The sequence below is a fragment of the Halichoerus grypus genome, chromosome 2 (genome assembly GCF_964656455.1).
Source record: "Halichoerus grypus chromosome 2, mHalGry1.hap1.1, whole genome shotgun sequence".
NCBI classification, from domain to species: Eukaryota; Metazoa; Chordata; class Mammalia; order Carnivora; family Phocidae; genus Halichoerus; species Halichoerus grypus.
This window is the reverse complement of record NC_135713.1, coordinates 47,697,528-47,827,917: the sequence shown is the minus strand read 5'-3', so window position 1 is coordinate 47,827,917 and position 130,390 is coordinate 47,697,528. Positions and strand designations below refer to the sequence as shown.

Below are 130,390 nucleotides of genomic sequence, written 5' to 3'. Positions count from 1 at the left end.
AACTGTATCTGCTATAAAGGTAATGTAACCACACTGGTTTTCAGAAAAGAAAAACCTTTCATCCACCCAATAATTTCTTTTGTTTTATGATGTGTTTTCTAATATTTGTCCACATACACATTCTTTCATATAATTATAATCATGACACATGCACACACTATTGTGTACTTCCTCAGTGTTTTATCATGAGCTATTTCTCATGCTCTTTGACTTTATAATTGATTACCTTTCATGTTTGCACAATATTGCTTCAGGCAGATGTGCCATAATTAACCACATGAAAGAGTTAGGATTGTAGTTTTTCCAAATTGGTTTCAGTAATCTGTCCTGGTAATTTCAATGATGTGATTTCAAAGTGAGCTCTCTTACAGACCAGAAGGAGTGGGGGGGGGGGTGCCTTTGAGCAGCCATTATTCCAGTGACATGAGGGGTTTTGATATCATTTTAGAGGTCGTTTTAGAACTGAACACTGAATGGCCACGGTAGGTAGGCTTATTCTAGGTGGACTTCGGGTCCCAGTATGAAAGATGATAAACAGAGCATGTGGAAAGAAAAGTGTGGCATGGTGTCCCATCCTGCTGAAGGAGACACACTAGTCCGCTCTTCTTGAGTCGACTCTATGACTTACCCTCCCTAATGGCTAATCATTCTTCATATCTCAGCTTAGAGATCTTCCAATTGTCTCCCAATTCTTTCCTTTTCTTTTTTGGTAATAGAACTCTCTATTTTTAGCTATGCTTCATTTCTTGAATGTACCTAAGTACTGGACTATAAGATGTCAAAGGAATTTTCATGAGAAACTTCCAGAATGTACCCTTGAATGGAGAGGTTATGCCCTTCTTTGCTCCTTTGTCCTTCTTGCTGGGGGGAATACAGAAGTGAGGGCTGGAATCTGAGCAATCATCTTGGACCGTATAGGCCTCATGCTGAGAATGATGAAAAAACAAGAGAGGAATCTAAAACACCATACCAGCACAGGATTACTTTCCTCAAGACCTTTATATGACAGAAAAACAAATTTCTATCCAGTTTAATCCACTATAATTTTGTGTTTTCTGTCATGTGCAGCTAATTCTAACTTATCCAGGATTCTTCCCTTCCATAAAGTTTTGTCTAACCCTCACAGACTAAGTTGTTCCTGCTTTATATTCCCACAACACCTTTGTTCATATATCCTTCTAGATTCTAAACTCCTTGAGGGCCAATGGGGACAAATATCCTAGAAACTAGAAACATAAATATATGGTAGCCAGAGAGCAATAGACACAGCTCTGTATTCTCAGCCTCAGTGACTAATGGAATTCATAGACTGGCTGGCAAGAGTGCTTCTCATCTGATTGCCTATAAAAAAAACTAAAAAAAGAAAAGAAAAGGAGTTTAAAAAACACCCTAGATTGCCAGAATTTGAACATTTGAGGATGGGAACTGGGAACTGTATCTTTTAAAGGCTCCCCCAGGTGATTCTGAAGCCCACCAGGCAATGGTTGACAAAATGGCACTTGAATATCCTGTAGGAGAGCGTCAGAATTTTCCTCCCATCATCAGTCCATTTTCCTTTCCTCTTCATGTCACTTAGGAGCCAATAGCTTAATGCCTTTCCAAGCTCAAGCTCACTGTAAATGCTGAACTCTTGAGAATGCTCCCAACACATAGATAAAGCGGTGGAGAGAGATTGAACAGGAGGGTTTTAATACCAATAATAAATACAAGCATGGAAACAATTTCATTTTTTTTTTTCAAAGTAGTTATCACCATCTGTAACTATCTTATTTGTTTCCTTGTTTATTTTCTCCTCACCAACCCCTGCTGGGAGAAGCTCCAGGAGAATAGAAACATTGTCTTTCTTTCTTGATTCATGATCCCTGATGCCCAGCACTGTGCCTTGCAATGTATTACATGCTCAGTAAGTATTTGTTGAATTAATTAAAAATAAGCTACACTTTGTTGAGCATCTGCTGTGTGCCACTCTATCTGCTATTTTATGTGATTATCTCACTTAATCATCACAAGAAGCTTGTAAACAGGTGTTAGCATCTTTATTTAACCAGTGAAAAATCTGGAGACTTAAAGAAGAGAAGTGACTTATCAAAGGCAACCCAGCAAGTGAGCAAAAGAGTTGACAGTTGAACTCAAGTCTCTCTACGACCAAACTCAACACTCCTCCTGCTTCACCGTATTTCCCTTGCTGCCAAACAATTCTGGAATAAAATCTACCTCAACTGCAACTCACAGATTGATGGAACTTTCTTCCACCACATATGGAAGGCTGAGCTAGCTTAAGGTAAAAGAAAACATGAAAGGAAGCTGTAAGATTAAAAGGGCCATCGACTCATCCCTAATTTTGTCACCCACCTTCCAGAGCACAATGAGGGACTTCCACATTTTCCCTCTTGGGAATATCACTCCCCACCTGTTCTTTTGGGGATCCTTTGAAGCCAAGTGGCTCTCTCTGGTGCAGGCAATCACAGTAGTGCGTTGGATGCAGTGTTGGGTCCAGGCTTGGTTGTGCTATTCAACAGGCCAGTCAGAGCCTTCACAAGGATTTTTCCAAGTGGACATGGTGGGACAACTTTGCTTCCCTCATCGAAAATGATTCTCTAAGAAATGACTTTGGAGCTGCTCATGGCCATATTTCCTCTCTCTGGGGTAAGGCTCATCTCTGGTAGGAGCAAATGACACCAACACAGAAGAAGAGGCAGGAAGACAGAGAGAGAATCCAGACATTGAGTCTTTGGTTCCATTCACCACAGAGCTTAGCTTCATAACTACCTACACTGGTCCTTGAGCCAGTTAGCTAGTTCCAGCATTTTTTACCATGGTGGTAGGTTTTTATTTCTTGCATATTGGTTGGGACAAACACAGGGACATATAAAAAGGCCCCTTCACATGGTGCAAGGAGCCAGTCAACATCTTGAAACTCAGTGGATACTCTTCACAATGTACATTTTTTTTTTTTTTTTAACCTCTGGTGATGCTGTATGGAATAGTGTTTAAGAATTTCTGACAGTTTTGGGAACAGACATAACTAGAAAAGAGTCCTGCTCTGTCACCCTGGAACTGTGTGACATTAGGCAAGTAACTTTACCTCTCTGAACCTGTTATCTGAACAAAAAGACTAATATACATACCTCATAGGATTTTTTGGAGGATTAATGATGGTACACAATGTTGGGGGCATATTATGAGCAGTAGTCATGTCCCTCTTCCCTTTTAGCAACAGCACACAGCACCCCCCTCCCCACTCTATTTTATAATGTCTCTGGGACACCTCCAAGTTGCTAGAACAAGGCTAATCCTGAGAACATGATGGGGAGGGAAATAAATTTGTCTTACTCAGGTGTCCACCTGCCCAAGTGTTGGCTTCTTTCGCTCCTTAAGATGTGATGGTATAATTATTGGGAGGGTACTAGCCACTACCACCTTCTGGCATTTGTATAAAGCCAATCAGAACACTTTGCTTTCTCCTTTGAGTTTCATGAAAAACACAAGGTGAAGAAACTGAGACCCAGAGAACGGCCATTGACTTGTGTCACATCAAGCAGTTCTTCCTTGTTGGAAGAGCAGAACTCAGGTCTGCCAGGGAGAAGTTCAACTTTGTACAGACATAGAATCATAAACTGCTAGTTATGAAGTATTGAGACATTTTCTTAAAATGCCTTAATATGAAGCTGAAGTTTACTTGTTCTAAATTTCTTTTTACAACAAACTGTACTCCTTGCATGAATTAGGAAAACACAGAAAAGCCCCAAATTCATTCATAAGTACTATCCTCCTGTAACTTCTGTGCAAATATATTTATGCATATATTTTTTTCTAATTGTAAATAGATTTATTGTTGTTTTCTGCTTATAAGAGTAACAATGATTATTGGAAAAAAACTCACAGTAGTAAACACCATAAAAAAGTATGAATTACTGTATGCCGGTCATTCAAAATTGATCATAGTTCATTTATCATTTTGGTTCATGTATTTCTGCAGATTCTTTCATATGTATACCCACACAGTTACAAAAACGAGATCATCATGGAACTTAAGATACAATCCCCTTGTAGACTCTCTTTTTTTTTTTATGTAATATGTCATAAACACTTTTCTGTGACACTAGATTTTCCTCTACACCATGCTTTCTAAAAATTTTTATTATGATAATTTTAAACTATACAAAAATAGTATTAACATTATAATAAACTTCCTGTACCTATTACCCACATTCAACAATTACCAATTGTATACCCCCTACTCCCTTTACTCAATGGATTTTTTAAAAGCAAATTGCAAATATTATATTATTTTGTCCATAAATATTTCAGTATATCTCTCTAAAAGACTCTTTTTTTTAAAAAAAGGATTTATTTATTTGAGAAAGAGAGCACAAGTGGGAGGGGCAGAGGGAGAGAGAATCCGAAGCAGACTCCATGCTGAGCTCAGAGCCCGATGTAGGGCTCTATCTCAGAACCCTGAGATCACGACCTGAGCCAAAAACCAAGAGTCAGATGCTCAACCAACTGTGCCACACAGGTGCCCCAAGATTAGGACTCTTTTAACTAATTGCAATCATTCATTAGTAGCATCAAATATCCAGTGTTCAACTTTCCCAATTGTCTCGTAAATGACTTTTTTTTTTTTTTTTATAATTACATGTTTCAAACAGGATTTAAGCAAGGTCTACTTACTGCATTTGTTTCAGATATATACTAAGTCTCCCTTTCTTTATGTATTCCTAGTGTCACTTTGTTTTGTTTTGTTTTTTGTTAAAGAAGAAGCTAGGTTTGTTTTGTAGAGTGCTTACATTCCGAATTTTGCAGATTGTATCCTCTTGATGTCATTTAACATGTTCCTTTGTCCCGTAAATTTTCTATCAATTAGTAGGTAGATCTAGAGTTTTGATCAGAATATTTCCTAGGTGGTGGGTTGGACTTACACCAGGAGGTACCAATCTAGAATACAACTTTTAATGGTATACTCATATAGATAGACTATAATTTCTTTAACCAATCACTTACTATTGGAATTTAAATTGTTTCTTACATGTATTGTAATTACCAGCACTGAGACAACAGCCTTTTAGCCAAAACAAGTTCCTTTCTTTAGACTCCATTCTTATAAGTAAATGCAGAGCCAGACCTCAAAATATATGACCTTTGAGAAGGTTCCAAGGAGTTAAACTTTCTAAGAGGCTCTCTTGATAACTCTGAACTAGGCCACGTCATAAAGGCTGCCTGGGCTTAAGGGTAAGTGAAAGTATATCTCACTCTAGTGAGGTTGCTCTTTGCTTTACTGTGGCCTAAGCCAGTGACCAGTGCAAAGGCCTCCTATAGAATCCGGGGTCCATGATGGCAGATGCAGCCACCCTCCACCCTCACCCCAGGCACCCATTCCTCATGGGGGAGCTGCCCACACACCAGTCTCAGCACCCACGTGGAGTAAAGGGCTGCCAGGCCAGAGGAGATTGTCTAGGATCATTTCCTTGGATCCTTTGTTAGGATTATAATGCCTGGATTCTGGGTTCATAACTTCTTGTGAGACTTGTACTTAGCTGAGCTCTTCCCGTGTGCTATCCTTGTCATACTCAAGGAGCCGGTGTACCAGGCTGGCCCGAGTTCCCTTCACAACTTTGGTTGGGAGCCAAGATGTTTGAATCATTCTGAAATTTTTAGTAGCTCCTTCTCCACTCTAGTTTGAAGGAGAAGGGAGGGGGTGACGCTCCAGCCTGGGAGTGTTGAACTTTCTCATAGCATGGTGCAGGCCCATGACAAGTAGGGGTACAGCAGGGCAACTTCGGACTCCCCTTGCCCTGAGAAGACAGTCCAGAGCACTGATGAACCCAGAAGCACTGTGTACTTGCAAAATGTCTTATTACAAAGGCAATAAGACCCAGCAGATGACTTTATGGAGCTGAGTAGAAGCAACTTGAGCACAGGCCCTGTGCTCCTAATGCCTTCGTCTTGGGCAGAACCACACTTGCAACAAGTGGGTAAATGTCAGAGAAGACCCAGAAGTAGGTAAAGACACTGAATATAAATGAAGTCGATGATAGAGGCCACTGATTCAGGACACTGAATGCTGCTGCCCTGAGGGGAACACTGAAGTCAGCCTTTGTAACAGTCCAACCTTGTTTAGCTTATCAAATCTGGCTGGAGCAAAAGCCCCAGGATCCACCCACTTCATCAGAAACAAGTCTGAACAAGCCAGGCACTGTCCATCAGATACCCAGGCGTTTTGACAGTTCAGTTCTGACCACCAGCCAAATGTAAATTGAGAATGCCAAGTCATCCATCATGGGTTAGCCACGTGTGAGGTTAATGCCCCATCTTCTAGAAGCACACAAAGGGCCATTTGAGTAGGAAAGTCCCACCAACTCCTGCTGAAACACATAGCCTACATTCGTATCATCTTTCTGAACAGCATCTTGGTTTGGAAAGCACAGCTGTTGCTGAGATCCCTGAATATAGCCTGCTGTTCTCTGTGGAAGCTAGGGTAGATTAGTGTGGTTAACTTGAGATGCAGGAAAGCCCTCCAGCCTGCCCCCTCCTCCAAATAGCCAACCTCCTGGCAGCCAGATGCTGATGTTTGCCAAATTATCCATGGCTGCTTGCTAGTGGGAAAAGCTGGGTGGTAGTTGAACTCATCGTTTGACTTTAGGAACATCAGCACCCCTCTCAGGAGCTTGGTTCCACGGAATCAGGACGGGAGTGGGCTCTACTTCATACTAGAAAGTCCCCTTGGGAATGAGCACTCAACGCTTCTGATCCTGGGAGGGTGATGATTGACAGAGTGGCCTTCTCTGACTCAACTCCCAGAGGTATGGCTTTTAGAGAATTCCATGAAACATGAGACATGGACCAAGGACAAAGCCAGAGTCAGGTTTATGCCTCTAACAGCTGTAGTTTTCACATTGTTTCAGATTGAAGAGGTTGAAACAACAGCTGCAGATTTATTCCTTGTTCTTGGGATGGGAGTGATGGATGCAAATACAATGGAGACACAAACATGACTATTTTCTTCCTCAATAAACCCCAAATTATGTCTTGGGTTCCATAAAATAAGATGGAAAGCGAATACATGGTGTACCTCCAATCCCTGTGACTTCCCAAATTCAGATTAATATTTTTGCTGGAAGATGCCCCAGGCTCATAGAGTTCTAAGAAACCTTGAAGTTATCTAGTCTATGTATAGGAGCTGCATGGTCCTCCTGTGTCATTCCTCATGCTTATGTCCATGACAGACATTGTTAGTCACAGAGCTCTAGCCTGCTTTCAAACATTCACTCTCATCCCAGGGGTGGTCCACGCAGTCTCTAGCAATGATACAAATCTGACACTCAAGATAAAAGTCATTTGCCATCCCTGATCTAGCCCAACTCATGCATTTTATGCGTGGAAAACTGAGGGCCAGAGAAGGGAAGAACCTGCCCAAAGTCACACAGTGAAACAGCGTTATTTGTGGAAAGCTAACTAAAGGGCCTAGAATTCTTAGAAATGTCAACAAAATATAGGTCACTGCTTACTTACCTATTGTGCTGTATTTGTTCTGTTTTCCTAGATTCATCAAACTGTTTCTCTAAATTTTGAGAGCTTTTTCTTTCTAATATAAAAGCAATATATCTCTATAGAAATACAAATAAACAAACAACAAACAAAAAACCCACTCAAAAGCAGCACCCACACATAAAACTATTGTGTTAAGCTATGGCCTATAGATCTTTTCTACACATATGTATACATTTACCCATATATCTATATTTTTATATGGCAGTAAATCAAGTTTCCTTTTTAGAGCTCCTGGTCACAAGAAATTCTTAACGAAAGCAATGTTTCAGGTCATACTCTTGATTGGACCCATATTGTACATATTGTTTTGTGACCTGGTTTGAGTAAATGTTCATCAATTGTAATGTCTAAATATTCATGGAACTTCCGTTGTTACACATTTAGACTATTACCAGTTTTTTGCTACTCTAATATCCACTCTAAATCTTTGCTCACAAGCTTAATTGTTTTCTTAAGGGCAAACACATTTTAAAGGCTCTTGACACACATTGACAAACTGCTCTCCAATAAAGCTGGAAGCGGGAGGCCCACAGTGTCTCTGAAGTACGTGTTTTTTTAGCAACTTTACCGACACAAGATCTCATTATTTCTGTTGTTCTTTTATTCTCCCATCAGTCTGCTTTGTGTATCAAGAAAGAGTGTAGACTTTCCAAAGGCAAAACCACACTTCTGCAGTTCTCAGCATAAGAGACATGACTGAACACAGAATAATGAATTAACATTTGCTGAAAATTCACCAAGTGCCGGGCGTCAGGCATTAACTTATAGGGTTGACAACAACCCATCTTTAGGGGAAGTTCAGAAAGGTTGAGTAACTTGCCTGATGCTCCATGGGACCAAGTTGGTTAAGTCTGACCTGCATACCAACCCCTTTGCCATGCTGCCTCCACAGAGTCATTACAGGTAAATATTTGTATGTGGGCTGATGGATTATTTTCCTCTGGTAGAACAGGCCTGAGCAGCTCAGAAGGGAGCAACCATAAAACTAGGCTAAAAACGAAATCCTAGTTCCCCTAGTCAGTCCTGACTGGAATAGCCCCAATGGATTTCAACAATGTTTAAGCTGGGTTTGAGGGTATGACCTGAGGTAATATTTTTATTAAGGATTTCTTATGACTGGGAACTCAAAGAAGGAAACTTGAATTATCCCATATAAAAATATAGCCACCCAAGATTATCAGTGGCATTTCCTTTTTATAGTGTTTGGTGCTAATAATAGCCCCAAACTCCTCAACCCAACTTTCCAGCTTTTTAAAAGAACAGTACTTACAAGAATGTCTGAATACTTGTGACTGGCGGGATTTATTCCATCCAGTGTTTCCTGTGGTTCCTCTGGAGAAAGCAAAGGGCTTGGGAGTTGGTGGCTACGCACAGTCTCTGTGCTGCCACATGGACCTGGTGAGTGAGAGCCAGAGAGAGAGGCTCCTAAGGAAGTGAGACGGGGATGTGAGGTAAGAGGAGGAGAGAGGCATGAGGATTCTAGGGAGAACTCAGAACAAGTCGGATTATCTGTCTTAGGTTCCAGGGAGCCAAGTAGGAAAAATGGGCCCCTTTCTCCCTATTGTTGTCCTCTGGACAGCCCTGTTCCTATCAGGCCAGCACTTGGTGTCTGATAGGACCTGAGAAGGGACTGCAACCTCTGAGAGCATGAAAGGTCTTGGCAAAGCAGAGAGTGATTTTATAAACTAAAATGTTCTCTGAAGGTTTCCGGCCCTTGTCTACTTCAACGTCTTCCACAGCATGTCTACTGGTGGAGGCCCTCTCCCTGCCACAGCACCTGTGGAACAATTCACCATGTTTCAAGGCTCTCTCCTTTTGAAAAAATTATTTTTGGAGATATAATTTATATATAATAAAATGTACTCATTTTAAGGGCACATACAACTTGATAAATTTTGACGAATGTGGGCACCCATACAACCACCACCACAATTGAGATGTAAAACACCCCCATCACCTCAAAAAAATTCTTATCTGCTCCTTCCAGCCAATCCCCTCCCCCACCCCCACTCTAGACCACCACTGATCTACTTTCTATCACTGCAGCTTAGTTTTGCCATTTCCAGAATTTCACATAAATCGGATCATAGAGTATGTACCATCTTGGTCATGACTTCCTTCACTAGGCATAAAATTTTTGAGATTCATCAGTGTTACTGCATATGTCAACAGTTCTGCACTGCTGAGTAATATACTATTGCGTGGATGTATCACAGTCTGTCTAGCCATTTGAGTTTGCTTCTTTTGATTATCATGAATGAAGTTGTTATATACATCCATGTAAAAATCTTTTTGTGGGTATATGCATTCATTTCTTTTGGGCAAATATCTTAGAGTGGAATTGCTGGGTCATAGAATAAGTGTGTGTTTAACTTAATAAAAACCTGCCAAACTGTTTTCCAAAGTGGAATATCTGAAAGTTCCAGTTGCTTCACACCCTCACCAGTGTTTGGTATTGTCAGTACTTTTAAGTTTAGTCATTCTCAGTTGTATCAAGTAGCATCTCATGGTGCTTTTAATTTACATTTCCCTTCTAACTAATCATGTTGAATATCTTTTCATGTGCTTGTTGGCCATTCATATATCACCTTTTTTGAAGGATCTGTCCAAATCCTCCATTTTTCTTTAATTGAATTACCTCTCTTTATGGACTTTTCAGAGTTCTTTTTATATTCTAGTTACAAGTCCTTTATCTGATATTTGCTTTGCAAATATTTTCTCTCATACTGTGGCTTGCCACTTCAGTTTCTTAGTAGTGTCTTTCAAAGTGCAGTAGTGTTTTGTTTTGTTTTGTTTGGTGAAGTCTAATTTATCAGTTTTTCCTTTTATGGTTTAAACTTTTGTGTCCTGTCCATGAAATCTTTGCCTACCTCAAGGTTGTGAATATTTTCTCCTATGATTTCTCCTAGAAGTTTGTAGTTTTAGCTTTTGCTTTTAGCTCTATGATTTATTTCAAAGTAATATCTGTATATAATGAGAGGTAAAAGCCAAAATTCCTTTTTTTTTTTCCATATAGATATCCAGTTGTTATATAAATGTGAGTTGACTTCTGGTCCTGCTACTCACTAGCTTCATGATCTTGGACAAAGACTTAACCTCTCTGAGTCTCCCTTTATCTGTAAAATGGGATAATAGTACCTACTTCTAGGGCACTTTATTTTCCTTCAAAGAACATGTATAAAAGATTTGTCATTGTGCTTGGCACAGGAGGTCATAACTGTGAACTGTTATTCCTGGTCTGAATACAAACATCAATTATATTTACATTTTCCATTTATAAAGCACCCTATTCTTCCATGTCAGGCTTTAAGACCCCTGAGAGAAAAAAACTGCTGGAGAGTCATCCTTACACTTCATCTGTACTCAGTAGAAGTTGTAGGTGGAACTGTGATTTCCTGAAGGGCAGAGGTTGTGTTTACTCTTCTTCACATTCTCCCCAGTACCTAGATTGTGCTGGCTACACACACTAGGGACTCAATGGTAGTGTGATTTCATTTAGTGGGACAAGAATTTATCTAAGTTCTTGAAATCAGTCGTGTTTCCAGTCTTTTCTATCATCTCTCTTTCCCTCCACAGAGATCTCAGGGGTTCTGAACCACCTTTGATGATCAACCCATGACTTCCATATCCTACCTTCTGCTTGGCTTGCTTCAGTCCTCTTGTTTCCAGCACCCTCACCCTAAAAAGTTTAAAACCACATTCATTGGTGGTATCCTAATTGAAGCTCTTTTGGTTGCAGATGCAGAAATTCACTCAAGTTAGTTCAAGTAGAAAGCAGTATTTATTGAAAGGCTACAGGGGGACAATCACACAAGTGAAGGGTAGGGGAGACAGGGGAGCTTGGAGGACAGCTTGCTTGACTTGAGTGGCCAAGGAAAGCCCCTCTATTTCATTCTATATAGAAGCATTTGAAATGGTGTTTGAAAAGGTGAACATGGTGTGAGAAGTCTTTTCTAGTAGATGAAACAGCTTGCATAAATGCAGGAAGATAGAAATGTGCTAGCTAGTTATTCTCAAATACTGCTTGGCACTGTGTTTATTTGGGAATACAACTCATCTTCCCAACTGAATTCTGAATATGAACTTGATATTCTATTTCTTCACATTACTTTAAAACAAAATAATAATAATAACAAAGATTACCATCATCACCACCACCATCATCACCACCACCATGAGAACTATTTATTTAACACTTACGTGCTAGGTACAGTGCTAGATGCTTTTCCATATTTTTTTCCTAATCCTCAAATGGCTTTGAAATTTTATAGCTGAGGAATCTGAGGATCAGGGAAGGTGTGTTCTTTAACTTGACCAAAGTGATTACTTAAAAGACACAGACAGGGGAAAGACAAATCCAACACAGGTCTGCCGGTTCCCAAAGTCCCTTAATCTTGAAGCTTAAGGCCTCTCAAGAACGTGGTTTCAACTCTTGACTGGCTTGTTGAATGAAAAAGGCTCCCTGTGATTGGTATTGGAAATCCTCCCCCCACCCCTTCCCAGTTGTCTATAACTATTAAGCTGTTAGTGCAGTCCTGAACTAAAGATCTTTAATGATGACTTTGTCCATCATGAAGGTTTCTGGCTCTTTGAAAAAGACAGAAAATCATTATTTCTTCTGACAAGCCCTTCTTCAAATGGGATCTTAATCCTCAAACCTGCGGGAATATTGACATTGGGAGGAAGTCATTGCTCAGCCCCAGTTATCACTGCTAATCTTTGGCCAGACTGCTTCTTTTAAAGTCATTTCCTTGGCTTGGTTTTCTATGGAGAGAACTTGGTTACAGAGAACGCATGGGAAGGCCTTTGCAATTGATACTGATCAATAAGCTTCAAGAGGCAGGGAGGAAATGACAGGCTTGAGTGGCCCCTGGTGACCCGCCTGAGCCAAATGCACTTTCAAGATATCTACAACAGTGGCTTTTTAAACCCAGGTCCCTATTCAGAGAAAAATATTAACTTGTGCATTTGTTGCACTCTCTTTGAGATAGAATCCTTAGGCCAGCAAAGGAAACCCTCTCATCTCCATTCTCTGAATCATGGTCCCCATATACCACGGAAATTACTCACAGTCTGTAAGAGAAGAAGCAGGGCTGTGGGGAAGGACCCTGGCCCAGGAAGTAGTATGAATCACTCCAATGTGGTACATGGGGCAACACCCACAGTTGGCATTAAATTCCAACTCTGCCCTGCCCTCAGCGTCCCCTTCCACTGCCTGCTCTGGTGATTTGTCTAACACACAGTCTCATAAACATAGCTCTGAGTTGGTTGCTAATTGTTTGCATCCATATAACTCTTTGTAGTTAGCAAGGCATTTTGAATCATTTATCAATCCACCCATCCATTCATTCAGTGAAAACGTACTTGGTAATAATAGTAATATTACGGGCCCACCATGGGACAAGCATTATGCCAGACATAGAAGGTATAGTGATAATCAAAGGGTCATACAGTCATGGTCACTGCCATCATAGAGTTGGTAGTCCAGGGCAGTGTTTTTTTGTTTGTTTAAACAATTCAGTGAAATTCAGTTGAATTGTGATATAAAAGGTATTTCTTACTGAGGGTCATGGTCAAAAACATGGAAACACACTGGTTTAGTGGAGGCTATTGTCAAAGGTTCCTCTAACTATCCTCCTCACAGTCACTGGAGGGTTCATGGAGTCTCATGCAGGAGACAGAAAATATTATTACTATTTTTGCTGGTAATAGTATTCATCAGGCATTGTACCTTGCAGGGAAAACAAAGGTTATCAAACACATCTATCCTTGCCTTCAATCATTTTGGGGTTCCCCATTACCCTCAGGATGAAGGCTCAACATCTTAGCTTGGAGGATCTGGTTTCTATCTCTCCGTCTTCCCTCCATCCTCCTCAAATGCCCTCCTCACCCCAGCTGCCTGGAAATACCTCCTCACCTTTGAACACTCAGGTTAGGTGTCACTTCCTCTGTGCCTTTGCTCCTTGTTTGGTCTTTCAATGTCACATCTCCCTTTTTCTTCTGGTTATGGCACCCTCTTTTCATTAGGAAGTCCCTTCCACCCCACCACCACCACACTCGATGAGGTGCTGATGATAGGCAGGGCTCATAGGGGGCGCTCCTGATCCAGACCTAGAACCCCATGCAATCCGTTCAAAGATGGTATATAATCCAAGCAAGGCCAGTCACAGTCTGTGAGGCTTTTGTGTTAAGATAGTTCAAGTTGGGTCTCCACATGGTCATGAATATACAATGTCTAACTTTATAGCACCCTTATTTGTCTATAGCGTATCTCCTACCATACTGTAAATTCCCTCAAGGCAGGGACTGTTCTTTGACTTAAAAAATATGTGTGTGTATGACTTTGTGTGTGTATAAAAGTGATTTTTTTTTTTGGTAGGAAAGTGGTGGACAATTTGCTGTAGAAAATTTTTAAAATTTACACTTAAAAAAGTGTTGTTAAACACTTGTAATTCTCCCTCTCCCAAAGACTTTTTTTTTAAGATTATTTATCTATTGGAGAGAGAGAGAGAGAGGTGGGACAGAGGGGGAGGGAGAAGGAGAAAGAATCTGAAGCAGACTCTGCACTGAGTGTGGAGCCCAACTGATCCACGACCCTGAGATCATGACTGAGCCGAAACCAAGAGTCAGATGCTTAACTGACTGAGCCACCCAGGACCCCCTCCCAAAGACATTTTAACAGTCTTTTCATAATGCAGATACATGCAAAACTCACGTTTTGTGCAAGTAGAATATAATTGAACATATGACTTTATAACTCCTTTTTTTCACTTAAATAATATACTGTGAAAACTTTCCCATGTAATTAGCTGTTTTTCCTCATGATTTTTCTTGGCCATCGATTATTCTTAGTCAGGTGGAAAATGTATCATGGGCTATTCATCAAAACTCTATTGGAAATTTAGGTGGTTTTTACTTCTCATTATTATAAAAAATTCAGTGTCTGATTTATGCCAAAGATGACACTGCAAAGAATGGTCTTTTCATTGAATGATGCTGATCGATGAGATATCCATTTGGCAGGTGTATTAGTTGTCTCTTGCTGTGTCACAATATTACCCCAAACTTGCACTTTAATGAAATGTAACATGTTATCTCAAAGTTTCTGTAGACAAGAATTTAGGCATGACTTAACCAGTCCCTCTGCTTCAGGGTCTCACAAAGCTGCAATCAAGGTGTTGGCCAGGGTTGCAGTCTTGTTGGAGGTTCAACTGGGGAAGGATCTGCAATCAAATTCATGTGGTTATTGGCAGAATTCAATTCTTTGCAGGCTGCCAAAATGAGAGCCTCAGTTGTTTGTTTTTTAAGATTTATTTATTTATTTTAGACAGAGAGAGAGTGGGGTGAGGGGAAGGGGAGAGGGAGGGAGAATCTCAAGCAGACTCCCCACTGAGTATGAAGCCTGAAGCAGGGCTCCATCCCACAACCCTGAGATCATGACCTGAGCCAAAATCAAGAGTTGGATGCTTAACCAACTGAACCACCCAGGCTGCCTGAGAGCCTCAGTTTTCTGCTGACTGTTGGCTTGAGGCCAACCTCAACCTCCTTGCCACATGCCATTTTTCATGGAGTAGCTCAGAGAGAGACTCCTCTCTAGTTGGGTGTTACAATTTTAAGTAACATAATCATGTATATGTAATCACATACATCCTGTCACCTTTGCTATATTTTATGAGTTAGAGGCAACTCACAGGTCCCACCCACACTCATGAGGAAGGGATCACACAAGAACCGAAGCACCAGTGTGGGAATCATAGGGGCTGCCCTAGACTCTGCCTCAGTGAGTTTCCCAAACTTTCTTGATACATGGCACCTATAATGTCTCAGTAACTTTTTTTCATGGTACCTCTAGCCCAAAAAATATACCTAACATTTTTTTTTTAATTAAGCAGTTAGATCCAAACAATTTAGTAAATATTTATATCCTAACAATTTAGTAATCATTTGAAAGAAAAAAATAATATTTTATTTTTAAGCAATCACAATATTTGATAATGGATTTATACTCCTGTTGGGCACTGTAGGGCTTATCGGGCCTTGAATCATACTGAACACCATTTCACACCTCCTGATTTCAAGGGGTATTTACTTTTATCACAGCAACTTCAAAAAACCCAGCTTTGCCAAAATATGATGTCACTGAGGAGAATGTAGTACGATTTAATATTGAAACTGTGAACTACTCCAAGTTAATAGTTTGTGTGATATCCAACAGATGTCACTGTGCTTCTCTCAAAAATGTAAAATATCTCACAGCACCCTGTGAATTCACTATGGCTTCCAAGGGTGACTTGGTACATAGTTTGGGAACCACAGCCATATGGAAAAATTTCCTTGACCTTTACTTTATACCCTAAACAAAATCAATTTCCAATAGATTGCAGATCTAAAGGTAAAATGAAAACTGTAAAGCTTTTAGAGGAAAAACATTTTTCTGATCCTGGAGTAGTGCACAATCTCTTGAATAGGATTCAAAAAGTACTAGACATTAAAAAGTGATAAATTCGACAATATTAAGAATTTCTTTTCATCAAAAGTGAGTAAAAAGGCACCTTATAAAGTGAAAGAAGGTATTTGCATACATGTATATGACCAATGGCTTGTAGCCAGGATGTTTAAAGAAACCAATAAGAAAAAGACTACTCAGGGGGCGCTTGGGTGGCTAAGTTGTTGGGCGTCTGCCTTCGGCTCAGGTCATGATCCCAGGGTCCTGGGATCGAGTCCCACATCGGGCTCCCTGCTCCGCGGGAAGCCTGCTTCTCCCTCTCCCACTCCCCCTGCTTGTGTTCCCTCTCTCGCTGTGTCTCTCTCTGTCAAATAAATAAATAAAATCTTTAAGAAAAAAGAAAAAGACTACTCAGTAGAAAAATGGGAAATAGACTTGAACAGACTTTTCAGAAAAGAGGATAGCCAATGACCAATAATTGTATGAAGAAGTTTTCAACCTCAGTAATCATCAGGAAATGAAAATTGAAACCACACCTCGATACCAACACACCCACCAGATGGCTAAAAATTTTTAAAAGTCTCATCAAGGATATGAAGAAATCAGAACTCTTACAAAGTTGGTGGGGGTGTGAACAGGTGCAATCATTTTGTTAAACTATGTAGCACTATCTATCTGCTAAAGTGGATCATATATGATGACCCAGCATGGTCAGTCCCAGATATATACCCTAAAGAAATGCAGATATATCTTAACCAAAATATGTTGACAACAGCACTGTTTGTAACAGTCTTAGTCTGGAAACCACCCAAATGTCCAAAAATAGCAGAAAAGATAAATAACTTGTGGTATATTCCAATAATGGACTACTATACAGAATAAGCAACTTATAACTACATAAACAATATAGTGGAATCTCACAAACATAGTGTTAAGTAAAAGAAGTCAGGACATCCCAACCTTCCTCCTCCCCCCACTCCCCACAATGTAAACCACATACTGTGTGATTTCATTTATATAAAGTACAAAAAGAGTAAAATTAATCTATACTGTTAGAAGTTAAGCTAATAGTTCTCCTTGGTGGGAAGGGCATCTGTGAGTAGAAAGAGGCAAAAGAGGGCTTCAGGAGTGCGGGACATGTCTTCTTTCTTCATCTGGGTAGCAGTCACATGGCTGTGTTTAGGTTGTGAAAGCAGTTGAGCAGTATACTTACTACACGTTCACTCAATACATGCATGTATGTCGTACATCAATACAAAATTGAAAAAATGCTGCAACGAACATCCTTATAGCTGCATTTTTGCAGATATACCTGTTTCTTTTTTCTTCTCTTTGACTAAATTCCTAGAAGTGGGATTTCTAAATCCAAATGGTTTGAACATTTTTACAACTTACAATATATCTTGCCAACTTGTCAGGGACTGCTTTTATTTATCTCTGTCTCCCTGTGCCTAGCATCATGCCACTGACTAGTTGACATTTGAATAGGTCATCAGATGAATAAATGAGGGCCTTCTGTCAATTCCTTGAACAAATCAGGTTTTTTCAAGCCTAAGAGCAGGTCCTGTTTGCTTTGCCCAGAAATCTCGTCCCCCTGTTCTTCACACTGCTGACTCCCACCTTTAAAAATACTCAACTGAGATCCTTCCCCAACCATGCTGTCTAAAGTACTCCTCCTCTTAGTCTCTGTCTTAGCTTCTCTTGTTTACAAATCCCAATGCAAAATTATTATATTTGATTTATTTGTGTAGTTGTTTGCTTATTACTATCCTCCCACTGGACTCTAAGTACCACAAAGGTAGGAATGACATATGTCTTGTCCACTATTTTTTTTTTTTAAAGATTTTATTTATTTATTTGACAGAGAGAGACACAGTGAGGGAGGGAACACAAGCAGGGGGAGTTGGAGAGGGAGAAGCAGCCTTCCCGCCGAGCAGGGAGCCCAATGCGGGGCTCGATTCCAGGACCCTGGGATCATGACCTGAGCCGAAGGCAGGCGCTTAACGACTGAGCCACCCAGGTGCCCCATGTCTTGTCCATTATTTTAACCCCAGCACCTACCTAGCACAGTGCCTAGGAAGGAGAAAGCCTTTATGTTAATGAGACATTTTCAGCCACAAGGGTGGCTCAGATGGACTCAGATAGACTTAAACAAAAAAAAATTTTTTTGGCTCATGTAATTGAGAAATTCAAGGGATAGGTTTACTTCAGACATGACTGGATCCACAGGTTCAAATAATATTATTAGGCCCTTGTCTCTTTCTATTTCTTGCCACTATTTGACTTCATTTTTAGACAGGTTCTTTCCTGACAAAGTAGCAAAAGAACTACCCACACAGCCCCTAGCTTACATTGCTAACCATCTCAGAAGAAAAGGAAGCAACTTTCTGATAGGGCTGCCAAGAGTCTTAGGAAGGATGCTCATTGTGCCAGCTCAGGGCCATATACCCATTACTGAGCCCAGCACAGTGGGTATGGGGATGGAGTTCTACAGCCAGGTCTTGGTTCCTTGATTGTCTCTGAGTGGGTGGATGGGTGGGAGAGGAGGCTTTACCCCATCCAAACCATAAGCGCAGATGTGCACAGGTGCAAGACCACCTGGGGCTGATTACTTGCCTAACTCCCAGTCCAACTTACCGCTTGAGCTGCAGGGACTCAGCTCTCTCACTGGGCATATGCAGCCATTAACCTAAACCAGGCAGCTGAGACCTACAAGTAATTGAACTATTTTCCAGCTATGTGGGGCCAGCTAAAATTAAGTGCTTCCCTGAACCTTGATTGCCATTTTTATTCAGGCAGTATATTGGCATTCCCTGAATGCCTTCACCCTTTGCAATTTATTTGGGATTTAGGTGGCGGCGGTCTGCCCTTTGTAACAAATACAGGGATAGAGTTCATATGTAACATTTTCCTCCTTCCCAGTCCTTATCCTAAACTAAGTCTGTTTATACAGTTCTCTTGATCTGTTTAAATCTCATGCCCCCACCCTTCTGTTTTATTCACCTCCTTCACCTGCTTCAATCAGATCAACCTAAAGTTGACTGAGCTAAGTGACAAATAGGAATCTCCTCATTGGTATGCAGAGGTACATCAGATACATAAACTCACTGGCAACCTTAGTATTCATTGCCTTGCAGACTCATCACTTTAGACTACCAATTTGGCTCCTTTTTCAGGGTTTGTCCATGACCTTGAGGAAATCAATTCCCTCTTTCTGGACCTTGGTAACCCTAGCTATAAAATTAAATAATTACCCCATCTGCTGAATAAGATGGTTTCTAAAGTGTTCCCTCAGATCTCTGATCCCAGAATTACCTTTCTCCCCTCCTTAGCAATCTGGTGATGAGAAGGTTACCATTAAGTGTGAGGTGGCTGTGGGACCAGCCACATGATTTGTGGATTCCCATACAAAATGCCCAAAAATTATTAAGAATTTCAAGACAGCAATAGCAAAGCATTAAGCCAAGTATGGGGCCCTTCTGAGAGTTGGGTCCTGTGCAACTGCCTGGGTTGCTCTTCTGTGAAGCCAGGCACGGATGCCTGAATTAATTAGATAGGATTAACCAGCTATGCTGATGCCCCTCCCCAAAATTCTGCATTATATCTACACTGTCTTTTGCAGCGATAGCAAAATCAAATATCTATAAAGTAAATGAGTGATGTGGGCTGGGGGTGGTGGTGACTGTGACAAAATGGAGAACAAATGTTCTCCCTAAAAGAAGCAGCTAATATGGTCTGCCAATTTTCACCATGGGAGAATTTAGGCTTACTATTGTCCAATCTTTTAATGTTTCAAAAGAAACCAGGATCAGGATTAAAAAAACAAAACAAAACAAAACAAAACAAAAACAACTCTTGAGTTTTTTTTAATGAGAAAAATTATCTAACATTTGGCAATGAGGCAAAAGGATAATTGCAATTCCTTTTAACGGCATCCAAGAGTAGTGGTTCTCAAAATGTGCTTTCCAATCGAAAGCATCAGCATCACCTGAGAACAAATCATTAGCATATATATGCTTATATATAAGTGATATGAACAAAAGCAATGATACAAGGGACAGAAGGGAGGAATTGAGATTATTTTGTTGTTATAAGGTACTCACAATACCCTTGATGTGATATAGTGTTATTTGAAAGTGGACTTGTATTAGCTGTAAATGTATATTGCAAACTCTAGAACAACCACTAAAAAAGGTTTTAAAAAAGGAAGTATAATCAATATGCTGAGAGAAAATGGAGTCATATAAGATGTTCAAAAACCCCACAAAAAGCAGAAAAAGAGTGGAAGACAAAAATAAGAACAAAGAACAAGGACAACAAATAGAAAACAGTAATAAATATGATAGATATTAATCCAACTATATCAATATGCTCTTGGAATATCAATAGTCCAAATGAACCAATTAAAAAAAGAGAGATTGTCAGAGTGAATAAAAAAAGACTCAATTATATGTTGTATACAAGAAACCCACTTTAAATATAAAGACATGTACTCATTAAAAGTTAATGGATGCAAAAAAATACACCATGCCAACACTATTCAAATGAAAATAAGAGCATCTATGTTAAGTTCAGAGGGAGAGGATATCAAAGCAAGGAAAGTTATTAGGGATAAAGTAGAGCATTACATAATGATAAAGGGGTCAATATTCCAAGAAGACATAACAATCCTTAATGTATTTGTGCCTAACAATAGAGCATCAAAGTATGTGAGGAAAAAATTAATAGAATTTCAAAGAGAAATAGACGAACCACTATCATAGTTGGAGACTTCAACACCCCTCTATCACAAATGGACAGAGTGAGCAGGCAGAAAATCAGTAAGGACATAGTTGGACTCAACAACACCATCAATCAACTAGATATAATTGACGTCCATAGACTAGTTTATCCAACAATAGCAGAATACATATTTTCCTCAAGATCACATAGAACATTCTTCACTACAGACCACATTCAGAGCCATAAACCACACCTTAACAAATTACAAAGAATAGAGATCGTACTATGTCAATGCTCAGACCACAGTGAAATTAAACTAGAAAGCAATAACAAAAGGATAAATGGAAAATTTCAAAATACATGAAGATTAAACAGTACACTTCTAAATAACAGATGGGTCAAAGAAGAAATCTCAAGAAAAATTTAAAACTATTTTGGGTTAAATGAAAATGAAAAACAGCTCATCAAATTTGTGAGATACAGTGAATATAGTGATTAAAGGGAAATTTATTGAATGTGTATATTAGAGGGAAGAAAAATCAAAAGTTAATAATTTAAGCTTCCATCTTATGAAACTAGAAAAAGAAGAGTAAATTAAATCCAGAGTAAGCTGAAGAAAATAAATAATAAAAATTAGAGCAGAAATCAATGAAATTGAAAACAAGAAATCGATATAGAAAGTCAATTAAACCAAAAGCTGGTTCTTTGAAAAGATCAATAAATCAATAAGCCTCTAGCCAGGTTAACTATGAAAAGAAGACAGGAGACACAGATTACTAATATCAGAAATGAAAGAGGGGACATCAGTACAGATCCTATGGACATTAAAAAGATAATAAAGGAATACTATGAACAACTCTATATCCACGCATTTGATAACCTAGATGAAATGGGCTAGTTCCTTGAAAGACCAAATTTGCCAAAATTGACACAAGAACAAATAGACAAAATGAATAGGCCTATATCCATTAAAGAAATTGAATCAATAATTAATAACCTTCCAAAACAGAAAGCACCAGACTCGTGGATTCACTGGTAAATTCTACTAAACATTAAAGGATGAAATTATACCAATTCTCTACAATCTGTTTCAGAAGATAGAAGCAGAAGGAACACTTCCTAACTCATTATATGAGGCCAGCATTACCCTTATGCCAAAACCAGGTAAAGACATTACAAGAAAAGAAAACTACAAATTAAAATCTCTCGTGAACATTGATGTAAAAATTCTCAAAAAAATATTAGCAGATTGAACCCAACAACGTACAAAGAGAATTATATACAACGATCAAGTAGGGTTTGTCTCAAGTATTCAAGACTGGTTCAACACTCAAAAATCTATTATTATAATCTGTCACATCAACAGGCTAAAAAAGAAAAATCACATGATCATATCAATAGATACAGAAAAAGCATTTGACAAAATCCAACATCCATTCATGATAAAAACCCTCAGTAAACTAGGAGTAGAAGGGAATTTCCTTAACTTGATAAAGACTATCTACAAAAAACCTACAGCTAACATACTTAATGGTGAGAAACTTGAACCTTTTCCAATAAGATGAGGTACAAGGCAAGGATGCAATATCATACTGGAAGTTTTAGCTAATGCAATAAGAAAATAAAATAAAAGATGTACAGATTGGGGAAGAAAAAATGAAGTTATTTTCATTTGCAGAGAATATAACCATCTATGTAAAAAATCTGAAAGGTAGACCAAAAAAAAAAAAAAAAAAGCTCCTGGAACTAATAGGTAGTTTTTGCAAGGTTGCAAAATATACAAGGTTAATATACAAAAGTCAATCACTTTCCTATATACTAGCAATGACCAAGTGGAATTTGAAATTTAAACTGCAACATCATTTATATTAGCACCCCCTAAAATGAAATACTTAGGCATAAATTTAACAAAATATGTACAAGATCTATATAAGGAAAACTATAAATTTTGATGAATGCAATCAAAGAACTAAATAAATGGAGAGATATTCCATGCTCATGGATAGAAAATTCATTATTGTCAAGATATCAGTTCTCCCAACTTAATCTATAGATTCAAAGCAATCCTTATCAAAATCTCAGCAATATTGAAGGAGAACAAAGTTGGACACTTCTCAACTTCAAGACTTACTATAAAGCTACACTAATCAAGACAGTGTGGTATTGGCAAAAGAATAGACAAGTAGACCAATGGAACAGAATAAAGTTCCCAGAAATAGACCCACATAAATGTAATCGACTGATTTTTGACAAAGGAGCAAAGATTTTTCCTTTCCACAAGTGACACTGGAACAACTGGACAACCGCATACAAAAAAAAAAAAAAAAGGGAATTTAGACAAAAGCCTTACATTCTTCACAAAAATTAGCTAAAAATGGATCGCAGACTATGTAAATGCAAAACTATAAAACTCCTGGAGGGAAATATAGGAGAAAACCTAGATGACCTTGGGTATGCAGTGACTTTTTAGGTATAAGACCAAAGTCACAATCCATGAAAAAAGATAATTGGTAAGCTGCACCTCATTAAAATGAAAAACTTCTGTTCTGTGAAAGACAATGTCATTAGAATGGAAAGATAAGCCACAGACAATATTTGCAAAAGACATTTGGTAAAGGACTATTATCCAAAACAGGGGTGCCTGAGTGGCTCAGTCGGTTAAGCGTCTGCCTTCCGCTCAGGTCATGATCTCGGAATCCTGGGATCGAGCCTCATGTCAGGCTCCCTGCTCAGTGGGGAGTTTGCTTCTCCATCTCCCCCTGCCTCTCCCTCTGCTTCTCCCCCTGCTCATGTGCTCTCTCTCTCAGATAAATAAAATCTTTTTTAAAAAACAAAGTATACAAAGAACACTTAAAATCAACAATAAGAAAACAAACAGCTTTATTAAAAAATGGGCCAAATTTTTAACAGATACCTCACCAAAGAAGATATATACATGAAAAATAAATAAATACATGAAATACATACATACATACATAAATACATGAAAATACTTTTGACATCATATTTTGTTAGGAAATTACAAATTAAAATGAGATACCACTACACACATATTAGAATAGCTAAAATCCAAAACACTGACAACACCAAATGTTGACAATGGTGTGGAGCAACAGGAACTCTCATTCATTACTAATAAGAATACAAAATGGTACCGCCACTTTGAAAGACAGTTTGACAGTTTCTTACAAAACTAAACATACTCTTCTATTTTTTATTAATTTTTATTTTTAAAACTAAACATAGTTTTAACAATCTATGCTAACTATCTAACAATCATGCTCCTGGAAATGAATTGCAAACTATGTCCACACAAAAATCTGCCCATGGTATATATAGCAGATTTATTCATAATTGCCCAAACTGGGAAGCAACCAAGATGTCCTTCAGATAAATAAACTCTGGTACATCAAAACAATGGAATATTATTCAGTGATAAAAAGAAAGGAGCTATCAAGCTATGAAAAGACATGGAGGAACCTTAACTGGATAGTGCCAAGTGAAAGAAGCTAATCTAAAAAGGCCACATATCATTTGATTCCAACTATTTGACACTCCAAAAAAGGCAAAACTAGAGAGACAGTAAAAAGATCAGTGATGGGCAGTTTGGGGTTTGGGGAGAGAGATGAATAGGCAGATCACAAAGGATTTTTAAGGCAGCAAAACTACTCTGTGATATTTATAATGGTGGATACATGTCATTACACATTTGCCAAAACCCGTAAAGTATAAAACACCAAAAGTGAACCCTAATGTAGACTATGTACTTTGGGTGGATAATGATGTGTCAGTGTAGGCTCATTACATCAATCATAAAAATGTACTACTCTGGTGGGGGATGTCAATAGTGACATAGGTTGTGCAAGTGTGGGGAAGGGGAGTATAGTGAATTCTTTATACTTTGTGTTCAATTTTGTTGTGAACCTAAGACTTCTCTAAAAAATAAAGTTTGTTAATTTGAAAAATATATTTCCTTTAGGGTCCTGTGGTAGCAAACAAATATCAAAACCCCTCTCCTGGCTATTCTGCCAGCTGTGGAGATACCACCCCACTGTGCTTCTGAGAATGGCCTGAATTCAGCCCAATTTCCAGAGTGACAAGGAGGAGATGAGAAAAAATTTTGAAGCTGGGGTGCCCTGTGAACTGGGGCATGGTAGATCCCACAGACACCTCAGGCAACTTCACCTCTTCAAGCCTCAGTGTGCTTTAATAATACCAGAGTAACATAGTGGTTACAGACCCTAATGGGTTCAGTGGCTCTGAAGTTCCTCATATTTCAGTTTGAATTTGGGCTTTGTCTCCAACCTAGCAAGTGCATGAGCATGCTTCCATTGCCACCCACCTCTAGCTTCAAAGTAGGAATATCAGTAGTACCTGTGGTGGAGGGTTGTCCTAGGATAAAATGTGATGATGCACTCGGCACATGGCACATTGTAAGCATTGTGCAATCAATTATAACTATTATTATTAGGTGGACATATTACATTGCCAAAGTTTGACCCTTTCTGACCTACAAAATCAACAATTCCATATGGCTTGACCTTATATCTTTTATGGGACTATTATGGGCACTAAATGAGAAAATATAGGCACTGGGCTTGCTACCATTTGAGGTGCTCAATACATGATCATGATTATTATTATTTTTATCCACAATCCCAGGGACGGTACCTGTTGTTGAGAAATCAAAGAACCCAAGACATACATCAAGAAACTTGATCATGCTCTGTAACTGTCATTTCATTTACTTGTCAGTTCCTACTCCCATCTCTCTTTTCCCTCACCTTCCCCTACCCTAATTATTATAGTGGAGACCTTGTCTTAGAAATCTTTGTATTTGTAGATTCTAAAAAATGCTAGGCACATAATAAGATCTTTGTATTTGTAGATTCTAAAAAATGCTAGGCACATAATAAGCGCTCAAGAAATGCTGTCGAATGAGTGATTCCAAGAGTTTTATGGGTTTCCCCAGGGGTTGGGGGGATTTGCTTCTCTTGTGGATTACTGGGGCTAAAAAAGGAACTAAAGACTAAAATCTGGAACATAACCAAGGGACTCAAGTAAAAGACCTCTTTAGGCTTTAATTCCTTCTGTCAGAATGGATCCAATAATCCTAACCTTGCTCCATCATAGAGTATTTGAATTGCAAGAATGTTGCTGGGAAAATACACATCTATTAGAATGGCTAAAATTGAAAGAACTGATGATACCAAGTTCTGACGAGGATGCAGAACATCTGGGACTCTCATATGTTGCTGGTGGAAATGCAAAACTGTACAACCACTTTGAAAAATATACTTTTTGTAGTTTCTTGTGAAGTGAAACATATATTTAATGACAAGACCTAGCAGGTTAACTCCTAATTATTTACCCTAGAGAAATGAAAACTTATGTTCACATCAAACTTGAATATTTATAGTGACTTTATTCATAATTGTCAAAAACTGGAAACACCCAATGTCCTTAAACTGGTGAATGGATAAAATAACTGGTACATTCACACAATGGAATACTACTGAATAATAAAAAGATGGGAACTCCTGATACATGCAACAACATGGATGAATCTTAAATACATTTTACTGAATGAAAGAAGCCAGACTCAAGCTAAATTCTGAATAGTTTCATTTATATGATGTTCTGGAAAAGGCAATGCTATAGGGACATAAAACAAATCAGTAATTGCTAGTGATTGTGAGTGACAGGAAACTGGAGGGAAGTTTTTGGAGTGATCCTTATTGTGGAAGTGGTGATTTGATTGTATGTATTTGTCAAAACTCATAGTTGTGTACACTAAAAAAATAGAGAATGTTAACGTATGTAAATTAGACTCAAATAAACCAGACTTTTAAAAAAGAGCTAGTTTCTGGGAAAATGGTTTACAAAGCAAAATTATCACTGGGTTAACATTATTACCATAGTAAGGGCCAATGGAGACAATTCTCCTAAGAGCAACTTGGAAGTGTGCTGAGCCAGAATGAAATAATAATCATTAATTATTTAATTTATGATTTATTTAATTAAACATTTATTGTGCCTTCCAAATACTGGGGGGATGAGAGAAGAATCAGGTGCACCTCCTATTCACAAAGGGCTCACAATGTAGTGGGAGTGGGGTAAGGAAAACAAAATTACAGTATAACATGATCATTATCTTTGATAATAATTAAAGAACCAGTATATAATTAGACTCTTCACACATTACACAATTAAAAGGACAAACTAAGCATTAGGAATACACTCCTTACCCCTGCACTTAATAGCAGTAGAATGAGGATAATAAAAGCTAGCATTTATTGACTGCTTACTTTGTGAGAGATGTTATTCTAAGCACCCATTTAAGCCTCACAAAAACCCTATGAACTAGGAGCCATCATAGAAAAGTTTATTTACCCATGGTCACTCAACTGTAAAGGATCACAAAGAGATTTAAACCCTGTTATGATGGTCACCTCCTAACCATGACAGTATACTGTAGCTAGAGAGGAACACTGACCTGGGTTACCTAAACTCCCCAAATTTGGAACTGGTTGTTCTAACTCTACCTCAGTTTCCTTAATATCAGAGGAGAGACTCAAGCATGCAAAACTCTCTGTGTAAGACACCAGGGCAAACCATTATTCCTCTTGTGATCCTTTCCTGTGCTTGCTATTTACCCACCCACCCCTATTACAAAAGTAATAGGTAATTATTATAAAATATGGAAGAAGCAAAACAAACAAACAAACAAAACCCAAGAAACCAAATTAAACGAAAAAATCTTCATCCATCCATAGTCTCACAACCCAGAGGTAAATATTGCTAGCATTTTGGCACATTTCCTTCTAGTATTTAAAAAAAATATCTTTTATTTATATAGCTGAGATCATACTTAAATGTAATTTTGGACCCTGCTTTTTTTCACTTAACATCAGAGCATGAACTCTTCATAAACATTATTTTAAATGGATATATAATAATCCATCATATAGATATTCTACAATTTATTAACTGTTCCTTCACAGTTGGATATTTAGGTTGTTTCCAATATTATAAATAACACCACTATTAACATTCTGGTCCATAAATCTTGTAGGTTATTTTTTTAGGATAGTTTCCCAGAAATGTAATTACTAGGTTAAATGTCAAGAATATTTTAAAGATTACAGTGAGATGTAGTATTCTTTAAAAACAACAAACACATTCTTTACAAACAAATGGAAAGGCTTCTATGGGGTCAAAAGTTGTATGTTTGTTTCTGTGTATAAGTATGGAGGGGGGTGGATGAGAGACAGATCTGGGAACTTTCTCAGTACTTGGTCAGTGCAGTAACCACGTGACTTTTTCTCTTGTGAGCTACTTCCCAATTTTTAGGAGCACATGCTGATTAAATATTGATCACTGAGTGCCACCAAATGGAAGCAAATTTCATGTATGGAGTTTGTATGCCTTTTGCAAGTATATTGTCCATAGAATCGGTGAGGCTTGGCACCTGTGTTTTTCACCAGGCAGAGCATTTTCACTGCCATTATCTCAACAGCTTCTCATAGCTCCTGGGTGAAATGGGTTGGGATAGCCATTACCATTGGTAGGTCATTGGTTAGAAACTCAGGCCCAGAAAGAAGTGAATTACCCAAAGTCACAGAGCTAGTTGGAGAGAGCTGGGACTAGAATTCTAGTCTCGTGGTTCTAAGGCAAAAGCCCCTGTTATGGAGTGAATTATGTCTTCCCCCAACCTGCACCCCCCATCCATATGTTGAAGCCCTAACCTGCAATGTGACTATATTGAGAGACAGGGCCTATAAGGAGGTAAAAAAGATTAAATGAAGTCATAGGATGGGGCCCTGATCTGGCAGGATTAGTGTCCTTATAAGAAGAGGAAGACCAGAGCTCTTTCTCTCTCTCTGCACACACACAGAGAAAAGGCCACAGGAGGACACAGCAGAAGGTGGCTGTCTACAAGCCAGGAAGAGAGGTCTCACCAGAAATCAACCCTGCCAACACCTTGATCTTGGACTTCCAGCCTCCAGAACTGTGAGAAAATAAATTTCTGTTGTTTAAGCACCCAGTCTGTGGTATTCCGTTAATGGCAGCCCTAGAAGACTAATACAGATTTCGGCACCAAGAAGTTGGTGGGGTGGTTGTGGGGCGGGGGGTGTTGTTGCTGTAACAAATGCCTAAAAATGTGGAGGTGTCTTTGGAACTGGGTAATAGGCAGAGGCTGGATAAGCTTTGGGGTGCATGCTAGAAAAAACACCTAGGTTGCCTTAAAGGGACTGTTGGTAGAAATTGACTGTTAAAGATAGTTCTAGTGAGGGCTGAGGAAGAAAAGAGAAGAACTGTTAAAGAAAGCACCTATTATTTTAGAGAAGACTCATATCATCATGGACAGAATGTTGGTAGAACTGTGAACGTTAAAGGTGATTCTGGTGAGGCCTCAGAACATGGAAATGCAGAAGATGGAAATGGAAATTGGCAGAAAGGTGATCCTAATCGTGAAGTGGCAAAGAACTTGGCTGAATCGTGTTGTAGTGTTTTGTTGTAGTCACGTGAAGCCGGCCCCTTCTAGTTGCAAGTGATGAACTTTGATATTTAGCTAAAGAGATTTCTAAGCAAAGTTTTGAAGGTGTGGCCTGGTTTTTCCTTGTGGTTTATAATAAAACATGAGAGGAGAGAGATAAATGGAAGGGACTGCTAAGCAAAAAGGAACCAGAGTTTGAAGATTTGGAAAATTCTCAGCCCACCCATGTGGCAAAAAAACCAAGAATGCATGTTTTAGGGAGAACACCAAGGGTGTGCCTGGCCAAGCACTCTATAAGGAGGTCACCCATGCAGTTCATCAGACATCTCAGCAGAAACCAGGAATAGAGATGGGATTTATACCAGCAAGAGACACAACCAGTTTGGACCAAAGGGAACAGAGAAGGGACAAAATAAGGAAGGCTATTGGAGTTCTGGGATTCTACAGGACAGGACAGCTGAGCTATTTGGCTGTGAATATGCTTTATCTTTCAAGAGAAGGGAAGAATGACCCTGAAGGTGATTCAGAGATCATCAGGACTGCCATTCCCACTATATGCCTAGGGCACTCAGCCCAGAGGGCAAGGCTATTTCCTTCTCAGGTTCAGAGGGTAGAGAGTTGGGCCATCCCTGCCTTGTGCTTCAGATGCAGGGCTGCAGCAAAAAGCCACAGGTGTGGGACTGCTGCCCAGAGTCGAGGAGGTAGGGCCACTGCCTAGGACAGTGGGGATGACACCACTGCACACGTGGGCCCGGACAGCATAACATTCAGCTACAGGATTATTCTAGAGCTTTAAGATTTGGTGGAGTTTGCCTTGCTAGGTTTTGGATTTGTCTGGGACCTGTCACCCCTTTCCTCTTTCTGATTTCTCCCTCTTGGTATGGGAATGTCTATCCTATACGGTATTTTGAAAGCACATAAGTTGTCTGGTGTCCAGGTGGAGAGGAATTCTGTCTCAGGATAAATCATACTTGGAGTTTCATCCATATCTGATTTAGGTGATATTTAGATGGGACTTTGGACTTGGAATTGATGCTAAAATGGGTTAAGACTTTTGGGGGTGTTGGGATAGTGTGAATGTATTTTCTGTACAATGAGCACATGAATTTTGGGGGGGTGGGGGTCAAAGGAAAATGTTATGGACTGTGTCTCCCTCAAATTCACATGTTGGAGCCCTAACCCCCAGGGTGGCTGTTTTTGGAGATGGGGCCTATACAAAGGTAATAAAGATTAAATGACATCATAAGCGTGGGGCTCTGACCTGATGGAATTAGTGTCCTTATAAGGAGGGGAAAAGAGAAGAGCTTGCTATCTCCATACAAGCACAGAAGATGCCACGTGAGGACTCAGTGGGAAGGTGGACGACTGCATGCCAGGAAGAGAGGGCTTACCAGAAAACCACCAGGCTAACACCTTGATCTTGCACTTCTGGCCTCCAGAACTGTGAAAAAACAAGTTTCATTGTTTAAGCCACCCAGTCTGCAGTATTTTGTTATGGCAGCTCAAGCAGACTAATACAGCCTCTAAATACACCAATGGCAAGACCATATCTTTTATTTATCCCATGGGTGCCCAGTGGTTTTGACAGACCCACCTACCTACTCATCATTTTCAGGAGTGTCTTGTCCTTCCCAATACACAGTATTTTGTTGAGTTGTGCAAACCTGGGTTTGAAGAAAGAGGCTCAGCGAAAGGAACAGATAACAAGAGGTCTGAGGCTTGGTTTCTAGAACCAGGCTTTGCCAAAACTTGCTAAGGGATCTTAGGCAAGCCACTTCTCTCTGATGATTATCATTATCCGTCTGTAAAATAAAAGTGTGCTGCATCAGACTCTGGAGTTAGACAGATGTGGGCTTGAATCCAGACTCTGACATTAGTTGCGTGACCTTGCACAAATTACTTAGCCCCTCAGGTTTGGTTTTCTCATCTCCAAAACAGGATAACCCCAGGGATTACTGGGCTAATTAATAGATGATGTATCCAGAGTCCCCGGCACATTTTAAAGGACAATAAAGGTGGTTCTTTTCCTAGATTAATTAATTAATTAATTAACTTAATTTATGCAAAGCACCGAGCACAGTTTCTGGCACTTAGAAAGGGCTGTATCTGTCTTAGTTACCTTTTTTTTTTTTTTTTATTCTAGCAGATAGTAAGTCCTCAGTAAGTAAGGTCCTTATGATTATTTTCAGGCCTCATATCCCTTCATTTCCCTCCAAAGCCCTAAATCCTAGCTATACCTAATTCTGTTTTTCCCCCAATACAGCCCGTGGGCTTTCCTGCCCTAGTGTATTTGTCTACTCCGTTTTCTCTGTCTGGTGCTCCATTTCTCTTCCTCTCTCAGAGCTCAGATGTCTTCTCCCCTGGGAACCCTCTCTCCACTACCCTCCTCCTCCCAGTCAGAGGAATGGCTCCTTGATTTGTGTCCTGCTAAGAAAACAACTCCATATAGCACTTAGTTTTTTGTGCCTGGTGGTTCGGTTAACTCTTTCAGAGCCTGCTTCCACGCGTAGCGGCCTCGGGGGCACGGTGCTGGGTGAGTAGCCTCTGGGTGTCACCCAAGACGTCTAGCATAGTGCGGGACAGAGGAAACGGGCCCCTGTGCAGAGAGGGGTCCAGTTTAACTCCTAGAAGCCCGAGCCCCCGACCCTCCCCAGGCCGCGCCCACCGTGAAGCCGGCCCCTCCGTGGGCTCGGACTCTCCCTCCGCTGCTCCCCATCACCTGAGCCGACCCGGCTCCCAGGGGTCCCCCCGGGCTCCTTCCCGGCCGTCCCTCCCGCCCCGCCTCCCCTCCGGGCGGGCGCGTCCCCTCCTCCACCCCGCGGCGGAGCCCTGCGGAGCTGAGGGCGGAGCGTCGCTGCCGATGGCTGGGAGCGGGGTTGGGAGGCGCTGGGCGAGCAGTGGGTTCCAGACGCGCCGCCGCCTGGCCGGGGGGCTGGCATGGCCGCGTGCTTGTGAACGCGGAGCGCGCGAGGGGCGGCTGCCACCATGCCCGGGGGCGTGGGCGCCGTCCGGCTCTGCCTGCTGGCGCTCGCCCTGCCGGGGTGGACCAGAAGTAAGTGGCTGGGCGCGTGGGGGGGGTGGGGGGGAGGCTGGGGGAGGATGGAGGCGGGTGGGCTGGGTGGCCCGAGGACCTGGGAGTCGCCCCCTGCAACTCCGCGGGGCTGCTTCCCCGAGGTCCCCCAGCCTGGGAGCCCGGGCTTTGTTCCCACGTTGTGCGCCCCGGGAGGTGGTGGGGGTCCGGGAGACCCAGAGCAGGCGGAAAACAGCCGGTCCCCTCCCTGGCTTGCCTCCCTCGCCCTCGTTCTCTTTTTCCACTGTTTTTCTGCTTTTGGCTTCTCTTCCCGCTGCTTTCCTAGTCTCTCCTCTTCTCTCCAGTCTTTGTGTGTGTGTTCCTATAAATATATATTGATAAAATTGGAACCATACCATATGTACAGTTTTGTGCCTTGCATTCTCCACTTCACATTATGAGCCCACATCGTTACATTCTCCAAAAACATGCTTTTAATGGCTGTAGATTACATCAAGAAATCGCAGAAGTGTAATTTTCAAAAAGTTAAAAACATGACTCATACAAATATAGGATGAATGGGTAGCAGAGATTCCTTCAATTCATTAATGAGGCGGTGAGTAGAATGGTAAAGCTGGTTCAAAGCATGAGAGGAACGGATGGTACAAGCATCAGAGAAAATGTTGAAGTCGTGCACTGGGACAGATACAAAAGTGGTCAATGCCCCCATAGGGTCAACCAACCTTAATTCTTAGTTCTCTCTCTACCATACCGAAGTTGTTTGCATCTCTACCAGACAAAAATCTACAGTTAACATGTAACTTCACACAGTATGTTTTTTTTAATTTGTTGTAAATTAAAAAAGTCAAACCAAGGTGCATTCCCCTAGAAAAATGTGGTGATCTATGGGAGGGCCTGTTAAACAACGCTCCAGTGTGACATTGAAAGGGCATCCTGCTTGCTTTTTGCCTCATTTGCAAGTTTTGAACAATTTTTCTTAAGATGTACTCTGTTTCTCTCTTATTTAGCCTTGCTTTCAGTATTTTTTTTTTTTTTGCAATCATAAAGATAATTTCATTCCTTTAAACATTCCATTAAATATCATATAATTCCTGTTTGTTGCAAAGAATCTAGACTTATCAGAGCCACCAGAGCAGGGATATGCCTCTCTGGTCCCCCCAGGAATATCAAGTACCTAGCATAGTACTTGGTAGATAGTTAAGCATTCAGAAAACACATTATGAATAAATGAATGCATTGCTTCTGATTTTTACCAGTACTATGAAACTAATGCTTGTCTAGTGAGATTATTTTTCAGATATATTTTGATTGAGAATACATTATATCAGTAATCTGAAAGGAACATCAATCACTCATAATCCTGCCACTCTACCAGCACAACTGTAGCCAGCTTTCATACCACTCATTGTATTCTATGTGATCGATGTGGTTGGTTTACAAAGAATAGATTCTGGAGTCCTCACCCCCACCCCAGGAGCCCTGTGGATTTGGCCCCTTCCTGTGGAGACCAATTTATCTAGGTCTTGGGGAAATACCACTTTATTAAGGTTATCTGCAAAAAGTGTTTGAGGTCGGTGGTACCTAGAACAAGGAAAGACTTGTTGCAGCTCACCTTTCTTGGAAAATAGAAATCCTGCTGCGTATCTTGTCTTGAGGATGAAGGGGAACCGAGGGGTGATAGTGATTTGGAAAGTAGGAAGTGATCTACAAACGTAAACTTGCCACTAGGAAGCTCAGGGTAATGTGATGATGCTTTGTGGATGTAGGAGCAGTTTCATGGTGACTCTCCCCAGTACTGCTGTGAGATAGGCAGGCCGGTATCATTGTCTTCATATTACAGATGAGCAAACTGAAGCTCAGGGGGAAAAACCCATGGGCCTGACTTCCAGAACATACCCAGAATCTGACCACTTCATTCCTCTCTACTGAGCTCATTTTAGTCTGAGCCACCATCATCTCTCACCAGGTCTCCAGCCTTGCCTTCTTGCTTCTATTCTTATGCCCACCCCCTCCCCCATTATACCCCCCATCTCCACCCAGCAGGCAGAATAATCTTTTAAAAACCAACTACAGACCATATTGCTCTGTGTCTAAACCCTCCAGTGCCTTCCAAGTCTATTTATAATAAAATCCAGACACTTGCCATGGCCTCTGTGATCTCAGACCCATGTCTCCTACCACCTTCCCTGCTCATTTACTAGATTCTAGCCACGTCTACCTTCTGCTTATTCCTTAAATGGGCCAAGTCACCTTCTGCTCAGGCAGGATCACTGCATTTGCTGGTCTTTCTCCCTGGGGCACTCTTCCCCCAGATCTTTTAATGGCTGCCTTCTTCCGGTCTCTCAGGTCTCAAATGCCATCTTTGCTAAACATCCTGTCTAAAATAGACACCTCCTCTTCAGTGTCTCTTTATTCTATGACCCTATTAGACCATTTGAGAATATTTGTGTATTGTGCATCTCCCACCTCTAGAAGGTAAACTGTGAGGACTACAGAGACCTTGTTATCCCTGTTTACCACTATATGGCCAAAAACTAGCAGAGTGCCTGACCTATAGTAAGTGCCAAGAGCCTGGCCTCCCAGCAGGTGTTCTTCTAATGACCCAATAAGGGGTTTTTTCCCATTGGCGGTGCATGCCTAGCTTAGCTAGGGTGCAGAGTTCTGGAATTCCAATGGTTGTGCATCCTGTATTGGCAGGAGGAAATGGGGAAGGCAGCGCCCAGCTACAGCATGAACGAATAATACCTCAGTGGAAGACTGCAGAAAGCCCCACAAAAGAAAAGGTAAGACACAAAATATTTCATTTTCAGAGCCAGGAGCTGACAAGTCCATTCTGTGAGATGTGGGGCCACCTTCTCAACTTTCCTGGAAGCGTCATTGCTGTTAGTTCTGTTTCTGGCCTACTCTATCCTCTCTGTGCATTGGTTTTGAAAATCCCAGACGGGACTTTCCTTCATTGTGTGACAAACTTCTAGAACACTTCCAAATGCTATTAGTTGAGGAAATGAAAATTATTAATGCTGACACAAGCTAAGTGCAAATATGTGTCACAAAAATCACCAGCTCTCAAATGGAATTGATTAAATATTGTCACTGTTATTTTTGCTCTATATAATACATGCTTTACTTTATTGACGAGATAATGTACTTGGAGAGAAAAATAATAATTCAAGCTATTTTTAAGAGACAAGGGAGGAATCTACTACTCGGGGATATATCTTAAAATGCAATAGGCTCTTTGGGCCATGACACCAGCAAAATGCACAGGCTTTATCAAGGGGATTGGGAATAAGACAGAAAACATTATCCTGTTCTGCAAAGAGGACCTGGACATCCAGGGTATTCTTTGTGGTTCTGGTCTTTACATTTCAAGTGAGACATGAAAGAGCTAGAAAGGAAGACAGTTGCTGTGTGCCAGTAACCAGCTATGGGACCTTCTACTTTCTGAACTTCAGATTCCTCATTTATAAAATAGGGCTTCGAAGGGATAGGAATAGAGAGGGCTGGGGAGAAGCGATAGTTAATAAGGTCCTTTGGGGCTCAAAGGGTCTATGATTTATTGGGCAGCATATAAAAAAGCAAGATTATAGTAGAAGAGAATGGAGAGAGAGCTTTGTCAGGGAAGATTTCAGACTTTGTGGAAAGGTAAATGGAGAGGAGAAATGCCTGGAATCCTTGAAGTTACGGCTAGGGTAATACACACATGTCCAAAATGCTTCAATTTGAATTTATTAAGGGAACTTCCAGTAACAAATTTGGGAGAAATGAAAGTAAGTAACATTTTATCCTAAAGACAATAAATGCATGAACCTCATTTCATCAAAAAGTAGGAAAGGCTGAAAATAGCTTCAGGAAAAATCTGGACAGATTGATGGATGCCTTCCTAGAGAAGGTTATTTTTAAAAATTAGGATCTTGGATAGTCCAACATATCTATTATTGCTCGAGGAATGGCTCCGATACTTTCTGTAGAGGTTCTTTGTTCCTTACAGATGTGGGATGCCCGGCATCCTCAGGAAGGCCCTGAGAAGCAAAGTGGAGCTCCAGATCCTGTCTCTATTCCTAGCCATTGTCTGCCCAGAATCTGGGTCATTGTATTTTGTAGGAAGAGTCAGCACAGTGCCTGGTGCCATAAGTATTTGTTGAATGAACGAATGAATGAATGTCAGAGACAGAGTAGAAGGTAGGTTTCAGTCAGGCCTCTTATTCTCATTTATGTAATTAATTCATTCATCAAAGATTAATTGAACAGTCACTGAATAATAAGTATTGTACTAGATCTTAAGGGGGGCAGTGCACATATATAGGACAGATTTCTGATACCCTGTGAAGCTGAAGATCTATTTAATCTACCCTTAAAGGGAAAGGAATTTTAACCTTTCCCTGTGGGAAGGATAACCAGTAGGTCGACTCCCTCCACCTCCTAGGAGAGGTGATGTTGCCCCTTCCTAGCACAGAGTGGGGTTGCAAGGGAAAAGTCAACAGGGAAGATGCATAGATCCTGATAGAGCCATTTCATTGTTTTGCTTGAAGTGTCCCTTGGAAACAAGTGACAACATATTTTAAATATCAGTGTCTGAGCGTCTTCCACACCAGAAAGAAATATTTTTGGATTACCCACTTGTAAATATTTGTACTCAGGTTGCAGCTTGTGTCTCTTTGGAGGAGAGGTGACAGTGCTTTGATTTGTGTCAACTTTCCCTTTTTGTGTGGACTGTCACGTGGACATCTACTCCTTGAATAAGGGAATTGCTACAGCTCTGTTGCTGTGTACTTTTCCTCAGATGCCCACTTGGGACTATGTCCCTGATGCTTAATGTCACTGGACAGGGTCCTTGTTCTGGAATATCCCAGGGTAAAGTGGCAAAGGATCAGCAACCAGAATAGGTGTTATCAGAGCTGAATCAGGGCATCAGAAACAGAGATGTGGATCCCTTAGTGAAAGTTATTGGGCAAACAACCACCTAACTTCCTCTCCCCATGGTTTTGAAATGTCCCTTTTTAAGAGAAGTCAATAGGATGAATTAGTACAAAAATAGCAAAGGACAGGGTTGCCCAAGCTTCCTGGATCAGAATGCAATACTGAGCTCATCGGAGCCCTTGGTGGCCTGAATAGCTCAGGGATGCCCAGTGCCTAGGACCCTAAAGGGAAGTGCAGTTTGGGGCAGATAAAAAGCGGAGTGTGCTTAGAAGAGGAAGGCCCCTACAACCAGACGTGGCAAAGCAGTGGGCCCACTTTCTCTGATGCTGAAACTAAGCTTTGGGGTCAACTTCAGGAGTTTATCAGTTCCTTGGTCCCAAGTTAGAGAACATGTATTTAGAGATCCTGTTTTTAATATGCTTAAATATGTAAATATCTCATTTCAAATAAATAACTTTTCCCTTCGAAATAAGTTCAACCACCTTAAGTTGAATTGTTGAAGCATGGAAGTTTATTATGACTTGAATTTTTTTTTCCTTCTTTTTTTAAAATTAAAAAAATTTTTTTTAATTTTTATTTTTTTTATTATATTCAGTTAGCCAGCATATGGTACATGAGGAGTCCACTTACTCACTCTTCTAGCACAGTGCTCTGACCTTGATCAGGTTTTTGTTGTAGTGTTCAACGATTCATTAGTTGCATAATTTTCCACAATAATAAGGTAAAAAGAGATGGAAATCCCTTTCTATTTTAAAATATAAAAGCAATTCTAAAAACATGGAAAGATGCACAAAGAAAATAAAATCAACCATGGTCCTACTGCTGAGAGGTCACTATGGTGACTTTTTGATTTATTTCTTTCTACAAAAGTATATTTAAATAAAATATACAGTGTTGTTTTGAGCCTTCGTGTGCTTAATAATTATCATGTATACTTTCTTGATAGTTTAAAAATTATTTAAAGTCATCATTTTTAATGACTATTGAGTGTTTTGTCATATGATTGATCATCATTTATTTATTCTTCTATTTTTAGACATTCAAGTTATATTTCATTAGTCATTATTATAAGTAATGAGCATCCCTGTGTATAAACCTTTGCCTGTGTTTCTCTTTGTTCTCTTCAGGTAGAGTTTTGTGTTAGAGTCAGACGGTCTAAACATTTAAAAACTCTTGGTCCATCTGTCAAATTATTTTCCACTGAGTTGGTATCTATTTAAATTCTTACTGGTAGGGTCTGAGAGTGCCTATTTTTCAGTATGCTCATTGTGATTTATGGGTTTTAAAAAATCTCTGTCACTGTGATTTTTTTTTTAAAGGTATCTAAAAAATTTTGCTTTTTGGTGGAGAGCAGTTACCAGTGATGCTGAACATGTTTTTCATGCTTATTGGCCATTTGTATGATAACTTAAATGATCTCTTCTGGGTATCCTGCTCATTTGGCCATCTGTAAGTTTTTCTCTTGTGTTTTTAAAATGTACCTTCTTTTGGACCTACAAAACTTCAGTTGGAGTTTCTCCTAGTTGTCTCCTCTGAAATGGTTGGGGGAGTATCCAAACTGAGAGACAAAATGAAATAAAATACGAACTCACTCGGAAGAGGGTTCTCCTGGTATTTTCGATAATAGACAGCAAGTATCAGCGGTTTTCTCTGTGCCAGGCTCTGTGACATTATTTACATATACTATGTCGCTTAATTGCTACAAGATTCCCATAAGGCTGACTGTTACTATCTGTTTTACAAATAAGGAAACTGAGTTGTAGGGAGCTTCAGTAACGTGCCCAGGTTCACACAACTGCAGTGTGAGAGCTAGCCCTTGAATCCAGATCTGACTGCACAGAAAATTTACTGTCGAAGATCGTGTTGTCGAGTGTTTGCCTTGACCAGACCTGCATGGAAGCACTTACATCACATTTCAGCTTGGAGTTTCTTTCCTTTGTGTGTGAGGAGGAGGCAGGTGGGGGAGGGGAACAGGGTCCTTTGGGGGCTGAAGTCATTTCATGTTTGGGCTGGAAATGCAATTGACCCTTTCTCATTCACTTCCTGTGGATCAATGTCAGAGCACTGTGCTAGATCCTGTGCCTGTTCCTGGGAGCCTTGTCCCCTGCTTTTAGGAACTGACATTCTTTTGTTGTTGCTTCTAGCATCCACTCAAAGCTGAGCTCAGGGTAACGGCCGAGGGGCAAGAATTCATCTTGGACCTGGAGAAGAATGAGTAAGTGGACTCCTCATTTATCCATAATGAAACAATTCACTTCCATGTCAACGCCGGATGCAGGTGCCACTGTTTTGGAAGGCAGTTTGTGAAATCACCAAGCGCTCAATCTGGTTCCTTTGTGGGGAGTGTCTTGCAAAGACAGCATATCCCCAATCTCTTGACTTGCTGTGAAATTACTGGACCGTTTAATGTCTTCCTTGAATTTCCTCTGGCTGTATTTCCGGGGCCTCCTAGAGTTCACTGCAGGCACACAGGGGTGTGTGTGTGTGTGTGTGTGTGTGTGTGTGTATGTGACGAAGGGCGGGATGGAATGGAGGACTTCGGCAGCTGACTTACTAGCTCCAGCACAGCGCATGGCAGGAAGTGAAGGAGATTAGAGGAAAACAGCAGAAAGCAGAGAGAGAGGCAGGGCGGAGTGTTGTGGGATTTGGTGCCTCAAACGCAGGCTGCTCCATGTGTTCTGGGTTAGCTAAGTCTGAGATTCTGCCAGTAAGGGCATGGTCAGCAGTCTCCTGGCTTCATCAGGCTGATTCCTCCATCTTCCTGATCTCATTCATCTCGGGTGGCTGCCTGGCTCAGGAATATTTCCACATTGATTTGCCATTAAGCGCATTTGTATCTTGATTCATTTTATTGAGCAGGTGAATAGACATAAGCATGGCTGCTCGTCGGCCATTCCCAATCTGCTTGGCTGCCCGAGCGTTCTCCTTACTTGGCTGGGGGATGCTGAGGCCTCTGGTATTTTCCCACTAACTAGTTCTGCCTCACAGACCTCGCAGATAAGGCTGCATGGCTCAGAGAACTGCCTGCCTCCTCTTGGCAGCCTCTGGAGTCCCCTGGAAGCAGATGAGTAATCAGATGCATCACTGCCAAGAAAGGGATGGATAGAGACCTTCCCATATCCAGAAGGATGGGAATGGCTGCTAAGCTCGGGTAGAAAGCAAGAACATAAATTATTCCAAATTTGGGCTTTTGGATACTTGCAAAGGAGGGTGAGTAGTGTTGGAAGTGTGGCAAAAGCATGCCTTAAGCAGCGTGTACAGCAATGGGCTTCATCCACATCTTTCCTCGGCCTCCAGTCTATGGTGGCCTCCAGGAAGCTGGGAAGTTGGGCATCTCAATCATTTTTGCTACTTTCCTCCTAACAGTGAAACCACCCCAAGAATGGCTTCCTTTTGTCCCATTTGCCTGGAACAGAATTGGCTGACTATGGCCCCAGAAGGTGTCGACTCTGCCTGTTTGGGATTTCTCCTTGTGTTGTCTTCCTCTGGTCCTGCAGGAAATGCCTTTGGAGGGTCTCTTCTTGTCGGTCTCTCAGGAACCTGCTTCCATTTCTCGTGGCTCCAGCCCTCCAGCTCCAGGCCACCTGAGCCTAATCCATCCTATTCGGCCTCAAGTGGACCGTTTGACCCTTCAGCTTCCTCTGGGCAGTCCAAGTGATGGGGGGGATGTCATGGGTAAATGGGATCCCGGGACTCATCCTTCCCTTGTGTTTTGGAACCTGTGCAAGAAGCCATAGGAAGTTCGAGGAGGAAGATGTCTTAGAAAACCCTGGGCACGATGGTCTTATGCATGGTTGTAGAAACTTTGAATCAGAGAGCGATAGGCAGGCACTTGCCAAAGGTTGCCCAACAAGTAATTGAGAGACGTGAGACTAGGATCATTTGAGTTTTTGGCTTGGGTCTGGAGAAACCGAGGTTTAGTTCCTAGCTATGTAATCTGGGGCAAATTGCTGCAACTTGTGTAAGTTCAATGTCCTCATCTATAAAATGAGGATAGTAATGCTAACTCCATAGGGTGGTTGTGAATAGGCAGTGCGCACAAGGTGCTTATAGAGCACACGGTGAGTGATCAAGCACGGTGGTGAGTTTTATGGTCCCACATGAGAGCTTCAGAGCAGGGCCCTCATGTAGTTCTATTGTCGGCTGCTCCAGGCAGCCCTTTGGTTTCCCAGTGAGCAGCGGAGGGCTGGATGTGCTTCCTGGCCTCCTTGAGCTGGCAGAAGGCAGGAGACTTGACAAAAATGGAAGCAGCAGAGCCAAGCTGTATGACCTCACCAGGTATCCCTGGGGGACGGCTTCCTGCTATTTTCGTCTAAATTGGGCTTTTTGTTTTTGAACATGTGTTAGCAAGCGGAACTCTAACTGCACACGACTTTCTAGTGTGTTTATTTCCCCAAGCCTTCTCATTCATGGTGCTTGTGAGTCCGGATTCAGAACAGCTCGGGGGTGGGGGGTGGGAGAGAGGCTTTTCTGATTTTTTCAAATTGCTGCGTTAAAGTTTTTGTAATCCCATGGTACTTGAGGGGAAGCTAGGCTCTGTGCCAGGTGACTTCTCAAGCTCTGGTTCTTAATTTCCTCAATGGATTTATTCATTGTTATTCATCTGTTATGCATCCGTAGCATTGCTAGCCCCAGTGTCAGTACTGGGAACCTGGCTGTGAGTAGAACAGTTCTGCCCTTATGGAGCTTATATTCCAGTGGCAGGAACAGTAAACAAAGGAACAAGTGAACTGTGGTATACCCAAAGATGCGCGCTATGGTGGAACCAAAGTGGGGTCAGGAGGGAGGGGCTTTCCAGAACGGTGGCCAGGAAAGGCCTTGGTGGTGAATTGATATTGGAGTCAAGACCTGAAGGAGGTGAGGAAGTGAGCCTTGTGGACAGCTAAGAGATGACAATTCCAAGGAGAAGCAACAGCCAAGTTCAAAGCCCCTGATAGGTTATGAAGTTTCCCTTTCTCCGTAGCTCCCCACCCCCCATACATTTCCCCATATATTGGATTCTCAGGCCTCTCAGGGCAAGGGCTGTGGGCAAGGGCTTCTGGGATTTGTAAGGGAAGGGAGAGGACATTTCTAATTTATTTTTCATCATCCTGAGGTGTCTGGCCTTCTCCCATCAAGTCAAAGCCCGAGTGCTAATGCATGGCCCAAAATAGCAGTGAGCAGACCTTTAATGGAATTCACACATGGAGAGATTGCCAAGAATGGTGAGGATGGAGGAGCAGGGGGATGGGCCGGGAGAGCGGGCACGTAGCAAACGGGCCTTCAGCTCAGGAAGCAGACACCCCAAGTTGTCTTAATTCAATAACATGACAAGCGGCAGCCTTTTCCTGCTGTGAAGCAGCTCAGGATAAATGGTTGGCATTCCCATGGGAGACGCACACCCTTTATTGAGTGCAGGCGAAAAGGACTGGCCTTGTAGGGCTAATCTCAATATGGCTTTCATGTCGGACAGTCCTAGGTTCAGATCCTGACTGCCCCTTATGGAGCTGTATGTTCTCTTTAAGTCTCAGTTTCCCTATCTGGGATATAAAGATAGCCCATGCCATGAGCCATGGGGAGGATGAAATGAGATGGTGTGGGGAAAGCCAGCATGCTGCCTGGCTTCTAGTCCATACTCTGTAAATGGCAGCTACTATTATTTCTTGCTCACGATTTTTTAACTGCAAAAGTAATACACGCTCATTGTAAAACATGTAGCAATACCAAAATATGTAAGTAAAAGAGTGAAAGTCTCCCACCCTCAAGGAGAATCCATTGTTAGCAGTTTGGTGGGCATACCCTGGACCTTTTCCGTGTGTGTGAGAACGCGTGCACAGATACTCATAAACACAACTGCACAGAAACTCACGTACCGGCTGCTATTTTTGTTGGAGAGGGAGGCACAAGAATGAGATTATACTATATATCTTGTTCCATACTTGTTTTTTTAGACTCAACTGTATATCTGAAGGTAATAGTCTACTCTAATAAAGGTATGTATAATGTTGCTTTACATTTACTCACATGCATACATATAATCTGCCAAGGTTGGTGCACAGCTGTTATTAGTAGAGCTTTACTTGTGATTGAGGCATTGTGGTACGTGAGAGAGTACTGAGCTCAGAGACAGATGATGTAGAAGTGATCGACAAGCCAGCTGGCTCTCCTGGGTCTTAACGTTCTCATCTGTAAAATGGGGATTTAGTCCCCGTTGGGCTCTAAGAGCTTTTTTTTGCACTACCTATTTAAAGGACATGGTGTTAAGTAGAAAAATGGAAAAGAACTTCCGACCTTAGGGAGTTTGCTCTCCAGTTATAGAGACATCCTTGAAAATAGGGCACTGGGATAAAGGCAAATGCCCCAAAACCACGGACCTTGAAGTTGAGGACAAACTGCTAGCTCAGGACTCACCACTTAGGCAACACAAACACGAGAAGGGAAATGACAGGGAAGAAATTATAGGCTGCTATTTCCACAAGCCACAGATTTGAGGCATAAATCCATAATATTCTTTCTGCATATAATTTCCCCCATGCCCTGAGGACTGCCTCATCAACCCAGAAGCTCTACTAGACAAAAATTTGTTTGCTGAAATCAAATGGAATCTTCCTTAGCTGTAAGCATCTAGGGAGATGAACACCTCCAGGAAGTGTAGGCTCTGGCTCACTCCCTTCTCCCTTCTGTACTTTTTCCCAGGGAGGGCCCAATGAACTGTTAAATCAGCTTGCAGGATGCTCATTGGGCTGCATTACTCGAGGGCAGGATCACTAGGTTACAAGGTCACCTTCAAAAGCACACGAGCAGCTCAACTAGTGGGCACTCTGCCCAGAGGACCTTTGGCCATGCACTTCTCTCTGCTGGTCTCTTGAGCACATTCTGGAACTCTTAATTTCCTTGGTATACTGTCCTTCCCTTGAGTACAAAGGATGATTAAGATTCAGATTTTGGCTTGGGAAAGAGAGAAATATCTTTTGGTCTCACTCCATTCGTTGTGCTCCAGCCAGCTAGCTAAAGGGAGATCCTGTTTGCACGAGTCTAGCTAATAAGAGTGGACATTTGTTTTCTTTTGTGTGTATGTCTACCTCCAGACTTCATGGAGAACAGTAACTGTCAAGGCAGAATTTGGACTTTTAGAGGCTCAGTGTTTGTAGCGTCCACCATTACTTCTGACGTTAATCTCTCCTCATCTCTCTAATTTCTTATTAGTCCTTCAGAGATGCCACTGGGAAGGAGACTGCTTTTGTTGTCCTGGAAATCAAGAGAAAACCTGGAAAATCAACAGTCATTCACTGCTAATGGAGTGATCTAGTACCCTAATTTTCTCCTTTTTCCCTCAACTCTATTTGAATTGTATAATACAGGAGGACTGGAGAAGGGGAGAGTGAGCAGGCAGTAAAGGAGTTTTTTAGCAAGAGACAGGCTGGATTAGTTACCACCTCCTAGTGCTCTACTTCTCTTCCAAGGAAGCCTGGTAGAAATGTGTAACTGATCCAGAGCAAAATCCTGAATACACCCAGGCCATGGCACTCTCTGCTGCCTCCACCTTCCTAGTTTCCTCTTGAGTTGGGAGTAGACTTTAACATCTTATCTAGGATAAAGGACAGCTCTGTTTGACCCTCTCTTGTCAGGAGCTTCATTTGTTGTTGGCAAAATTCAATTTCCTGGATCAAAGAGAAGCTTAAGAAAGGCTTAGACGCTATCCCAGTGCTCTTGGTAAACCATGCTTCACTGAGTCGCATTGAAATGAGTCAACAGACATATGGATTACATTTCACTTAAAATACACATGGCTTAAGAAATTAGAGGATATCATTCCTTAACCAAGTATTTGGCAGATCTAAAGCGTTCAAAATGTTTTTCCAAACTCGGCACGCAGCTGGGCTCCCCATTCCCTGCAGTGGAGATCGTGTATCCCAGGGAACCTGGTGCCGAGGAAATGGTTGAGTGGATGGGTGGGGACACCAGAATTTGATGAGAGCTGCCTGTGAGTGTCTGAAATTTACTTCAAATGTTTTCTCAAGCATCAGGAACTGAAGTTAACCCTGCCATGTTGACTCTGAGGCAGTGAATGCATAAGCGGATACAAATTCCAAGCACTGTACTAGGCACCTTGCCCCAAAGACACCTCGTGGTCCTGTAGTTTCCAACTGTAGCTTTGCAGACTGAGATTGATTTCATCTACACTTCCCATGTTGTCCAGAACCCCTGGAGTTGCAGACCAAATGGACTGCCAGCCTATCTAATGTGATCTTTTTGCAAGCCAAATTATCACATAAGCAGGGTCTTTATTTATTTCCAAATCACTGGAGGAGACATGATATTGCTATCTTAGGGTCCATTGCATAAATTCAGTTTCAGTAATTAAGAGTGCTGATCTGAAGGGATGCAGCTGTACATTTGCCAGAAGAGAGTATCAGGGAGTGTCTGGAATTGAAATAACCTAGATGTGTTGATTCTGAAGGCCGTGAGCACCTAAACCTGAAACACTATAACCCATAGAGTAGAACAGGCTCAGGCTTTGGTGCCAGAGAGACCCAGATTTAGTTCTAGGCACTGACACTTCCTGGTTAGGTGGCCTTTGGCAAGTCACCTGCCTTCTGAATATTTCTTCATCTATATTCATAATAATATTCACTCCTTAGTGAGCATGTACTGAGAGCCAGTCACTGTGCAGAGGCACTTCAATACTGCTCTATATAATCCTCATGGCAACCCTTCCAGGGAGGTATTACTGTTATTCACATTTTATAAATGAGGAAACTCAAGTGTAAGGAGTTTAATAATTTACCCAATGTCAGCCAGAGCCAGGACTCAAACTCAGATCTACCTGTCTCTTACTATCTTCTACCACATGCATAGAGAGTAGATATTAATACCTTCATTTCAGGGTAGGCTAGGTTGAAAAAGGGGCCCCTCCCCAAGATATTCACGTTCTAATGACTGGGACAGGAGAATATGTTACTTTATATGGCAAAAAAGAGTCTTTGTAAGTGTGATTAAGTTAAGGATCTTGAGAAGGGGAGATTATCCTGAATTATCTAGGTGGGTCTTCAGTGAAATCACAATTATATTTATAAAAGGGAGGCAGGGGGAGACTTGATCATAGACAGGAGGAGGCAGTGTGACCATAGAGGCAGAGACTGGAATGATGTGGCCACAAGCCACGGAATTCAGGTAGCCACTGGGAGCGCGACGAGGCAAGGGATGGCATCTCCCAAAGGGAGTGCAGTCCTGCTGACGCAGTGATTTTGGCTTGGTAGGACTATTGTCATTCTTCTGGCCTCCAGAACCAGGAGGGACTAATTTCCTGTTGTTTAAAGCCACTAAGCTTATGTTAATAGACAGCAACCACAGGAAACAAATACATCTCCTGAGGTTTAGCGGTAATGTATTAGGATGTGCTCAGTACAATGCCCAGCACATAACCAAGCGGGTTTCAATACACACTAACTTCTACTAATGCAAAAGCAAGAACAAATGTTTTCTGAAATGTCTTGGTAATGCATAGCATTGCATGTGGCCCCTGTGACTGTCTTCAAGTATGAAGTGACAGAGAAAAACATATTGAGAAATAGTGTGTGTGTGGTTATCACTTATCAGCATTTCCTAAGTTCCGGTCATATTCTCAGATGCTCAGTCTGCCTTCAGGTAACTTCTGGCTGAGGAATGATGGTCACATATTAATAATGATGTCAATAATCATGGTAATTGTAGCTGTTACCATGTAGAAGATGCCTACAGAGCAGGCACTGTTCTGAGGTCTCTAGGTGGTTCATCTAAGTGAATTCTCACAACAGCTCTGAGGTGGAGGGACTTGTATTGGCCTTATTTGGCAGATGGGGACCCTGAGGAATGGAGCAGGGTGACTTGCTCCAGGGCCTCTGGGAGGGAAGGGCAGAGCCAGGATGTGAAGCTAGATCTGTTTGACTCTGAAGCCCAGGCTCTTAGCTGTGGCTAGATGTGCTTCTCAGAGCCTTGTCCTTGCTTAGTATGCTCTGTCTTGTTAGAACTGGTATTACTTCCCCGTCCTACCCTCCCTCGTCCCTTTCCTTCTAACCGTCCTAGGCCCTGATTAGGATCTGGACTAAAGTGTATGGTAGTAGTGTCGTCCAGGTGCGTATGGCTTCAGAGCCTGGCTCCTTGCCCCCACTGGCGATGTAAGCTTTGGCAAGTCACTTCATCTTTGTGAATCTGTTTCCTCATCCACTCGGTGGGGCTAATAATAGTGGCCACCTCGCTGGATGCTGTGTGGATTCAATAACGTCATGCTCCCAAAGGACGTACACAGTGCCTGGTGCACTACGAAATTGCAATAAAGAGTCGCTATTATTTGTATTTTGCAGGGTCGGAAAAACAGTTAAGAATGAAGTAAGAGAGGGGCACCTGGGGGGCTCAGTCGTTAAGCGTCTGCCTTCGGCTCAGGTCATGATCCTGGGGTCCTGGGATCGAGCCCCGCATCGGGCTCCCTGCTTGGCGGGAAGCCTGCTTCTCCCTTTCCGGCTCCCCCTGCTTGTGTTCCCTCTCTTGCTGTGTCTCTATCTGTCAAATAAATAAATTAAAAAAAAAAAATCTTAAAAAAAAAAAAAAAAGGAATGAAGTAATAGAGAATTTCCCTGAGTTGGTTTCCAAATATAATTTGGGAGGGTTGACCTTAAAGCCCACGGCCCGTGAGAGGAAAGTCACTCCTGCTCTCCAGCTACGGCCAGTTTGACCTCACTGTATCTCATGAATACAGCTTCGCAGGGCTCTCCAGCCAGCCAAACTGTACGTCTTCTCTGTGCCTGGGAGTCGGTGCCCAACCGCTCCCTTGGCAAAGCCCTGAACTGTCCGATAAGGAGGTCAGGATGTGTTTGCCGGTTCCGGCTCTCTCTCCTTCCAGGGACCTGCAGCCGGGGCTGCCTGTGTAGCCAGGAAGGATGTCCCTGGTTTTCTTTTGTCTCAAGCTTATTTCTCCTGACGGCCCTTCAGCAGGAGCATGGGGTAGAATGAATGGGAGGAAGCTGTCAGCTGGCCTTAGATGGACCCTTGTCCGAGCAAAGGGAAGCCGTGCCCTTGGAGGAAGTCAGGAAGTCAAGAGTTGATTTCTTGAGTTTGAGGATCCCTTTGCCATCAGGTTGTTTACCTTAAGATAACAACGATCGCGGATCGATCGCCGGCATCCAGTGTGGGAGCATTTACCCCGAACTTACTATTTGATGTAAGTTTTTTTTTTAACCCTTTGTAAATTTCCGTGTAAGCTTACTCAAAGGGGGTTATACTATATCCTCAGTTTTATGTGCATTTTTTTCACTTGGAAATAGAGCACGGACAATCATCAAATCATGTAAAAAATTTTAGACAAGAAATTCTTGGAGTGTGTGAAAAGTTTGATAATAAAATTCTAGAAAAAAAATTACACAAGTAATAGAGTTTCAAAATAAACAAGATTATGCTTTATATGCTATTCTGTAATTGGCTTTTTTATTATTTATCTTCACTATCTTTCCATATTAGCATACCTATAGGTCTGTCTCATTCTTTTTAATGGTGCCATAGGATTCCACTAAATGGATGGATCAGAATTTATTAATTTCCCTATTAATGGACAGTTAGGTTTCCAATTTCTTGCTATGACAAATAATGCTGCAGTAATCAGCTGACATATTGTCTTTAAGAACATTTGCAAACATCTCTGTAGGATTGATACCTACAGATTGAGTTGCAAGGTCATTTAGCATATATGTTTAAAATGGTTTAAATTTTCATCAGTTGTACCTCTCACTCCACAGCTTCTACCCCCGAAAGCTGTACCATTTTGCAGTTAGACAGCAGAATGTGAGAGCATATATAGACACATTTCCATGTAAATTTATCAGATGATTTTTTATGTGACAATTTTTAATGGCTGTATGATATTACCTTGTATGTGTATGCCGTAATTAACTTTGAAAATTTCTTATAATGAAAAATCATCAAATGCACACAGAAGTAGAATAAAATAATGAATCTCCATATACCCATCATCCAGATTCAGTAATAATAAAGATGTCACAATTAATGTAATTACCCCATATTGATGGGCATTCAAAGCTGCTTCATTTCTTCTTCTTCTTTTTTTTTTTTTTCATTTTTAACAAACAGTGTTGAAGTGAACACCCTTGTATTCTTTGGAAGGTACTTCTAGAGGATCACCTTCTAGGTTTCAATCACTGGATCAGGGGACTTTACATGGAACACATGGATAAAGGCACATTTACTTTGGCTTCTCTCTAAGTTACATCCTATAGTCCTTGTGGAGAGAACTTGTTTTCACATAGTCTCACCAATGGGTTGATTTTTGAGCTTGGGCACACTCTTTAAGCACAACTCTCCTGCCATTTTTAAAAACAGCTTTATTGATCTATAACGCATATACCATATAGATTATCCACTTAAAGTATACAATTGAATGTTTTATAGAGTTATGTAACCCCACATGCTCTAGTTTTTGAACATTTCATGACTCTAAAAAAGAAGCTATTAACAGTTTTATGGGTTGAATGTGTCCCCCAAACTCATATGTTGAAGCCCTAACCCTGAGGACCTCAGAATGACCTTATTTGAAAATAGAATCCTTGTAGATTTAATCAGTTAAGAGAAATCATAATGGAGTAAGGTGGGCACCTAATCCAGCATGACTGGTGTCCTTATAAAAAGGGGAAATTTGGCCACAGATGTGCACAGGGAGAACGCTGTGTGAAGACTGAGGTCATGCTGCCACAAGCCAAGGACTCTCAGAAGCTGGGAGAGAGGCCTGGAGCAGATCCTTCCCTGGTGCTTTCATAGGAAGCATGGCTCGCCAACCCCTTGATCTTAGACTTCTAGCCTCCAGAACTGTGAGAAAATAAATCTGTTTTTTAAACCATTCAGTTTGTGGTACTTTGTGAAGGCAGTCCTTACAAACTAATATGAGCAGGCACTCCTCATTCTCCCGCACCCCCATCAGCAATAGGCAACCACTAATCTACTTTCTGTCTCGATTTGGCAATTTTGGATATTTCATATAAAAAAGATTATGCAGTATGTTTGTGTGTGTGTGTGGGTGTGTGTGTCTGGTCTTTTTCACTTAAGGTAATGTTTGTGAGTTGTATCCATGTTGAATAGCATTTATAAGTACTTCATTCCTTGTTGTTATATATCATTCCATTGTATAGATATACCACATTTTGTTTATTCATTCATTAGTTGATGGATCTCCTGCCTTCTAAGCCAGCTAACTTGGCTCCCATTCCACAAGGTTGATTTCAGCAAATGTTGCTTGAGCACATACGTGTAAACTCCTACACTATGTGCTGTAGGGAGTAGATAGATGGAAACACACCATCCTTGCCCTCTGGCAGTTTGCTCTCTGCGGGAGAGAAAACATACAAGCAGCACAATTCAAGGCAGATTACAAATTTAATAATAGAGTTGAAAGTACAAGGCTGAGGAGGCAGGTGGGAAATAAAAATAAATTTCTGACTGGGGATAGAGAAAGCTTCCCTAAGGACAGTTACTTGGAGATCTGTCTTGCAGGAGCAAGGAGGGGAGGCTGTTTTTTGTCTTTTTTATTGAAGTATAATTGACTACAGTATCCTATTAGTTTCAGGGGCATATGATTTGATATTTTTATACATTATGAAATGATCCCCATGATAAGTTTAGTTACCATCTGTCACCATGCAAAGTTATTACAGTATCATTGACTATATTCCCTATGCTGTGCATGACATCCCCATGACTTGTTTATTTTATAACTGGAAGTTTGTACCTCTTAATCCTCTTCACCTATTTCAAGCCCCCCCCACCCCCCAATAACCAACAGTTTGTTTCCTGTATCGACGAGTCTGTTTCTGTTTTTCATTTGTTTTGGCTTTTACATTCCACATTAAATGAAGTCACATGATATTTGTCTTTCTCTGTTTGACTTATTTCACTTAGCATTTTACCTTCTAGGTTCATCCAAAGGAGGAGAAGCTTTGGATGAGGGAGGGAGGAGAGGTGAAAGGAAGAATGAGAAAGGAATTCACACTGAGAAATTAATATATACATATTTGGTCTGGATCAAGGGGAGCCGTGCTGTACTGCTAATAATTTCTTAGGAGTTCAGTATTCCAACTAGCCAAATCATTTTCATTCACAAGGGTGTTATGTAGGGAATAGGGAAGGGCTTTATTTTCCTTCTACAGCTTGCTACCCAAAGATTTCAGTGCCTTGAAGCTCAGTCTTTTAGTCTCTTATTTTTTACTTGAGTTGGGCTCTCTTCCCTCAGGTAAAACCATGTGATCAGGGAGGTAGGTGGGGTACTTCTAGGAAAGATGCTTGAGGTGTACTCTAAAGCTAGGCTGTATTTTTTTACACATGGGATGGGAAGAAGCTCTTCCCCCAGGCCTCCCCACTGAAGGAAATTCAGGTTGAGTCCGGTAGATACAGGTATACCTAGTGGATGGAGCCATGGAGCCATGGACTGCAGGGGGCTGAGCATAAGACAGAAGTGGCTTTTTCACAACTTAGGGTTGGGGGAAAGCCTCTTGAGAGGTTTTGGTAGCTTGGTAGGTGGGATGCAGATGGATATATGGATATACTTTTGGACTTGGGAGAAGTGTGGAAATCCCACCTTCAAGACCTCTGTTTTCTCCCTAGCTTCCAGGATGCGTCTAGGCTCTTCACCTAGACTCCCTAGAAGTTGGAGGATATTTCCACTCCCCAAACTTTGTGCTTGGGCAATGGAACATGATGATCCCAAGAAAAATCTAAGGGAGGAGGAGGTCAATACTGGAGCTTCTGGACTGGTTCTGTCCTGAGAATGAAACTACATTTACACTTCACCCAGGAAATATTTTGATTTTAAGAGAATGAGCTTACTCTTTCTCTGTGTAGAACTTAGTGCCATACACAGACCTTTAGCTGATACCTTGAATACTAAATAAATAGGCTCTTGGGCAGGCACCCTGGGGCAAGTTGTAGGTCTTGCTCAAGCTCAGCTGGGGGCAGACATTGGGTCAGAGAATCCCTGGCTCTTTATTTATTTATTTTTTAAAGTAGGCTCTATACTCAACATGGAGCTTGAACTCATGATCCTGAGATCAAGAATCACATGCTCTACCGACTGAGCCAACCAGGCACCCCAAATCATTGGCTTTTCTGATGAGAGTCTCTATTGTACTGGGCTTGAGCTCTGGACTACTCATTGGGAACTCTTAACTTCTTGTCTTTCCTTCCTTCTCTTCCTTCATTTAACAAATACTGCCAACCATGTGGCAGGTGTTAAGCTAGGTCGTGGGTGTTCCCAGGAAAGCAGTGGCAAGCAAAACACAGTCTCTGTTGTCACGGGGCTTAGAGTTTAGTGGAGGAGATAGGGAATTAAACTATTACAGAATGAGGTAGGGCTGTAGTGGAGGAAGTAGAGGGCACTGTGGGCCCTGGGGAAGGGGAACCTACCCTGGACTGGGGAGAAGGGACAGCTTCTGGGAGGAAGTGAAGTAAGGAAGAAGTAGGTGGGTGGGGGGAGGAGGGTGATAAGAGTTAAGATATTCAAGCTGCACAAGTAGCAGAAACAAAGCCCCAAGGGCAAGAGTAACATACAAGAGATGTAAAGAGGTTCTTTGTGGTTAGAGCAGAGAGGGAGGGGGTGCTGGAGGAAATGGTGAGAGAAGAGGTTGGCCAGGTAGACATGGGTGAATCCTTGAAGGGCCTCAAAGGCTCTTTAAATGGTTTAGCTGTTTATCTTGAGGGCAGTGGGGAACTGAAGAATATTTTGAAGGTCAGATAGAATAGCATCCAAAATGCATTTGAGAAGGATTACTTCAACTGAAGCATAGGATAGATTGGAGGGGGCTAACCTAATGAAGACCCATTCAAAAGTTTTATTATAATCTGAGAGAGAAATTATGGTGATCGAATTTAGGGAAGAGGTAGCTGATATGGAGAGAAGGAGATGCCTTACAGAGATGTTTACAGGGTAGAATCATGGAGACTGGGAGATGGGTTGACTATGGGCTGTGGGGGGGATGGATTCAAGGGCCAATCTGAGTTTCCTGCGTGAGTAGGCAGCAGAACAGGGCTGCCAGTCCCTGGGTTTGTCCTTAGCTTGTGCTGGGACCTCAGACAAGCCACTTCTTTTTTCAGATCTTTAGTTTTCTCATTAGATGAAGATATAATCCCCAGTCACCAACTTTGCAAGATCATGGTGGGGATCCACGCATAAAAACTATGTGTAAAGTAGTGTCCTGTTCTCTTTCCGTGACCCTAGAAGGCCAGGCAGAAGCAATATCTGTCCTTACCCTGGTTATCTCTGTAATTTGGGCTTTTACATAGTTTTCCCTCCTTATCTGCAATTCTAAGCACTTAATCTCCCAGGAACTGGTGAGACCTCTGCCTGTTCTAGCAGCTGAGGCCTCACTGGGGGCCTCTCTGGGCGTTCTCAAACCCGCTTTTGTTGAAAACAATGATATCATTGAGTGGGTGGAGCTGGGCCAGGCTTTCCTCAGCCACTTTAAGGAGAAATGGGGTCTTTATGACTTCTGTACTTATGGCTCTTTTCCAGTCCCTTCCATAGCTCCCATGTACCCCACTGCCCCCTTTCCTTCTTTCTCCCCCGAGGTTACAGATTTGAGGAAAACTGGCAGCCTCCACATTTTGTCCTCTTGCATCAGTCTCCCTGGAGAGAGGTCCAGATGGGCCAAGGGGTATAATGGCTGCATTATATCAGGCATGGTTCCTTTTTCCAAGCCCCCCTCCTCCCCTGAAAGGAAAGGCAAGTCATGGAAAGGGATTCCTTTGGTAGGGAGACTGGAACGCTAGGGAAAGAGGTGATCTAAGTGTTGGGAAAGATAGCAGGCTCCTTGTATTCTAGAAGCACTTTATCTCTTGACCTCTTGATGCTAAATTTGGGGCTTGGGTAAGAGTGCAAAGATTGAACTAGCCTTTCAGTTATGTGGTGGTGGGAATACGGCTGGGAAAGGAAATCAGAAATGTTGAGTAAGGACCCTTAGTTCCTATTCCTTTACTCCACTCTTCCTCTCTGTCCTCAGCACACACATACACTCAAGCACATGGACACACACACACATAAACACTGATGCACAAGCACCCTTCCTCTATAGCTGTGTCGGCAGCATGTTAGGGGTACTTGGAAGTTGGTTACCTAACTGGTTTGCAGCAATTCCAGGAAGGAAGGAAGATGGGCTGTTTAACAGTGACTTGGCCTCCAGGGACCAGATGGTCATACGCACCTTCTGTGTGGCCTGTTTGTGTTTGCCAAGTGCTTGCACAGCTGACCTTGTAGGAAAGGAAACATCATTTTCCCTCTACCTTTCTAAGTTCTTGGCTGGGAACCCTGTAACAAAAGACAGATTCACAAGAGAAAAACAAACAGAAGTTTATTAGCATGTGTACATAAGAGATACCCAGGGAAAAGTTAGTAGTAACTCAAAGAGTTAGAATTCAGGCTTATGTAGTGTCTTTCCCAAAGAACAATACATCTGTAGAGAAATGACAGGACAGAGGAAAGCAGTTAGGCTTCCAAAGATGGTAAACTGTGGAGAGGTAAACATATGGGAAACTAATGCGAGACAAACGCTAGTCAGTAAAAGTTGCGTAGATTCTTCTGGTGCCTTCTCCGGGCGGATAGGGCCTGAAGTTGTCTCCAGTGGTTAACTTTTGTCCTTCCTGGTAGAGAGGGGAGGAGGGAAGCCTTTGAAAGTTTTGTCCTACTTTTAGGCAAATAGGGGGAGGGCAGAGAGGTTTTGTTTTTGTTTGTTTTGTTTGTTTTTTGTTTTTGTTTTGTTTTGTTCTGTATCTGCTTCTTCTCAGTTGCCTTCGGTGCAAAATAATCCTTAGGCTAAAGTGGCGCATATTTGGGGGTGGCATATTCTGCCATCCTTCAGCCTCCTCTGATCTTCATGACGGGAGATGCAGGTGCCGGGTGGAGGGCAGAAAAACCACGCTTGCTTCACTCACATCCCCTAGCATCTTAGCACAGGGCCTGGCACACCACTGGCCTCAGGCAATATTCGTGGAATGAGTAAATGGGTTTACAGATGCAGAGCCTGAGGCTCAGAAGAGGTACCGCAGCTTGGCCGATGACCCAGAGCAAATACGCGATGAATTCAAGCCAGGAGGAATTTGGTCTTCCTGAGGCCATATGCCCCACAGTTTGTACTGAGGCTGCTGCTTAATAAGCAATTATTGCCTAGATTACACAAACATCCTTCCTCTCTGCCTTCTGGGGGTGTCTGGACGGCCTAACTCTTGGATTATCTACCACTGACATTTAGCTTACTTTTGTTTATTTAGACTGATGGGTTTAGAAGCAAAATATAACTGTGTGATGTTGGGTAAGTTGCTTTTGCTCTTTTTCAAATTCTTCTATAAAAGTGGATTGAGGGGAAGTATTGGAAAGAGAGGGTGGCATGTAAAGATGCTTCTGTTGCAGTCAACTCTGCAATTTATATACTGATTTTGCCCCCCCCAAAAAAATACTTTATGGAAACGATATGGGACAACAAATAGAATGTTGGAAAAAAAGCTGAAGAACTAGGGCTCAAAAAGGACAGGGTCTAGGAATTCATAGGCAGCCTCTTCAGGTGCCACCGCTGGGGTGACTCTGCTCCAGCCATTTTCACCAGATGTCACCTACGTGGAATGCAGTGAAATAAGATCGTCTTGGCTTGTCACTACTGACTCCAGGCGCCTGCAGCAGTACTCAGTGAGAGGAGAACACTGGTCTCAAGGCAAATTGGGGCAATCTTCTGCCAAGAAGGTGGCAGGGATGCTGGAGGCTGGGATGATAGTTCTCCACTACGATCAAGGAGGGCTTTCCCACATCTGACCTTCTAGACGGGGCCAGAGCTGTGATTTGGGCATTAGGAGGCTAGGAAACATGGGGTAAGATTTATCAAAGTTACTGAGATATTTAATCAGGCTCTAAAAGGGACCAAGCACTCACATTTAGGGCAGGTTGGTTTGTGGTCTTCGCCCACCGGCTTTTGTTTGTTTGCTTTTTTTCATAGGTTGGTCCACCTATTGCCCTCTCTCCTAGCGTATTCTCAGAGGCCTGGTGATCTTGGAGGTTCCTCTTCTTCACTTCCCTCTTTGTCTTCTTCACAGAGTATATCCCTACAACATGCCTGTTACCTCTTGATTTGGCCCTTCCTTCAGGTTGATCTGTTAAACAGGCACGATGGTTATTTATCAAAATTTGGTTGTTAGGGATGCCTGGGTGGCTCAGTGGGTTAAGCTCAGGTCATGATCCCTGGGTCCTGGGATCGAGTTCCACATCAGGCTTCCTGGGAGCCTGCTTCTCCCTCTGTCTGCTGCTTCCCCTACTTGTGCTTGCTCTCTCTCTCTCTCTCTGGCAAATAAATAAATAAAATCTTTAAAAAAATTTGGTTGTCAGAGAGGCTGCTATCAATGTTTTCATTTTTTAAATTTTTCTAAGAAATAGAGATAGTACCCCATTTCCTTTAATGGCGGTGGTTGTTGTTGTTGTTCTTCTCCTCCTCCTCCTCCTCCTTCTTTTTCTTCTTTTAACTGTCCAATAAATACTCATAATGGGCTTTTCAGGACACTGCAGAACAAATCTGTAAACTCTTGGGTGAGCCATTTTGAGGTCCCTTACCTCAGGTTCCTGACAGTTAAGCTCCCTGATCCCAAGAAATCAGCCCTGTTTGCACAGAGAGGTTACTCATTTTTGTGGAGTTAGCCAGGAGGGAGGCATGAAGAGGATTAAATAAAGACCCTGCTGGCCAAAGGAGTAAACAGTACTCGTCTAAACATCCTCTGGTATATAAAAGCAAAACATAGGACCAGGAGCTGGTCGGAAGGATGCCAGGTCTTGTGCGGACTGGGAGAAGATGTAATGGGAAGCAGTTGGTGAAAAGGAGTGTTGATTTAAGGCATTATTTGGAAACTTCCTTAATAAAAGGTTAAAGAAGACATGCCATGTAGCTTCGGCCTTTTGCCAGGATTATGGGTGATACCATCTTGCCTCAAAGTGTTGCTTCTGGGGCTGGTCCTCAGGTAGGAATGAGACTTGTTCAAGGAAGTCCTTGGGATAGGAGGAGATCCCCACTCTTTAGATTAGGACCGACGCTTAAAGTTCCTCTTTCCTTGGCCTTTCTGTTCCCTCAAAAGGGAATGCCTCTGTCTGTGGGCCCCTGAACTCGTCAATCCTTATTTGGCTTTAGGGCCATGCCTTTGGCATGTTGGTTTCTTTCCATTCCTCTGGAGTCAAAGGTGGAATGAGCAGTGGTTTGGAAATCTTGGTTCTGAAACAGCTGTCCCTTCTCCCCTTTACTTTCTCCTTCTTCGAAAACAAAAGAAAACAAAACAATACTTACTGAATTTGTTATTTTGTCCCAAATATGGGCAAACATCGGCCACTACATTAGAACAGCACTCCCGGCTTTTCAAAAACCCTTCCAGTGCCTCCCTGTCCTGGACTATTTTCACTTGATAGAAAGGGGGACTAAAGTCAAATAGCTTGTGATTGGCATAATGTCCCCTAGCTAGTTAAAAAATATTAATACCCAGGGGCACCTTGGTGGCTCAGTTGGTTGAGCATCTGACTCTTGATCTCAGTTCAGGACTTGATCTCAGGATCATGAGTTCAAGCCCTGTGTTGATGTGGAGCCTACTTAAAAAAAAGAAAAAATTAAGACCCATAAAGAGAGAGACTAGTATTATGAACCCTCAGATACCCATTTTCTGGATTTACCAATTATCAAGATTTTACCACATGTGCACCTAGCTATTCCGGCAGAAAATGATAACAATGATTTGTAGAGCACAAATACTTTATACTTTACAAAGAGTTCTTTCATATTTGTTGATTTTACTTGACAAAATTTCATGGGCTTTTGACAGCAACCCTGTGTAGTAGATTCTAAAATTCTTCCCATTTTATAGATGAGAAAACAGGCACAGAGACGTTAACTGACTTGCCCAAGCTCCCCAGAACTGAAAGTGTCAGAGCTAGTGTTCGAATGTCATTTTCTCATTTGATCCTTTTTTAAATGATGCTGTGAGATAGTAATCATTACTCTGCTATTTTTGGTCAAGGACACGGAGGTGGTTTAGGTGGCCCAAGTGAAAAGAAATAGTTACTGGCAGTTAAAATACTAGTGAGCACTTGTCAAAATTTGATTTATCTCATTTCATGGAGCCAGAAAGATGATAAAACTGGTTTAAAAGTTGGCTAAGGAAAACATATGCATGTATTTTTTAAATAATGAAAAAATGAATGTTGAGATAAGATCACTAAGTTCGATATAAAACTGGTTAATATCATTTTAGGGGAAATGAAACCATAACCTTTGGAGTTATCTTTTCTACTGGGTAGAAATCATTTGCATCTCTCGTACCTCATTAGCGTTTTACAAGTTAACATCTCTTTTACAGGGCTGTACGGAGAGCTGCCTTAATTCATTGTAGTCTCTCAAAGCTACACCTCCCCCCGCCCCCCCAGAGTCCAAAGACCCTTAGCCTGATCTCTCAAGCCTACCAGCTCCATGAAATTGAAAGCAACCATGGTCATCTTTTGCCTCATTTCTAGGGTTTCAAAGGACAGTCATCTAGAGAGTAGTGCAGCTGGTACTCAAACCAAAGCTTTCTCAGCCTAGACTTTCCCTCTGTGCTGTGCTGGTATCATCTTCAGGTTTGGAAGGGTGATTAAGAGCCTGGAAGTGAGAAAAAGAATTTAAAATGTTAACATTGATCCAGTGGAGTAGGAGAATTCTCAGGGCCTGAAAATGTATCACCTGGAAAAACTATTAAAAATACAGATTTCTTAGTCCTTCTCTAGAGAATATAATTCTCAGTGGGGCTGGGATGGGGCCTGGGATTTTATATTTTTTCACAGTGTTTCCGGGTGTTGTGCGGTTACTGGGCTAAGTCCCATGACGACGGCATTAAGAGTATGAGCAAGAAATGACAGAGGCTTTGCATTATCATCAGCACGGGTGGGCAGGGTGAAGATCCTCCAGGAAAAATGAGAGGGGCCAGCAAGGCTGTACCTCCCCCAGCATCACCAGTGTTTAAGTGCCAGGATACTCTTGAAAGACCTAGATGGAGCAAGCTCTGGAGGAAGGAGGTGTCCGTAAAAATAGCCACTGGGGGATGAGCTAAGTAATGTTGACCTGTGCTGAGCATGGCTGCTTGGGTTGTTTTTCAAGGTGGTTTAGAAATTGTTATCACTTTGTCTTCACCGGGTGCTTATCTCAAGCAGAGGAAGGAGGGTTGAGCTCAGAGAAGATGTTTGTTTGAGCCCTGCTGCTTCTCCCCGCAGAGGGAGTTTTCGAGATTGAAGTTTAGAGAGGCGTTTGAAATGTGTCCTATAGCAAATAGTCCTTAAAGGGATTGTTCTGGTTTCGAAGGTGCTGAACGTTAGGGGAGAGGGGTCAGGGCTGTTTCAGACTGCAGTGTGCTTTTGGGGTCCGGCTGCACCTACACCCAGGGCCCGGGCCGCCACGAGGCAACTATGTTGTCTTTCCCTGGAGGGCAACCTTATGTCTAGTATTTGGGGGCAGCTTCTTTTCCCAGGTGGGATTCGGAAGATGCAGGTTTTGCTGGAGGACGTTGGGGTCTGAGCAACCTCGGTTTTGCCCAAAGTGAGCATTTCCATGCTGGCTGCTATTAACATTGGGATACCGTCTCTGTCTGCCTTATGGGCTTGTGAGCCTGGAGGGTGTGTGCATGGAGGCGGGGGAGCATTTCATAGAAACTGCTTTTCCATCAAAGCCAGAAAAAGGAGGGGGTGGGGTGGGAAATCTTGGACAGTCCTTCTCCCTTCCTGGAGGCACATCACTCACAACTTGTTTCCTGAAAATCCTAATACACTCCAGTGGTGAGAGATGGCTTCCTGCTGATCTGCTGAGCCAGCCCCTTGTCAGGGAGAAGATGAGAACAAGATGTGGCTGAAGAAGGGGTGGATGGGCCAAGCTGGGCTGCTCAGTGGCCCCCTCTCTAAGTCCCGACAGCACTGCCAGGGTACCACATGGACACATAGGCATGGCTGGGCCTGGCTTGGGCAGTGGGGAGGATTTGAAAGTGGTGTTTTGTCTCTCGGTAAAATTGCACGGGTGGTGGTGATGAAACACGACCCTTCCTTTTGCTTCTGGAAAGAAGGACCTTCCTGGCCAACATCTGCAACCCCATTTGGGGAAAGGGTTGTTGTTTCAAAAAACTCACCCTGAAGTTCTTATGTATTCATCCTCTTTCTCCTGCCACGTGCTTTGCTTACCCATATTTTTCTCTGCATATATGCACATCTAATAGCTCATGACATTTTTGAGACATCCTGTATGTCCTCAAGGCTACTATCATTACCAACAAATTGTGGTTTGGACTACTGGTTCCTGGAAGTGAAGCTTCCATTTTTTAAGAAAACAGAACAGCAGAGTGCTTAAGAAATATGGTCAGGGCCAACAGACTGGGGTCTGAAACCTGGCCCTGACATTGTGCCAGGAGAACTTGGACAAGTTAAATGTCTGAGTTCCCATTGTCCTCAGTTACACAATGGGGAAAGGATTAGGACCTACCTCAGAGGTGTGTTGTACATAGGTGTGTTAAATGGGTTAACACATAAATATGTGTGCACTGTTTTGATGTAACTTTTCTGGGTTTTTCAAGTTGAGAATGATCCAGGATGTGGTAGAGGCAGGAAGGTGATGGGGAGTGAGACACCTTGATATCTCTGAGGTGTGCTGCCTGTCTTAAGTAACTCACTAACTTGTGGTTTAGGGTGGTGCTGCATTAAAATCACTTAGAGAGTCATTACAATGGATGGTGGAGTTTCTGTCTGCCCCAGTACTTCTGGGTGGGGCCCAACGATCTCATCTTTAACTAATTCCTAGGTGCTGCTGCTGCTCCTGAAATGGCAGTTAGGTAGAAAAGGAAGCAGATTGTTCCATGTGGATTCAAAAGACATGAGGCCAGTGGGTGCCAGTTACAGAGAGGTTCAATGTAAGAACTTTTTCTAACCACTAAATGTGTTCCGAAATGGAGTGGGTGGTCTCATGAGCTCTGTGTCACTGGAGATGTCCTATACTGAATGGCCATCTGGCAGATTCCTACACAAGGTAGAAGGTTCACCCATTCACCCATCCACTTATTCACAGAATAAACATGTATTGCCTGCCTGGGAGGTGCTGGGAGGAAAGGAGAAGTCTTGAACAGAGCACCTGTGCCCTTGTTCTTAGGGAGCCCACAGTCTAGTGAGTTTGGCTAATTGATTACAAAAGTCCCTTTTAACCCTGAGGCTCTGAGAGTCCTATGATGAGATCCTTAGAATAAGAAGCTACAGGAAGATGCTTACCCTTTTGAAGACATGGCCAGGGACTGACAAGAATGTGGACACCTCTGAGGTTCAATCTGGAATGTTCTCTTTGGAGCATCTTAATGTCACTGAATGAATGATTCCCCCCACCCCAAGACTCAAAAAGAGGTTAAGAATGTATTTGCCAGGAGTGCATTTCCTGTGGGAAAATTCAGATCTCCCACTGGCACTGGGATAGACCATTGAACTCTGAACCCATGACTAGCTGTCCATAATGTTGTCTGTGAAAGCAGACCCAGGAAATGGGGCTGCAGGGATGAGCTAATTGCTTTTTCACCTCTCTCAAGTGATCAACTGGAGCATTAATGGCTGGGGAGAGTTAGGGGAAAATAGGTAGATTCCATCTGTTTTTCTGGATTCTTCCATCATAATCCCTGAGGAAAGCAATGATGATGATTGCTGACCTTTACTGAGTTCACTCTGTGATGCCAGGCCTGGTGTTAAGCCCTTTTCATGCATTTCCACTTAATTCTTTTTTTTGTTAGATTCCCAATTTCTCTTCTCTTAGGGACCTTAGACATCTTTTTGCCCCAGGACTTCAACTTTCTATAGATGCATTTTGCTTTTAATGTGGTTGAGCTAGTTGAAACATCCATTTGGCTCTTTTATTTTTCTTTTAACTTTTAGAGAAATTCTAGGAACCTTGTTTGGTGTTGCCTTGCCTTTGGTGAGGGATTCTTAGCCTCAGCCTCAAGGGGTCTGTGGCAAGAGAGAAACCAATGTCCAATTTTAGAAAAGAAAAGAAAAAAAGAATTTATTATAAGGGTAACACATAGAACTACCAGGTCTCAGGAAATCTGAACCACTAGGTCTCAGAAAAGGAAGGCAAAGGCCATGCCAGGAATCCACGCAGCAAGAACAAAGGAAGAGATGAATTGCTCCCATCTGTTCCGTTTTTGCAACATCACTCCATTGGCTTAGCTTGGATCATGGGCCACCCTTGGCCAGGGCCAGGTGGGACACCTTGATTGACAATCTCACCAAAACGTGCAACAGGAAAGAGGGTTTCCCTTAAAGAAAAACTGGCATGCTGATACTGAAAGTTGGTGGATGCAGTGCTAACATTATCAATGGAGGTATGAAATAGAGTCCATAGACCTTGGGAAATTCTGAGTATGTGTTTGCATGTGTATATTCCTAGGACCCAGAAAAAGTTGCAACCACTGCTTTAGTTTTGTCTACTTCACCTGGTTGTGTCCAAAGTGATGAACCCACTGAATACAGAATTAATCAACTTCCTCCCAGTTTTCTTTTTGTTCCTTAGGCCCTTATGGCGGCTTATTTTCTTCTGCGTGGAGATGGTTGGGTGGTTCTTCCTGGGTCATTTAGAATGACTGGCTACTGTTTCCAGGAGGGTGGAAGCCATCACCTAAAGAGACAAATGCCTGTTTATTCTTTGCAGGCAGCTTTTTGCTCCAGCCTACACGGAAACCCATTATACTCCAAGTGGCAACCCTCAAACCACCACGCTGAAATCTGAGGTAAGTTCAGGTCAACAGAGATCTACAGTTGGCCTATCCTGGTCCCACCTCTGGGGAGTGAGGAGATATATGGTGGAGATAGCCCCCCTCTGAAGGGATTGTTTGCCCTGACCCAAGACCAAGGGCATGAATTTGTTGTTTCATAAGGGTACCCTCTCCTCTGCTGGCTAAAATGGTCAGACAAACAATATTTTAGGTGATTGCAGCTGATTAAAATTGGCATAAGTCATTACGAAGCATACATTTTCTTTGTTGAATATTAATCACCCACGTATTATTAAAAGTTTAAGTGAAAGAAATGAATTACTGGTAATCCTGCCATTTCGCTTAATTAAGATGTTTAATTGATCCTTTTCCATATAGATGTATAAGGTTTTGTAGTCTGCCTTTTTAATGGTTATACAGATTTTCTTGTTTTGCAGCTGTCTTCATATTGGATATTTTTTCCCTCAAAGGTGTTTTTGATTTTGGATATTGGCACAAAGACTTGTCATTTAAAAAATGGTCTTTCAGGGGCCCCTGGGTGGCTCAGCTGGTTAAGCATCCAACTCTTGATTTCAGCTCAGGTCGTGATCTCAGGGTCGTGAGATCAAGCCCTGCATCTGGCTCTGCACTCAGCTTGGAGTCTGCTTGTCCCTGCCCCTCCTCCTGCTTGCGAACACACTCTCTCTCTCAAATAAATAAAATCTTAAAAAAAAACCAAAAATGGTCTTTCAAATGGTTTGTCAGATGGATGCATTTTAGTATGCTTCACCACACCCCCCCACTGGTGGGCATTTAAGGTAGTGAATTGTACCCATTTCATGGTTTGCGGACTTTTCCTACTGGGGGACCTGTTAGCTTTGGTGGGACCAGAACATTGGTCCTCAGCTAGGAGTGATTTTGCTTAAGTCATTTCTTCTACTTAAACTTTTGTTCACGTGTGGGTAACTACTATAATGCAAAGAAAATATGTTTCATGATACATCAATTTTAATCAGCTGCAGTTACCCTAAAATATTCTATTTGTTTGACCATTTCAGCCAGCAAAGGAGGGGACACTTGACAGTGTCTGGAGACAGTTTTGACTGTCACAACTGGGAGGTGGATGCTACTGGCATCTAGTGGGTAGAAGAGAGGGACGCTGCTAATTGTCCTACAGTGCATAAGGCAGCCCCTCCACAATGGGGAATTATCTGGCCCCAAATGTCAGCAGTGCCCAAGACGAGAAAATCTGGATGAGAGTGATCCTTCTCAGACTGCGCGGATGGATGGGGTGAGGGGGGGAAGATGGACTCCAGCAGAAGCAGCAGTAGTCTTCTGCCGTTGGGGCAGGACATCATGGATGTTGGTGGCATGCAGATGGGGCAGTGTGGTGTACGGGGCCACAGGATAGGTCCCTCTGCCTCAGTGCTCCTCTGGCAGCTTTGCGTGGGATTGGAGATTCCTCCATGGCCCATCTTTAAAATATCCCTGCTAGAGTGCAGATGGCCAAAAGACAGTGACAGCCACTCTCTGGCAGTAAAAGCTCAGGTTCATTCATCAGATTCACCTTGAATGAGGAAAGGGACCCAGGACCGCTAAGTTTTGATAGATCTGAGAGGTCTGGAGCATAGTAATCCGGTAGCTGAGGAGCTGTGTTCCATCAATGCTGGCTTCTTCACCAAGGCCTTTCTGGAGGGGGGAGGAGCAGGCAGTGTGGCCAGTACCCACAGCAGGCAAGGTGGCCGTGTCTTCTTATCGCTGGGGAGGCTATCCAGCCGTGGCTCCGTACCTTCATCAGTGCCTCTTGGTCGAAACTTCCTCCATCATCGAGACCTCCAGGGAGAGGGGCAGGCATGCCTTGAAAGCCCCAGGACCTCACAAAGCACAGTCTTCTGAGTTTGGCTCTTGCACTTCTCCACCCGAAGCTCAAGAAAGGGTCTCAGTGCACAAGTTTGCCATGAGCTCATACTTCCTGCTGTGAAAGCCCCCTTGGGTGGCCCCCTCAGGCCGAGAAGCTGAGAAGGAATGCGATGACTTCATGACTGTTCATTTACTTGTTCTTTGTGCTCTCAGCATTAGGCAGAGATGCTGTGAGGGCCTTTCAGAAACAAAGGAGTGGAAGAGAACTTCCCCTCACCCCCAGAACACCCCTCCTTCCTGAAGGTCTTACTGACCGAAGCACATCCTAGCTGCAGCATGGGACAACCCATTCTTGTCATACATCCCCTCCTATTGGACTCTTGCAAAGCCCCCACCCAGCCTCATGGAGCTCCTACTCAGCTTTCTTATCTGGGAGCTGAGGACTTCAAAGAGAACCCAGAATAGAATACACCATTTAGCTGTGCCTGACCCAAACGTGGAGGGCCACACCCTACTGTCAGCCTTGGCTGGGGGTCCTGGGAACTCGGGGAACCATCAAACTCATCCGCCAGGCATGTAGGAGTCATAGATTTGGGGTCTGAGGCCAGGCTTGTAGACTTGGCTTTAACTAGCTATGTGACCTTAACCAACCCTTTTGACCCCACTGGTGTTGAGTTTCTTCATCAGAAAATTGGATATATTAAAATCTGAGAGCTCAGAGATTTCTCTGAGCTATAGAAGGGTAAGATGAATCACCGATTTTGTGGGAATTTATAAACATCTCTCCCAGCGCCACATTTTACTCATGGGGAAATTGAGAGGAGAAGAGACAAAGTAACATGTTTACGTTCAGATAACCAGTGAGTGGCAATGCTTAGACTAGAATTAAGTCCCTGGTGGTGCCAGAAGAGACTAGGGCTATGGTCAGTTCAGTCCTGCACACTTTCCTGGGGTTGCTTTTGCTCGGAGAGGTTGTCAAGTCTCAGGTCAGGCTGCCCTGGTTCCAGTCTCCATCTGGCTGTGTGACCCTGTGACTGGAAACCTCTCCCACCTTTAATTTCCTTTAAAAAAAAAAAAAAAAAATTGGAGTTAAAATACCTACCTCATAAGGCTGTCAGAATTAAAGGAAAAAAAATCTCCATTAGTTTTTTATCCAGTAGTCAGGGCTGGATGGATGTTAGCCCTCATTGTTTACAACAGTAAATGGCGGGTATCATTAGCACAGGCGATGATGTTGTGAAAGCCCTTGGTCAATTTAAAGCATGTTACAAAAGTCCGTTGTTATGCTATTTCAGAGAGCACTCAGTGAACACTGTTAGCATCAGCCCAAAGATGGGAAGAGGTCCAGGGATTCTTCACGCCCATCCCTGGATTTGAATTCTCTTGATTTGTAGAGGTACCCAGATTTTTGAAACGGCAGCTGACGCTCCTTTCTGAGCTTTTTGACTCTCCGTCATTCCAACATCTGCGAGTCGCATTTACCCCATACGGGCCTGGCCCCCTCTTCCACCTGTGAATGATCCCGGGTTGTGGAGCTGATGGCGCCGTGGCTGGGTTCTGAGCTGGGCGTTTGATGATGCGTCTCCAGGTTTGGAATCTGGAGGGAGGGGGCAAACCATGTGACAGGCTAGCATCAGCAAGCAGATGGAATCCTGGCTGGAAGGAGGGTTGTGCCTGCCTCACGTTCCTTCATAGGTGTCGGCTCAGCGGCTTTCCTCTGTGCTCCTCTGAAGGTTGGGATCTGGCTTGTTTGAAGTCCAGGAGAGTTTGATGCAAAGAGGGCGGCCGCTGCCTGCGCTCCTCCTGACTGTGTGACCCTGTGACTGGAAACCTCTCCCACCTTGACTGTCTGAGCTTGAATGGGTGGAGGAGCCGAGCCACACGGCTGGCCAGCGGGTTGTCGCCAGAGAAAGGGCACCAGTGGTCTGGACACTGACCGTGAGCTGAGAGCCGGCCTGGCCCGTAGCCTGTGATCTGGCTGCGGGCTCAGCTGCATAGGACGCAGACCTGGTGTGGGACGACTGAGGATTCAGGCCCTTGGTGGGCTTCCAGCTCCCTTGAGGCCACATTCTGCCTTTGACAAGGAGACTTTAATGCCTGTATCATGATCACTAAGGTTTATTGCCGGCCACTCTGGGCCAAGTACCCTGTGCCAGGTCCCTGATGTAGAGTATTCTCACAATGCCTCGGGAGGTAGAGGCCGAAGACGGTGGAGGTCTGAGAGAGGCTGTGGAACTGTTTCTATTGCTGGCAGGTGTGGGAGCTTGCATGTAAATCTGGGCTGGCCACGCCAAAATCCCTGAATTTAATTATCAGGCCATACCCCTGCCTAGAGCTGGGCGGGCGACAGGGCCCGAGAATACGGACAAATAGGTTTGCTGTCTCCTGGGTCACGTCCCTGCCGGCTGGGGATTGAGGAATAACCGCAAGCAAGCGTGGTCCTAGTAATGGATCACTGGGACTGTTCTGTAGGCAGATGCCCGAGATTTCTGAGTGGTCCTGCCCGGGCTTTGGGAGGGAGAGAAAAAGCTCCCGCGTCTGTAGCTGCAGAGCTCAGACCCTTCCTAACACCTCTGCAGAACCTGGCTCTGCCCTGGGGATTTTTCCTTCTCTCTGTTCTAAAAGCAGCTGAGCTCCCTTGAACCATTTGGGGAGAAGTTTGTAGGAGTGTGCCCTTGTGTGTGTTGGGGACAGTCCTGGGCTGTGCCCATCTGTCTGGTTGGTGCTTCAGTGGCCTCTTAGATGCTCTGGTTCCCCTACTTGTAATACACCCTGCTGGCCCCTCCAACTTTTATTTCAAGCCTCTCCTCAGAGTTTGTAATTAAAGCTCTGTATGGCTTTTTTAATTAAGATTGGCTCTTGAAAGACGCTAAGTCCCAGGAAGGCTGGAACTGTGCCTGTTCGCTCCTTGTCGTGTCTCCCGGGCCCAGCCGGGGCCCTGGCCCGGAGCGGCGCTCAGCATCTGCTTGTAGTCACGAGGAGTCCAGCCAGGTTGGGGAGACCAGATGGCTGTGAGACGCGCCGATGTGAGAACAGCATCAGAACTCCATGCGTCTGTGGATGCAGGTGCCAAATCGGGTCTGATCCAGACACACGGGGATTCAGGGGAAGTGGGGAAGTGGGGGAGTTCTCCATTTCCCAGGGCCGCTGTTTCATGAACTTGAGGGTGTAAAACACAGTTCCGGAGGCTGGAGTCCAAAATCAAGGTGTCAGCAGGGCCAAGCTTCCTCTGTGGTCTCTAGGGAAGGTTGTTTCCTTGCCTCTTCCAGCTTCTGGCGGCTCCTGGCAGTCTGTGGTACTCCTTGGCTTGTAGTTGTATCACCCTAATCTCTGCCTCTATCTTCAAATGGCCCCTTTCTCGCTCTCGGGCTCTCTGTGTCCTCCCCTCTTTTTCTAAGGACACTGGTCCAGTATGACTTCCTCTTAACTTAATGCCATCTGTAAAGACCCTATGCCAAATAAGATCACATTCTGAGGTTCTGGGAGGACATGCATCTCAACTCTGCAGCGGGTCATGGGGGTGACTCTAGTGGGAGGCAGGCTCTTCAGAAGCCAGCATTGCCTGTGGCCACATGTCACGGCAAGAGCCCTGAACTAGACCTGAAGTCCTGGCTTCCCTGACTAGCAGGGAGACCTTCAACAAATCTTTCTGCTTTGCGGAATCTCGGCTGCTTCATCTGTTCACTGGGGATGATGACATCTGCTCTGTCCCACCTCCCAGCACTATTATGAGGATCAAATAGAAGGGTGGCTTAGGAAGCTCTTTGCAGACTGTAAGTTAGGACGTATATAATCATCCCTGGCCTTCACGAGACATGAGCTGTGCCATGCTTATCAGTGTCCTTTCACCTGACCACCCCCCTTTTCTCCTTGCTAGGACCACTGCTTTTACCACGGGACGGTGAGGAAGGCAGAGCAGTCCAGTGTGACACTCAGCACCTGCCGGGGAATGAGGTAAGAGGCCCTGTCAGCACGGGGGGCAGGGCGGGGGGGGGGGGCACCTGGCACTCTCCCCAGGCATGGAGCTTTTAGGACAAGGGAGCTGGCCTTGGGCAGGGACCTTGAGAAGCTATCCATTGAGAGTGTATGCAAACCAGTTCTAAGAAGGCCCGAGCTTGGGAGAGGCAAGGGAAATACCAGGTAATCTGCAAATTCACTGGCATTGAGCTTTTTCTTTCTTGAGGAACTTGAGGTTTCATTATTATTTAGGTATGGGGAAGCCAGCAGATCAGGAGATGACTGCCATTGAAAAAATAGTTTGTTGTACTCAAGATCCCAAGAAGAGGGGGCACACCACATAGGGAAGCATAGGGGTCAGTCAGGGGCCAGGTTGTGGGGGGTGAGGGGATGCGGGCAAGAGTCTTTGCTGTGGTTTCTACAGGAAGAAACAGGCAAGGCAGGGTAAGCTGGCTTCGGATTGGCCAGTTTGAAGTGGGATCTGGGGCACAGGGGCCGTTCCTAGTTGTCTGGCACCTGACCCTGGAGTGATCAGGGCAGGGGGACTGGCCGAGAGGGTGAGAGCTTGCATTTGAAAGTTGTTTACCATCCCTAGGAATTGGCTAATCCTGAGAAGGGCAAGGCCCCAGCTGTCAAAGCATCGGAATATAGAAAATAAAAGTCATGGTTCAGACACTTGAAATGAGCATGAGCCCTTATTCCCACTTCTTCTTTGCTCTCCTCTGGTAGAAGAACTAGTAGGCGGTAAAAAAGGAAATGGGCATTTAGTGAGAAGAGGAGGGAGGAAGAGAAGGGAGAAGCAAGGTAGTTCTCAGGATGATAGGCATGGTAGAGAATGTTAAGTACTATGTTAGCTACAGCACTCTACAGACGTACAGGATTATTATCATCTTGTAACAGTGAAGCCATGCTAAGACTTCACCCAGGCTCATGTGCAAGGACAACGCTCCTTGTGCTGCAGATCCCATATGTTTGTTTACAAATTGGGCCACGTTTCCTCTGTAAGGCTTCGTGGTGCGTCTGCCGGAGAGAATTAGGCAGGAAACAAGCTTTGGCCGGGAGACCATAACCGTGGCTCCAAATCCCCTGCTCAGATGACCTGGTTGAGCCAAGCCAACTGGTCTCCCAGTGGTGTTTACAGGCCCAGCCACCACCACCTGCAGTCTGCAAGTAAACAATGTCTGTCCCAAGAAGGAAGAAAGGGGACATGCAGGTGTGACTTGTTTCTCTCTGCCTCTTCCTCTGTGTCCATGGTCTGGAGCAGTGGGAACTTGGCTTGGCCTCTTGCAAACTATTCCCGCAGCCGTGCTGACAGGGGGAAACTGGGTGAGCCGCCATGTGTTTGTGTTTTGCATGCTTCCTTCTGGTGCAGGTCCGCCTGTCTTACTTTCCCAGCCTTCTCACTACACACCTTAAGAACTAAAGGGCATCTGTGGGCCTGGCTGGCGTAAGAGCCGGAGACGTATACCAGATGTCTCATTCAGACCCTAGAGAAGGAGCAGCTGCAACAGACTTGAAACCGATGTAACCCTCAAGTCCCTTCCCAAGGCTCATAAAGCCATGCCTCAGTGGAAGAATCTCTGTAGCAATGGTGCTTCTCTCCTGGGAACGTGCTCCTTTGATTAGGGAAAATACGTAGGATTTATACCGAATGGAATCTTCAGGCTGATAATACAAATACAGAGGAGTTCCCCTGAGTTTTCAGAGTTTCCAGATTGCTGAGGGGCCCCCTCTTCTCTCCAAAGCAGTGTTTGGGTGACTTTAATTGAAGCAGTAATACATGATCATAGTAAAAACAAATTCAAATAGTACAAAAGAGAGGATACAATGAGAGATAGGGTTCTTTTTCTCACCCAGGATTTCCAGGTCTCCCCCCACCCACCAGAGGTAGCCATTGTTACCGGTTTCTTGTTTATCCTCTTAGAAATATTTCTTGTGAAAAAAGAACATCGGTAGGTAATATCGTGTTTTATAATCCTATTTGGGCCGCTGACACCTTTGAGAATGGCGTGGCAGCTATGGATACTTATAAAATACGCCAGTAAAAAGATGTGGCATACCATTTCACTAGAGATGGTGGGGGTCCAGCCCCCCCCAAGCCTGTCTCTGATCAACAACTCATCATCTAAATGTCTACCTGACTTCTTGCATGCACAAATGCTTTGCAGGTATCAGTGTAAGGAGGGATGGTTATTTGTGAGGAAATCTAGACAGTACTGGGATAAAGTGAACGTGAGGGAACCTGTGGGTTCCAGGAGACATGGTGTGTGTGTATATGTGTGTATATGTCCCTAGCTCCCTCTCTGCCAGCAAGAGAGGTATTGATTGCAGTAAAACATTTTTTTTTTACCTCACCAGTAAGTCATTTATTTTTTTAAAAAATGCTTATTAAAAATTATTATTGCATAACTAATGTGTTAAACATCCAAATAATCTTCAAGTGTCAAGTTAAAAGAAGTGAAAGTTCCTTATCCCCTCCCACCGTTCCAACCAATTGCATTCCCCATCTCTCATCACTGTTGGGGATATACAAAACTGAAAGACATAACTGTGTGTATGCATGGTGTTTCTTAATCCAAATATGATTACCCGATACATAACATTCTGTAATTTTTTTCTCACTTAACATTATGTCTTAGGCACACATAGATCTATTTCATTCTTCAAATGGCTGCATAGTGTCTTATCTACAAATGTCCAACAAATTTAATTACATAGAAGGTCTTTCAAGGATATACAATAAATCATCTGATAGCAGCTCTGTCCTCCAGACTCTGGGGCCCACGCTCACTGTGGTTATACCTGATTCCTCGCCCTGGGACTCTATGAGAGAGGGCAGGAGAGAGAACATGAGATTGAAAATGAATGCTGGAGAATGTGTAAGAATGTGTGCATTATGGCCTGGAAGGAGCTCAGAATTTAGAGTCAAAGGACCTGCGTTTGAGACTCCACACCTCCTGGCGATGTGATCTCTGAGCTTTGCCTTCCCCGAATCATTTTCTCCTTGTCTTTGCCTTGGCTGGACTGGCATCTCCCGTGGGCCTTCGTCTGTTTTGCAGACGGTGCTCATGGTGCAGGGGCTGTGAGTGGGCTGTGGGGGTGGGGCTGGGGTCAGGGCCTCACTGGGGAATGAGGAACCTGTTCACCAGTGGACTGGGATCTGCCGCCAGCTCTAACATTAACTCACTGGATGACCTTGCAGGTTCCTTTTCTCTGGGCTTTGGTTCCTCTCATCTGAAAAAGAAAATAGATCACATCACGGGAAGGACTATTGAGTGTTGGCAGTTCTGCACTGCGGAGAGTGTATGGTCCCAGGGAGGTGGGCGCCTGGGGCAGAAGGAGGTGGCTCATCCCCCCACAGCAGGCCATCACCATCTGCCCCTCTGCCAGGGAGGGCCATGGTCTTCTGCCTTTGAATACCTGCTCTTCTTCTGAAGAACACATAATAAAGGCTCTGCCTCTGTGTTCCGGCACAGAGTGAGCCCGTGCAGGGCCATACCGCTAAGTCATGACGGGTGTAGATTCTGAAGTCAAACCAGTCTTGGTCTAAAACCTAGCTCCCTAGCATCGGTTTTCTCACCTATAAAATGGGAACAGTCATGACATCATTGGTGGATTTACATTAGGGCATGAGTGCAGTCTGTTGAGAGTAGGGACTCTTTTTGGTCATATTGCCTCCCCAGTGCCTAAAACAGTTCCTGGCACATGGTAGGTTCCATCTATGTGTGCTGAATGGCTACTGAATGGTTCCCTGTTACTTCAATTATCACAGCCACGGTGTGAGCTGGCCAGCATTATTGACTTAGCACAATGCTGGTAGACAGCAGAGCCAGGATTCGAACCCAGGTATGTCTCCCTTCTGAGCTTACGCTCTCCACTTGTGCCTTGCCACCCCATTCCTGAGGGAGCACTTCACCTATGTGCCTTCTTCCTTCTGTGCTGCCTTGGATGCTCCCAGTACCTCTTTCTCATTGGATGCAGATTCGGGTGGGAGGGAGGGGCTGGAAAGAAGGGGAAAAGGGTGGTTACCTCTTAGCGCAGCTCTGGGTGTAGGGACGTGGGATGTGTCTCCTGAGGTTTAGCGCTGAATGGACACATTCCTAGGAAGCGCTTCTTGCCGAGGTCCTTCAAGGGTGCGTTTGGGTGAGTCCTGTGGTCATTCAGGGGTTAAGCACGAATCACTTGCTGCTGCCTGCCTGTCCTGCCCTCCCAGGGCTCCTCTGTATAATTTCATTTATATCAAGCTCTCAACAATGAGCAATAGGGTGGAGAGTGGAATGGAGAATAGCATGTGAGGTCCCAGCCACCCAGCCTCCTGGGCCCCCCTCCCCTGCCCCGTGGCTGAGCTCCACCAGTGCTTACATTTAGCAAATTAGATCAATTGAGGCTCCTGGAAAGATGAATGACCCGTGGGTGCTCAGGGGAGAGCAGCTAGCAGGATTCGGGGGTGGTGATAGGGCAGGGCCACGGGAACTAGAGTCTAAGAAATCCTCTCCCACCCCGGACCATTGTCAAAGCTGGTCCTCACTGTAAAGTGCTGGGGCTTATGGTAGCTTCCCTAAACCAGGCAGTTGGGGAGGATTGCAGTCGTGCCATGGGCGAGTTACCAGGGACCATAGTAGGGGGAGGGGAGGGGAGAGGCCACGAGTTCTGTGTCCTGCTGAGCCCTAATATCTGCCCATTCTCTGAAACAGAATCGTCTGGGCCTTTGTGAAAAGACAGGCTCCTGACACCGAGCCTGGGCTCCAAGCCAGACTTCCTGAGTGTGCCCATGCAGGGAATTACCATGGGACTTGTTTACAATGCAGATGCTCCAGCCCACAGAATCTGAGTCTCCTACATCTGTAGTGTTAACATACACTGCAGAATAGTCTAATAGGTAGCTCTGGGAGCTCTGATCCTGGAGATCTCTGACCCCTAAGTTTGGAGCTCACTGATGGAGGCAGATGGCCCAGAGGCTGCCAGATCTTAAATCTTTGGCTCCAGATACCCATCAGACCTTGTTATGTAACCTCTCTGGAGCTCAGTTTCCTCATCTATGAAATGGGACTCATGATGGTGCCTTATAACACTGAAAAAAGAAAAAAAAGAATGACGATTGTAAGCACAGTGCTTGGCATATGGTTAACTCTCAGAAAATGGCCTCTAACAATGAAAAGTAGGCTAAATGCCTCCTTCGTCTTCTTATCCCCCAGCAGACTGGTATCTTACTTCCGACAGGCTGATCACACCTCCGTGGAGAGTTACTAGTGCCTGTCAGTTGCAGCCATCTGTAAACCGGGGACATCTTTCTGGCCCACTCTGCAGAGCTGCTGTGACAGGCGGTGTGAGAACATGGTTAAGGTTGTGGGGCCTGGAACCAGACTGCTTGAGTTCTTACTACCTGTGTGACTTTGGGTCAGTTTATTAACCTCACCTAGCCTTAGTGTTCTTATTTGTACCATGGGGATCGGAAATGTTAGCGTGAAGAAGGAAATACTCAGCACAGTGCCTGGGCCACAGCAAAGCCTCTCTATAGCCACCATGATCACTCTTATTCACCATGGACCAAACTTTGGCCTGATCTCTGCTCTATTTGACCCAGAGGCTTGTTCAAGGGATGCCTGGTCAACTACACTGGAACCTTCACTGGTTCCTGTGTGGAACTTTCCACTCACTGGGTGTTATCTTTGCAGCCACAACCTGATGGGCACAAAACCGTCATCTGACTCGCTGTCAAGCCCTCTGTTTCCAATGTTTGGAGCCACTGGGGGAAACTGAGGTCCTGGGAGGGGCCTTGGTCTGCCGAGATGAGAAGAAAGCTTGGGAACAGGATGCCCATGGTGGCTCTGCCCTCTGCCCTTTCCTGTCTGGACTCGAGAGCGGATGTGACCTTTGCTCTTCACCCCATTCCCACCCCCAGCTGTTCAGGGAGCACCTTTGGTGTCCTGCTGAGGGGCTGGTCCGGGATTGCTGTGTCAGCCTGGGTGAGGCAGCCAGGAAGTCGTCCGGCTCCCTGGCACCGGAATGAGGTCAGCCAGGGATGGATGCCAGGAAGGCTGCTGCTGATCAGAGCTTGGCGCTATCCCTCCCACAGGCATCACAGGCTCTTCCCAAAGGGCAAAACCTGGGTGGGGATTTCAGGGGGTAGGGGAGGAGGTGGAAGCTGGGGCAGCCAGGGAGGGGTCCTGCCAGTTTAGAGTGACAAAGATTGACTTGGAGATACTTTAGCTTTTGAACTTTCTGGACAGATGAAGGCCTGCGGTTTTGGAGCCCATGAGATGCTGCTGGTGCCCTGGGGTTTACTCCTGGGCTTCTTCCTCCCCCAGAGCCCTGAGTGCATTCCTTTGCTACAATATTCATCTCACCACATCAAGGATGACAGATGCCTGCTCCATGGGCCTGTACTCACCCTTCCATGGATTATTTGTGACAGTGATCAATAATAGGTCCTGGCACTCTTTCTTTCGGAAGCCTCATTGATGGGGTGCCCCCAGGCAACTGTGTCCTATCCATCAGTTAGGGGCGATGAAATCTTTTTGCTCTGTTATATACTCTAGTGATTTATTCCCAGGTTCAGAGTCTAAGCTCCATGGGGAGAGGCTCTTTGTCTGTCTTGTTCACTTCTCCATCCTCATCAACTAGTTCGATGCCTGGCACATACCAGGAGCTCAGGAAATACTTGTGGAATGAATGACTGTCCCCTAATGAAGCTGTGAATTACTCGAGGACAGGGATGATGTCTAGATCACATCTAGTACAAATTAAGAGTTCAGTGTGTGAAAGAATATAATGAATGAACACATGTCCTTATTCTGAGTTCAGTGCTTGTATCTATAACCAAGAGCCAAGACTAGTCACGCATCCTTGGTTGTGGACATCACTTCACTAAAGAGTGGCCTCACTGGGGCTAGGAGGAATGCCATCGGTGATGCCTCTAGCTTTGGTTTCTTCTGTACACAAAAATCTTTCTATTTAATCATCTGGAGTCCTGTTAAATTAGTAAATTATCATTTGAATTTACACATGGGGAAACTGAGGCTTGGAGTGATTTTTTTTTTTTTTTTAGAGGTTCATTGAAGATCATTTGACAGCTTAACATTGGAGCAAAGACCAGAACTTGGGTCTCCTCACCCCCAGGCCACTGTTTCCTTTCCAGTCACCAGACCATCATTTTCTGAGTCTCTAAGTTTCAACTTTCGATTTGTCATATGCCATGTTTGAGTTTGGGAAGCTTTTTGGAATCCTGGTCTTACCATCCTTTATATTATTAACTGTCCCTGGTGGGCCTTTTTAGAACCTTTGAGCTTCTTTTAATAAGCCTTTAGTACCTGAAATTGTGTACCACCTTTCATATACATGTGCAGATTTCTCTGGAGAGGAAGTCTGAGTTTGCATCAGATTCTTAACCAAAAGGTGCATGACCGCATAATAAAGTTAAGAACCAATGATCAAAACCAACCATGTCATTTTGCATATGGAGAAACTGAGGCCTGAGCAAGAGACTTTTCCAAGACTATAATCTTTGACCAGAGATTCTGTTTCTCCCATTGACAGAGGACTGATTATGGTGAGCAGTAACCTCAGCTACATCATCGAGCCCCTGCCTGACAGCGAGGGCCACCACCTTATTTACAGATCTGAACATCTCAAGCTGCCCCTGGGGAACTGTGGGGTCGAGTACTCCAAGTCCACCACCAGGGACTGGGTCCTTCATTTTACGAACCAGACCAAGAAACGACCTCGCAGGGTGAGTCTCAGTGCAGGAGTCCTTGAGGATCTTGAGGATGCTCTGAGGATCCTTGCTTTGGATCCAGGAGTATTTCCAAATTAAAGGAGATGGCCAGGAAGGAGGAAATAATGTTTCTCTTTTGTTCTAAGTTACTATCTTGTTCACTGCTGTGTGAGATACCCTTGTATTGGACGGAATAACTGCTTTTGGGAAAAACACTATGACATTTAAAATACCCTGAGATGCTGATTTCAGAAACTTTAAAATGCGAGAAAAAAAAATATGCTTCCCCTTTTGGGATAACCACTTAACCATATGCACAAAATGCTTATATTTATGTATACTGAAAATAGAGGTATGTGGTTTCATTGCTTTTTGGGAACTTGATTGTCAGCATGTTCCCTCACAGTATGGTGGCCCCTGTACTTGCCCACTCAGCTCATTATTTTTTGAGTATAAAGGACTGGACTCATAGTCCCAGAGCAGCCCCAGCGATAACCAAGATGGCGGAAAGAAGGTGTAGTGTGGATAATGGGGACTGTAACCAGCATCAAGTGTAAAATCAGTAAGGAGGTCGGCTGCTTATTAACTAGCACCATTTCTTAGCAGTTTTTTTTTTTTTAATGAGGCCACACCTACCATTTCTACAGCTCTGATCTGCTTATATCTCTTTCTTAGATGAAAAGGGAAGATTTACATTCCATGAAGTATGTGGAGCTTTACCTCGTGGCTGATTATGCAGAGGTAAGGGGGAGGCAATGGGTTTTAGTGGAAAAGTGACATTCTCAATAGCTTCCGCTCCAGGCTTCTAACCACTTTAGGGAAATGCTGAAACATTCATCTTTCTCCAGTTTGTCATGTGATTTTGGCCTTAAATCTGACCAATGGCTCTTTTTGCTATTTTAAACATAGTTGGGAAAAAAAACAAGGAAAAAGTCACTTCTGGCTCAATACATTAATCAGATAGCAAATCGGCAACTAGCATTATTTGGATTAACATTTCTTAAACTGAGTCTGAAGACCTTTCGGTTTTGGCGCTTATTCTTAGGGAGCCCATAAATTCTCCATAGAAATTTCAAAAAAACTTTTTGCAAAGATAATAAGTATATTCTCAGTCATCTGATTGAATACAATTTTCCTGCCCATGTATGGGTCCATTTTTATAATCCCCTTGGTGCCAAATGAGAACCATGGTTCCCAAAGCATCAGCAGCACCTGGGAACTTCCGAAGTACAAATTCTTAGGCCCCACCCCAGACCTACTGAGTCCCAATCTGTGGGGCTGGGGTCCAGGAATCCCTGTTTTAACAAGCCCTCTGGGTGATTCTGGACACAGGCAAGTTTGAGAACTACTGACTAAGGAATAGCTGTTTGCCCTTTAATTCTATATTTCTCAAATCAGCCAGATTCTCATGGGCCTTGGTTTTTAAGATCTGATGAACACTCATCTCTCTCACTCTTTCATTTGTTCATCAACAATATCTTGATTTTCTTGTATGTGTCAAGCACAGTGCTTGGCCCCAGGAGATTAAGACAGACCTATCCCTGACATCAAAGTTTACAGTAGCAGCACACAAAGTCAAGTGTGGTGACTGCCAAGATTGATCTTCCTAGAGGATTAGAGCAAAGATCCTGAAAGGTCTGGCATGGTTTTGGGAATTGGGGAAAGCTCCAAGGGGATGATGTTGAAGCTGACACCTGAAGAGTGGGTTCAGGTCCCAGAGCTTAAACTAGCCATATTTCACCTCTAGTTCTCACTTCATGTAGTGACTCAACCACAACAGAACGCGTCTGGGCAGGGGCAGTCACGATGGGCTGAGCACTCACCGCGTTCTAATGCCGCCGCCGCGCCTGGGGCTCCCCTAGGACAGAACTCGTCAGGGCTCCATCTGTCTCATGCCCCATCCAGATGCTGCAGTTACCAGCTCCCCGAAAAGACCTCATCCCAAGGCGGCTTTACCTAGCCCACAGTCCCAAAGCACGCATCCTGGAGCAGTGCGGGTCGTGGAAAGAACACTAGGCTTCGGGCCGGAAGAGCTGCCTTCGAGAGTGTTAGTGGCAGGGGCAGGCGGCCTTGAGCTGCCTTCAGAGACAAGGAGTTGCTAACTGGGCAGAAAAGTGGAGGTGAAGGGCATTTCAGGCAGAGGGAACATCATGTTCTGCTTTGAGAAGAATTTAGCTTTGTAATTGATGTAGGTATTGGTTTTTCCAGCAGCTTTTCTTTTTCTCTCTCTCTCTTTCTCTTTTGTTTTCCTTTCGAAAGACTGGTGTGTGTGTAGGATGGGGGAGCGGTGTGGGGAGCAAAATCTAAAGCTGATTTAAAAGCCGAGGCTCCATGGTCATGGGGAGAGGTAACGACGCTGGCCTCCGCCTGGCAGGACTGCCTTGTGGTGAGAGGGCCACTGGAAAAAAGCTGAGTTCTTCTGACTCTAGGACATTTTTCCATTTAAGCTTTTGTTAGATGATCTAAGATCATCTCATACATTGGTCTTGGACTTTCTTTTATATATATATATATATATATATATGTGTGTGTGTGTGTGTGTGTGTGTGTGTGTATATATATATATATATATATTAGCCACAGAATCATTTGTTCAGATAAAGTTCCTAGGACCCCCAAAGCTCCTGCTCTAGTGTAAAGGTGGGTGATCCTCCCCTTTGGCCCTGCACTCTCCCCAGTGGCATCTTGCTGGAGGGTTCTAAAACCTACTGGGTGTGAAACTCTGGAAGCTGAAGTAGTGGGGGTGGGTTAGGGATTGGGCATCTTCAGTCTCGTGACCTTCAGGGTCACACCAGACCCCCAAGAGGAAAAGTGGCCCCCCAGGTGCCTCAAAGATGGTGGTGTGGTCTAGGACCATCTTCCTGTTCCCGCAGAGAGAGCCTCCAGCACCAGTCCCATAGGCACTGCCAACAGGCTGTGATTCGTGCAGCCTGTGCATCAGGAATGTGCTCACTTCTCAGGGTCCTGGGCTTTGAATGAGTCACTGGAGGGTGATGTAATCAGCCAGGCTGGGTGCACAGGCTGACAAATCCCCTCCTCCCCACACCATCTCTCCCTGACTCCCTCTTCAAGTGGCCTCTCATCCTCTGCAGGCAGAAATGTATTCCTGACAATTAATTAATCTGGGAGGCTGGGAAGATAGGGAAGGGGAGGGCTGCCTTATCTGTGATTTACAACCTGGTGCTGAGACAGGCCAGGCTCCTTCTCTGGGCTCTGAACTCCGTCCTGCAGGGAGCAGAGCCGCCCGGAGAGTGAGTTATTGTAAAAATGACCAAGCAGCTGCTCACTCCCTGGGCCTAGGTGGGAGGGCCTGGGGCAGCTCTCCGTTTATTCATTCCACAGGTGAAATGGGAAATATAGGCAAGGAAAGAGCAAGACAGGATGTTGTAGGAGGATATGGGATAGTTGTAAAAACAGGCCTGTAGAGTGCTGTCATGCTCCAGACAGAAAGTGGGGTAGTTGGCAAAGGCCAGATGATATACCACATTTTACTTCCTGTGTCACCCTAGAAAGTATAAGGTTGAAATATTTCTTTCTTTCGATCAGGGATCTGCAAACTCTAGCCTATGGCCAAAGCCAGCCCACCACGTGTTTTTGTAAATAGAGTTCTATTGGCACAAATTCTTCCAGCTGTATGTGTTGTCCATGGCTGCTTTTGAGCTGCAGTGGTCCAAGTGGAATAGAGAGGACACAGTATGTCTGCAAAGCCTCAAGTATTTACAGTCTGACCATTTATAGAAAGTTTGCTACTCCTGCTTGAGGCTGCTCTGGACAACATGGTACATTACTTCAAGTATGGTGGTATTGTCAAGCAATTGTTTAAAGACAGGATTAATATATTTGAAAAACAGTGACCTCTGACTCTGATGTTCTAATAAATATTCAGTAAATGTTGCAGCCCTTTCTCTGCAGTGAGACCAATTTAGAAATGGGACGACTCTATAAAGAGAAACTTCAGGATTCACAAGTCATAGGTCCAAGTCATAAGGCTTTGCATCAAATTGGGCTCTAGAAAGCAATGGGAAAGTGAGATGATTGATGGTTCCAAAGAAGCCCAAGAAGTCCAAAAGCAGTGGGAGAATAGACACGGCGGTTTTCTTCCCTATATCATGGCCAGCCACACTCTCATCCCAACAGATATCCCAGGGTGTTTTATCTGGCTGTTCTTTGTGATTCTTGCTTGAATATTTTTGTGGGTTGGGATGGAGGAAGGATGTGAAGGGTTGGAATTGAAGAACCGTATAGAGTGTGTACAAGGTAAATCAGATGGGTACCCAGATTCTCTGTAACGATGGCAGCATCCAGGACATGCCCATCATTTGCAAATTTAGGTTGCAGTTGTAGCAGATTTTATCTTTACACTGTGAAGCTTCCCTTCATCGTTGCAGCTGAAAGAGATGTATTCCCTTTCAGGCAGGAATGATCAATACGAGGCTACATACTGAAATGTCTCCCTACCAGTACCCATGGCAGACATTTATAATCGAGCACAGCACTCTTTCCTGCTGAACCCCATGCAGTCTCGGAATTCTTCTCACTGTAGAAGGCACTGCCAATCGATCCGAGTGGCATGCCAGACAAAGCCTGTTTGCCAAGGTCTTACGGTCCTGGTTGCCAGCACCCAGGTGTGTCATTCATGTGGCCTCCCATTGCAGTTATTTATGTGGCCATTTTAATTGTGTATTCCTTAAATACAGAATCTGCCATTGTTATTATTTCTGGCTCTCTTTCTGTTTTGTTTGTTTTCTTTTTAAGATTATTTTAGAGAGAGAGAGTGCAAGCGAGCAGGGGGAGGGGGGAGGGAGAGGGAGAGAATTCCCAGCAGACTCCCTGCTGAGTGCAGAGCCTGATGCAGGGCTTGATCTCATGACCCTGAGATCATGACCTGAGTGGAAACCAAGAGGCAGATGCTCAACCGACTGAGCCACCCAGGAGCCCCTCTCTTTCTGTTTTAATGCAAGGTCCTCTGGGCCAGTACCAGGATCTCACACACTGTGTCCTACCTAGTGCCAAGCATAATGCTTTGCACATGGTAGACTTTTAGCAGCAATTTGATCAATGTTGATTGATCACATGTAGGGAGGCCTCGTGAGATCCCTGTGATGATGGCTTCATGTTGGAGTGATGACCAATGCAAGGATCAGATTGGTCCCACTTCTAAGCCACAGTGAGAGTTTGCAGGAGACCTGGTAATTTGGAGGACAGGAGAGCAGGTTTGACTTCAAGGGCTGGAGGAAGAGAATTCAATTTACTGTACATCTATGACACGTCTACTGTGTGCTGGCATTGAACTGGCAGCTGGGGATACCAAGATAAATGTGACCCAGGTTCTGCCCTCCCTGAGCTGGCACCATGGGGAGGGGGTCGGGGAAGAGGAAATTGTATAAAAATAATTGCTCGTAGGAGTCTGGAGAAAATAAAAGCTAATTGAAAGACAAGAAATGGGGCACAGGAGGGGTCCAGGAAGGGGTTCTGGGGCCTCACCTTGCTCTGCTTGCTCCACTTAGTTTCAGAAGAATCGGCACGACCAGGACGCCACCAAACACAAGCTCATGGAGATCGCCAATTACGTTGATAAGGTGAGACCAGGTGTGTACTTTGTGGGAAAGGTGCCAGCACCTTAGAGGGGCCACAGGACAGGACATGGCATGGCACCTGAGCTTCCTCAGGGATTGGTCACCCCAGCCAGTTTCGGAGAGGCAATAGCAATGCCATAGAGGCTCAGGGTGGTCATGACAAAGCCCTCAACTATGTGACCTTAGCCAGGGAACTTACCTTGTTTGGGTTGCAGTTTTGTTTTGTTATGTTTTTAATTTACAAAGTAGAGGGGCTGGCTTAAATCAATGGCTTTCAATATTTTCATTTTTCTGGTGGAACCCTTGTTTTAAATGAAATCTTATGCCAATGTCTAATATTAAGTCAGATAAAAACAGACTCTTTAAACCAAAGCAGGGGTGAGGATCCAGAGGGCTGTCCTCTTGCTCCTTCCCCTCACCCCTGCAAATGGCCGCCAGGGAACCTAGGACGTGAAAAGAGCCCAGTTTAAGAATGCTTTAAGGTTCTCTAAGGTTCTCTCCAGGTATAAAGCCCAGAAGTTTCCTGCCTTGGGGGAGAATTGAGGTAGGTCAGCATGGGAAAGGTAGAGAACCTTAGAAGTTGAGTGGTTTGTTTTGGGCCGATCTGTATAGCCTTCGTCTATAAAATGGTTCTAAAATTATTTATCTCTTACAAAGACCATGTGAATGGTTAACTCTCCTAGATCAGGCCCTTTTAAAACACGCCCTTAGGAAATACCCAAATTCTTGAATTTTACTAGAACAGGCTGGTCTGGGACTCAGAAATAACTCTGTTTATATGAAACAGAGTATTTGTTACACTGCAAAATGCAGTAGAATGGATAACCTTAAATTACAGTACTCTCTTGATAGCCTAGTAGTAAATAGTTTTTAAAAACAGATTTTAATATGTTTAAGGTCACAGGTCTCTTTGAGAATCTGAAAATATTTATCGTACAATTTCAGGGCACTCACAGCACTTCCGCCGCTTACCTCTGGGCCTGTTAGGGATTCATGGATCCCAGGTCTAAAGGGGAAATTATTTTTTTCTAAACATTAGAAAATAAAGAAGAGACATCAAATATTTTTTTTATGGATTTACAAGCAAATTTGGTAGTGTTCTGAAGTCATCAGGCGGGAGAGTCTGTAGTCTATGTTTTTGTTTTGCCCTAGATGGCTCTGGAAACACCGATAACAGGTGAAAGTCATGAGCATTTCCTGGAAGGAAGGCCTCCAGGGACACAGCTCAGTCCTCTCTCTAGCTCTCAGTTCACTCAACAATAACATTTAAATGATCCTACATCCCAAACACTCAACATCTGGGAAAACAAGACAAGCTCATTTCCTGGGGGGTACACAGGAGGCAGACCTTGTTCTCACCCACATGACGTCTATTGTTCTGGAGACCCAGCAGGTGGGAAGCTTGGCTGGGTCTCCCCTTTGTGAACTCTCCAGCTGGTCTGCGTGGTGGAACCAAGGGTGCTGACAAAAAGTGGAAGAGAGGCGACATTATGCCTCAGCCCTTATGTGAAGCCCCTGGCCTTGCTTAGCTGGTCCCTTCTGGCGAGTCGTCTTGGTTTTCTTCTGAGCAGCTGATTTTAGTCGCTGTGGCTGGGGTGAAGGAAGGCACTTTTCTGAGGCTTGCTGACCCAGCTACTTGAACTGAACTGTTGAACTAAAACTGGAATGAACTGCACTAATTTGCTGAATCATGAATCCAATCCAAAAATGTTTTTCCTTAACTGTGAAAAAGCCAAGTTTAAGTCCTTAAAAGCTCCCTCATGAAGCAAGTTAAATTGGAATCCAAACCCTTTATTTTCTGTAATGATTGACCTGGCACAAAATGGGAAAATCAAAATTTCCTTTGCAATCAACTGTTATTTCACGGAATCTGGAGCCCATCTGAGACCGCAGCTTCTTGGGGGCAAGATGATTCTCTGGATGTGTAAATACACCAGCACTGAAGCAGTGAGAGTCTTGAGTGGCTCTGAGATCTGATCTGATCACCTGGGCCTTCATCCTGGCTCCACCGTCTTCCTGCTGAGACTTTAGGCAAGTTACTGAACTTTTCTAAGCTTCCGTGCTTGGGACATAGAATGTGCTCGATAAACATTGATGTTACGATTGTTGTTTTTAGCTGCTGCAGTACCTGCCAATTTTGGATTAAGATGGTATCTTCCGCTCACGTGGCCTGGGTTTACGTGCAATTTTGTTTTCAGAGTCACTGCCTCAGTAATCTCTAGGGTAGGCCAGTCAAAGAATCCCTTCAACCTATGCCTTCCAGTGGTACTTAGCTCTAAAGAAAACCCTCTTCCTGTTTATGTGTGTATGAGATGAAAGATACCACGTCACAAAGGTCAGGTGTAGCTCTAGTCCGAAGGAACCCGAGAGTCAGGTCTTATTTATAGAATTTCAGGATCTCTGGACAAAACTCTAGAGGGGATCTGGGACCTTTGCAGCCTCATGCTGGCCACCTGTCTGGGACATTCGTGACAAAGCCTGAACACCTCCAGTGGTGGGAAAGGCAACTTTGGAGAATAAGCATGTCTGTCTACTTGTATATCATGTATACCCATGTACTTCCAAAATGAGTGGGAGACCGCACGCAATAACGCATCCATTTATAATTTGGCATATCCATACTGCGGAATACTATTTAGCAATAAAAAGAACGACAAACTGATGTATAGGCCATGAGATGGATGAATCTCAAAAACATGCTAAGTGGAAGAAGCCAGACACAAAGACCACATATTATGTAATTCTGGTTAGAGGAAACGTCTAGAAAAGGTAAATCTGTAGAGGCAGAAAGTAGATTAGTGATCGCCTGGGTCTGGGGGTGAAAATGGGAAAAGACTGTAAATGGACATGAGGGACCTTCTTGGTATGATGAAAATACTCTCTAATTGGATTGGGGTGATCATTTTACATCTTGGTAAATTTACTAAAGATATTGAGCTGTACACCCCAAATGGGTGGATTTTATGATATGTAAATTATACCTCAACATACAAGAGGAATTTTGTATAAGAGAACTTTTTAGACATGTATAAAAAAGGTAAGTACCGTGTAAGGAATTGGGAGAGAGGACTGTGCTGGACAGCTGGGTCCAGGGTACTTATCACAGGCAGCAGCAAAGCTTAGCTCTGAGCTTACTTCTAACTAACTTTAGTTACAAGGGTGTTTTTTTTTTTTCCTATTTTAAAATGAAACGGGTCTTCCTGTCTGTCGTACCTAGTGGTCACGCCCCACTTTGGGAGCAGTTTAGAAGCAGCACTGATGCTGTCTGCACATGAGAGCCCTGTCCACGTGCGGAAGCAAGTCTGTGTCCTGTCCTGTCTCAGTCTTCTTTCCTCTAAACTGAGTGACCCCAGCTCTGCCTCCAGAACGTTGCGCATCTTAGGATCTCACTGCTCCCTCCTGAAAAATGTGACCTGCAGCCCCTGTTGCCTCCCTGCCCTGGGAGGCATGTGCCGCAGAGCAATCTGGTATCTGCTCCGAGTGCTGAGGTTAGGAAGGGGCACGTAAACGTCGGGCGGTGTTGACAGACGATGCAGTGGCTCTCCTGTGTGCGCTTTCAGTTTTACCGATCCTTGAACATCCGGATTGCCCTCGTGGGCTTGGAAGTCTGGACGCACGGGAATATGTGTGAAGTCTCGGAGAACCCCTACTCTACTCTCTGGTCATTTCTCAGTTGGAGGCGCAAGCTGCTCACCCAGAAGAACCATGACAACGCACAGTTAATCACGTACGTGGCCTGTGTGCATGTGTGTTTCCCCGGGCCTGGCTGCACAGCCCCCGCCTGCAGTGTGTGCACTCCCTGCCTTTTTCCCCCGGGGCTCAGTGTTGGTGGTACCAGCCATCCTGCCTCTCTGGTCCAGATAATCCCTTATTTCTGAGGCATGTGCTCTGCCCCCAAGACACCCAGGAAAGTATTAAAACCCTGAGAGTCATAGACTCTCAGTCAACCCCAAGCAGTGCTGACAATCTAGATGAGAAACTTAGACTTATACATATTCCGTTGTACATCTGAAACAGTTGGGTGTGTATGTGGGAAGTGACTGATCGTCACTTCAGACTTTCTAAGGGGCTCATTCTGGTCTTCATGGTGCTACGTTGTAGTACGCATGCTCATCTCCCAAAGCAGTAGCTTACTTAGCTTGCCCTTCACTTTGTCCCCAGGGGCTCAGCGCTGAGTGCCTGAACTGGTTTGAGTGGCAGATAGTGCAGGAACCGTGGGTTGGCTGGGAGGGAGACATTGGGGGTCGGGGGAGTTGTGCCGGAATTTCTTCAATCCCGGAGAGAAAAGAATAGATAGTGTTGGGGGTCAGGGTGGTACCTGAAGTCCCCCGGAGGTGGAGGGTGAATATCTGGTGTTTTTAGTGTTGACTTCCAAAAGTATTCTGAGACAGTTATAACCAAAGGCCCATACATAGTAAAACCATTTTGCTTTTGTTCCCTAAAAAATCTCTCTGAATCAACGATCAGTTAAACATTTGTTCACTCTTTAAAAGAAATGGGGAGGGGCGCCTGGGTGGCTCAGCTGGTTAAGCATCTGCCTTCGGCTCAGGCCCTGATCCCAGGGTGTTGGGATCGAGCCCCACATCGGGCTTCCTGCTCAGTGGGGAGTCTGCTGCTCCCTGTCCCTCTGCCTGCCGCTCCCCCTGCTTGTGCACTCTCTCTCTCTGTCTCTGTCAAAAAAAAAAAAAAAAAAATCTTTAATAGAAGTGGGGAAATAACTGTACCAAAAATCTGGGCATGGTTATTTCACAATGGTATGTTCACCTAGGAAATTTTTGGGTTTTGCCTGAACTTTGGAAGCCTGCTGTCCTGCTTGGAATCCAGGTGTCCAGTAAGACTTCCCTAGGGCCATGTCTAAGTTTATAAAATGACCTGTGTGGCTTCCTAGAGATTTGCATATATTTTATGTGTTTTCTTGCACATTGTTTCTCTGAAGAAGAATCTGCCTTCAATTCAGCAAACACTTATTAAGTGCCCTCTATGTGTCAGATACTATGCTAAGTTCTGGTGACCCCCAGAGAAATAAGGCCATCTTGGCTCTCAAAGGTCTTGTGGTCTAGGTGAGAAGACAAACAGGGAGCTCTGAAAGCACCGCAAAATGCATTTCCATGTAGATCCTTTCAATAAATCCCATGTTTGTGGCATGCAGGAGAATACTGATGTTTTAGTCATCCCCTCTCCTCTGCCCTGGATGGATACAGCTGAGAGAGGGGTGGATTGAACTGGGGGAATGTAGCTGGCTGTTGGCAGGTTTGCATCACAATTGCAAAACAAAAGCAGAAACAGCTCATCTTTGCACCCAGCTGCACTTTGTGAGGCTCCTGATGGGACACATCTGTTTCCTTGGCCCCAGAGTGATGTGGAAATGAAGCATCAGCCCCCACAGCTGCTGCCCGATGCCCCCACCCCGCCCCGATACGCATACCACACAGCCGGGGATATGGCACAGGCCCCTGGCAGCTGACGGAAGTGGTCATGAGTCACTTCAGCATCAGAACCTGGGCCACTCTCCCCTCGGCCCCTCCCTCTCTGACCTTTTCCTCTGCAGCAGGAATGGGATGCTGCTTTATGAGCCCTGCCCATTTCCTTCCAGGGAATGGGGCTCTGGGCATACTGTGGGAAAAAATGACCTTTTGCCCTTTCTATTTCTCTGGAGCAGTGAAAGAGTAGGTGAGAGGAAGTGAGAGGTGTGGTGACCTGGAAGTTGTCCAGTTGGCCTAGAACACCAGGGTCTCTCTCCTTGGGAAGGATCTAGGAATGTCAGCGGGGCCAAGGAACTCCATGATGGCCACCTGTTCCCAGGCACAGTGGAACAGCCCTCCCAACTGCCATCTGAATGACCTTCTCTTGTTCCTTCCTGCAGGGGCATGTCTTTCCACGGCACCACCATCGGGCTGGCCCCCCTCATGGCCATGTGCTCTGTGTACCAGTCTGGAGGAGTCAATATGGTGCGTCTCAACCAGTATGTTGATGCTGTAGAAGGCAGAAAACTGCCTCATGGGACAGGAGGTCATTTTGTGGGGAAAAAAAAAAAATTATACTTATTATTGCAGGGAAAAAAACCTTGACATCAAGTCAGGCAGTTGTTTAAAATGAAGTCATTAAGGGGCGCCTGGGTGGCTCAGTCGTTAAGCATCTGCCTTCAGCTCAGGTCATGATCCCACGGTCCTGGGATCAAGCCCCGCATTGGGCTCTGCTCAGCAGGAAGCCTGCTTTTCCCTCTCCCGCTCCCCCTGCTTGTGTTCCTTCTCTCGCTGTATCTCTCTGTGTCAAATAAATAAATAAAATCTTTAAAAATAAATAAATAAATAAAATGTAGTCATTAAGTTCTAAGAGATGGAGGTACCTAGGGATAAATTTTCATTTATTATAGTTTATCCCCAATTTTCAAGCTCAGGAGAACCCTGGAAGTGATTACATTACATCTAGTGATGTCACTAGATCTCTCTCATCTCTCATCTCTCAAACCAAGGGCTGGAGAATAGTAAGATAATAGAAATAAAAAAATATCTTTTATCCTCGGTTTTATGTTATTATGCATATCATTATGAAACAAGAGCTTGTCTCAAAGTCATGGTTAGGAAATTATTGTCTTCTTTTGAAATTCTCTCTAGCTTTGTGGGACTGTTTTGATTATTCATCTCTAACCTGTGAAGTAGATGTCAAGGAGGCCTGCTCTCCATTTGTCTGTCCACCTCTTTATCCCGTATTTATCCACAGACGTAGCATGACAGTTAAAAGCACAGGCTTTCGTCACTGAGTCTGTGGGCGCACTGATGGTGGAACCAGTGGGCAGCTGTGAGGCCTGGCTAAGAAAAGACAGGAACAGGGAGTAGGGAGAGCTGTGTTCTTGACCTGAGCTCTCTCCTTGGGCAGGACCACTCTGAGAATGCCATTGGCGTGGCTGCCACCATGGCCCACGAGATGGGCCACAACTTCGGCATGAGCCATGATTCTGCGGATTGCTGCTCGGCCAGCGCGGCTGACGGCGGGTGCATCATGGCAGCTGCCACCGGGTGAGTCAAGCAGCAAGGTGAGGAGAGCAGAGTGTGTGAGGACAGTACAACCCAAGTGTTCCTCCCTGTTGGCCCTAGGAGCCTCTGTTACCCTCTCTTGGGGGCCTTGGAGAGAAATGCGGTTGACAACAAAGAAATTGGAAGAGAACCAAGAAAGCAAATGTGTGCAAGGAGCTCTAGGTTTGTAGCAGGCAATTTGGTGCTGGTGGAACCCTAGGTATACTTAATTCTGTCTTAAGGTCTTCAGCTGTAAAATTGGCCTGACCACATGTGTCTTTTTCACTTCACGAATTTTTGAAGAGGACCTATTTTGAACAGCCCCAATCCTTAAGTTCCCTTTTGTCCCAAGGGAACTTGGTCAGTGCTGATTCAAAGTTCTGATGTAGCCTACACAACAAGGAAAAGGACAGGGAGCAACGATGCCCACATAGTGACTCCTCAGGGAATTTACAGGTTGCATTTACCGTGAGGAACAAGAAAAGCCAGCTACGTCTTACTGTATCTGTGACGGGTTTTTTAACCAGAGCCTTTGAAAGAAATTCTGGTAACAGCCACAACTCTTAGTCACAACTCTTAATATTTAGTATCTGAACTCATATAGCAGAGAGCATTGGGTTCTTCCAAGACTTGAGTCACTCTTTGGAAGGCATCATGGTAGGAATTTGTGTTCCCTCTACTCCAAACCATTAGAGCCTGCTTATGCTTCTCAGGGAATGCTGTTTCAGTGTCTCTAAGAGGAAATGCAACTTTCTTGGGGTTCCAGTGTCCAGTGTTTGTTCATCGCTTCTTGGCTGTGGCATAGATAGGATGATGTTGACATGCAGGATACAACTCCATGGGTCACGCTCAAATCCCTAAGAGCTCACAGTTAAGTCCATCCTTTTCTCTCTCAATCTGAAAAGCATATTTATAGTCATATGGTTGAGAGTTATATTAAGTAATACTCCATTTTGTTTTTAAACTATAAGCAAATATAAACTACTAAAGTAGCTTAAAAATTGTTGGCCACAAATTCCTTGTGACAGACCTAACAACTGTAAGGGACCCTCCAGTGTTTAACTTTAGTTGGTTTAGAGCATTGGGAAGAGGATAACTCTTCCTTTATAGACCCAAATTGTGGTACTGACCTGCTGTTAGAGAATGTATGACTTCTGATTCTTTTTTTCCAATAGTAAAACTCAGGACCTTTCATAATCTTATGATAAAACTATGCATCTGTGAATTGCTGGTTGAGTTTGGAGTGCTGCCTGTATCCTTAGAATAGAGGTCATAAGATTCCTGGCCCAATGAAGAAATTAAACCCATGATCTTGGCTTCCTTTTTTTTTTTGGCCTGCTCTTCTGTTCCAAGAAAATCTCCATCTAATATCAGCTTCAGGAAAAGTTTGGGTTGGCTAGTATTTTATTCAGCTCTAAAACTCAGGAAACCTATTTTAACATATTCAATTACCCTTTATTTATTGCACCCTTTCCTACAAAGGGCAAGAATTGCTGCTTCTGATTCTCAAATACCTCCTCCATGCACAGTGAGGGAGAAAAGAACATAATGGGGTGCTTAGAAAGAATTGTAAGATAATGTATCAATGATGTTCTAGTGGGACAGAAAGTGTGTGCATGGGACTGTGGGGGTCTGAGTCCAGGTGGAATCAGCCTCATGGGCGGCAGGATTGAGACTGTTCTGGCTGCTTGATGCTCAGATTACCAACTAACTCTAACCTTACTCCCTGCCAGGCATCCCTTTCCAAGAGTGTTCAATGGATGCAACAGGAAGGAGCTGGACAGGTATCTGCAGTCAGGCGGTGGGATGTGTCTCTCCAATATGCCAGACACCAGGACGCTCTATGGAGGCCGGAGATGTGGGAATGGGTACCTGGAAGATGGGGAAGAATGTGACTGTGGGGAGGAAGAGGTAAGGTGTCATGGTAGTGCTAGTGGGAAGGGAAGAATGGGCACTGGTTTCAAATCTTAGAGTCAAAGAGAATGCAACTGAATACTTCTTAGTCTTAGGCATTTCCCACATACACATGGCTATCAAAGACCCCATCACAAATCAGATGTGGAGAGTAAGCCTTCAATATGGACCATTTTTGCAGACTCTTTCAGTTTGAGGTTGGCACTGTTGGTGTCCAGGTCAGGGTGGAGTTCTCTTTGGGAGTTTCTCGTCTAACCAAAACCCATCATCTCTTCCCCAGTGGAGTTACAGATGGCTTCCTTGGTCCTCCAGCTGCACGGAGTTTATTCCGGAGGCCACACAGCTGGATATATGAACTTGAACCTGGGCCTTGAGGAGGCTTAAAATAACAAGCTTGGGCTATTTAGGCTGGAGAAGAGATGATTGAAAGAGGATGTAGGAAGTACTGTTAGGTCTGGAAAGGGCACCTACAGGAAGAATGAACAGAACTGTTTGTGTTCAAGCTGCTTTCCTTCCTTCTGATCTTCAAAATGAGTGGTGGGCATGCAACATAGCGCTGTCATCTTTGGCAGATGTGTGTTGTTCTGCAAAAAGCAGAACTGGATAGTTTCATGTCTATTTTCTGAAGGATGAAATATGTACATTAACATATGCAAAACAGTCAACTGTGTGAAGGGGAGACTGAGGGTATGTATAAGACTATTTGATTTTAAAACCTTCTATATGGTTTGATTTTTGTTTTTTGTTTTTTGTTTTTGAGAGAGAGAGAGAGCAGGGGAGGAGCAGGGGGAAAGGGAGAGAGTCTTAAGCAGGCTCCATGCTCAGTGCAGAGCCCGACGCAGAGCTTGATCTCACGACCCTGAGGTCGTGACCTGAGCCAAAATCAAGAGTGGGCTGCTCAACTGACTGAGCCACCCAGGCACCCCTGATCTTTGTCTTTAATATCAGCACCTAACTTTCATAATAAAACAAAAACTAGTGAAAGGTTCTGCCTCCCCCACCACCATGAATTCAGAGAGATCAGTCCAGACTCAAGAGAAAGGAGAGAGTTGTCCCCTCTTACCATGGAGGGTCTAGTGGAGTTGAGGAGCAGTCCATGAGTGGGCTCAGCCAGTTGGCTTATGTTCAGCAAATATTTAGTGAGTGTGGGGCACTATGTTGGGTGCTAGGGATAGGATGGATAGCAAAAATAGACATGGTTCCTGTCCTTGTGGAGCATATTATCTCCTGGGGGAAACACACAGTAGCCAAATAATTGCAGAAGTGTATGAGCACAATCTGTGGTAAAGGCTTAGGAGGGCCAATGATACGTGCTATGAACATTTGCAGTGTGAGGTGGGAGTGTGACTTCCGACCCCATATCTGCAGGCGAAATTGTGAGTTACTGAGGAGCACAAGGAGAGAAAGCACATTTCAGCTAGAGGAGAAGCCACACCCTGAAGTGGGAGGAAACATGGTCTGCCTGGAGCCTAGGACAGTGGGAGATTAATGGAAGGAAAGTGTCCTTTTCCTTCTCTTAGGGGAAACAAGTGGATGGGCATTGTAGTCGGGCATGCAATGTGTCTCTCCAACAGACCAGATCTGGGCAGTTAAGGTTAGGATATGGTTCATAAGCTTGGGCAGGCCGCAGGCAGACATGGCTTGAATTCAGCTTCAGCACTTGCTGCGTGTGTGCCTTGACCAGCATAGGACTTGTCTGAGCTCCATTTCCCTATCTGTGAAATGGGAATAATTGTGCCTCACAAGGCTGTGATGGACCTATGCATGGGGCCTGGCACATTGTCAAGACATGGTTTAGGATAGGCCTATGAATATAGTAGGAGTGTGATAAGGACACTCAGAGTCATGGGGGGGGGGCGTCTCTCATCATCTTTTGAAATCTCATGCTGTACATCAGCAAGTCAGGACCCATAAGGCAAGAAGAAGAGAGGGGAGCATGGAACCCCTAAAGACCTTCTGTTCCAAAAAGGTCCAGGCTAGTGAAGGGTGAGGAAGAGCAGCAGATGGTGAGAGCAGAACTTCTGAACTCAGAAGTTATTCCAGCCTGGCCTTTGCTTTTCATGGCCTTTTCTTATGGGATAAAAGGCCCAGAGTGTAGAAGACATGGTCTCTGGACGTTCTATTGATAGGGCTGAGAAAAACAAATCCCAGAACTCTTCTATAGTGTAATATTATGCTAAACATCATGTTTTTGAAGAATATGGGATTGCAGGGAGAAACATACATATTAGATTAAATTAAAAAGCAGTGTGGATACTATGATTTTGTAAAATAAGTATGTGTCTATATATGTGAAAGGGAAAACGCCTGGGTAAATAGTCACACTCAACATGTAGTTGTGTTTATGTTGTGATGTGACTGGTGATTGTGCTTTTATATGTTTTCTGTGATAAATATACATGACCTTCATGATAAACCTACAAAGCGAATTTTTTGGTAAAGATTTTCTGGGGAGCTTGGGCCCCAGGGGCCTGTGGGGCAGGGGTGGGGAAGTGTGGGAGGCGGGTGAAGGGCTTCCCCCCGCCCCGAGTCCTGTCTCCCTGCTCTGCTGCCCCAGGAGCCTATGACCATACCCTCTGCCTCTGCAGGAATGTGAGAACCCATGCTGTAATGCCTCGAATTGCACCCTGAAGGAAGGGGCTGAGTGTGCCCATGGCGCCTGCTGTCACCGGTGTAAGGTAAGAGGCCCTTTTCCCACCCCACCCCCCCAGAACCCCAGGGTTCTGACCTGACAGCCCAGTGCTCTGCTGAGGGCTGATGGCTGAGATTCAGCCTCCATCCCTCTGGGAAGTGACGGCGGCAAAATTTCAGAAACATGCAGCTGGGCCGGCCCCTCAGACAGAGTTTACTATTTCCTATATTATGCCTCACTGGCTTCAAATCATCCTAGAGGGCTGTGCCACCTGGAAGATGGAAGACTGACTTTATTTATTTATTTATTAAAATTTTATTTTATTTCATTTAAATTCAATTAATTAACATACAGTGTGTTATTAGTTTCAGAGGTAGAGTTCAGTGATTCATCAGTTGCATAAAAAAAAAAAAAACACCCAGTGCTTATTACATCACTTGCCCTCCTTAATGCCCATCATCCATTTACCCCACCTCCCCACCCACCTTCCCTCCAGCAACCCTCGGTTTGTTTCACAGAGTCCCTTATGGTTTGTCTCCCTCTCTGATTTTGTCTTATGGAAGACTTTTTTTTTTTTTTTTTTAAGAAGTGTCCAGAGAGAGTAGGCTTGCTTTTATTTGGAGTTCATAATAATAATCGTCATAATTTTGACTAATATTAATGGACTTCTTCTTATTAGATGCCAGGCACTATGCAGAGAATTTTATATATATTAGCTCATTCAATCCTCGCAACAGTCCCATGAGATGTATATTAACATCCTCACTTTAAGAGGAGTAAACTGGGGCTCGGCGGGGATAGGACCACACAGCCGGGAGGGGGCTGAACCACGTTTGCCTGCCTCTGGAGCCTACAGTCCTAGTATTGAGGTGGAAGATATTGCTACTAATCTTACTATAGCTTCACAACCTCTTATCTATAATTCTGAAATTCAGAAAATTCTAAAAACTGGAAAAAAAATTCTTAACTCATTTGGTGGCAAATCTTACCGGAATTGACATAATGATATTCTTTTTTTAAAAAGATACACTTAACAGGTGGGAGCCAGGGCTTTGTTTTGTGGTTGTGTTTGTTGTTATTGCCGTTTGTTTGCCTAGTTCTCACTCTGGCTCTAACCATTCTATGTAGACTTGGCCAAATTAATGGAACTTTTGTTCCATACTGGTGAGATAAATATTTGTTGCACAAATAAATCAATGAACAAACCTGAGATTGATCTTTGCTACATGACCTTGGCTGATCAATTTGATCTCTATGCCTCTATTTTTTTGTCTCATGAATTAATCTAAACAAACTCTAAGATTAAAAAATAATAATAATAAATAAATAAAATAAAATACACACTTAAAGTGAATATTTCTGTTTTGTTGCAGAAAAATTAATGTGTTTGATTATAAAGTATAACCCCAGGCCTTGCTGGGGGGGGTCATATAATATACATATGTAATGTATGAATGTATATACATACACATGTATGTACATATATGTAATGTCTACTTTCTGAAATCTGAAAAGTCTGAAGCCCATCTGGCCCCAAAGTTTTGGTAGGAATTGTGGACCTATGCTTCCATCTGCCATTTGCTAAGTGCTCATTATGTGCTAGATACTGTTCAAGTGCTCTGTTTGAACGCAGTCCTTGTAACAATCCCATGAGAAGGTTATTACTCTGTGCTAACCCAGAGAGGTTAAGTAGCTGCTCCAGGCCCCACTGCTGGTTAAGGAGCTGGGATTTGAACCCAGGCAGACTGGCTCCAGGTGTGTCCTTTGGTGGTAGAGATGCATCCTGCATCTTCCTCCTCCACACATGGCCAGTGCCCACCCTTGCAACTGAGGCTCCATGCTTTTAGCAAGCTGCTCAGATGGGCCCATTCTCTGCCTTCTCTCCTGGGAAGGCCTTGTAGGTGGTATGGGGTCACCTGGGAGTAGGGACGGCACTATTCTCAGATGTAGCTTTCCTTACAGGCCTGGGGAAACTCACCATCTGGTTTCACTCTAGGGTAGACTTGGCATCTCCCCGTGGAGGTTGTGCCCGGTGGGGTCCTTTTAGGCTTCGACCGTGGCCTGAGAATAAGCATGGACAATGTCCATTCAGTTTGGGTCTCAGAAAGGATCCTCTGGAGAGAAGTGTGTGCAGAGACATGAGGCTTGGAGTCTGAAACCTTCAGTTCAAGCCCTGGTAGTGTGATTTGGGGCAGCCTACTAACCATCTGAGTCTAGGTTCCTTATCTGTAAAATGGGAAGAGTGTTAATAACACTGACCACCCAGAGAGACTGGAAGACTCAAACGGGAAACTTAGTCTTTACCATTCCCCACTGTTGTGCTATTGATCAGGTTATTTTTATCTCCAGAAAGAGGCAAATAACAGCATCTGCCTCGTGGATATTGTGAGGCTCACATGGGATCAGTATGTGTAGCTTAGCCCAGTGCTTGGCTCAGTAATGGGGATATATTATTGCTCAAGTGCTTTGTAAATTCAGGGGTGTTGTGTGAATAGTGTGTGTGTGTGTATGTGCACGCACATTTGTGTGTATATATATTAGTGGGCCTGGCTCTTTAGCCACTTACTGGCCAGCAGACTTCCGATACCTTGCTTAACCTCTTCTGCCTCAGGTTTCATCATCTGTAAAATAGGGATAATTATATATTACTTAGAACTCTCTTGAAAAGTAAATGAGGTAGTATTTGTACCAGGCATTAAGTGGGAGCTCCGTAAAAGTAGCCATTATTACTAAAGCACTTAGTAAACTATAAATTGTTGCATAAATATTATTCTTACCTACTTCTTAAAACGGCTAAGAAGAGGAAATGAGTTAGCATTTGTGAAAACACCTTGAAAACCTCTAAGTCATTATTCATATTAGAAGGCTAATGATGGTTTAAGCTAATGAGGCCATGCAAAATAGCGGTCCCCGGAATACTGGAAATGGGAAACTCTGTTCCACAAGAGGGATGCCCACGAGACCTTTGCTGGTAGGGTCGAGGGCATGCGGGAGATTGACTGTTTTCTCCCTCTTGTTCTCTCGGTTCAGCTGCTGGCCCCTGGGACCCTGTGCCGTGAGCAGGCACGGCAGTGCGACCTCCCAGAATTCTGCACGGGCAAGTCTCCCCATTGCCCCACCAACTTCTACCAGATGGACGGCACCCCCTGTGAGGGTGGCCAGGCCTACTGCTACAATGGCATGTGCCTCACCTACCAGGAGCAGTGCCAGCAGCTGTGGGGGCCTGGTAAGTACTCTCCTACAGAATGGCCCTCCTCCTGCCCCACCATTTCCAAGCCAACCTCCCCCTGCAGGCCCTTGGCATAGCTTAGATCCTTGGCTTCCAAATGGCATCTCTAGATACTACCTTTCTACTTCCCCTTGACTCAGGGTAGACCTTCAGAGAGACACAGTGAGCAGTATTCTTACCAGTTCCTTGATGCTTTAAATCCTCACAGTGGGTAAATGGATAAGAGTAATCCAACAGAAAAATGGGTAGAGCATGGAGACGGAAAAGGAAATACAGATGACCCTTAGCTGTGAAAAGATCTTTAACCTCACTCTTTAAGTGGAAGCAAATTAGAACTACTATGAGATGGGATTTCTCATATATCAGACTGGCAAAGACTGCAAAGTTAATGTAATAACAATTACAATACCATAACTGTAACAGTAAGAGTGGTAATAATGTAGTGTGGAGAATGTGGGGAACCATATAGGTACAACCCCTATGGAAAGCGATTTGAAGATATCAAAATTCATGGGAGCTTCTCACTGGACCCATCCATTCCACTAGTTAGGAGTGTACCCTACTCTTCTATTTACACATGTATGTGAAGACAGATTTATAAGGATACTGTAGCAGTGTTAGTGATAGCAATAGCAACCTAGATAGCCTTCAGTAGGGACTGATTAAATTAATCCTGGTACACCCATGTCGTGGACCCCTCTGCAGCCGAGTAAAAAAAGGAGGCAACTCTGTATGTACTGAATAAAACTATCTCCTACAATAAATTAAGTGAATAATGCAAGATGCAGAACAGTGAATAGGATTGCTGCCATTCTTTATTAGATTATCTCTAGAAGATACACAAGAATTGTATCTAGAAGATAGAGAGATACAGTTACCTTTTGAAGATACATTGTTAGTTGTGACTGCTTCTCCAGGTTGTGAGGAAGTAGGAACTGGAATGGCTACTTAGAAAAATAAAGACACACTTTATTTCCTTAAAATTTTGTGCATGTATTACCTATTTTAAAATCTGAAATGGGACATGACTTTTTCATTACAGTGAAGGCTGAGCAAACAAACCACCCATAGGTATAATACCTCAATAAGGTATAAAGAACGGATATAAAAGCTTTTTCTGTGAGTAGGTCTTGATGAGAAGTTGGGGGTGGAATAACCTGATGGGGGTACAGAAAGAAAAAGCTGACCATTCCCTCCCCCAAAAACGTTCTTAACCTCATGACTTTACCAAGGGCTAGCTTTGCACTTCGGGAGCTTCTGACCTTTCCTAAAGTTGGCTAGTGTGCTGATAAATGTTTCTTGCCCACCCAGGAGCCCGGCCTGCTCCTGATCTCTGCTTCGAGAAGGTGAATGTGGCAGGGGACACCTTTGGAAACTGTGGGAAGGACATGAATGGGGAACACAAGAAGTGCAACATGAGGTGATGACCATAGGGCTAACCCCATAAGATGAAGTGTGACAGGGCAGTTTCTGCTCTCTCCTTACTCCCGCCCAGCTCAGCAGCCTGGGCCTTTAAATAAATTGTCAGAGTCAGTCACCTATTCCAGGCCTATTGTTAGACAATGTACCATTCAGTCTCGGGAAGTCAGAGGGTGGGTGTGGATGGCAATGCTTCCCAGAAAGCTGCCACACTTCCTTTTGGACCTTACAGTTGGGCAGAGAATCAGTTCTCTTGGGTCATTTCTGTGGGATGCTAATTATACCCTCACCTGAATAGCCTATCATTCACTCATTCATTCATTCATTCATTTCAACCAGCCATCCACCCATCCATCCATCTATTCATCCACCCATCCACCCACCCACCTATCTACTATCTGTTGAGCATTTGCCATATGCCAGATATGATGGTGAGTACACAGGACTTTTAGTTAACAATACCATGTGATACCAGAACTGAGGCGAGAGCCACCCAACCTGGTCTTAGTGGGTCAAGGTGATGTCCCAAGGGAAGTTAAGTCTAGACTGAGATCTGGAGAAATTATCTAGTTGAGCAGAACGGGGAATGTTGTGGGTACACGGGAGAGTAGATAGATGAGTAGAGAAAAACTGGTGGCAGGAGGAGCTGAAAACAGTTTGATTTAGTTAAAGTATGATGTTGGGGTACAGTCGAGGGGGAGCTGCTGAGAAATGAGCCTGGACAGCTGAGCAGGGACCAGATCATGAAAAGCCATGAAGGCACGACTAGGCCAGTTGGACTTTGGCTGAGAGGAGTTTGGAAATCAGACTCCAGTGGGGGCAAGACAGGAAGCAGGGAGATCCGACTCTTGGTGTCCAAGTAAAGAAGGGTGGTGATATGGTTTAGGGTTAATGTATACGAGGGAAGATTGACAGAGCTCAAAAATCACTTGAACCCAGGAGCGAGGGCGAATGGGGCGTTGGGGCTGACCCCAGGCTTCTGGCTGCAGCCCCTGGGTGCATGGGGGGGGCGGCTGGAGCATAAGGGGGCAGTTGCTCAGGTCAGGCAGTTGTCCTTGCAGTAAAGAGGACTTCCTCAAGCTTGTTCTCTGGCCTAGATCTACCTGGGGACAAGGATCGTATTTCCTGTCCCAAGTCCAGTTTCACATGAGATCTCTCCTGCTGGATCCCTAGAGCACACTCACGGCTCCCTGGCCCCTCTCCCTTCTGAACCTGCTCTCCTGGTCGAGAAAGACTGAGGCTCTTCTGTGCCCCAACTCTTCCCCTGCCTCTGATTCCACCTCCTTTTCTCTCTCTCTCTCTGGCTCAGAGATGCCAAGTGTGGGAAGATCCAGTGTCAGAGTTCTGAGGCCCGGCCGCTGGAGTCCAACGCAGTACCCATCGACACCACCATCATCTTGAATGGGCGGCAGATCCGGTGCCGGGGCACCCATGTCTACCGTGGTCCTGAGGAGGAGGGGGACATGCTGGACCCAGGCCTGGTGATGACCGGGACCAAGTGTGGCTACAACCATGTGAGTCCCTGCCTCACTCAGGGGAGAGGGGAGTGACTGACAAATGTGAGCTCTGGAGGCAAGGTGTCCGGGCTCCAATCCCACCTTTGCAGCCTCCCCAAGCCTCAGTGGCTTCCTTTATAAAGCATGTTAGCAATAGCATGACCCACCCCATAGAATTGTCATAAGGATTGCATGAGAGGATCCCTGTAAACCACTTAGAGGGACTAGCTGTTATCACTTTTGTCCTCATCATAAATTATTATATGATTTATGAAATGGACTAGACTCTAGTCCAGAAGCCTGGGGAAACTAAGGGCACCTATCTCAGAGTTAACTGAAAACAAAATTATAAAAAACATGTGAAGCGCTTGGTATAGGACCTGGTGCAGAGTTGACTGCTGTCACCATCATTATTTTTAAGGATAATATTAAAATTAGTGCATGTTAATATATAGCGAAGTAACAAACATATAACCAACACATTAATATAGAATGTAATAACATATTTATTATATTAATATAATGTTTTAATAATATAGTGTTTGTTATTTTCTCCCCGGTGACAAAAGGAATAGCAGAATTTAGTTAACTATCATCCTGTCCTGGCTTTTTAGGCCATTTTTAGTTTTTCACTGTAATAAATACCTAAACGGAGTTGCATTTCTGAGTCCTGTATGTTCTAAGTGTAAAACCCAGCCTCCTGATGGCTACCCAGTGTCCCTCCCGTTGGACTGACAGTTTGGTTTCCTCACTACAGATTTGCTTCGAGGGGCAGTGCAGGAACACCTCCTTCTTTGAAACGGAAGGCTGCGGGAAGAAGTGCAATGGCCACGGGGTGCGTGTGCCTGGGGTTCTGGGGCTCCTCTGCACTGATATCCGCGGGGACAGGCCCCGTGGGGGACCGCAGCCCTCTGGGCTGCTGACCCTCATGCCCTTCCCTTGCTCCAGGTCTGCAACAACAACCAGAACTGTCACTGCTTCCGGGGCTGGGCCCCGCCCTTTTGCAACACACCCGGCCAGGGGGGCAGCATCGACAGTGGGCCCATGCCCCCTGACGGTGAGTGTCTGGCCTGCTCAGGGGCTCTGCCCACTTTTGTGAGGAGGGCTGGATGACATGGTGTAGACAAAGAGTGAGTCCGCTCCATTATCCTGATTTTGTAGATGAGGGGAAAAAAGGGGAGGAGGGGGATCTAAGCGGGAGAGCCGCTGAGGCTGCCTGGCTGGTGTGGGGCTTATCTCAGTTGCTCTTTCTCTTATCATTTCTACTGAGGAGGGTGACACTCCTTGGGTGAGGGAGAGATTAAGAGAAATCATGGGTTATTGAATAATCTCATCTAGTTTTGGGCAGTGGGGTGGTGACCAGTCCTTCTCAGCCACATAAAAAGAATCATGAACCTGGGGCACATTATAGTCTCACAAATAATCCACAGTTTCGTATTTGGTTTCATCAAATTTCGTATTTGGTTCAGATCCCTTAGATGAGCTAAAGCTTAAGATGGAGAAACAGACATGTGGAAAAATTTACAGTTTTTAGTGTAAATCATGGAGATTCTAGCCCTTTGGTTTCCAAGCTTTTTTTCTTTTCTTTTTTTAAGAGCAAGGTACTTTTATTTGAATGAAATCTTTTAGAGAAGAAACCCCAATATATAAAACAGATAAAAGTAGTGTGTCACTGGTATATATATATTTTGTACATTTAAATTTGTAATTTGTGAGAACACTGAGGCAGCTTTGATGAAACCAAATACGAAACTGTGGATTATTTGTGAGACTTCTAGTCTTAGATCAGTCTCAGCCTCCCAGCATTTTAGGTTGGTTGCTTTGTGTCCAGAAAAATCATAATTGGGCTGAAAACTAGTGGTAAGTAATAATAAAACTTGAGCTCCTTGTCTCAAAAGGGACTCTTCAATTAAACAGAAGTGGCTGGAGAAGCTTCATTGTGAGGTCTGCACAAAGCAAATTGACCTGACTGTTTAAGCTAATATTAGTGGTTTCCCAGTGGTTTCCTAATGTGTGTGTTTCATTATACTTCTTAAGTTAAAATAAATAACACAAATTAAACGTAAATCAAATATCTGAAGAAGAATCAGGAATAGAGTGTTTGAACTCCACTGCTGCAGCCCAAACAGCTTCTGACTTTCTCACTTGGGTTCTGTTTCTGGAAGGTGTTGGTCCTATGATAGCCGGAGTGTTTACGGCCATGTTTGTGCTGGTGGTCCTTATGCTGATCTGCTACTGCTGCAAACAGAACAACAAACTGGGCCAACTCAAGCCCTTAGTCCTCCCTTCCAAACTGAGGCAACAGTTCAGGTATGATGGGGTGCCATGAAGGGCTTGGGTCCATTTATGGGTCATAAAGCTTTCTGCAAGCAGAGCATGGTAAAAAACAAAAACAAAAACCTGGTGGTGGTGGTCTAATCAGAGAAGGCAAGTGAGCCATGCATGCCACCATCTTCCTTTCTGCCTTGCTTCACCACCATGGCCCACGTTACTAGCTGGTCTTACTGTAAGTACTCTCTACTGGTGGTCACTTCAGAATCCTCAGCAGAATGCCTCTAACCAATTCAAGTTGGAATACAAAATGAAATCTATTTGCTGTCCTCTTTGTAGTTGTCTGGATTTCCATTTCAAAGAGCAGGAAACTGAGGCAACCCAGATGGACTAACCAGCTTAAGTCAGTCATAGGGTTGCCTGGACATCCCCTCAAGACAAAGCCTCCCCCCCCCCCCCCCGCAGCGATTCATTCCTTTGGATCCTGGGGGTGTGTGATTTCTGAGTCCCCTATTAAATTGTGCTTGTTCTGAAGAGCATTTTAAATCCCAAGCCTACCTGGATCTACCAGGGACTTGGTGGATAGCTGGTGCCATCTTTGTGTCTCCTTGAGGGAGAAGGTTCTCAAAGGGGTAAAGGGAAGGTGCTAAGGAAAACTCTGTTTTGTAAGGGCCGCTCTCTTTCCTTGAGAGCTCTCCACTGGCCGTACAGTGTCTCCACACGTAGGGAGCCGGGGTTCAGGGCAACTAATCCCACTTTGTCCGGAGACTTGGGTGGGGGGGATTTAGCTGCTTGCTGGCCATGCTGGGCCAGAGGGAACTCAGGCTCTGACCCTTGATGAACATCCCCCCTCATCCTTCTCCCCCATTCTTGTTACTAGTTGTCCCTTCAGGGTGTCTCAGAACAGTGGAACTGGCCACGCCAACCCAACGTTTAAGTTGCAGACGCCCCAGGGCAAGCGAAAGGTAAGGGCTTTGCACCATTGAACTTTGCTGCTTTTCCTTTATCCCCCAGGACCCTGCTGGGTTTTCCTAAGAGCTTCTGTGGGCCTGTGGGATTAGTAATAAAAGGCACTTTCTTGGCTTGAGAGAGATTCTGTTGGTCTGACATCCCCTCATGACTCTAAAGATTATACCTGACCTCTGGGCACCTGGGGCTTTGGCAGGTCAGCACGTCCTCCCTTTGGCCTCTGGCCATCTCAGTGGGACACGCAAGGGCACCCCTGAGTTTTGCAGTATATTGGGGATTCCTGTTTCTCAGGTATTCCTGGTCTTATGCATACAGGTGACCAACACCCCTGAAACCCTGCGGAAGCCCTCCCAGCCTCCTCCTCGGCCCCCTCCAGACTATCTGCACGGCGGCTCCCCACCTGCGCCATTGCCGATGCACCTCAGCAGGGCTGCTAGGAGCTCCCCAGGGCCCGGGTCCCAAGTAGAGAGGAAGGAGTCATCCAGGAGGCCTCCTCCAAGCCGGCCAGTTCCCCCAGCCCCAAACTGCATCCTCTCCCAGGTAAGTGGGTTCTCGGCAACCCTAGACTAGGGCCGTGCTTTCAAGGCCACCGGCAATAGGGAGTGACAGAGGCTGTGAAGATGGGACTCTGAGGCCGGAGCGGACCGCCTTGCCTGCATTCTGGTAAATGCAGGGAGCACACAGAGTGTGAGACCAGTGAGCATGGAGAAATTGACTCCCCAGGTGGCCCCGAAACTACAGAGGATTTCCTTCAGGGTTGGCCTATTTTATTCCAGACCACTACCTCCCTTCTGGCCCCAGTGAACCTCTGTCAGGTCCCTGTGCTTCTCTTAGTCTTGGCAAATGCTTTGTCTTCTGCCTGGTACCCTCTTTTCTCCTTTTGCATGGCCGGCTCCTATTCATCCTCAGATCTCCTCCTAGAGGCCACTTCCCCCAAGAAGACCTCTCTGACCCCCCAAGCCTGAGTCCGGTGCCCCTGTACTTCTCTCATCATAGTACTTGTCCCACCGAATTGTACCTTCCACTAATCGGGAAGTCAAATGGGGGATGCTAATTCGAAGGCAGGTCAAGGGAGGTGTGGGAAGTGTGTCACCTCCCTGCAGCCTCTTCATCTGGCCTGTCTGTGCTCGGATGGCTCCCACTCTTCTTGCAGAATTTCCCACAGCAGAGACACACACGTTTCCTTCGCAGGGGTCAGGCCTGATGCCTTCCAGAGCCCTCCTATGTGTTCTGGGGGTGACCCCTCAAGTGGGGCAGACGACTTGCTTATTTTCCTCCTAGGATTGCTTTCCTTAGGCATGGTCAGGGGCTCCTCTGGGGTCCTGGCTGACCCCATAAGGTTGGCCCCAGGTCTGGGAGGGTCCCTGGGACATGGGGCAGTGTCATGGTTGGGCAGAGCCGAGAGCATCAGGTTTGGTTCTCCAGTGATGTGAAGCTGCCGCGCTCCCATTTTTCTTATCTGAGGCAGGGGTGGGATGGAAACTGGCCATGCAGAAAAGGGAGGGAAGGGCTGGTAGCGAGAGAGGAGAGGGGGAAGGGAGAAGAGCAAGAGGGCAGAACTGAGGAGAGGAGGCAGAGAGTGCACCAGTCAGTTCAGGAGGCCCTAATTGAGTCCCACCGACCCCCTGACCAGAAGCTTAAACAGCAGAAAGCTATCTTCCCACAGTTCTGGAGGCTAGAAAGCCAAGATCGGGCTGTCGGTAGGGTTGGTTTCTTCTGGCTCACAGGTGGCCACTTTCTCCCGTGTCTTCTGTCAGTCCTTCCTTTGTGCCTCGATGTCCCTGTGTCCAGATTTCCTCTTCTCGTGACACCAGTCAGGCTGGATGAAGGCCCACCTTCATGGCTTCATTTTAACATAATTGCCTCATTAAAGTCCCTGTCTCCAAATACAGTCACATTCTGAGGTCTGGGGACTTAGGGCTGCAACATAGGAGTTGGAAGAGCTAGGATTTCAACCCAGGTCTGACTCCAAACTCTTTACCACCCTGTGTGCCAACTCCTGGGGTCTCCCGAGCTGAATGAGACACCACCCCGTCTTGGGGGCATTCACGGTCCAGATCTCAGCTCCACCGCTTGCTAGCTTGGTGATGGGACCACCCTGGGGAGGTGGTGGCGCAGTTTTGTAACCTCCCTATTCTATTCTCTACAGACATGTAGGAGCTTCTACTCCCTACTGGGCAGTGGTGAGCAAAGCAGACCCTGGATCTGCATCACAGGCTCACATTCCGCTGGGCAAGAGACCCCAATATGTGTAGTTACACCAGGGATCAGTGCTGTGAAGGAGACGTTCAGGGTTCTCAGAAAGAGAGTTACAGGGGGACTTGAGCTACTCTGGGAAATCTAGGAAGGCTTCCCTGAGGAGGTAGCATTTAAGCTGAGAGCTGAGGGATGAGTAGGAGTTAGCTGGCTGTGAGGGGCGGGAGAGGAGAGAATTTAACTGGTCCAAGGACCTGCTGATAGGGAGCTCCCTGGGGCCCGAGGAGCTATGAGATGAGGCTGGAGAATTCCTTGGGAAGGGGGTAGTGGTGGGGCATGGTGACATGATCCACTTTGCCATTTATGAGGATTGCTCTTTGGGCTACCTTTTAGGCGGGAGCGGGGTGTAGTGGCTGGGAGGGACCCCCAGATGCTTCTGGGGCCGTTCATCTTCTTTCGTGCCCTGGGTAGGGATTACATAGGTGTGTTCACTTCGTGATTATTCATCTAGTTGTATATTCATGATTCACACTTCTATATGCATATGATACCTCAACTTTAAAACACTGGTTTAAAAAAATGGAAGGGTCACTCCAGCCTCCACTCCAGCCTCCCAGGGGCTGAGACTGGGTGCGTGGACGTCCTAGTCAGAAGGCTGACATGCTTCCCAGAGGACAGACGATGGGAGCCTGGAGCAGGGGTAGCAGGAGTGCTGGATTGAAGCTGATGGGAGATGCGTAGGAGAGAAAACGGATGGGACTTGGGGAGTAATTGCCAATGCCCCTTGTGTCTGGTCCGTGCAGCTCGGCTGATGGCGGTGCCGCCCCCCGAGTGGGCCGGAGCGCCTCGGGACTGTTGCTGCCTCTGGAAAACTGTGCTGGCTGAGGCCCCTGCAACGTGGCCCATGGCAGGATGCTCCTGTGGGAGGCCCGGTGTTGCCATGCCCATAAGGCTCCTGCCCAGATACCCGCCCTGCCCCCCCCCCCCCCCCCCCCCCCCCCCCCGGTTGCTCGTTTTGCACAGCAAGCAGCTCGGGAGCACAGCACTTCCCCACAGCTCCCTGACGTCTGCTCCCAGCTGTTGCCTCCCCCCAGAAGGTCTCTGTCCTGGCCTCCAGCAGCCACCGCCATGTGGCCGCTGTCTGGGCTGCGAGGGTGGGCGATTGCACTGTCCTTGGGGGAAGGCATGGAGGTGGAAAGCATGGCTTTTTGGGCACAAGAATCTGCTATTCTTCTGTTCTTTGAGCTTTAGTTTCTGCTCTCAGTTTTCTGATGGGTGAGAAGCTTCTTTCCCCAAATCCCGCTTCTCTGATTAGCTCCTGCCCTCTCCCTGTGCTTTGCCTTTTGGCCATTGTTAGGCCTGCTAGTGACCTCAGGAAGGGGAATATCAAGGTCTTCGGGCACTGGGACTCCCAGTGCCTGGAATTGGCTTCTGGCTCATGCCTCACAGCCTTGGGGATCTGTGAGTGGTGGTGCCATGGCCCATTCTTTGCCCTGTAAAGAAAAAAAAAATTTTTTTTTTTATCACAAAAGAAATACATATTTGAAGGATTTTGACTAGCTCAGAAATTTATTTTTTTAAGATTTTTTATTTATTCATGAGAGAGAGAGAACAGAGAGTGTGCACAAGCTGGGGGGAGGGGCAGAGAGAGAGGGAGCCCGATGCAGGGCTCCATCCCAGGACCCCAGGGATCATGACCTGAGCCGAAGGCAGATGTTTAACTAACCGTGCCACCCAGGTACCCCTCAGAGATTTACTTACTCAACTAAATGTGTTGAGTGCTTACTGTGTACTAGGTACTGTCTTGGAAGCTTGAGCTCTATCAGTGAACCAAACAGACAAGGACCTCTGCCCCTGCTTCTGGTCTCATTGGGGGTGGAGAGGCAGAAAAGAAGAAATAAGTAAGTTGTATGGTATTTTGGAGGAGGGAACGTGATATAAAACCCCCCTCAAAAAAAAAAGTAGATTGGGATAAAAGGGTCTGGGAATGCTGAATGCCAGAGTGGGGGGTGTTGTAATTTTAAGTAAGGTGGTCAGGGAAGATCTTATTGAGAAGGTAACAAGACAAATATAAAAGCACAAAGTGAAGAATCCCATTAATTGCACCACCCACAGAAAACCAACATGGCAAATGTGGTTTCTTCTTTTAAAAAAAATTTTTTTTATTTACTCAAGTAATACACATATATGCTCATGTTAAAAATAATTGAATGTTCCCCTGGATAGCCCCCTCCCCACTCGCACCCCATCCCTAACCTCTGTTATCAGTTTGGTCTGTATCCTTTCTGACTTTCTTCTGTATATTTACATTTACATTGGTGGGGACAATAGGGGAGGAAGGTGGTGACTTATTTTACATAAACCTGTATGTCAGCTTGCAATGACTCTTGATCATCATTCCACTTCAGCTTGTATGCCCTACTTGATTCTTTTTAACTACCACTTCATTTGTCACTATATAACTTTACTAACTTGTCTATTGATGGACATTTTGGCTGTTTGTAATTGCCTTTGCTATCACAAGTAGTGTTGCAAGCAACGTGCTTGCAATTTTGTTTTTGTGCACCTATGCAAATGGTAGGAAGCGGAATGATCAGATTGGAGAATGACCATTTCTCATTTTAACAGATACTGCCAACTTGCTCTCCAAAAAGGCTTTTTCCTGAGCATGTAGACACATATGCACACAATTTGTTTTTAGATAGGACCATACAGTACATCCCTTTTGTCCTCTGATTTGGATCGGTAATATGTTGGGAGCATTTTCTTTCAAACAGGCCCCTCCGGCCTTTGAGTGAAGCTTGTGTCTTTCTCCCCAGGATTTCTCCAGGCCGCGGCCGCCACAGAAGGCACTCCCAGCTAACCCAGTGCCAGGCCGCAAGAGCCTCCCCAGGCCAGGTGGCGCTTCCATCCTGCAGCCCACTGCCGCTACCCGTCTTCAGCCCCGGCCTCTGGCAGCACCTGTCCCAAAGGTGAGTCCTTGGGAGCCCTCAAGAAATAAGCCGGGGCCACAGGGCTCCAGGAGGCAAGAATGTGGTTGAGAAAACAGACCAATTCATGCTTCTTTTGGCAGGGGTATGAATTTCCAGAACAAAAGCCAAGGACAAAAACTTAGTGTTTCTTGGTGCCTGCATGAGAATCCCTTAAGTTAAAGTTGGAGTTTTTTCATTTCCTATGAAAGGTGATGCTAGGAGCCTGAACGATGGTGGCTTCCAACCTGGATCTACAACTCACCCACTCAGTGACTCTGAGCAGATCACTCTCGAGTCTCGCTTTCTTTCCTCTGGATTGCCCCATCAGGCTGCCGTGAAGGTCAAGGCAGTTAGTTTCTATAAACTGCCGGCCTTCGGGAGGCTATTTACAAATGGCCCCTCTTCTTACCTCTTCCCTGGGGCTGACGTTCTCAAGCTGCCAGTCCGGGAGTCGAGGCAGAAGGGAGGAGGTGAGGAAGCTGGCTCGGTTCCCACCAGGCCTGGGAAATTTGTGGGCTGAACTGCAGCTTGGGTTGAGGGCCCCACCTGGCCTCTCACTGGAGGGTTGATAGTCTGGATGCACTGACGTGGTGACAGACTTCTGTGGGAAACCGTTCTTAGCCAACGGTCTATTTATCCTTCTGACCTGTCAAAAGCAAGAAGACAGCTCCCGTTGACTCCACCGGTCAGCATTTAGCTGATCTCTCTCTTGCTCTCTTCTCTTTCTTTCCACAGTTTCCTGAATACAGATCACAGAGGGCTGGGGGGATGATTGGCTCGAAGACCTAGACCCTCTAAAGGGGCTTCTGCCTTTCCTTGAAGACTCTGAACCCCCCCAGAGGATCTGTGGCCATGGAGTCTGGAACAAGCATGTCTGGCCACCTCCAAGTCCTTCCTTCCTCCCCTCTTTCCCTCCTCCTAGAACCACTGCATCTCTGAAAATCTCCTTCTTGACTCAGTGCCTCCTTGGCTTCCTGGGAGGCCCAGAGAGACTACTATCCAATGGCATCAAAGTGTTGTTTTGTGCAATATACTGCCCCAGGGAAGGGAGGAGAGAGCACGGAAGAGGATGAATGGCGGCTTCTTCTCCAACCTCCCTTTAGCTGGCCCGTCACCTCAGAGGTGCCAGTGGGGATGATCTGGGCTGTCTGAGCTGATAAGCCCAGCTGGGAAAGGTCCTGTTCAGCCCTTCAGCCCAGGACTTAGCTTGGAGAAGCCATCCATCCACGTCCTATGGTAGAGGGTATGCATCAGAACTTTCCATTGCTTCTGTCTTCCTTGATGGTCCTAAGCTAGACAGAGGCCGGATGCTTACTCATCCCTTTTAGCTCTGAGATTAAGAGGGGTCAAACCAGCCTCCACTGTGGTCCTGCCCAGGGCTTGGTTGAGGTCGCCACTCCTGGGCCTGTGACCACACGTGACCAAGAGAAGTCCCCTCCCCCCTCCCTAAGGCCCCCCCCCACCCTTATTCACACGGGTCCCACTGACTCTGACAGGTACTATTTGTGGGCAGTGTAGACAGCAGAGGGAGCACCAGGCTTGGGCCTCCTCTGAGCCAATGCCAAAGGTTGCGGCTCTCAACTCGGAATCATTCTTGGTTGCCTTTTATTTTCTTCTCTTTCCAAGTGCTCGGCACTTTTGATTTCTCCTTCAGAAATTTCTTCTTCCCCGCTCAGACTTACCTAATGTGTGGTGCTGCGTGAGTGGGTCTTCAGCAGTTCCAGCCTCTTGGAAACCTGGTGCTTATGACCTACAAGTGAGGATCCTGCTTCAAGGGTCAGCCACTGGATTTCCTAGGTGGTTCCCAAGAGTGCTTCCAAGAGCATCGAAGCTTTATTTGCCATTGTGTTTTGTGACCTCGGCAGGGCGAGGGTCTTACCCTCTACTCCCTGATGGAAATCTAAGGTAGGTCCTCAGGGATGGCAACAAAGGGGGCAGCACCCCAGCGTGTCCCTAGGTCTGGTCACTGATTTGAGGCACGATCATTGCCCTCTGAGCGGAGAGCTGACCTGTCTCTAGAGATCTGTAGAGAAGCAACGGTCAACGGTCTTGACGGAACAGTCTGAGCTGGGAACACCAGGCTTTTTATCATCCACTTCCTTGTGTTCTTTCTTCTGGTCACTGCCCTTATCTGACCTTTACAGGAAGAACTTGGAGCAGCTGGGGAAATGCCACTCCAATGGGTACTACCCCCCCCCACCCTGGAGCAGGGAAGGAAGTCTATGTGGTGCTCTGCTAAAGTGGACGACTTGTCACTGGAGATGTTCTCTGGTGATGGTCTCCCGCCCCCAGAAGGGTGCTGTGCTGTCCCCACCTCCTGCAGTGAGCCGTTGTTCACTCTTGAAAACCTCAATGCAAGGAAGAAGCTTGAGCTTTCCCTCCCAACCACCAACCCAGGGCCCCCTTACAGTTCTCTACATACAACAGGTGCTCAATAGATGTTCTCGGGTTTTAGACAAGTGGGAGATTTGGCATATGCACCTGGGGGCACACATGGGGTGGATTTAGAAAGATCTCAGGAAAATGAGGCCCTTTTCCCTCAGGTAGTCTGATATTCATGCCTCTGTCTCCCAGACATGGGCCCTGGTTGATCCCCATAGCCAGTTTCCACCTTCCTTGTTGCCTGATTAGGTCAAGGGGCAGCCTTCCATGTAGTTGTGTTGCTCCAAACTGCCCCAGGCCTCAAGGTTGGGTCCCAGAAAACTAAAGGTGAAAACACCCTGGCAAAAAAAAAAAAAAAAAAATCACTCTTATACCCACCTGCATGCCTCACAGACGGTCCTGTGGTATGTCCAGTGTTTCTCCCAGACATGAGGAGATCGAAGGCTCTGAAGTGAAAATGCCACAGCCATTGGGGCTGCATGAGCCTTTCGAACGTGAAATCTGCCCTCCGTGCACACATACCGGAAAGAGCCCAGGGCTGTATTTTCTTGTCTTTCTGTTTTTGTCTTCTGTTATTTTAATACCACCTCCATCCCATAAAATTGTACTGTGAACTGGAAGAAGGTCGAATTTTTAAAATTTGATGGAGACTTTTGGCAGCCCGTTCTATTTACGCTTTCACTTCTGGCTGTGTTCAGGGACCAGGAGTTGCCATTCTCGCAGGCTGGGAAGCCTGCCCGGGAGCAAGAGTGGCCCGAGTGCTCCCTTTTCCCTCCTGTGCCCAAGTGCTGCTTTGAGGTGACAAATAAAAGCAAATATGGCCTTAAGAGGGACTTTATTGGAAAGGATTACTGCAAGGTGGGGAAAGGGAATTTGTAGTCCGGGCAGGGGCTCTAGCAGTAGGGAGGATGCTCAGGTGAACTCCTGCAAGGTCCGCGAGCATCTCAAAGCTCAGAAAGAAGCATCGACGGAGGGGACTTGGCTAGAGAGAACCACAGTTGGGGCGTCCTTGTGCTCAGCCTCCCAGGGAGGGGGCTGCTGTGGGGGGCAGGGGGGCTGTATGCTGGCTCAGGCTGAGTGTGGGTCCAAGTTCAGAGTCGGATGGAGGAGAGGAGCCCAACTAAAGCTTGGAGGAGTTAACCAGCCCTTTGTTCAGATGGAGCTGGATATAAATCTGCCGGTTTGACAACCCTGGAAATGTTTTTCTTAAGAACCGGGGAGCCATCTCTGAAATGTAAACCTCAAGGGAGCTAACACTTCTGTCTCCCTGTCTCAGTGGGAGTTTTATCCCAGGTGCCTGGCTCCAAGTTGTAACTACCTGCTTGCCATCTGTTCTTTTTAGCCTTGTTGACTTCTCCCTATAAAGGCCCTTTTCTGCCTCAGCTCTGAGATGCTTGCAGATCTTACAGGATTGGGGAAGCCCCTTTTCCATACTGCAGTAGCCCCTTGCTGTCTCTTGCAATAATCCTTTTGAATAAAACCTCCCCTTGCCTATGTCCAAATTTATTCTTATTTGGCAAAGGGTATGGAAGACTTGCATATTTTACATTGGGGACCAGTTCAAAAGTCATGATTGTGTTAAATATGCATATAACAGCTCTGCTGGACACCCAAGGGAATGCCAACTGGAAAGGTGCCCCATCCCTAGGGAAGCTTGCTAAGAGGGGTTCTGCAGAATCCAAGCCAGTGTCCCCAAAGTCACCCTTCTGTGCACCCTCTCACACCATCCACTGTGTGTGTATGTATGTGTCTGGGATCTAGGGCAATGTGAATTTTCTTTTTATTTGGAGATCGTTCACGGAAAACAGTTCCTCTTCTCTCTTGTCCACCTATTAATTGTTTACAATATTTGTACATCTATGCAAAATACTTGAATGGGCCATGGTGCCTTTTTTCCTTGTTTGTATTTAATTAAAATAAATTGTCATTTGAAATGTTGTCTGGTTTGGCAATTCTTTGTTTGCTTTAATCTCCCACTGCTCAGCCTGGATAGGAGCCACCCGTGAGGACTCCTCATAAGAGTTCCCACAAAGACCATCAGTCCACCTGTCAGGCCATAATGGAAGACCTGAAACCACAGAAAAGCCTGGGTTTTCCCATGACCAGTCACGGGGGCTGTTTGAATTTGTGCCTGGACATAGGCTGGTCTAGTTTGGTTAGGTCTTGGGTCACTAAAGGCAGGAATGATCCTGGGATTCTCTGCTATGTTTCTTTCCTCCTACACTAATGTGTTTAGGAGACAACCGAGATCCTGTGTTCACCTCCTCATCCTATTGCTAGGTAAGATGCACTTCAAAGTGGGGAGAGACTTGCTCAAGGTCTGTTGGACTGGGTGGGCAGGTGCCGAGCCAAGGCTGGGGTTGGGTAGGCTTTCGGACTCCAGAGCCCTGCGTGATAACAGCTCACATCCATTGGTGCCTCTGAGTTGCAAAAGGACCTCACCCTTATTGTCTCATTTGACTCCCATCTCAATTCTAAGGTTCTCTAAGAGAGAATCATAATAACCATGAGAGGAGGTAACATTTACTATTTAACATATGCTGGCTTTGTAGCCTACTTTCTTTATGTGAATGATCTCATTGAATCTTCACAAAAACCCTGGGAGGTCTTTGGTATCTGATTCTATTTTTCTAACTTCTCAGGGTTTTGAGATTGCCTAAGGATTTCAAAGGCATCAAACACAAATGCTTTACTACAATGCCTGCTCATGAAATTAGCCCCTTACCCAACACCCCTCCCTGCTTAGCACCATCATCTAAACCAGCCGCTAGTCCTAGATTAGTCAGCAACATAATGCATAAAGCGTGGATGGACAGACCTGGGTCCACGTCCCAGCTCTGCTGCTTACTAGATGCGTGAGAGTGGATGACTTCCAGAACCCTGAGGCTCTTTTCGCTATACCTTGGGAATAACACCTCCCTTAAAAGTGCTGTGATCATCAGGGAAGTGCTCCACGTGATAGCACCCACCTGTGCCCGGCACAGGCCAAGGGCTCAGAAACTGCTGACTGCGACAGTTTTAGAGTTGCTCTGCTGGATATGCCAGGGGTTCATTAAGATCTGCTCTGAATCCAGAGCTGGCCCCCAAGAGAGTCTGGGCAAAGAAGGACTATTGGAACAGTATTGTTTCTTCATTCAGTAAATGTTTTTATGAGTACCGACTATGTGTTATGCATTGAGAATAAGCAGCAAATTAAGACCAACTCCGATGGGCCTTCTGTCCAGACAGGGGAAACAGTGCAGATGACAAGAAAAGAAAAGAACAAAGTAATGCCAACCTTCGTTTGGCAACCTTTGGAGAGACACATTGCCTGGTGGTTAAGACTCTAGGCTTAGATTCTTCTGGCTGTTTGACCTTGGGCGATTACTTAACCTCCCTGAGACCCTTTCCTCATATATAAAATGGGGATAAAAAAATCTATCTACCTTGGGGATTTGTGAGGACTTAAAGAATTCACATGAAGCTCTTAGTACTGTGCCTGGTTCCCAGTAAGGGCTCAGGCATTAACAAGGGATGAATATCTTCAACGGACTATTCCCAAAACGGCCTTTCCCACTGCAGTGAGGGTGTGCGGCTATGAAAGCTACCGGAGGGACTTACTTGGCAGCCACAACCCTCCAGAGATTGGGCACCAGCCCCTCAGCACCAGACAAACCAGTTTAATTGTTCCGTGTTCAAAGAAGGCCAAGACACAAATATCAAGTAAACATACTCAGAGGTCTTTATTCTTGACCCTGTAGACCACACTCTCAGGGCCCTTAGATGACTGCCATTCTCAAGATCCAACATGTTGCATTGGTTTTAGTTACAGACAGAAATCCACATTCATTAAAAACCGGGGTTTCGAGGCTGGAGGTGCAGGAAGCCAGTCTGTGGGTCAGCCAAGCCTTTGGAGCTTCAAGGCCAGCAAGAGTCCGGCCCGGGTTTGGCTGTGCTTAGGGCATGGGACGTCAACACAGGACACAGGTATAGGGTTATACAGGGGAGGCTCTGTGCCCACCTGGGGGCTGAGGACCAAGCCTTCCCTCTTTACAGATATACTGGCTCTCTTACTTCCCTTTCAATGGTCCTTCAACCAACTCCCATACTCTTGGAGCTAGAAAGAAGACAAGAAGGAAATTCTCTCTCTCTAGCTGCTCTTGTGTTTTGAAAGCTTCTGGTCAAACGTGAGGGGACTAAAGGCAGTCCCCAGAGCAGATGGTGGTGGGACAGTCATGACCTGCTGCTTCCCAGGGCGGGGAGCTCATCAGTGGGATTGGGTGCTTGGGAGCGATCTGATCAACAGCCAGAATGCACCCCATGCCAAGCCTGCGCCCCATTGGTCACTAAAGTTCAAAGCTGATCCCACTGCTCAGGCCTCTAAGGCTACATCCCAGAAATTACCTGGAGCCCCTTCCACCTGGGTTCTTGGTTGGGCACCAGAGTAAACACAAAAGTTAGCGCCAGGTTTCTAGAGGGCCTATGGCTGCTTTCTGCCAAATCCCAACATTGCTCCTCCTTCTCCCCATCTCCCCAAATCATATTTTGGTTGACTCCTTGAGGAAAAGGAAAGTGTGTTCTGCCAAATTCTATCTTGACAGCCAGACTACTTTTAAGAGCAGTGCAAATGCTGTTCTCTTTCCAGAGCGAGGCAAAATGAAACACTGGGTTGCACCAGCAGAGCTTGGCTGTGGAGGATCTTTTGTTGTTGTTCTTGTCATTTTGTTTTGAGTTCTAAGGTAATTGCCTGAATGTCTCAGTGACAACTCCTTTGGCCAGAAAGAGAGATGGAAGGGGCAGGGATTGGGGCAGAGTGGACGGAAAATAAGATGCTGACCTCCAGGCTGGAGTGCTCCGGGAATGGGGTTGGTGGAAATGTTCCTTGAGACATCAGATGGTTTTCACAGTAAGAAGGTCAGCTGAGGTCATGCTCTTGTCTCCAAAGACCAAGTGGCAAAAGCAGCAGGACGTGTCACATTAGTTGTCAGCTCTGGATGGGGGGGGGGGGGGGGCGGGGCGGGGCATGATGAATTGCTGTCTGGGCCTCTAGGAACCCGCTGCACTTCATCCTTGGGCCGAGGAATGGGATTCAGTCTCAGGAGAACCAGTGCTAAGGATTTCCCGACAACCAGCATCTCAGGGAAGGTCTTGGCCTGTGCTACATTCAACGGGTCAAATTCTCTCTTCTTCCCAACAACACAGCAATAGCACTGAGGAAACAAGTGGGAAGGGAGGTCCAGGGGACCTGCTGGCACCAATGTATTTGGTCACTGAGGCTGTTTCCACGAAGTTCTGCCACCACCACTCACTGGGTAGGGACTTTTCTTCTAGAAACAGTGATGAGGTATAAATGAACATCTCAAGAAAAGAGAGCCCATTGGTAACAGGGCTGGTGAAAATACCCAGGTGCCTCTGAAATGGGAGAGGTCAGGCCGTACCATAGAGCTCATCTTCTCACTCATGGATTCCAAGCTTTAAGAGTGGATTATAAATACTTTGGGCTTCTCTTCTGGTGATGGGGTGCTGGAGAGTTCTATGTTATCCACAAGGACATTCTTGTCTTCTAGTCTAATGACAGTGGGCTCAGGGGTGGGAGAGGGGGTTGGGTTTTTGTGCATGTGGGGCAAGCTGGTCTGGCTGATGTCCAGGTCTTTGAAAGCATGAAGCATGAACACACCCAGAATGATGGTGACAAAGCCAGAGAGGGTGCCCACAATGTCCACTGCAGACATGCTGTACCATTCCTTGAAGAGGATAATGGAGGAGGTAACCACCACCGTGGTGAAGAACACATAATAGATGGGGAACACCAGGGAGGTATTAAAAATGTCTAGTGCCCTGTTAAGGAAGTTGACCTGAGTGCTGAGAGAAAGTGCCAGGATGAGGGACAGGATGTAGGGGAGGGGGTGCCGCACAACTGGCATCCCCTGGAAGAAGTTCTTGATGGTGATGCCCAGGCCCTTGACGGCGGACACAGAGAAGGCCCCGATCACAGAGCAGATGACGATGTAAACAAGGATATTCCTTTGTCCGTAGCGTGGGGCGATGACGAAGATGAGGATGAGGCAGAACACCAGCAGAAGCACAGCAAACACGATGTACCCTTCAGAAGGGGTGGGAGATGGATAATCTGAGCTGCAGAGGATGCAGTTAGTTTTTAGAGCCCTCTAACCATGGTCATGGGATATAGCAGTAAGGACTTGGGCTCTAAAGTCAGGCAGACATGGGTTCCAGGCTCACGTCACAACTTTTTAATAATTTGGGCAGGTTATTAATTAACCACAAGACCTCCATTTCCTTATTTGTAAAACAGGCCTAATAATAGGACCTTCCTCATAGATCTTTTTTTTTGTGGGATTAAATGAGATAATGCATGCTACAAGACTGTGTCGTCCCCCCAACCCCCGTTAATCTCCATGTGATGGTATTTGGACATGAGGCCTTTGGAAGGTGATTAGGTCATGAGGGTGGCACCCTCATGAATGGGATTAGCGTTCCTGTAGAAGAGACCCCAGAGAGCTCCCTCACCCCTTCCACCATGTGAGGACACAGAGAGAAGTTGGCCGTTTATGAACCAAATCTACCAGGGCCTTGATCTTGGACTTCCCAGCCTCCAGAACTGTAAGAAATACATTTCTGCAGTTTATAAGCCACCCAGTCTGTGGTATTCTGTTATAGCAGCCTGAACAGACCAGGATAATGCATAGAACATATTTAGAACTGTGCCTGGCACATAATAAACACATGATAAATAACATCAACACGCATCAGCCTGGGAAACCCGTGAGCTAACCCTAGGACCAGCCCCCCAACTTTCCTTCTTTAGCTTCCTTCTCCTCCAGGTGGCAGCACCTGGCATGGTCAGCCCCCAGTTAGACCTTCCTGGGGTTCATTCCCCAGTGTCTTCCTGCTCATGGGGTGGGGGGAGCCTACCTGTGTCTTTCATTTTGGCAGCCATCTCAACGACGGTGGAGACCTTCTCTTCCTCGGGGGCGTGTATCACCATCACTGTGCTGCCGGCCACACAGATCACACAGCCCAGCTTCCCCAGCAGATTCAGATTCTCTCCCAGGAAGTATGAGGACAGGATGGCACTGCACGAGGACATGGGAGAGACGGTTTAGCAGCCAGGCCTGTCCCAGCGTTCTGAAGGAAAATGGGGGCTGAGCAAGCATTCATGGAGAAGAACAGATCAGGACTCACTACTCTTCCCCCAAAACGTTTGAAATAGAAATTTATGGGAGGGTTCCAGTGTGTGCTGGAGGAACCGACATGCTTGTGGATTTCTTTCACTTCAAAGACTAAAGGGATCCCCAAACAGAAGAGTCCGAAAAGCCCTTCAGGGCATTCTTGTCTAGCTTCCTCCCCAAAGAGCACATCTTCCCTTAACATTACCAACAGACTGCTTTCAGGCTTGGCTTGTCTACCTCTGTTGGCAAGCAACTGACCGCTTCACAAAGGAAATGAATCTATCGTAGGTTCATTCTAATTACCAAAAATATGGTAATTTCTACTCATTGTCCTATTTCTATTCCTTGAGTCATACAGAGCTATTCCTTGTTCCATTTGTATATGCCAATATAAACAACCACAATGACAATTACAGGCACTATGTTTTGGGCTTATATTATGGACTAGGTGTTATGCTAGGAATTTTCTACTTATTATACCTCATTAACATGTCACAACTCTTTGAGAAGTAAAATATACTATCTCCATTTTATAGATGAGAAAACAATCTCATAGAAGTTAAAATAACTTGGCAAGGTCATACAACTGGTAAGTAGCAGGGCCAGGATTTTAGCTGAATTTCTGTCTAATTATAAAACCTATGCGTTTTCCTCTACACCTCATTAAAGAGAATCCCGGTGACTTCCCTGAGTTTTCTCTTTCCTGGGCAAAACACCTCCAGTTTTCTGCTATTCCTTGGTGATATGATTTTCATTCCCCTCACCTCCTCAGATGAGGTGGCAGAGGTGAGGGAAGAAAGGAAGGAAATTGGGCAAGACAGGTGTGATCACAGGGCAGGTTTCCGTTTCTTTATGAAGGTAACCTGAGCTTAGGGTAAAAAGCAGTTGGCTGATCTAGGACTGAATTACTCCCCAAAATTCTGGTTTAAGGTATCAAGAGAGAGGGGATTGATGTCTGAGCTCCTTTGAATGTCTTCCATCTCTCCTCTAAAACCACCAAAAACATCTGCATTCAAGAGAGTCTGGGATAGGCAGAGGTCACACAGTGGAGGATTCCCCACCCCTCCTAACTTTCTGGGAGTGGGCATTTGCACGTCGTCAGATATGCCATAGTGCTATCTCAGCTACATCAGCCCGCTGTGTAATGTGAGGCATGCCTCTGTTTATTTTCGATTGGGTAAATGTTACAAAATTGTCATCAAGAGGGTAAAACAAAACAGAGGAAACTGTGGGTGCTGGGTGTGGTTCGCTGGGATTTACCAAGACTCCCAGGTTAACCAATAATCACAGCCAGCTTCAAATGGGGCTCCAAGACCCCCACGGAGGAACTATGCTTATAGTTCAAGAAGAATGTGGCAATGGGAAGCCCACATAGTCCTTGAAGAAATGCCTTCAGGTAGGGATTATTAGCATCCCATTGAGCAGATGGGGAAACTGCGGCTTAGGGTAGTTAAGTGACTGGTCCATGGTAATGTAGTCACTAAGCGGCAGAGCTTAAGGTTAGAGCTCATGCTTTTCAACTTGTACGCCGCGCCTACTGACACGCCAAAACGTTGACGTGAGACATTCAGCTTGGTGGCCCTGGAAGCCCTTCCAGCTGGTCTGGCCTTGGCCTGCCCCTCTACTGGCCAGTCGTTGGAGGGGATGCTAGGACAAGAGGCAGCAAACAATCCACGGCTCGGGAGCTCCGGCCGGTATAGTGCCTCTTTCTGGGAGCTGGGACAGACCCAGGTCCCTGACTGCAAGTGGCAGGTGACCCCACTCACAGTTCCAGACATCAACAAACTGAAAATAGGAAGGAGGCAGAGACAGCAAGAGAGGTGACAATAACCTTATGAGGACACTCAGCGCTCCCAGAGGCGTGACGACTGTCGCAGGGGCAAATGCGTAGGCCCCGAAGTTGGCAACTTCTCCAGCAGCCACTAAGAAACGAAGGGAGAAAACAGGCTAGTGTGGCTCCGACGCACCATCTCCAGCCCACACTAACCTGGGTAGAGACAGCTTCATTTAGTGATCAGCCATTCACAGAATCTCGGGCCCACATTCCCTAAAGTCTTGGTCCTTACGCTTTCCCCCTAGCGAATCTGATTGGACGGTCAGGCCCAGACTCTCCTGATCAAATCCTTCCATTTTAAAGATGGGCAAGCTAGGCCCAGAGTCCAAGGTCACATGACATGTTTGTGGAAGGACGCCTTTCTGTTCCTTCGGCGTCTTGGCTTTTAGTCCAGGCCACCGGTAAGTGTACCTCAGGGACTGCTCCTGTTTGGTCTGTATCTTAAGATGCATTCTAGAAAGTGTTAATTTCCAAAAAAAGAAACATTTAGTTACTGATTCTCCAGGTACCACTTGGTCGTGGAGCCATCTCTCCCAGAGGAACTGTGGGCAGGTGGTTAGAAAGTCTGACGTCCCCACAGGGCCTAATTCTCCACATTTGAGTTTCTAGTTTGCAGACTCCTGCAAGTGCATTTTCTGTCTCTACTGGTAAAGAATGACCTGGGTCTGCCCTTTGAAAGGAGAGGATGAATGTGGTAGCCCTGGCTGATTTATAAATGGAAAGCTGGGTAATTTTCCATTAGAAAGAATTAGGGTTTGAAAGCCAGCGAGGGTGATGGAAAGCAGGGGAAATGTGTGAATGTGCAAATCTGGGCAAACTTTAAGTGGCAGACCAGCCATGCTCTAAGTGAGCCAACACACTGCCTGTGGAATGGAAACCTGGTTGAGGAGCCCCAAGAGACTCCAACCGGCAGTGATAACTCTCTCTGTTTCAAGGGAAGTTGAGAAACGACCCCTCTGTCATTAGCAGCTCTCTACAAGCCTCTCTGGGGATACATGTTTCATGGATGAAGGACTGACTTTGGGTGGAGAATGTGATCTGAAATACAGGGAAGATGTTCTTCCTGCAAAGATTGCCGAGGTTTTCCCATTGAGATTCACACTTTGCACAATGAAGACAGAAATGGCCCCATTCACCCCTCCTTTCATCTCTGCTTCTGCCATCAATGGGTCAGTGTTGTTAGGAAAGAGCCCACTTACTGGTGAGAAATCCAGCCCACCACATGGCATCCTTCAGGTAGCCATACCCTCCATCCACTGCAGAAAGGAATGGACAAAAAGTTAGAGCTTGGCCATGCTTTCTCAGGCACCTTTCCCATCTCTACCTTCACTCCCCAGTCTTGAAGGGTTCAATATATGTTCCCTGTGGTTGGTCCTCTGGGCATGCCTCTGGGTCCCCTCCTGGGCGACTTTATCCATTCCCAAAGTTTCACATACCATCTTTACACTGGTGTCCTTATTTCATATATGTGCACTGAGCCTTCCTTCTGAGCCTAGATGAATGTCCAATTGCTTACTTGACATCTCTTGGATCTCTCACAGGCATCCCAAACACTGTCCTAAATAGAACTCTTGATTTTAAATGCCACCCACCCACCAAAGGAAATTCAGTAAGTGGTACCTCCATGTACCTAGTTGCTTAAGCCAGAACCCAGGAAGTCACCCTTGACTCTCCCACTCCTTCACCTTCTGTGTTCCATCCATCCTGCTGTTTCCCTCTCCAAAGAGCATCTCACATGTGTCCGCCCCACTGCCACCACCTGACTCCAAGGCACTACCCCCTCTGGCCTGGGGTGAGGCAACAGCCTCCCCAGGTTCATCTGGTGCCACTCTCACCATCCCTTTATAACCCATTCCTTCACAGTAGCTGATGGTCTTTAAGACTGTAAAGCAGACTGTCACTCCTCAGCTTGTAACAGGCCAATGGCTTCCAAATACTCTATAAAAGACCAAAATCCTAAACAAGCCAGTTCATAGTTTTGACCATGTTCACATCTCCAAAAGCATCTCTTGCCACTCTTCTTACCATTATCTTGCCACTCAGGCTTTCTTCTAGTTCCTCCAAATGGATGAGCTCCCTTTGGCCTTAAGACCTTTGCTTTTCCGTGTCAGGGATAGTCTTCTTGATGATATTTGCTTATATCTACACTCACTCTTCAGGATTTTGCTTGAATGTTGCTTCCCCTAAGATGCCCTCCCTGACCCCTTTATCTCTGTTTTTTGCCCTGTTGGGATTCTCTTTCATCACCAGCTCTTCTCCTTCGTGGTACTTATTTATAATTTGAGTTAATGTATTTCTTTTCTGGCATTTCTCCCACTAAAATGGAGATGCTATGATGCCCAGAATTGTGTTTGTTCGGTTCACATGGTGGACTTTCGGACACTTGTCCAGAAGTACAGGACAGAGCAGCCAAGACCATTGCTCCTGACTTCCTCCCCACACCTCACAGCTCTCCATTGCAGAGGGCACCTGGCTCTAGACCTGGGCATCCAACTGCCTGCCGGGCCCTCCCAGTAACGCCAATCCTCATGTTGATGCTGGGCCAAGCCTCTTTGTAAACACACTACTTATCTTCACAAGAATCCTAGTGGTTGGAACTGTTCTGAATCCCATTTTACAGATGAAGAGACTGAGGCACAGAAAAAACACTTCCCTTGCGCAGGATCACATCACCAGGAATGGAAGAGCTAGAATTGGCACCCTAGGAGTTTGCTTCCAAAGCAGTGTCCCACAGAACACTACATTGAACATGTCCAAACTTGAACCATCATAGTCCCATAAACCTGCTCATCCTGCATTCTTCATCTCAGAAAACAACACCCTCATCTCCCCAGTTGCTCAAGTCAGAAAGCTGAGTCAGTCTCGACTCTGTTTTACCCTCCCCTTGGAGCCAGTCAACACCAAACCCAGTAAGTTCTAACTTTGAAAGCTATCTCTGGACTCCACCACGGTCTCCGTTACCACCGCAATTCTCCCAGTCCAAGTTGTGCTGTCGCTCTCCCCTAACTGGTCTCCTAGGTGCCAGGCTTGTCCCCTAATCCATTGTCCACCCAGCAACCAGGAATCTTTTCAAATCGTCAATTGAACTATGTCTCTCCCCTGCCTAAAACCTTTGTCACTTACAACTGCACCCAAACTCTGTGGCCCGGTTTATAAGACCCTTCACGATCTGGCCCTTCCCTCATCTCTTACCCCCCACCCCACCCCCAGCCCCATGCTGCAGCCATCCTGAGCTACTTTCAGCTTCTAACATCACTCATGCTCTCTCACCTCGGAGCCTCTGCACATGCTGTTCTTTCTGCCTGGAACACCACATCCTCCTCTTTTCCCCTTCACTGGCCATCTCTTCAAGTCCCAGCTTCCAGATCGCCTCTTACAGAAAACCTCCCCTAACCTTCCAAGCCTGGGCCCTCCAAAATATCCCCAAAGTGTCCTGGATTTTCTCCATGATGAAGAGCACGCCAACCACTGTGGAACAGTTGCCTGTGTCCCCCGCGCTGCTCAATGCCCCACGGGGCACTGGGTCCCCACGCCCAGCGTGGGACCTGGTACAGCTGGTATGCAGTGAACGATAATTAAATGAATGAATTTTTTTACACGTGATTCCTTTTCTCCAGGGTGGGTTCATAGAAATACACCTTCTTTCCAAGCAAACAAATCCTTGTGGACAGAGACTCAGGAATTCTTTTGTGGCCTTGCGTGGGCCTTATCTGGGAGTCCAGGAGGGCACAGTACTGTGTGACACTGCTCTGGACAGAGGTATTCGTATTCCCATTCAGCTTGCCCAGGATGACAGAGCGGGTAAGAAATAAAACTGGACTAGATCTGGGGTTTCTCATTCTTGGCCCTGAGACTTTTCCTTATCTGTACCCCAATTAACATATCTTGAAGTTCTCCAGAAATGTTGGATTTTAAAGGAAGGTCTCCTGCGGGTGGATTGGATTCCCAGCAGGGTTGACAATGAGCCTTTTGTGACCATGTAGGCCAGGCTCGCCAACCGCAGGGGCCCCCTTGTGAAGGGAGGTTCATGGGGCTGGCTGGGGGCTCTGCTGCCTAGCACCCCACACCCGCCCTCCCCGCCAGGACCCTACCAGCCCGTGTGGCCCCAGAGGCCACCAGTCGCTGAAGGCCTTTCTTCTTGAGGATGACGCTGCTGCCGATGAGGAAACTAGACAAGAAGGCCAGGCCCAGACCAATGTAGAAGCTGTAGTTCTGCCTGAACCTTTCCTTCCAGTCGTGAGAGGTGACATTGCTGGGCACCTGGGGGCTGAGGTCACCGACGATCTGGCACACCACTTGGTGGGAGGAGCAGTACAGGCTGATCAGGGAACCTGGACGGGAAGACCACCATAAGAGAGTCACGCTGGGGACGTCTTCATGCTTTCAAATACTGGAATTGGCTACTGGTTCAGACCCCATAGTTCAGCTGCAGCGGGCCTCCATCCACACTATGGGCCTCAACCTAACAATAATAAATAACATTCACTGAGTCCTTACCCCCAGCTAGGGGTTTTATTTGCATGAACTCATCCAATTTTTATAACCATCTGTCAGATAAGCGCTGCCTTGAGTTCCCATTTCATAGATGGGAAAGAGAGGCCATGAGAGGTCAGGCACCTTGCCTAAGAACACAGACTATCTGACTTCAGAACCCCAGCACATGACCACTAAGGTGTACTAATGCCCCACACACCAAGCAGGGTCTTCCAGGCTCTCAAGCATCACGGAATCCAACCTCCCACCCTTCCTAGGCATCCCCTCCCAGCTTCTGGACCTCCAACAGCTCAGGATCACACAGGGATTCTCCCCTCCAAGAGGCCTCTTTACTTCCATATCCCCACCTCTAGCCACAATGGAGACTCCTGACAGTTAACATGAGGGAGTGAGGCTAGAGAGCCCACAGCCCCTTCTAGGCCTGAAGATAATTAAATATAAGCAGCCTACTGGTTAGAACTGACCATTCCCGGGCCTTATTCTAAGACCTCTGATGCCCGTGGTCAGTGGCTGGGGCCTCCTTCAGGCCTCAGAGAGATTGCTGTCCCTGCCGTCCCATGGAGCATCTCTTTAGTTTGCCTTCCAAGTCCTAGAGATTCTGAGAGCCCAAGTCAGCCCTCATGCCCCAGAACCCGCCAACCCTTGCTTACCCTCTGGCACAAACGCCAAGGACAAACTTGGGCCCGAGGGGCAGACCCTCCGTCAGAAGAGCTAAGCTGCCCAAGTTCAGTAAAACCACGTAAAGCACAGCCAGTGATCCCCCAACGCCAGGACTGCATGCTCCTCCCCTCTGGGGCTTTCCATGAGCATTCCTATCATGGAAATGGCACAGTGATCATGTCCTGGTTTTAGCAGAAGAAACTGGGGCCCTGATAAGTTTGGTAAGCTGAGGAAGACGACACTGGTGGTACACAGTGAAGCCAAATTGTTCCCGAAGCCCGTGTGATGCCAAAGCCATGCACTTAACTGCCACCTACACCCCACAGGGCAGGCAGCAAGGGCAGGCTGGGGTTCCATTTGGCCTCTTGAGGGTTGTTTTAAACTATGAATTCATTACCAACATTTTAAAATCCGATTTCCCATGAAAATTCAGCTTTTGAGCTGCCTCTGTTTACCTCATCAAGCACACCTTCCCAGAGCTGACCACTGACTGCAGATGAGAGTGGCTGCCCCCACAAAGGGACATGTCCTTTGCAATGCCCCAGTGTCCCTATCTGCTTCCCTTCAGTCATTTTGGTTATGTGCTCTGCCCCTGTAGGCATCTGAGTTCGTGACCTCTGGTGGTAGAAGGTCTTTTTCAAACTGGAATTTCAAAACTGTGCCAAGGCTGTAAGCCTGGGCGGCGCTTCTCCTCAGAGCAATGAGAACTGCAGGCAGTGCTGGGTGGGCCCTAACGGTCGGGCAGCTCTGGCATCAGTGTATCTGGATCAGAGAGTGGCATCTGGGTGGGATAAAGTAAGGGCAACGTTGACCTTTCTTCCATGGCACAGAAGCACAGAATGGTGCTGGGAGAGCCCCGGGAAGACAGCCTGCCTAACCCTCTTACCCGCAGCCAGGAAAACTGACGCCCTGAGAAGGGGAAGGACTTGCTTAAGTCTCACAAAAACCTAGTGGCAGAGCTGGGCCTGGAACCCACCAGGGGACATCCATGTGTCTTTGGCCATGGGAGATCTCTCTTCCTGACACCTGTCTCACAATCAAGAGAAGGTGAGACAAGAAGCCATCTCCATCCCTACTCAGATTTGGTCTGACCTCTCACTCCTGTTCCTCAGGTCAGACCGTCAAGTCTGGGGAGTTCCCTGAACACAGGAAATGAGCCAGAGCCAGGACATGGGCCAAGGAAGGTGACTCCCAAGAAGAAGGCCAATCCTATTCCTACCCCCTTCCCCTGCCCTCCCGAAGGTACATCTCCAGGAGGTGGGGCCAAAGGGTGAGCTTGCCTGTTTTGGGGAGGCCTGAAGCACCCAGGGGCGCAGTAGCCTCCACTGAATTAAGTTTTCCCATGAGGACAGAAAGAAAAAGAGAGAGGGCTGATGGCCAAAGAAAGTCCAGTTCTGAGGAGGATGCTCATTAGACAAATGCGTGTTGGGCCCGGTGATTCCCTCTTCTTTTCCAGAATATGCTAGGACCGGGGAACGTATTCTTCCCCAGGGGAAGGTGAGGCTGAAAATGGACTGCATTGTTGGCCAGGAGACCAAAGCCAGCCAACACCCACAGAGCTGGCTTTGAACACTTCACTGGGAAAAAGAAGTTAGAGAAACAGGGCTATCCGACAGGCTGCCATTGCAAGAGGAGGTAGGAACATGCAGACATACCAAGAAAGGAGTATAGTAGTATGAGTACAGGTTTGAGAATCCAAGAGCTCTAATTTTATATTCCACTCCCCCCACTGCAGTAGCTTGAGCAAATTATCAGGCTTTTCAGAGCCTCCGTTTCTTTCTCTTCAGAAAGGAGACAGCAAGGTAATAATACCTATCTGCCCTCTAGGGTTAAGGGTTAAATGAGATAACGCAGGTAAAGGGCCTAGTCTACCACCCGGTTCCTGGTAAGAACTCAACTTAAGCTCAGGGTCTTTCCTTATCCCTCCCTGGGTTGTTCTTTCCCACCTACAAGGTGCGGGTGGGTTTGGAGGTGGTGAGTGTCTGCGCCCCTCTCCCTTGTCTTTGGTGGGCCCCAGGGAGACAACCAGACCTGGACAGGTGCGAGAATCTGAAGCAACGATACATAAGAAACTACCGTGAAAACCCCCACCTCGGGCTGACCAGCTCCAGTTAATTATGCCCGCCTCTGCCCCCTCCCTCCCCACGCGTCCCCTTCCCTCCCAATCGCCCTCTTAGCTCCCCTTCCCTCCCAATCGCCCTCTCAGCTCCCCAGCCCCAAAGGTGGGGAAGTCAGCCAGAAGCCTGCTCCCCCCCACCCCCCGCCAAGACGGGCCTGACCACAAGCCGCGCTGACCCTGCCCTCCCGGGTTTGGGCCCCCGCAGGAGCGGACGCGAGGGAAAGGAGCGGCGGGGAAGGGAAGGCGCGAAGCGCGCGGCGCACCCGGGGCCCCTCGGGCCCGCACGCACCGTTCTGGCAGCTGGTGTTGCTGGCGGGCAGCTCCATGGGCCCTGCGCGCACCGACCGACTGACCGACGCGCGGGCGGCTGGCGCCCGGGGCTCCCCGGCTCCGGAGCAGGTGGCCGAGACTCGTCCCGGCGAGAAGCTGCCGGGGTCGGCCCCAGGGGTGGAGAGAATGACGCGCCCCAGAGGGGGACGGTCCCCGGGGAGGAGTCACCCGGCGTCTCGGGCAACTCCCTGGGTCGGGGGCCCAGCGCCCGAGCTGCCCGCAGAAGGGCGCACGCCCTCCCGGGGTGCGGAGGCTGCCGGGCTCCCCGAGAGGGAGTCGCCGCGTCGCGCCCCCGGCCGGAGGCAAGGAGGCGGGTCCCCCGGCGCCGCCGCTCCTCGAAACGACCGGACTGCAGCCAGTTGCGTCCGCAGGGACAGAGTTGACGGGTCCCGAGAGGTGGGAGAGGGGGGAGATTTTTTGGCCGAGGTGGAAGTGGGATCGTGGGGGTTGGAAAAGGCACTGCTGCCAGTTGGAGCCCTCTCGGGGGGGGGGGGGTGTCTGAGACCCTGGGTTTTCCCCTTCTGGCCTGCCTCCCTGCCTCCCTGCCAACATAGGTCTGATCTGGGCACTGGTGTACCACAGGCACACGGTAACTAGGTGCCCCCAAATGGCCACTATGTCTATGTGGAATGAACGGATGAGAGACGCTTGGTAATGAATGAGAGGAGTATATTTCTTCTTCCAAGCGATCGGAGACCAAAATGAGTTAGACTATTCTCTGTCCCTGGAGAACCTTCTATATTAATGAGAGAAACAGAATGGGATTTACTATCTAGAAACTGGTGTCTTCCAAATCACCATGAAAAAAACCTGTGGTTATGGAAAGTATATTGGCTACTACAGGTAATAGTAAAAATAAATTAGAGAAACCCTATCTTGGACCATAAAAACACTTGTGCAGTGCTTGCTATGGGCCAGGCACTGTTATTAGTGCTGAAAAATCCCCGTTCATTTAACCCTCATGACAACCACATGCAGTACACACTTTTATTATTTACAGAAAGGAAACTGAGGCACAGAGCAATCAAGTAACTTGCCAGGTTTCCCAGCTAGGAAGTGGAAGAGTGAAGATCACGAGCATGCTCCCACTGGCCACACTAAATGCCTGGCATTTAGACTGAAATACACTCCTGTTCCTGGGTAGTGAAGACATGGGACCACCAAGAAAGCAGTGGCCCGTTCCAGCAATGGTGGTCACTGACCTGCTGGAGGAGGTAGCTTTTAAAAATAGTTACTTATGGCGTCTTCACTATGAGACAGACCCCGTACTAAACCCTACAGAGGGGCGCCTGGGTGGCTCAGTTGGTTGAGCTTTCCACTCTTGGTTTTGTCTCAGGTCATGATCTCAGGGCTGTGAGACTGAGCCCTTCTTCAGGCTTCGTGCTTGGCTCAGAGTCCACTTGAGAGATTCTCTCTCTCCCTCTCCCTCCCCCTCTGCCCTTCCCCCTGCTTGTGCTCTCTGTCTCTCTCAAATAAATAAAATCTCTAAACCCTGTACAGACATTATCTCATTTGGTAGATACCATTACCATCTCCATGGTACAGATGAGAGAAAACTGTACTTAAAAAAAACCTTTTGGTTTTAAAATAACTTTAGATTTACAGAAGAGTCACAGACATAGTACAGAAAGTTCCCATATACCTGTCACCAGGTTCCCTTAATGTTGACATCTCGTATAGGAATAGAAAAAGCCCATATTTGAAATACTCTGAGAAACTTGCTCCGGAGGTCCCACAGCTAGTGTCAGACTCTGCCCCCCCAAGCCTGTCCTCCCCCCATCACTCTCCACCCTCTACACGTAGAGTATAATACACTTCTAGCTGGGATACAAGGGATGGGTTCTCCCAGCATGTGGCTTCCCCTAACTTTCTGGGTGACTTTAAACAAGTCACATACTCTCCAGGAGAAACAGTTTCCTCATCTGTCAAATAAGAGAGCTCCTTTCTCTCTTTCTCTCTCTCTTTCTGTGTGTGTGTGTGTGTGTGTGTGTGTGTGTGTGTGTGTGTGAGACCATGGGTTTGGGGGCAAGGTGGGTACAATAGAGCTTAGAAGGAAAAGGAAAATCATAGGTATTACTAACATTACACATCCAAGTTCAAGGGGCCCTAATGCACCCAGACCTTCCCCTCACTTTGGGGGGATGTGGCACCAGAGTCCACATGGAAGTGAGTACCTCCAAGTCCAGTATGAATTGGAACACAGAGAAGCCGGAAACTGGGTGATCGGAAATGATAGTTCATTACGGAAGCAGCTGTGCTACCTGAGACGGAAGATCGGACGCGAGAATTTAATTGGCCTTTTCTCTTACCTGAGCAATTTCTGCTGCTCAGATCTAACACGTGCTACAAAACAGCGTCCATCTCTGAGGCTGGCAGAAGGGCCGCCCTCAAACACTCACTGCCTTCAAACTCAGATTGCGTTTGTTCCAAGGACACAGAACAAGAGATCTGTGGTCTTTCTTTTTGGCCTGGGCTTTTTTAATCACAAGAGAGGATGTTCAGATCATGGTCACATTGTACCAGAGCTGAGCCCAGATCTTGAGAGACAGATACACACCTGTGTTCTTTAATATATATGTTTGTGGCTGGGCTTGTGATTGGTGGGACCGCTACATTTCAGGGTCCCGGGCAGGGGCTCCCTTGCCCTGGGTTAAGGGCACTACTGCCTTCCCCCTGTGCTTTGGACAAGGCTTTTCAGAGTTAGGGGAGTTTCATGTTTTAGGGCAGTGGGCTGAGGGGGAAGGAGCTGGGATCTACTGAAGGGCCTTGCACACCCTCTCTGGGCCTCAGGCTCCCCATTTGTTCTAGGAGGAGGCGGGGCTTCCCCAGGGCTGGCATCAGCATCCCGGGAGTACAGATATAATGAGCCCCATTGACCCGCAGTCTCCTGGCCTGCTGTCCTGACAAAGCCCTTTTCTGCCCAAGCCACAATAGCACTGTCAGGCAGGTAGCAGGGCCTGAAGCATTGTCTCCCCAGAAAAGAACAACAGGGTTCAGTGTCTGTCCCAGGCTCATCTGCCAGGGGAGGGCGGTGACTTTGGAAGGGTCTGACCAGCCAGAGATAGATGGGTTCTGTCCTTAGCCAGCCAGACTCTGGTGAACCAGTCACATCTCGTGTGGCCAGTTATTCCTGATGAACAGAAAAACTAATTTACCAAGACCCAAACTCCTAAAAGTGTGGCCCTTCTAAGTGCATGTCCGAATGTTTTATGTTCTAGAACTGCACTGTCCAGTATGGTAGCCACTAGTTCCATGT

At 45.3% G+C, this 130,390-nt stretch overlaps 2 protein-coding genes and 1 long non-coding RNA gene across 8 annotated transcripts; 2 read left to right on the top strand and 1 right to left on the bottom strand.

Moving 5' to 3' along the window:
* Positions 1-32,108: 32,108 nt before the first annotated feature.
* Positions 32,109-112,466, top strand: ADAM19 (ADAM metallopeptidase domain 19). Of its 4 annotated transcripts, XM_036096237.2 has the most exons (23): positions 32,110-32,271; positions 34,948-35,033; positions 39,315-39,385; positions 62,886-62,964; positions 68,666-68,742; positions 76,282-76,474; positions 77,135-77,200; positions 81,967-82,038; positions 85,596-85,762; positions 87,899-87,983; positions 88,912-89,051; positions 90,782-90,959; positions 93,551-93,640; positions 96,625-96,820; positions 98,135-98,243; positions 99,552-99,756; positions 100,496-100,573; positions 100,687-100,795; positions 101,904-102,048; positions 102,890-102,974; positions 103,294-103,518; positions 107,994-108,146; positions 108,882-112,466. In XM_036096237.2, the coding sequence occupies exons 1-23, from the start codon at positions 32,205-32,207 to the stop codon at positions 108,933-108,935; spliced, it is 2,730 nt and encodes a 909-aa protein (XP_035952130.1). In that variant the 5' UTR covers positions 32,110-32,204; the 3' UTR covers positions 108,936-112,466. The 4 variants fall into 4 exon arrangements, with proteins under 4 accessions (XP_035952129.1, XP_035952130.1, XP_035952132.1 ...); XM_036096236.2 differs by lacking the exon at positions 108,882-112,466 and having other exon boundaries at positions 32,109-32,271; positions 107,994-108,872; XM_036096238.2 differs by lacking the exons at positions 32,110-32,271; positions 34,948-35,033; positions 39,315-39,385; positions 62,886-62,964 and adding an exon at positions 67,663-67,854.
* On the top strand, positions 41,668-50,032 carry LOC144381086 (uncharacterized). Its single transcript, XR_013445599.1, has 2 exons — positions 41,668-42,374; positions 43,101-50,032. It is a non-coding gene; the product is annotated as an uncharacterized LOC144381086 (long non-coding RNA).
* A 1,760-nt stretch (positions 112,467-114,226) lies between the features above and the next one.
* NIPAL4 (NIPA like domain containing 4) lies at positions 114,227-127,230 on the bottom strand. Of its 3 annotated transcripts, XM_036096240.2 has the most exons (6): positions 127,094-127,230; positions 123,623-123,862; positions 120,731-120,787; positions 119,529-119,619; positions 117,441-117,601; positions 114,227-116,610 (listed from the first exon to the last, which is right to left on the bottom strand). In XM_036096240.2, the coding sequence occupies exons 1-6, from the start codon at positions 127,128-127,130 to the stop codon at positions 115,982-115,984; spliced, it is 1,215 nt and encodes a 404-aa protein (XP_035952133.1). In that variant the 5' UTR covers positions 127,131-127,230; the 3' UTR covers positions 114,227-115,981. The 3 variants fall into 3 exon arrangements, with proteins under 3 accessions (XP_035952133.1, XP_077922920.1, XP_077922921.1); XM_078066794.1 differs by lacking the exon at positions 120,731-120,787; XM_078066795.1 differs by lacking the exon at positions 123,623-123,862.
* Positions 127,231-130,390: the final 3,160 nt, after the last annotated feature.

Coding starts and splice junctions, on each gene's coding strand:
- ADAM19 (XM_036096236.2), top strand. CDS start 32,205: ATGCCCGGGGGCGTGGGCGCCGTCCGGCTCTGCCTGCTGGCGCTCGCC. Junction 32,272..34,947: donor CCTGCCGGGGTGGACCAGAA/GTAAGTGGCTGG, acceptor CTGTATTGGCAG/GAGGAAATGGGGAAGGCAGC. Junction 89,052..90,781: donor ATCATGGCAGCTGCCACCGG/GTGAGTCAAGCA, acceptor ACTCCCTGCCAG/GCATCCCTTTCCAAGAGTGT.
- NIPAL4 (XM_036096240.2), bottom strand. CDS start 127,130: ATGGAGCTGCCCGCCAGCAACACCAGCTGCCAGAACG. Junction 120,788..123,622: donor CTCTGGGGCCACACGGGCTG/GTAGGGTCCTGG, acceptor TCCTTTCTGCAG/TGGATGGAGGGTATGGCTAC. Junction 119,620..120,730: donor GTGGGCTGGATTTCTCACCA/GTAAGTGGGCTC, acceptor TTCGTTTCTTAG/TGGCTGCTGGAGAAGTTGCC.